General features: G+C 42.2%; 5 protein-coding genes and 2 pseudogenes across 22 annotated transcripts in view; 4 read left to right on the forward strand and 3 right to left on the reverse strand.

The window, feature by feature from the left end:
* Positions 1-11,680: 11,680 nt before the first annotated feature.
* Positions 11,681-45,158, reverse strand: TCEANC2 (transcription elongation factor A N-terminal and central domain containing 2). Of its 3 annotated transcripts, none has more exons than XM_028106874.2 (6): positions 44,912-45,158; positions 44,722-44,822; positions 44,158-44,302; positions 34,502-34,643; positions 19,652-19,845; positions 11,681-12,714 (listed from the first exon to the last, which is right to left on the reverse strand). In XM_028106874.2, exons 3-6 carry the CDS (start codon positions 44,257-44,259, stop codon positions 12,526-12,528), a joined length of 627 nt encoding a protein of 208 aa, XP_027962675.1. In that variant the 5' UTR covers positions 44,260-44,302; positions 44,722-44,822; positions 44,912-45,158; the 3' UTR covers positions 11,681-12,525. The 3 variants fall into 3 exon arrangements, with proteins under 3 accessions (XP_027962675.1, XP_027962674.1, XP_027962673.1); XM_028106873.2 differs by having other exon boundaries at positions 44,728-44,822; positions 44,912-45,157; XM_028106872.2 differs by lacking the exon at positions 44,722-44,822 and having other exon boundaries at positions 44,912-45,156.
* A 238-nt stretch (positions 45,159-45,396) lies between these two features.
* Positions 45,397-71,757, forward strand: TMEM59 (transmembrane protein 59). 4 transcript variants are annotated; one of them, XM_028106866.2, is made up of 9 exons: positions 45,397-45,643; positions 49,210-49,242; positions 50,257-50,362; positions 52,313-52,407; positions 54,850-55,002; positions 56,561-56,642; positions 57,456-57,540; positions 60,953-61,061; positions 71,117-71,757. In XM_028106866.2, the coding sequence occupies exons 1-9, from the start codon at positions 45,455-45,457 to the stop codon at positions 71,270-71,272; spliced, it is 1,008 nt and encodes a 335-aa protein (XP_027962667.1). In that variant the 5' UTR covers positions 45,397-45,454; the 3' UTR covers positions 71,273-71,757. The 4 variants fall into 4 exon arrangements, with proteins under 4 accessions (XP_027962667.1, XP_027962669.1, XP_027962668.1 ...); XM_028106867.2 differs by having other exon boundaries at positions 45,398-45,643; positions 57,459-57,540; XM_028106868.2 differs by lacking the exon at positions 49,210-49,242.
* Positions 64,628-71,110, forward strand: LOC114212129 (heat shock protein HSP 90-beta pseudogene; annotated as a pseudogene).
* A 7,977-nt stretch (positions 71,758-79,734) lies between the features above and the next one.
* LDLRAD1 (low density lipoprotein receptor class A domain containing 1) lies at positions 79,735-87,847 on the forward strand. Of its 4 annotated transcripts, XM_088022987.1 has the most exons (7): positions 79,735-79,755; positions 80,271-80,322; positions 81,953-81,955; positions 82,256-82,381; positions 84,489-84,626; positions 86,409-86,537; positions 87,699-87,847. In XM_088022987.1, the coding sequence occupies exons 1-7, from the start codon at positions 79,735-79,737 to the stop codon at positions 87,845-87,847; spliced, it is 618 nt and encodes a 205-aa protein (XP_087879113.1). The 4 variants fall into 4 exon arrangements, with proteins under 4 accessions (XP_087879113.1, XP_087879114.1, XP_027962541.1 ...); XM_088022988.1 differs by lacking the exon at positions 81,953-81,955; XM_028106740.1 differs by lacking the exons at positions 81,953-81,955; positions 82,256-82,381.
* Positions 87,848-101,056: 13,209 nt separating this feature from the next.
* LRRC42 (leucine rich repeat containing 42) lies at positions 101,057-122,389 on the reverse strand. Of its 5 annotated transcripts, none has more exons than XM_028106917.2 (9): positions 122,202-122,389; positions 120,714-120,834; positions 116,481-116,967; positions 110,263-110,394; positions 108,955-109,073; positions 107,537-107,625; positions 107,254-107,367; positions 103,164-103,248; positions 101,057-101,556 (listed from the first exon to the last, which is right to left on the reverse strand). In XM_028106917.2, exons 3-9 carry the CDS (start codon positions 116,951-116,953, stop codon positions 101,282-101,284), a joined length of 1,287 nt encoding a protein of 428 aa, XP_027962718.1. In that variant the 5' UTR covers positions 116,954-116,967; positions 120,714-120,834; positions 122,202-122,389; the 3' UTR covers positions 101,057-101,281. The 5 variants fall into 5 exon arrangements, with proteins under 5 accessions (XP_027962718.1, XP_027962717.1, XP_027962715.1 ...); XM_028106916.2 differs by lacking the exon at positions 120,714-120,834 and adding an exon at positions 120,877-120,903; XM_028106914.2 differs by lacking the exon at positions 120,714-120,834.
* Positions 122,390-122,447: 58 nt separating this feature from the next.
* Positions 122,448-143,136, forward strand: part of IFT25 (intraflagellar transport 25) — a 28,733-nt gene continuing 8,044 nt past the window's right edge. For 3 of the 6 annotated variants that reach the window (XM_028106896.1, XM_028106901.1, XM_088022413.1), the window contains exons 1-2: positions 122,793-122,827; positions 130,543-130,655. In XM_028106896.1, coding sequence (XP_027962697.1) covers positions 122,795-122,827; positions 130,543-130,655 — 146 coding nt within the window. In that variant the 5' untranslated portion in view covers positions 122,793-122,794. Of the gene's footprint in view, positions 122,518-122,792; positions 122,828-123,006; positions 123,060-129,544; positions 129,730-130,542; positions 130,656-143,136 lie in introns of those variants that run through there. The other 3 variants (XM_028106900.1, XM_028106897.1, XM_028106899.2) reach the window with 3 other exon arrangements.
* On the reverse strand, positions 138,569-139,563 carry LOC114212149 (small ribosomal subunit protein eS1-like; annotated as a pseudogene).

Genomic DNA, 143,136 nt, shown 5'->3' on the forward strand with positions numbered 1-143,136 from the left:
CCTCAAATGCCTGTCAATCAGTCCACAGCCCTGGGCCTGGCACCTGTCTTTGTGGCTCGCTGGCTGAGCAACCCTGGGCAGGTCACTGAATCTCTCTGAGCCATCAGATTTTCACTTGACGAATGGGGACAACGATACTCCCGGGCCTTGTTGGGCTGCTGGGAGGCTTTGAGAGTTACGTGGCAGCTACCGTGATCACATCTTCATCTCCATCGTTAGAAGGCACCTGGGCTTCATCGGGGCAATGCAGACCAGGACAAGGCTTCCTGCTTGCTGCGCTAAGGTTGGACTCTAGCGGTTAGGTCACTCCAGAGGCCAGTGTGGAGCAGGGACTGGGAGGGACTAAGAAGGACTGTGTGTGTGACCCTCCCATTCCCACCCCCATTTGGCCTCCCTGGACCACACCTTTAGCTATGAATTGAACTCACCCAGCAAAAGGATGGTTCTGGATTGCAACAGGGAAACAAAATCTGAACGTTAACTAACAGAGCTTTACCTTATCCACTTGCCCGGGATGGTATTTATGCTAATCCTGTTCCAAGCAAAAGCAACTCAGACTAATAACAGCCGCGCCTCGGCTCTGGGTTCCACACCATCTGTTGGCCCACACGTTCTGGATTAGGGTTTCCTGTGCGGCGCAGACAGGGCTGCTTGGCTGTGTGGGGACTCATGGGCCAGCTCGGAGGCGTGGCGGGGGGCACTCATTCAGCACACATGTACCTCCTCGGCCCCTGCTAGGGGCCGAGCCCTGCGCCAGGCACTGGAGACCCAGAGGAGGGACGGACAAGGTCGCTGCTCCCATGAAGTGTGTGCTCTGGTGGGAGTACACCAGAAAAAAGAAACAATAAATGAGTAGAGTAAGTAAGTAAGTTGAGATGGGCTTAAATGCTATGAAGATGTATCAGGGAACAGCTTGGGGGTCAGGGCCTAATTAGGGTGGTCAGGGAAGAGCTCTCTGAGGAGATAAGGCCTGCATGACAAGGAGTCGCCACGGGGCGGTCCAAGGGTGCCAGGCAGAGGGAAGAGTGGATGCAAACACCCCAACAAAGGGCCACAGTTGATGAGTTTCAGGGACAAAAGGCCAGAGTGGCTGGAACCAGGGGTAGGAGACAAGATGGCAACGGGGCCAGAGGCCAGGACCTTGGGGACCTCATAGACCTCTGTACGGGATGTGTGATGGGAGCCACCGAGGGCTTTGCGCAGAGGAGTGACATGACCTGCAAGTCTGTTCTAGATGCTCACTCGGGCTGCTGGGTGGACAACCAATTACAGGGGGGTCGAGGGCGCCCCCGAGGAGACAAGGGCAGAGGCTCTGGCAGTGGGGTGTAGAGAAGAATAAGGGTGGAGGTTACCTTTTGGAGGCAACAAGGAGAGGAAGAGGCGGAGTGTAGAGTACCCAGCACAGTCTCGCGTGCAGCAGGAGAGCACTATGTGGTGGCTGGGGTTGTGATGATGTGATTCTCTACCACACGGCCTCTCCGGAATAATAACGTTGAAAAGTCCTGATATTTGATCAGCTCAAGGACTGGGCCGGAGGCCCCCATGATAATGCCCGATGCATTTCCCCTTGTGGGCTGTCCTCAAATAATGAACCCCATGGCCACGTGGGCTGCTTGCCTCTGAAGGGAACCTCCCACGGGCCATGCGTTTTCAGGGTCTGAAGCAATCCAAGCCAGAGTGCTTCCTCGGGGAGCTCTGCCCTCTGCATCAGGCACGTACAGAGACGCACCGACACAGCACGAACCGCAGAACCACGGGAAACTCAGGGCCGAGGGCGGGCTTGGCCCCTCTCCTGCATGGTGTGATCCCGAGCAGGACCTCGCCTGGTCTCCCAATGCCCTCGTTCAGTGCGTGTACGCCGAGCTGCTGCTCTGTACCAGACTCTGTCGGGGACACGGGAATGAATCAGACCCAGTCCCTGCCCTGAAGCTCACGTGAAGGGGGAGGGCCCGATGTGCCACAGGTGCTCAGGATTTGCTGATTAACAGTCACCTGAGTACTCAGCCCCTGATACTGTTCCTCTGCTTTTCCCTAAGTATTTCCTCATCTCAAAAATCGTAAAAATCTCCCAAGTAGAAATTTCCAGCCCACAATTCGGGCCTTCACAGACTCATTCCCGCCCCTCATTCTCCACTCTCACCTGGGGCCATTCTTCGCCTTTCTGCACTTGGGCTCCGGCCACATGACGCACATTATTGTTCCCCGTTCTTTGGCATTTCTCTGCCGTGCATATACCTTTCCTTGTACCTGGAACACCACTTGTCCCACTCACTCCCTGATAAGCTCCTAGATACCCGTCAAAGCCCGGCTCCAGAGTTAGCGTTTTTGCAAAGCCTTTCTGAATCTCTCCAGACGGGGCCCCTCCACAGGCATGGTCAGGCCCTCGCTCCATGATGCTCCCACAGCCCGCCACCCATTCCTCTCTAGGATAGGTTGCTATGGACTGATGACTCGGCCCCCCCGCCCCCCCCCCCCCCGGAAGACGAACTAGGACACAGAGCCCCTGTCAGTTCCGCTCATCTCGGGGCCTGGCATAGAAGAGTGAGATACTCGGGTAAGCATTTTCGTTCATGGGGGTGGACAGGGTGTCAGCGTGGCCGTAGTAAAGATAGATGAGAGGCGTAAACATGAGGCCAGAGAGGTCAGCAGGCTCCGGGGCAGATTTCGGGCACTGGAGAAAAGGCCGCGGGAGAAGACGAAGACCAGATCCCACCCAGAGAGGTGAAGCGGTAGGACAAAACTATTTGGGGGTGTGATGGGGCTATAAATACGGACGGTGTTTACATGATGTCTCAAGGGCCGTTAGCTCTGGGCTCATTTTCCAACATAAATAAGAGAAGATAACCCTTGCCATTAAGGACTTAAGGTCTCTTAATAGGAAACAAAATACCTGTACCTACAAACATCATCCCCTTCTTCACCTCGAGACTGTTTCGTGATACACTCTCTTATTCAGATGTGGGGATTGAGACCCGGAGGGTTGAAGTTGCTTGTCTAAAGTTGCCAGTTGAACAGCAACGAGCCAACGATTATCCTACTCAAAGGCAGTTGTGAACAGCTGTGGAGGAAAAAGTCTTGCCAATCACAGAATTTGTATCTCACACCGCATGGTTGTTTGTATGTTTTCTGCATTAAAACATTACAATAGATGAATTTATATTCACTGTGAAAAAACAATCTGATTGGATTATAACCCAAACCATAAAATAGATATACGTGAGTCCATACTGATAGGTAGGTAGGTAGGTAGGTAGGTAGATGGGAGAGAATGGACAAATCTTCCTTAGGGAAGAATTCCAAATAATACAAGGAGATACTCCACCCATGAGGTGGAATTTAATCATGACCACCTTTGAGTAGGGTCTGGTGACTTCCCCCAAAGAATAGAGGATGGAAAGGGAAAAAGTAACATTACAGTGGAGCAACTGGTCAGACACTACCTTAACCAAGCCAGGGAGGTTAACATCCCCAGCGATAACAGGGAATATCATTTGCCCCTGATGCACTGTGACAGGAGGGGCAGCTCACGCCCGTGGTACTCTTCCCCACGACCCATAACCCTAGTTCAGTCAGGAGGACTTCTTCCGACAAACTCAGACTTAGGAACATTCTACAAAATACCTGGCCAGCCCTGCTCAAGACTGTCAAGATCATAGGAAACAAGGGAAGACTGGGAAACCGGTCAGAGAGAGGAGAAGACTGGAGAGGCTTAATGACTAAATGCAGTTCAATCCCAGAATGAATCCTGGAACAGAAAAGGGATGTTAGTGGAAAAGCTGGTGAAGGCCTAATGAAGTCCGGAGTGTAGTTCGAAGTAACGTAACAATGGTGGAGTTCTCATTTTGACAAATGTCCCACACCACTGCACCATGGTAACAACAGGGGAAACCAGGTGAGGGCCGTATAGGAGCTCCCTGTATTATCTTTGTCACTCTTTTGTAAGTCTAAAATTAGCCCCAAATAAAAAGTTTATTTTAAAAAATCAGGTATGGAGTGGGCGAGTCCCTCCTCCAGCACTCCACCCAAAGCCCCTGTCTAAATTGGGTACACACGCATACACATCCTCTTCAGTATGTTCCTGCAGGTTTTTCCCCCTTACATAAGTGGTTCCTCCAGTACCTACTGTTCAGTAACTTCCCTTTTTCACTGGACAATGTGCATCAGTGCTGCCTCCGCGTCAGCAGATTTTCAGGACAGATCTGCGCTGTCCCATACAGTAGCCGCTAGCCACATGCAGCTATCGAACACCAGACTGCAAAAACTTAGTACAAAAAAAGAAAGCAAAATATCTGTTATGCTAATTACATGTTAACGTGATAATATCTTCAATGTATAGAGCTCAAGTATATGATTAATTTCATCCGTTTCTCTTGACAGTATTTCACGTGGCCCCTGGGAAATGTACAACTACATATGTGGCTGGCTCGTGCTGTATTTCTATCGGGACAGTGCTGTTATAGACATCTAAACTCATCCTTATCTATCCTGCTGCATAGCGTTCCAAAATCTGTAAGTACCACAGTTTATTCAACCTTTCCTTTTCTAATGGAAATTGAGATTACTTTTAAATTTTATTACAGACCATGCTGCAATTAAATCTTTGTAATGCCTACTTTGTGCACTCGTAAAAATCTTTCTCTAGAGTAGGGGCCGGCCAACCAAGGCCATGACCAAACGCCACCTACCACACGCTTCTGTCAAGTTTCACCGGAACACAGCCCCACTCGTTCGTTTCTGTATTGTCTCTGGCTGCCTTTGTACTCCAGCCCCGGAGCTGAGTGGTTGGGAGAGGCCATGTGGCCTGCCAGGCCTAAAATACTCACAGTGTCCCTTTATAGAAAAGTTTGCTGGCACCTGATCTAAGAGTTGTTACCAACAATTCGGAGAGCCATGTTGCAGGTCCAGCTCCCCGGAGAGGAGACTGTGAGATGGAGATGAGCAGACAGGAAGTTTGTTAGGGATTGTGTGGCCTTATGATGTGGTGGATTTGATAGGCTCCAGCTGACCACGAGCAGCTTTGGCTGCACGGTCAAAAGCCATGGGTTCTGCCAGATCATATGGTTCACACAGCGTGGCTACTTGTATTTGTTTAGTGCTTCTCCCCTGGTAGACACTCTCTGGTGGGTGTAAACACAGAATACAATGAACTTCACACTTGCTGTCCACTCTCACAGTACATCCACACGCCTGTACCCCAGATCTCTTTGTCCCCGATTCTCCGATCTTATCCTTCCAGACCCCTACTAACTAACCAGCCAAGCCATTCACCACTGCCCATCAGATCCATGTCTATTCTAACCATGGGCCCCTCTTTCTTTCCACAAAACGTGGATGACTGAGTGTACCAATCAGAGCTTGTCCACTGGAAGGATTTCCTCCTCTACCGTCTTGCTTCCTTTTTTTTTTTTTATTTTTAAAGATTTTATTTATTTGAGAGAGAGAAGGAGCGGGGCCGGGAGCAGCAGAGGGAGAGAGAGAAGCAGACTTTCTACTGAGCAGGGAGCCTGATGTGGGGCTCGATCCCAGGACCCTGAGATCGTGACCTGCACTGAAGGCAGCTGCTTAACTGACTGAGCCACCCAGGCACCTTTTTTCCCCCCTCTACCATCTTTCAAGGACACTGCAGTGGGGCCTGTAGTATAGCAACAGTCTATTTTTGGCTTGCTTACACATACTGAGCTGACCCACCCGTGAACAAAGCTTGGCTTTTTTTTTTCTCCTCCCGCTGGATGAAAGGAGCTCCTCAGGCAGCCATAGGTGATCTGAGGGAGAGGCACTGGGGCAAAGATGGAGGACGACATAAATGTCTGGGCCACCTGCTCATGCAGCTGTCTTTTGCCCTTTGGCCCTGCTGTGCCCAATCCCAGTTGTACCATGTCTATTGTGATAAATTGCTGCTGGCCTTGTGTGCCCTTATGACTTAGTGGATCTGATAGAATCCAACTTATGATGAGCAGCTTTAGCTGTATGGTCAACTTGATGATCTGCAGTCAGATGATCTGTCTCTACCAGAACCCTTAGCAAGTCAGAAGCTATTTTTTGAAAAGTGTGTCATTCCTGACTACAGATGACATGGCCCTGCTCTAGAACCCCAGGGGTCTATACTGTCTCCTACTAGGCCTTGTCATAAACTCTTTAAGTATCTTTTTCCACTACAGATACCTCAAATACCATGGGTTCTGCCAGGTCATATGGCTACTTGTACCATAGCCTGAATCTGCTGCTGAGCCCCTTCCCTCTCTGGGCCACCATCAAAACTGGCAGCCTTCTGTGTCACCCAGTATAAGAGACGGAGCAGTATTCCCAGGTGTGAAATACGCTGCCTCCAAAACCCAACAGGGCCTCCTCCCTGGCCTTGTGCTTCCTTCTTAATGGGGGAGTGGGGGCTGCAGTCGCTGTCTTTTCCTTTGAAGGATACGTCCCTGGAACATCCCGGACTACTGGTCCCTACAAATTTCACCCAGCTGTCAGGCCTCTGACTCTTCTTAGTGTCTTCTTCCACTCTCTGCAATGGATGCGTCTCGCTAAGGCTTCCAATATACGTATCCTTCATTGTCCATCTGGCCCAATTTGATGTTCTGCAAGGTATCTAGACAGGATAGGTCTTCTCAGACTAGGTTGTGGGAGGGCAGGAAGGTTAACAGCCCTAGGGCAAGGTTGTTGCAAGCGAATATGAACTCTTTCTTTCTGATAGGGAAGGACAGTGAAAAATGCTCCCCAGGCCGATAGCTACCCACCACGTACCTGAGGACGCGTTAATGTGCTCTAGGAAAGATACCATGTGCGGCACAGTGGCTGCAAACAGAACTACCACTTGGTTGATTCCGCTGTAGTCCATGGTCACCTTCCAGGATCCCTTTGATTTGTGCAGGGACCGGACTGGTGAGTGGAACAGAGATAATGAGATCACCGTCCCTGCATCCTTCAGGTCTTCAAGGATGGCATTAATCCTTGCCATTCCCCACTTATTAGTAAGGTCGAGCATCTTCTAATATGTTTATTGGCTTATTTCCTTTTCTTTGAATCCCCATAATTCATAATCATTTGTCTGTCTCTTTCATTAGACTGAGCTTCTTGGGGCCAGAGACAATGTCCCATGTATCCCCGTGACCCGTGGGCCTGGCTCGTAAGAGCTCAACAAATATGCACTGAATGAACATTTTAACAGGATGAACAAGCAGCATTTGATTGGACATCCTGAGCTCCTTGGATCTTGAAACTAAGCTCCTTAGCTGATGGGTAAGCCTGTCCCTGACAGCAATTTTATCATTTTGGTTGATTTAAAAGAAAACACAATGTCATCCAATCAAACCATCTCTCTTTTGAAACCAAGGCAGTGTCACCGACCTAATCGAAGCTCCCAAAGCCTTGTTTTCTGGATGGACTCCCTTTGATAGCAATAATGGGCAGTAACAAGCTGAGCCCCCGCCCCATCTGGCTGTGATAAACACATCCAAAACACATTACAAATCTCAGAGTGAAGCTCTGGGGCCTGAGGCTGCAGCAAAAGAAAACCAAGGTTGACAAGCACAAGTTTAAGAACCTGATATTATATAAATGAAAAAAGGCCAGCTGCCTATTCCTTCACCACTGAACAAAGTAAATGCATTATCTGAGCTTCCTGCCATTTTTCAAAACCTGGGACTCTCTAATGATATCCGTTTGGTCAACTCTAAACTTCATTTGTCAAAAAAAAAAAGAAAAAAAAAGAAAAGGAAGATCTCTGGTTGACTGAATCTCAAGTGTATCTTTCCTTTGCCTTAAATTTTTGGGTTTAATTTTTTTTAAATTTTCTTAAATATGCTTACGTAGGAACATTTTTTATCTTCGTAAAACACACATCTTATTAAGTCCCTCAGCTCCTCAAAAACTTCTCATGCCTCCCATCATCTGAAGGCCAACATCCAACTCCTGCACAAGGCCTCCGAGGTGCTGGCTACTTTCTTTTCCCCCCCATTCTTAAGAACTTTCTACTCCCACCACACATTACTTGCCTCTACTGAAACAAGCCACGCCCTTTACACCTGACAGTGCTCCCTCTGTGAAGAGCTCCTACCTGTCTTTTGAGAGTTAGTTCAAACGTTAACTCTCTGTGAAGACTCTCCTTCCCCTAGAATGGTGTTAATCATTCCTCTTCCCAGTTTCTCAACACGTTAGATAAATATCTACAGTAAATACCTTCTATCTTATACTATAATTATTTACCTATGTGTCTGTCTCCCCACCAGACTAAGAGCTCCCCGAGGGTAGAAATTGTATCTCATATGTTAGTTTCCCCAGGGCCAGTGCAGTCCTGGGCACACAGCAGATGGGCACCATTTGTTTGCTCAGTGAATGAATGAAAAGACCCAGGCCCTACCCAGGGGCCCAGAACCTCCAATCTAACCACAAGGAAAGGACCAATAAGCTAGTGGAGTGGACTTTAATGGTGCTTAATTTCCCAATTTCCTCTAGCAACTGAACACACCAAGAAGACATACTCATGCCTAGACTTACAGGTAACTCAGAGGTCCTAGGAACCTCTCTTAGCCCAGTTCAGGATCAGGAGCTGACCCTTTCACTGTGAACAGGCTGGAGCTCAGAGGTGCTTCTTCGTGGGTGGGTAAGCTTACGTGGGAGTCTGTGAGCCTCCTTCCCTTTGGCAAGCACTCAGAATAGCTCCATTAACGTGCATGGAAATTCTGCACATGCATCAAGGAGAAAACAGCCACAAATAACATAGCCTGTTTTCCAAATCTCCAAAGCACATCTCTGCAATCATTTCACTCTCTATCACCACTGAAGCCTTTCAGCCAGACAGCAATTTGTTTTCAACTTACTCTGGGTTCCTAAGTTAGCAGAACTCTTTGGATGTTTATAAATGAAGCTTCCTCCTTCCTGTCCCTCTCCCTACTCCAGGCTTCTCTTCCACACAGCCTGGTAATAAGAAACTAACCAGTTCCTGCTTGCAATCAGTCCAGACTCCTTCACTTTGTCCTCAAGACCCTTCAGATTTGTCCTGGTCCTTACCTTTCTCTCCAGCCTCATCTCCAGGTACTCTCCTGCAGATGTCCTCCACTCCAGCCATCCCAATCACCTCCCAGCTATCACAGTTCTGGGGCTTGCCATACACCTCAACCACCCAATTACCTATTTCTGCCCTTTCAGACTGCACACAGGTTATCGCCTCCTCCAGGAAGCATTCCCCGATTGGATTAGATGCCTTCTCTGTATGTCTACAACTGGTCATTCAACTATTCAATAAATAGTTATGAAGACCTTGCTTGTGCCAGGCTCTGTTCTAGGTGCTGGACATACAGCAGGAACAAAACAAAGACTCTGCTATCAAGAAGCTTAAATTCTTGGGCGCCTGGGTGGCTCAGTTGGTTGAGCCTTCGGCTCGGGTCATGATCCTGGAGTCTCGGGATCGAGTCCTGCGTCGGGCTCCCTGCTCAGCGGGGAGTCTGCTTCTCCCTCTGACCCTCTTCCCTCTCGTGCTCTCTCTCATTCTCTCCCTCTCAAATAAATGAAATCTTTAAAAATAAAAAAAGAAGCTTAAATTCTTAAAGGAGGTGGTGGTGATAGGCAATGAAGAAATAATGAACTGTGTCAAATGGGGAATAAATACTCTGAAGAAAAATAAAGCAGGGTAGCGTATTAACTAATGAGTGGGAGGGACGGCTGTTTTATTTAGGGTAGTCAGCAAAGGCCTATCTGATAAGGCAAACAGCAACCTGAATCGAGAGAAGACAGGAACATGCAGATATCCACGGAAAGAGCACTGTGATCGGGGGAAGAGTTAAGTGCAAAGGCCACAAAGCAGGAACGTGTCTGGTGTGTGTTGTTTGGAAGTAAGGGAGCCAGTGGGACCATACAGGTGTGAGAAAGGGAGAGACTTTTAGGAAATGAGGTCAAAGAGGCAGCCAGGAGCTAGATCATGTCGGGCCTTGTAGGACATGGTAAGGGATTAGGATTTTGCTCTGAGATGGAAGGCACTAGAAGGTTTTGAGCAGAGAAAAGCTAGGATTTGTTTTACATTTTAAGAGGTTTGTTCCAGCTACTGTGTTGATACTAGATGATAAGGGGAACAAGGGTGGAGGCAAAAAAGGCACAGACACATGGATATCCATTAATTCCACAGATATGTACTGGGTACTGCTATGGGACAAGCACTCAGCTAAGGACTGAAGGTACCCAGATGAGTAAGACAGGATTTCTGAATTTTGGCAGGATTTCTGAGGGAAGTTACAATCGAGTGGGGAGAGAATCAAGAGCGTAACCACAGAACATGTGGGTATGTACAGAACAGTATACAGGGTATTACGGTAGGGACAGGGGAGGGAATTAGGTAGACAGTAGCATTCCAGAGAGAGAAAACAACACGTAAAAAGGCTCAGAGTGGGGGGTAATACGATGGGCTTTCCAGTTTCGATATGTCACTCTGTCTCTAGCACAGAGAAGTCAGTTTGACGACGTTAAGACTGGAGGCAGAAGGACCAGTTAGGAGGCCACATGGTCATCTGGACAAGAGAGGATAAAGTCCTGAAGTTGTACTAGAGATGGAGAGGAGACAAGAGATTCTAGATCTATGTGAGAAGTGAAACCATAAGGACTTGGTTGGGTTGGGGGGGGGAGGCAATGAAAAGCCTAGGCTGACCCCCAGGTTTTTAGCTAAAGTGCCAGTATTACCAAGTGAAAGAAGAGAGGTCACATTTGAGATGCCCGAGAACTCTAGGAGACATTGTCTGAAACTCAGGGAACAGGTATAGGCTGAAGGTACAGACTGGAGCGTCATCGGCATGTACACGATGCCTAAGAGCATGAATGGACGAAATCAACCGGGAAGACTGTATACGTCAAATAGACGAGTTTTAAATGGTAAAGCTGCCACTCACCATCTGTGTGACTCTGTGAGTCTCACCTTCCTCATCTTTTTTTTTTTTTTAAGATTTTATTTATTTATTCATGAGAGACAGAGGGAGAGAGAGAGGGGAAGAGGGGGAGAGAGAGAGAGAAGCAGAGGGAGAAGCAGGCTCCCAAGGAGCAGGGAGCCTGATGCAGGACTTGATCCCAGGACCCTGGGATCATGACCTGAGACGAAGGCAGACGCTTAACCATCTGAGCCACCCAGGCACCCTCACCTTCCTCATCTTTAATTAGGTATTAGTACTATTAATTTTTTAAATGTCTCCCTCAGTGCTGAGCACATAGTTAAGTGCTCAATTATTACTCTAGCTCCAATAGTTATGAGCAGTGGGGAACCGAACAAGACACTCTGCTTGGTGAGCCTCGGGGTCTCAGTAAGTAGGTGTTAAATAAATGAAGAAGTCTAAAAAACTGAAATAATACTTACGAATACAACAGATGAGAAGGGTAAACTGGATTATTAAAACACGACATAAAGATCAATGTCAATGCTAATAAATCATCTTAGGAAAGATATCTAACACTTAGAAAGCAGATGACGTTAGGCCCCTCCCTTTTGTCCTTGCTTTTTAACTTAGCCCCTCTATTTTTTTTTATTTTAATTCCCCCATTCTATTGGCTCCTCCTTTTCAGATTATAAACACGCTCTAGTCTCCCCTAACCTAAAAAGCCTTCCTTGGGTCTTGCTATCGCCCTCAAACTCTTGTCCAATTATTATTTTCACCAACTATCCCCTTTCTCAACCCTGAACACTTTTCAATGAACAGGCCACACCTTTTGTTTTAGGAAAAAAAAAAGTCCCAGTTTATTATTACTTTTAAAGAGCAAATACCATTTACGTAATTGTTCAAGCAGGCCTATAAGTGGCATTTCATTTTAGAATATAGACATATTTGTTTTTCTACTATGGTAATTCATTTCAAGAGAAATTTCATCATGTATCTTCTACAGAGCCCTAAACCAAGAGCCAACGTATTCAAATAAACCTCAAGGTGTGGGGAGGCTTCAGGCCAGCTCCTCATTAGAAGCCTCAGCATGGGGGCTCCGGAGACCACTGCAGAAGGTCTTCCAGGGAGAGCTGCAATGTTCAGATAAGTGAGTTCTGGAAAGAAGGGGTAGTTGGCTGGCTCCAGCAGGCTCACCCCTGGGGTAGAGCAAAGAGAACAGACAGGGGAGTTCTGACAGGCACCGGAGCTGTCTAAACTCAGGGGGACGGGACTGAGCAAGCAGCAGTGGTAATTGAGTTTCAGTTACCTGCAGGGTGGCGAAATCAAGCAGTCACTTCATCTGCCTGACATGGGGATGTTCAGAGGTGTCCTTGGCACACTCCCAGTGAAATCCGTCACCCTTTCACCGGGCTGGGTGACAGCAACCGTGCCGCGCTTCCTAGTGCCAGCAGCCTCGTCCCATGCAGCACATGAGCGCACTACAGCTGATGCAGCCTCTCCCGCAGGCCCGGCTCCCAGGGCTCCCCACATCCTCTGTCTGAGGGAATGGCGCCAGGGGAAAACTTGGCACCACCAGCGGCAGCCGTCACCCAAACTCAAAAGAGTCTTTGAATGGCAGAGAGATGGGCCCATTTTGCTTTCTGCCCAGCCCAGTGCTGGACCCATCCTCGCGTCATTTTTTGTGGTTCTGTACAAACGTGCCGACTGGCAGCGAGCCGTTCTTCACCTGAGCCCGGATTTCAGCTCGATGCTTTAATGTGAAGACCAGGGCTCTCACCGTCCGCCGGTATGGCCCGTTAATGAGGCGGGAACAGAGATGAAACGTTTCCCGCTCAATATTTTCAACCAGTAGGTGATCCATCTAAAAAACAGCAAAATTATCAAATTAGGGCCTTGCATTGCATAAGGATTAAAAGCAAGAGAGGCTGGAGCACTCCGCTCAGAGGCCTCCATTAATCAACTGAAATTCAAGGACATCTACTTCCTGTCACAAGAGAAACAGGAAGAGCAAATTAATTCCACCCTAGCAATTAAGGAACAAGGCCATGTGCTTTGTGACAGGGACCTCATTCACAACCCCTGCCGGGTGGTAATATTTGCCATTATAACAGGAAACTGGCCTGAACTAAGCAACGGGTACTGGGCCCTGTACTTTACCAACCAGGAAACCAAGACCAAGGGTAATAAATCAGTGTAACAGTTTATACTTTTTTTGGTTTTTAGAGTGCCTTTTAACCCCTTACAGCATTTCAAACACAAAGGGTTTGGGTCTTGGTGTGTGTGTAGAGCAGCTTATAAATCACTTTTCATATTTAATGCTCACAACTCCTGTTACCTCATTTTCTAGATGAGGAAATAGGTTCAAGGGTAAAGAAAGCTTCAAGGTCTTCCAACTAAGACTCTGACCTGGCGCCCCGGACCCCAAAGTTCATGTTCCTCTCCTTTCACCGTACTAACTGACCCCTTACATTCGGAGAGACCAGCTGAGTCTCAAGAGACCTCCGCAGGGCCAGCTGAGCAGAGCAGGCCTGTGGGATGGGACCTGCAGCAGTTCTGGGGTGGTCCGGCTCAGGCCCAAGCCCTCCTCAAGTCACAGACCTCATCAAAGCAGCACAGGTCTAGGTCTTTTGCGCACGGTCAAGATCCAGGCCAGACTGCGCTCCTGGTCAGGCAGGCCCCCCTCACTACCCTCCTTTCCAGGCCCATCTCCCACTACTTGTCTTGCCAGTCCTGACCACAGCCCAGCCTGAGCAAGGAAGGTACTCTGACATACCGCTGGGCCGCTGCCCACGTACATGCTCCCTCAGCAAGGTCCACTTTTCCCAGAAACATATTCCTATTTGCACGTCAAAGCTGAGCTAAAAACGAAAAAGCAAAAAAAGCAAATCCTAGCTCAAAGAACTGAAAATTCTTCCTTGCGTGGCCACAATGTCCTAAGCTTCCCTTAAAACATTTTCACAATATATTAGAGTGATCTATTTTCTGTGTTTGTCTTCCCTGATAGTGAGTTCCTTGAAAACAGGAAACAAATTTCTCTTTTTCACTTGCTTTTTTCCCTTCCCTCCTTACCACGCCACTCATTCAAATACTTATTCAGCACTTACTATGTGCCAGGCGCTGTGCGTGGGCTGAGGAAAAAGCAGTGAACAAGGCCGACAGTCCTGGACTCCATGGAGAGTACAACCCCACTGGAGAAAGGTAGAGAACAGGATTCTAAGTGTACTGAGTACTAGGAAAGGGGACAGGAGTAAGTGCTGGGGTACAGAGCTATGGTACAGTGCCCCATCCCAGGAGGGCAGCACCTGGCTGCAGGAGGGAATGATGTTTGATCCGAGACCTCTCTGGCCAGGTGAAGGGCGTTTGCTCGGTGAGAAATTCACTGAGCTCTATGTATATCTCCTGTGCACTTTGCTACATATGTACTATACTTCTATTTAAAAGAAAAGTTTAAGAAAAAGTATACCAAAAAGAAAAAAGGAACGCCCGATATTTGATAAAATGTCCTCACATAAGACCAACGGCCAACAGACCAAAACAAATAGAAAAAGGAACTTGGAAGAATGAAGGACCGGGCAGAATATAGAACAGGACTGAGAGAGAGAAAGACAATGACAGGGAGAAGGACTATCTAGGCCCACACATCTGCCTATGTGTAGCAGACAAAAGATGTTCAGGGAAGTCTGTGATCCTGATGACCGACCATCTCCTAGGGTCGTGCTGGAGAAGTGCACTTGGCACCATGGTTCTTCAGAACCCAGATTCCTCGAGCTTTTCATGGACTCCAGGGTAGGCACCAAAGTAGCCCCCCCACCTGAGGCAACCCTGGTACCAGACTACTTTAGTAGGAGGCAGGAAGGGTGGCTAGCTGTCGGCCCACCGTCCAGCAATGCTGCCAGAGAGGCCCCTCATCCCAGGGGGACGATGGTCAGTCACTGGCTGTTCAGATACACTGAATGTAACAGACAAGAGGAAGTCTTCATTTTTTTTTTTTTTTTTTTTTTGAGGACAGTGGTTGTGGGGGGAGAAGGGTATGTGTGCATTTGCAAAAATACGTCATGGCAATTCCGTCAAACTGTAGTCTGTATGTAAAAAGAACTTTGAGAAAGCCTTGGAATTCACATAACTGAATATCATCCATACCTCATTCAGCAAATAGCTACTGAGTGGCTACTCTGAGTCTGGCCTGATGCGGGTATTGGAGACCCTGAGCAGAAAAGACCTGACCCCTGCCCTCCGGAAACTCACAGTCAAGAGAGAAGATGGCACATATGCAGATAGCCGTGGGGCAGGGGGGTGGGTGCTGCACCAGTGATGTGATGGGCAAAGGAAGCAAGTACCTAACAATTCTCATGTACGCCTCTTGTTAAAGGAAGGCCAATCACAATGAGGAGAAACATCAGTGGTATTAAAATGTAAGTCATAAGGGAAAATAATTCATCAAAGTGAGGAGTGTCTGTCTTCTAGCTGCCTTTGGATATTTCAAACCCATCCAGGTTGAGTCCCTTCCAATGGGTCCCAACCTGGTGATTCAGGTTAGTCCTTCTGGGTGAAAGGACCAGAGTCGCACTGAGACCTTGAGAAAAAGAGGTTTTGCTGTGAGATACATCCACAGGAGTGGGAATGGGAGCAGGAATGGGAAACATTGGAATGAATAGGAACAAGAAACCTAGGGATTTATTTAGGGACCACATCCTTTCTCTTGTGGGTCTCGAGATCTGCCTGGTCTCTTTCTCACACGCTCTTGCTCCTCTCCATCTGCCTTACTCACTGCCAATTCTAACAGCCTTATTCTTTACCCCGGTGCTACCCATCTTTACCCAGCTTCTGCTCCCTCACAACTCCTCCAACACCCCTCTGCTTCAACACTCCCACTGTTGTTTCCTTGCTATTTCCTAGTTCACACTTCTCAGGGACAGAGCATCTGATCGGCCTTGCTTATCTATTTGTACCTGTAAGTTAGCTATGTGTTATTCAGTTGTCCAATTGTGGACGAACCAGTGGTAGCTGGGGAAGATATAAAACATGACCACCTACAGCTAGCTTTCCTCAAGGATTCTGGACCCAGTGGGAAAGGGTGCCATAATCGATTAGTGATGTCTGCCACATCTCTAAGTTCTTTAAAAGCAAGGTAAGGTCTTCATGTGTTTACCTCAAGTGCAGAGCTTCCCACATCTTACTGTGACTATTCACTGATCTCCCTCAGAAGACTGGAGCCCCTCGAGGGCTGTCACCATGTTGGATTCATTTCTAATTCCCAATGCCTAGCATTGGTACGGGCACACAGCAAGTGCTCAGTAAGTTATTTTTTTTTTAATTTATTTTTATTTTTTTATTTTTTTAAAGATTTTATTTATTTACTTGAGAGAGAGAGAGCACATGAGAGGGGGGAGGGTCAGAGGGAGAAACAGACTCCCCGCTGAGCAGGGAGCCCGATGCGGGACTCAATCCCGGGACTCCAGGATCATGACCTGAGCCGAAGGCAGTCGCTTAACCGACTGAGCCACCCAGGCGCCCCTCAGTAAGTTATTTGTTAAATGAGTATCCTTCTTCCCTATGTATACCTCCCTGCTTTCCAGCTCTTTTGGTAACATTCTACACATAACACAGGTAAGATCTGAAATATAATGTTTCTATTTTAATATGTATTTTCTGGCTTGGAACATCCTACCCATTAACAAAGGCCAATTCAACTGTCATCTCTTCCGTGAAACCTTCCCAGATTCCCCCAGCAGATCTCACTGTTCTGTCCTTTGTGTGTCTGTAGCACTTGCTAGTACCACTATTTCAGACATATTTTCATCCTGCCTTATATTTAGTCAGTCATTCACAGGCTCTCAGCCAGGAGACAGTAAGCCTTCTTAAGCCGAGGGAATGCGCCTCATTTATGTTTATATTCTCCCCAGCACCAGCAGTAGTAGTACTAAACATTTGTTGAATTGAATATCCACTGGAAGCAAACTTTGTATGAGTTTTCCAATAGCATGACTGGATTTGTACACATCTACCCACACTCCTTTTTGACCACTTGAATACATTTATGATAGAGCTGGTCAAAGCCAGAGGTGCAGTCTGAGGCCATTAAACAAAGAGAAAACTAACAGTCCCATATGGGGACATACCCCTGACCTGGATCTCATTAGCACCATCTGACAACCAACTGGGCCAACCAGCCAGTGTTTCATAACTCTTAATGATACAGGCTAACTTTGAGAACCAGGTTCATTTTTTTTTTAATGACATAATAGGAAAATGATCACAGGCCATGAGGTAGGAAGGAGAGTGGATAATGAGGAAGGGGAAGTAAGAGAATGACACCACAGGGGACGTTCATATGAGGAAAGATCTAAAGGACAGGGAAGAACAAAGAAGATCTGGAAGGGAGAAAAAGTAAAGGGGAATGGAGCATGGGTCTCAAAAGTGGAGTTTTTATTCATCTATCCCATTATTCCAAGAACAAGGAAACAATCCATACATCTAGAAAGCAAGACCTGCATAGAGTAATAAAGAGACGCACCTTTTGGCTGTGTGTGTATATTCTTCATCTGTGGCTTTTACTACCAAAGGATATGATCACAACAAATAGCACGGAAACATTTTTTCCCACAGAAATATAATGCGTGAATTTGCAAAAACACATGCTAGGATTAAACTATAAAGGCTTTTTAGTCATTGGGCCTGTAACTTACCCAGTGGTTTACTCCTGCCTGATAAAGTACATTTCTGGAGATCTGAGGTCTGATTTGAATGCACTCAACGTTGGTTACTGTCAAAGACCAGATACTGGATGAGATGGTGCACTGATTTACCCTAATATGGAAATGTTTCAGATGATGATAGGTGCTAGGAGTTAACCTTATATAAAAGTGTTTATATTTATATTCCTGACGTACCAAACTGATAAAAGTCCTGTCAAATGCTGTTTATGCAAGGAAAACAGATTGATTTTTTTTTTTTTTTTTTTTGGTCAAGGAAGGTGGTAAGATGCACATTTTTATTTTAAAAATGTATTCTTTGGAAACAAAACCATTCAACTATGCTTAATCTGACATTTTTTCCAATTACATTGGAAAGCACTAACGAATGTATCACTTTTTTAACTTTGCTTTGTAACACTTGAGTGCTTACCACTTGATGTGCCATTTAAAGGATAATTAATGGATAAACTAAAAGGATAATTATTATGGCGTTTAATATAGCAGGCAAACTGCTCATTAATCCTTACAAGCATAGCTTTGTTATTATCGTTTACTTAAAAAGATGCCACGGGGAACTGGTATTTACCACCACATTAACTACATGTTATATACCCACACTCCGTATTTCTGCAATAATTTTGGCTTATTTTAAAAATAAACTTTATGTAAAATATTAAATAGCAAATCTTGTTGGCTAGTTGATACTCTGGAAAATTAGGCTTACAATCCTTACGTTTTTTTTCTTTCTTCCAAGGATTTAAGAGTCATGTTAAAGCTTCCTTTAGGAAAAGTTAAGCAAACTTACAACATATTAATTCACTGAACTATCAAACAGACATTAAAATTACAAATATGAAAAATAAATACATATAGAAAAGGATATACAAAATGACCCTGATATTGATCAAGATGAAAAAACACAAATGTAAATAGTTGTCAATTTTCTGCAGTTATTTAAATGATCAATAAAAGCATCTTATGGAACATATGGCATATGATTAGCTCTTAATAAATATGGTATAATCATTAACTTGCCCAATATTCATTTAAAGAGCTGTAATAATTTAACAAACAGGAAAATGCACCAAAATGTTAACAAGATTATGTCTAGCAGTAGGTTCAATGATGATTTTGCTTTTTCTTTCTATATTTTCTCATTTTCTCGCATAAGTTTGTATTAAAAAACCCAAAATTTTATTTTTAAAAAGTAAATAACATACCATAAGTCCATTTACCTTTCTTGTGTAGATGCCTAATTGAGACAGAAAGGTTAAAATATTTTTTCAGAGAATGCAATGACAGTTCTAGCACTTAAACCTAGACTTTTGAAATTGTTTCTTTTGTTAATAATATTAAATTATTTTTTAAGGATACTTTAATAGGGATACCTGAAGAGGAAAAACTATGGATGTTATGTCTGATTTTTCTAGAATATTAACTGACCTATAAGATTTGTTTATGATGATTAATATCATTGTTAATGAGCAAAAATCCTTCTTCTAGCACGTGTACCTCAAACCACTAATGTGAACTGTGGGCTGTGAAGACGATAGAGATTATGTCTAGCCAATTGATTATGCGTCTTGGAACTAAAGGTATGAGCACTGACAAAAAATGGGGGAGTAGAGTCTTTCCAACAGACACCTACTTATTTTGCCACTGATATGCCATAGCACAATCCAGGCCAGAAGTTTTGTTTCGGTGGGAAGGGGAAGAATTTTAAACAGGAAAGAACCACACTCATTAAGTCACTTCTAATCACCACATACTCTACTATTCCTTTGTATAACTGTTTCATTTAATCTTTCCAATAATTACAGGTGGTAGGAATTATAATACTCATTTTACAGATAAAAAAAACAAGTTTCAGAAATGTTCAGGGATTTACCTAAAGTGACAAAACCAGTACATACTAGAGCCAGGGTTTTAATCCAGGTCTTGCTCCAAAGCCTGCAATCTTTCTATAATACTATCGCCCAGAATACTTACAAATGCTTAAAGAAAACCCAGTTAGAATAAAGCTAGAGCACTAAGACTACGGAAGATTTATGAAAATGTGAAGCTCATTTGACTGAGAGAATCACATTCCAACCAGGACATTACCTCTAATTCCAAGGCTTCTGAGAGTAACTTCTGGGCATTTTTCCTGAATGTTTCAGTTTTGGGGTCACTTCGCACTTCAATAGAAGGTCTGTCTAAATGTTTTTCAATGAAAGTTCTCCACTCAGTGTAAACTTCTCTGGCAAGACAAGCCACTTCTGGATCTGAGTGCTGACGCATCTTGTTCACAGTGTGACCTGGAAGAAGAAAGGAGAAACCAAGGGAAAGGTGGTTCTGTTTTCTTTTGAAAAGTACAGGACTAGACAGGCTGACATGTGGTATGTAGAAAGTCATTCACATACCTAAGAATATAAAGGTAAAGGCTCTTGTGCAAATGAAGACCCATTTCTCAAAGGCTGAGAAAACCAGATAACCATAGCAGGAGAATCACTGGACTAGCCAATGCAATAAGTCATAAAACAGAAGTATGATCAATAGATACTTAAAATGGAACAATTAAAGTACCAACTCCTTCGTTCAAAAATTGCAATAAGAGAAAATGAATTAAGCATTTATCTTGTCTTTTTGGTACATATTATATTTCCGAACAACCAAATAGCCCTACTTATTGAGGGAATGTTCTTTACTCAGCTAATAAGTGTGAAAAGATTGACAGAATTTTTAAACATTTCATAGCCCATGATGAAATAATTCATTTGGGTGACAAGCATCAGGGGATGAACTCATTCAATGAAAGGCTGATGGAGAAATTTATAATGGAGGGATGAGCTGTCATCACCTGAACCACTCATAAATCTTAGCACCCATAAGCATGGGACTCTCAGAAAGACGTGGCACTTCACAGCCCTACCTATGCATAGTCTTGCAATCCTCCTCCCAGAGAAAACGAGGAACCAGAATCCAACCATTCAAAGCTAATCTCTGGTTTGTAGAAAATATGAGACAGAGGAATGAGTTAAATTATAACATGAGGAAAAAGACACAGCCAGAATGTGAGACATTCTGTAGGACCACAGACCTGATTTCTTCAATAGTCATTGGCATTTTTAAAAAAAAATTTATTTTATAATTACGTTTTTATTTGAGTGTAGCTGACACATAATGTTACATCAGTTTCAGGTGTATAACAGTGATTCGACAAGTTTTTACATTATGCTATGCTCACAAGTGTAGCTACCATCTGTCACCATACAACACTATGACAATCCCATTCACTATACTCCTTCTGCTGTGTCTTTTATTTCTGTGACTTATTCCTTCCATAACGGAAGCCTGTATCCCCCTCTTCCCTTCACCCATTTTGCCCAGCCCCCACTCCCCTTCCCTCTGGCAGCCCTCAGTTTATACTCTTGTGCTTACAGATCTGATTCTGTTTTTCATTTGTTTATTCATTTGTTGATGGCTTTTTTTTTTTTTTTAAGGGAGTAAGGTTATGGACCGCTATAGATTAAGAGTCTTTGGAGTTCAAGCTACCAAATGCGATGTGTGATTCCAATCCTCACTGCAACAAATCAACCATTAAAAGAGATTTTGAGATACACAAGGAATATGAATTTACACTAGATATTAAATTATACCAAGAAATTACTGTTTGTTAAGAATGATAATGGCACTGTTATGTAAGAAAATACCTGTATTTTTGGAGATGCATACTGAAGTATGCAGAGCTGAAAGAATAAGGTCTGGGATTCTGCTTTAAAATACTTAAGCAACAGCACAAAAACACAAAACTGGAAATGGTAAAGTAAGTGGGACCAAATCTTAATAGCTACTGAATCTGGGTGAAGCATATGGGGGTGTGTTCTATTATTTTCTTTATTTTTATGTAGGTTTCAGATTTGCATAATAAAAATGGAAAAAGAGGAAAAGGACCAAACACACCAATACGCAGACGTACCCAGACAGAGACAACTACATAGAAAGGCCCAAGAAATCAACTCAACACTTAGAATTAAGAACTTAAAAAGGAGAGAAGTATTAGCTATATTTAAAAAAAAAATCAATAGCTTTCTTATGTCTGCAATAACCAGTCTGAATACAGTAGGGAAAAGTCCTGCTTACGTGAGTAAAAACCATAAACCCCGTAACAATACATCAACATGTATGTTAATGTTAAGTAACATTTGGGCATGTTGCCTCCAGTTCACTCCCAATAGCCCTGACTGGCCTCTCTGCCTAAGTCTGGAACCCTTTAATGGCATCTCCCACAGTGCAGCCAGCGTGGCCTTTTTAGAACTTAATTATTTCCGGGCGCCTGGGTGGCTCAGTGGGTTGAGCAGCTGCCTTTGGCTCAGGTCATGATCCTGGAGTCCTGGGATCGAGTCCCGCATCGGGCTCCCTGCTCGGCGGGGAGTCTGCTTCTCCCTCTGACCCTCTCCCCTCTCATGCTCTCTCTCTCTCTCATTCTCTCTCTCAAATAAATAAATAAAATCTTTGAAAAAAAAACTTAATTATTTCCTGTTTTAGAGATATTTTTTCTAAAACATAAATCTGACCATTTCACGCCTCCATGTAAATCTTTCAGTGCTGTACCTAAACTCGTATCTTATCACTCAAGTCCCTTCACAATCTGTCCCCTCCCACCTACTTTCCAGTGAACCTTCTGTCTGCCTAGAACACCCTTGCTTCCCTTTTTATCTGGTTAGTTTCCATTCTGCCTTTAAGACTCAGTCTAGGAGTCCCCTACTCCAGCGAGTCCTCTTTAATAGCCCGTCTTGGGTCGGTGCCTCTCCTCCTCCTCCTCTGTGCTTCCTCAGCACCCTGTGCTTCTGTCCCTTACAACAGTTGTTATAATTAGTTGTAATTATCTGATCAGCTACCTCTCTTGCCCACCAAAGAGAGCTGGAGGGCAAGAGCTGTGATATGTTCATCTTTGTCTCTCCAGCAGAGAACACAGTGGCAGGAGGTAGGGCTCGGGAGAGTGGGTGTGCAGTAAATGTTGGTGGAATCAGAGACCCACATGAAGAATAACATCTTTTTACCAAAGTATAGGAGGAAATGCAGATGAAAGGTGAAAATGTACCGTAAGATAGAAAGATTAGTACAAAGAGATTCGAGTAAGACACAGTCCCTAGGATTTGATGTATACTCACCCTGCCAAAGGGTGCACAGAAATGTGTACAAAAATACCTTACAGTACTGTTTGTGAGAGTGAAAAGCAAGAAACAATTAAAAGTCCATCATTAAGTGTCCAACTGGTTAAATAAATTACAGTTCACTTGAACAATGACTACTTTGCAGCCATAAAAGACTGGAACAGCTCTACATGTAGTAACATGGAAAGATGATTACTTTATTCAGGTTCTCCAAAGAGCACGCACAGAATGAGCCAATATTTACTTTTAAAATTATATTTGTGTATACATATAAGCACATATACTTGTTTATATGCAGAGAGAAAAGTCTAAAGAATTTATAATGAAATTATTAACCGGGGTCTCCTCTGAGTAGTAGGACTGCACGCATCTGTGCAGCTCAGCTCCGTCGCATGGACTGGCTCAACCTGTAAGCAATCCTAACAGCACGGGCTGTGCTGTAACAGAGGTGCATTCAGATTTTTCCAAATACAGATCCTTCCCTTCCATGCGTTCCCCTTCTTATCCTTTTCTCTCTCCAAGAAAGACACCGTTGATCCAGCCTTATATGTGAGAAATGAAGATGCGGAAGTCCCTCCAACAGAGTCCTTCTGCTGTCAAATCCAGTGGATCTTCTCCACCCTGATGTTACTTGTTCCCTCTGTGACCTCTGATGCTGCTTTGTCTTCCGAAATACTCTCTTCCACCGCTTTTTGGGACACCACCTGTTACTGTTCTTTCTCTCTCTTCTGCTGGCTGCATATGTCTTACCTAACCTTTAATTATTGGTGAACCCGAGCTGGGGGGCATTGTCCTTGGCCTCTTCTCTTCTTTCTCCACCTGCTCTCCCTGAGTAATCTTACCCATTCCTGTGGTCCAACTACCATCTGCAAGCAGATGACTCCTAAATACATATCTCTAGCCCAAAGGCTCTCACTGAGCACAAGACCCAAACATCCAGTCCCCTAGTGGACACCTCCACCTGCTTCTTTTGCAAGTACCTCAACGCTTTTTTAAAAATTTATTTAAATTCAATTAATTAACATATAGTATATTGTTTCAGAAGTAGAGTTCAGTGATTCATCAGTTGTATATAACACACAGTGCTCATTACATCACATGCCCTCCTGAATGCCCATCACCCAGTTACCCCATCCCCCAATCTGAAGCAACCCTGTTTGTTTCCTATGATTAAGTAACTCAACACTTCTAAAATGGGGAATGGAACTCATTATTTTCCCCCTCAGTCTCTCCTCCTGTACTTCTTGTCACACAGTGGCACCGCCATTCACCCATCATTTCAGGCTCTTTAACATTTTTTGTATCTTTCCCTTTTCCTCCTCACCTCCCTTTCCTCCTCACTGCTACCCTAATTCAGGTCCTCACCACCTCTCTGCAGGTTTACTGCAGAGACGTACTAACCAATCTTCATCGCCAGTCCAGCCTTCTCCAACTCATCCTTATTACTCAAGTCAAAATAACCTTTGAAAACCACAATTTGAGGCATGCCTGTGTGGCTCAGTAGTTAAGCATCTGCCTCTTGGTTTTGGCTCAGGTCATGATCCCAGGGCCCTGAGATTGAGCTGGCGTCAGGCTCCATGCTCAGCGGGGAGTCTGCTTGAAGATTCTCTCCCTCTGCCCCTCCCCCGACTCTCTCTCTCTCTCTCAAATAAATAAATCTTCAAAAACACAATTTGATCTCATTACCCCCCTTAGCAAAAACACTTCAAGGGCTCTCTCCACTGCCCTCAAATTAATTCCTAAGTATAACCTTCAAGCTCTCAATAATCTGGAAGCTCTTTGGGCTTACCTCTCACCTTGTTACCTCCTTTCCTCCCTCCAGTCACCCCCAGCCCTTCTGCCCCTTTGCCTTCATGGACTAAGTTCTAGTCATGGAGAGCAACTTGCAGGCCCTTGTTTCAGGTCAGGCTGTCTGGACTTCTTACATTTCTGTGCCTTAGCTCACACTGTTCCCTCTGCCTAGAATGTTTAAATGCCCACCTGACCCTCTAAACTATAAACGTCTTGAGGGCAGAACCCCATACCTTACTCCCAAGTTATAGTCCTAGTTCCTGGTGGTGCCTAGCACAGAACAATCAATAAATGTTTGCTGAACTGAATCAAATAGTTAAATAAAAACCATTTACATTTGGCTTTCAAACTGCTTTTGCACTAACATTTGAATATGGATGCAGTTGATTGGGAAAATCACACAACTGCAAACAAAATAATGGACCTATACTAAAAAGAACTGAATCCAAAGGCGCTGGGAAAATGAAAAGTATCTAATTCATTGCTAAGAATTCTTCCTGCTTACTACTCCAGATTGTATGTGAATTATCCCATTTAATTTTTATAACTAAACAGTGAATTAAATACTATTATTATATCTCCCTTTACAAATGAGAAAATGAAGCTCGGCAAAGTAACCTGCCCAACATTTCACAGCTACTAAGTGTTAAGCCAGGATCTGAACACACACAGCCTGACTCCATCCAGAGCCTACACACTTAACGCCTAATTCCCTGGGACTGGCTTGCAGGGAGTGCTCAGTAAAGCTCTCCTGAGATAATGCTGTTCAACTTCTTGCTGTTCCCCAATCAGAAGAGCACAGGTCTTGAGAGATGGCCAAAGGCAGAAGGCTTCACCTCTCAGGCCAGGGTAGTGGGGTCACCTCACAGATGCCCCACAGGACCTCTACCCAGACTGGTCAGGAGATGCTGCGAAACCAGTGAAGTCCTCCCAGGAAGGGCAGTACTGTAAGGGAGCCCAGGAGAATGCAAGATCTGTCTGCGAGCAGGTGATAGCAGGAAAGGCAGTTGGTCTGGGGCAGGAAAAGAGAAAAAGAGGGGATGTCTAGGAAATCCTCTTCTAGAAAAAACAAAAACAAAAAAAAAACAAAAGCAAGACAAAATGATAAATTTTAGATCAGAGAGGGAATTTCATGCTAACAATAACAACAGTTAGCCACTGTGCTAAATGCTCTATCTACCTTAACTCGTTTAAGCCTTGGAACAGGTAGGGGCTGTTACGATTCCCCAATTTACAGGTAAAGAACCCAAGGACCTGGAAATTCAGTGACTTGCAGGACATGGCAAGTAAGAAATAGGACCAGGTCGCCAATGTAGGCAGTGCTCCAAAGCTCATGCTTTAACCCTGTACTTGTGCTCCTGGTGATCATACAGTCCCACCTCTAGCTGACTGAGATGAAAAAATATGAGGCTCTGTGACCTTTCCCCAAGGTCACAAGTTGGTCAGTAGCTACATCAAGGAAGTTAATGATCTGCAAAGTCATTATCTGCTCCATGAGGTTTATGTTTTAAAGCAAGCAGTGCCACTGGCTGGTCTTATGATCTAAGTCAAGTCCCCTAGGTTTAAGGGCAGAGGGTTTCTGCATCCCAGCACACTGGTAAGATGAATTCCCTGCAGGAAGCAGTCTTTTGCTCATTTGACAAACATTACCAAATACAAAGTATGTACCAGGCCTTGTGCTAGACACTGGGATAGAATGTTGAGCAAGACAATCCTGTACCCAAGGAGCTCCAGGTAGGTCTAAGCATAGAGAAGACACCCAAACAAAACAAAATACACAAAAGTGTTACAGGTAGGTCCAGGATCCTAAGATAGTATTGAAGGGGTACTCCAGGGAGGGTCAAAGGACAGAGGAGTCAATTCAGCTGACAAAACAGCCACGGAACACCATGAAAAGAAGCAATTCTTGTCCTGAGTCTTGACAATGATTCAAGAAGACAGGACTCACACAAGCAGCACAGTAAAGGAGAAGCAGAACCTGAAATAGCATGGCATAATTTAAGGGTTGTAGTAAGCAAAATAATGATCCCCAAGGATGTCCATGCCCCAATCCTCAGAACCTGTGGTTATGTTACCTTACATAGAAAATGGGACCTTGACAAGATTAAGGTTAAGGACCCTGAGATGGGAAGATTAACCTGAATTATCTAAGTGGGCCCAATCTAATCACACAGGTCTTTAAAAGTAGAAGAGACAGAAGGCTCGTGTGGGAGAGGTAAGATATAAGAATTCGACCCACCACTGCCAGCTCTGCAGATAATGGAAGGGAACCATGAGCCATGGAATGCAGTGTTTCTAGAAACTGGAAAAGGAAGGGAACAGATTCTTCCCTAGAGCATCCAGGAAGGAAAGTAGCCTTGCCAACACCTTGATTTTAGCCCAATGAGACCTGTCTTCTGACCTATAAATCCGTAAGATAATAAATCTGTGTTTCAAGGTTTTAAACCACTAATTTTGTGGCAATTTGTCAGGACATTATTCAAAAGAAAATGAATACAGGAATCTATAAGTAGTTCAAGATTGCTGAAGCAATGACAATCTATGGGACAACTTAAAAAGAAAAGGCCATCTGAAAGGTCGTTGCCACTAACTTATTCCATAACCTTGAGCAAGTTAAATCACAAACCCATTCATTCATCCACTCACTAACTCATTTATTCATTCAACAAACATTTTTAGCTTCAGATTAGAAGACTGCGTTTCATCTGGGTCTTGAAGGGCAAGCAAGAGTTTACCATGGACAAAGATGCACCTTTAGGTTTCAAGAGGTGACATGACATGGTATAAGTACATCATAGCTTTGTCACTTATTATTTGGTTTTCTGACCAAGGGCAAATTACTTCAAACTCTTTAAGCCTTCGTTTTCCCATCTGTAAAATGGAGAAAATCGTAACATTTCCCTCACACAATGGTTATCTGGATCAAATGAGATCATAGATGGGAAAGTACTTTGTGAATACAGGGTTTTTTGCCGTTGTTAACCAGTCATAAATGAAAATAAGACATCTCTGAAATCAGATCAATAGGATGGACATATAATTTTCCCCATTATACTCCTATATACAGTATTGCAAAACGGGGGCATGCTTGCTCACCAGGTTAAGAGGGCAAGGCCTGACTCCACTGCCTTACCAGACATTTACCCCATACCACTTGCCCACTTATTTCCTCTATAATAAAGGTATCTAGACACAGAGCCCTTAATTCAGTGGCAGGTCCAAAGGCTTTTGCCCAGCCAGCCCTTGACTTCCCAGACCACTTGAGACAAGTGGGGTCACACATTTCTTCTGCCTCTTAAAACATTCTCCTCCTGAGTCTGCATGTCATTGTACTGCCCTGCCTCTCTCCCTCTTCCTCTTTAATTACACTCCCTCTGTCTCTTCACTGGCTCCTCTTCCTCCCATTTCCCCCCAACAGACATTCTCTCAGGTTCAATCCTTTAGCCTTTTCTTTTACTTTTATTCAGAGAATTCAACCACTTGAGTGATTGTAAGCAAATGCTTCTGGGCAAATGACTTCCAAATACATATTGTTGGTCTTAAATCTCTCATCTGCACTTCAATCCCACGGCTCCAGCTCCCTGTTGGACATTTCTACCTAAAGAGTTTATGTCAGAGGAAAATCATAGAGATGTTGACTAAAATGGCAATACTAGGAGAAAACTCCCATTTGGGGTACATAAGAAAAGGCACGAAATTCTGACTTAAAAGAGGTGAGTTTGAGCAGATGGCAGAACCCAGAGAAATGCTCTGATAAAATAAAGGCACATATGGCTGGGGTCCAGGGCACAATGGCAGTCTGTCCGCTAACCAGGAAAGAACCCTGCCCCAAGAGACCTGGGCTCTCATTACATTTCTGGTGCTAACCTCACTAAGTGGCCCTGGATAAGTCACTTTATCTCTCTGGGCCAGAGTTTCTTTGTTTATAAGTTGAAGTAGCTAAGATTTAAAAGTGTTATGACATTGACTTTATAGATTTCAGAAAGAGATAACAAAAATGATAAGATCTCAACAGTAAATGGACAAATAATACAAACAGTTCACAAAAAAGGATAAAGTGCCAATAAACACAGAAAACCATTCTATGCAGCAAATGAAAACAAGATGCTATTTTTACCTATTAAATTAGTAATACTTTATGAAAGTAGCAGGAATATAAATCAGAACATTTCTAAAAGTCTAAGATTCAAAAATTACTGAGGACAGGAGATGCGTATCCAAGATTCACCTGAATTAAGTCACCTCAGTTAAACTGCAGAAGTGGACAAGCTCTCTGGTTAAGTACTTCTAAAGCAGCTGACTGAGGTCTGAGATTTATGGAACAGCACCCTCTGTTAGGGGACAGGGACAAGAAGGAAGAAACAGAGAAAGGCAAGAAGCAGGATATATAAAGGCAGAAAGAGCCATGGAGAAAATCTTTGTCCTTGTCATTTTCACTGATTTGATCAATATATCCTGAGCTGATGCTATATGCCACACTAATGCTTGAAATGCACTGGTGAATAAAAGAGCAGTGTCCTGCGGACATAGAGTTGCTAGTTAGCAAATAAAAAACAAAGAAGCAAATAAATGAGTCATTATAAACTCAGATAAAAACATATAAAAAAGAAATAAACATATAAAAACATATATATATAAACATATATATAAAAAAATAGAATTGGGAACAAGTTCAGTGTCACTTATGTCAACAGAAAAGAGAGTAAATCAATGGTCTCAAGTTCACAGTTCTGGGAAGATGAGAAATGAGACAAGACTATTGGATTTGGTTAGAAAGAAATCACTCGTGTCCTGTGAGGGAAGAACAGTGGTGTGGGAGAAGCCAGAACAGAAAGAGTTTAATGAAGGAGCGGGAGGGGCAGGAATGGGAGTTGTGAGTATCAATCATTTTTAAAGGAATGTGGCTATAAAAGAGAAACAGGTGGCTGGAAAAGGTGGCAGGCAATTAAAGAGTCTGAAGGCAGACGAAATGCGCCGGAGGAGAGGACAACACAGAGAAAGGCATGTTGGCGTCCTCATTCCCTCTCACCTCCTCAGTCAGGCCTTGCTGAAGCCAGTCCATTCTCTCAGACAAGGTCCCTCTGAGAGCCTGTCACTCAGCAGGTCAGAGTCTCCCTTCCTCCAAAAATCAGAACTTTCTTCCATTCCACATTCCCTTTCTGATACTGCTGCCTCTCTCTTTTCTTTCAACACAAAACTTCTTGAAAGTTATCTACTGTCAGTTTCATTTTCTTACCCTCCTCCTCTCTCTTCAAGCTTCTGCTCCTAACCTTGCCTTTGAAACTGTCCTTACCAAAATCGTTAATGACCTTACTTTGCAAAATCCAAAATGCAATTTCTAGATTTCACTTATTTGGCCCTTTGACACCAACTGACATGCTGACCTCTGCCGCTGCCCCCCCTCCCCCCGGCAAATACCCTACTCCTTTCCACTGCATGACAGCATTCCCTCCTGTTTCCCTTCTGTTTCTCTGGTCATACCTTCTCAGTTTCCTTATACAAGTCTCTTCAAGATTGGTGTACCTCAGGATTTGGGACTTGGCTCTTAGCTTTTCTTATACATTCTCCCTGAACAAGCTTACCCATTTCTATTGCCTCAATTTCTAACTATATGCCGATAATGACTCTCAAATAGGTATTTACGGTCTCTCCTTAGCTGTGGTCTCTCCTTAGCTGCGGTCTTGTACATCCAATGTCTTGTTAGACATTTCCACTTGGATGTTCCACAGTATGTCAAATACAGTAAAGTCTAAAATTGAACTTATTATTGCCCCCACGTCTATGGTAATAAGCAGTACTGCCATCCACCAATTTGCCCACATTAGAAATCTGGGCCTCAACCTTCATTTCTTTATCTTCATTCCCAACATCCAATCAATGTCTATGTCCTTTGGATTTTATTCCATTTACATCTCTTGATCCCAAGCACATGGCTCCATCCCCATGATGATTATCCCATCCAGGCTGCTCTCACTTCTCACCTAGACATTTTAATTGCTTCTTAACCGGGCCTCCTGACTCTAGGTTTGCTTCTTTCCAACATTTTTCCCACATGGTAGACAGATTTTTCTAAAATGCAAATCTGAATATGTCAGTCCTCTACTCAAAACCCTTCAATAACAACCACCTATTACCCTTAAGATGTCAGGCTTTATGGTGGACTAAAGTTACCCTTGCACTGCAATAAACTAGATTCTGGATAAAAGTCACCTCATTCCCTCCTCCAAAAACATACGCAGAGGCTAAAGGAGTAGGGTTATCCTAAGGGGTGATGTTAACAGCAATGCTGCTGAAACACTTAACTTTGGGCCAGTGGTGAAGTGGGAGAACTAATCATGAGACTCTTGATACTGAGCTGGGATCCTTGCAAGGTATGCTAAAGTATTCCAGGTCAGAAGTGGCCCTTGACTACTGGCGGAAACTAAAAAAAAGTTAATCCCCTCTAGAGGGAAGCTCCAACCTAACCTGACAGAATTCCCATAGATTAAAAGAAAAAAAATGAGCTCACAATTAAAAATCAACGAGCACATGGAAAGGCAAGCACTATGAGAGTCAGAAGAAACAAAGATGTAAATGCTCAAGGACTACAAGTACTAGAATAGTCAGATGAAGAATACAAAAGAACCATATATTAATACTTAAAGAAATAAAAGGCACAGGGGCGCTTGGGTGGCTCAGTGGGTTAAGTGTCTACTTTGGCTCAGGTCATGACCTCAGGGTCCTGGGATCAAGCCCCCGTGTTGGGTTCCATGTTCAGCGGGTAGTATACTTGAGGATTCTCTTTCTCCCTCTTCCTGCCCTTCCCCCACTTGTGCACGCAGGCTCTCACTTTCTCTCTCTCAAATAAGTAAATAAACCTTTAAAAATAAAGAAATAAAAGGCACAATGACAAGGATGTACAAATACTATTGAAAAGAGACAGATTTGGGGGGAAAACTTGTAAAAATGTAAAATGGCTTTGAAACAAAGAAACTCCATCAATAGGCTGAACAGCAGATTAGAGTGAGCTGGAGAGAGAATTAATGATTTGGAAGATAATATATCTGAAGAAATTTCCTGGAATTCTGTGAGATTAAGGAGATAGGATGATGACTGATAAGCTAAGGGGTTTGGAAAATAAAAGGCTTAACATACTTCTAACTGTAGAATCCCAAAATGAAGGAATAGTGAGAATGAGAGAGAGCCACTTTTGATGAGATAATGGCTGTAAAATTTCTATAAATGAACATAAATCTGCAGATCCGGGAAGTAAAATATCTGAGAAATACGTGCTACAGTAGCCAGTCTACTAATAACCTCCGATGAGCCTTACCTTTTGGTATTCATAACCTGTATGCAGTTGCCCCCCCAGATTTGACCTGGGTTGGTCTGTGTGAGCAACAGAATATGACAGAAGTGACAGCATGCCACTTCCAAGATTAGGTTATGAAAGACACTGTGGCAATCATCTTGGTTGTTCTCTCTTGGATCACTTGTTCTGGGGAAAGTCAGCTGCCATGTCATGAGCAGCTATAAGGAGAGGCCCACATGATGAAGAACGGAGGCTTCCTACCAGCAGTCCTGTGAGTGAGCCATTTTGAGATGTTCAAGCCCTCGTGAAGCTTTCACATGACTACAGCCCCAGCCAACAGCTTGACTGTAACCTCTTTAGAGACCGTGAATTAGAACCACCCAAATAAGCAGCTTCCAGATTCCTGACCCTCAGAAAAACTATGTGAGATAACAAATACTTACGCTGCTAAATTTGGGGGGAATTTTTACCCAGGGGTAGATAACTAATACACACACTAAGACCAAGCAGACTTACAAAGAGCCTTCTCCATCTGGTCAAGATTGTCTCTCCAGTTTCACTTCTTGCCACACTCTTTCCAGCTTATTACATTTCAAACACACCAAACTTCTAGTTTCTGGAATCATGTTCTCCCCCACCTTCAGCCCTCCATACAGCTCACGTGACGTTATCCACTGCCTAACATGTTCTTCAACACCTTCTTCTCTACTTCCAACACGTATACTCTGTTGGCTAGCTTCTACCCATCATCAGAGCACTCATCACACTGTACGATAAAGTCTTGTTAAATTGTCTGTCCTTCCATTAGACTGCAGGATCCAAAAAGGTGGGGACAATATCTGTCTCCTTCATTATTACGCCAACACAGTTCCTAGCACAAAGAAAGTAGTCCATAAATATGTGTCCCTTATAGCCCACAGGATAGGGACAGGCAGGAGGCTAAAGGTGGAAGAATGTAAACATTCTCAGGCAGTGATCCAAATGAATCTTCAGCCCTAGCAACTGAAGTAACTACAAAGGAACCAAGAAACCCCTATATTCCATACAACCTCAGGTTTAGGGAGGGCTTGGGGTAGGGTCAGGACTCAAAAGTTGGATACGTTCTAGATCCTCCTAAGTCAAACCAAGTGTTATGGTTTCATTATGATCCTTGAATTGAAATTTATGAACATTAGACACACACATTCTTAAAAATACACTCACAACTGTACTTAAAGGACAAATGGAAATAATTTTTTTAAAGTAATCTCTATGTCCAAAGTGGGGATTGAACTCACAACCCTAAGATCAAGAGTCACATGCTTTACTGACTGAGCCAACCAAGTGCCCCACAAACAGAAATATATTTTTTAAAATGATCATCTGTTCTGTATTTGTAGGACAATTCCATTGATATTTAAGATCTGATCAGAAATGGTATTTGTGGCGTGTGCCGAAATATGAACATCCACACACATGTACATATACACATGTCATAAAATATTAATCACTAGTACCCTCTACTGGTGGAGATACCTTACCGGCTCATATGAATGGTCTTATTGCCCTCTAGTGACCACAACCTATAAAGAGAAAATCCAGCAGCAGATGGGAGAATCTCCTTGGCTATAACGATAGGGTTTTATGTTCTTTAAGCATCTAATTTTCTCAGATTCTGGTTTATATTACAGGGGTGCAACTCTCCAGACTCTTGGGGGGCCCTCCGGGGGATTTCACATAGCTCTTGCCAGCTGTTAGCACCAGTCTGAAGCTGCTCTCTCTTCTGCTTCTCATGCGCAAGAGGTCAAGGGGAGGCAGAGAAGGCAATGGTTGCACTAGCGAGGCCAACAACAGCAGCTGTGAATGACTACCTTGGGCTCCCTAGGGAGTTGGGAGCAGCTTGAGGAACACATGTTGGCCCTCCCCGAATATTATTCACAGTTGTGTACTGTACTAAAGTGGCAATTCAACGAAGTCCCTGACTTACCTTTTAAGTATCTCAGTGCTATAATAAATGATGTAGCGGCAAATGTTGCTATCATTTTGTTTTTACAAACCACACTCTGCAAGTTATTTCTACTCAAGACAGAAAAGCCCAGATTTAACGTCAAGATCTAGCTGAAATGTCCTCTCTTCTATGAAGCCTTTTCTGAATCCCCCAGATGTAAGTGACTGCTCTGTCCTCGGTGCCAGCACGTACTTTGTACAGATCAGAATGACATCCAGGATATTATTTATACGCTTTTGTTTATAGCCTACAGTATTTTCTGCTCCTGATCGTCTACATGCTTGTTTCTCCCACCAAACCCTAAGTTCCTAGAGGTCATAAACCATGTGTCAGACATTTCTGAACACCCAGCAGCAAAACACACTCAAAAAGTTATCCTTAGATCACTGTTGGTTACCAAGCCATGAGTTAAGTACAGAAACTGAAGTAAGCATTTAGAAACTTTGAAAGCAATTTGACAGAGTAATTCTGTATCTGTTGAATCTAATAACAACAACAAAAAAGCGGGGCATGTATTTTGTATATTTTCTTTTTCTGGCAATTTTTATTATATATCATAAAAATATTGGTCTGCAACCAATGGAGAATTTTTTAAACAACAGTCCTTCATCACAGATAGTTTGAGAAGTGCTGATATGATAAACAACTTAATGTTTGAGGGAGGAAGAAAAAGATGAAGGAAGGAGACAAAATATAAGCACTTTTCATAAAATTCAGAAAGAACATACCTATCCTCGTGGATTTTAACACTTCCCTGGAAGGTATTTTCTTCTTCAATTCTCGTAAAGCTTCAACGAGATTCTCTCTGGTCTGATCAGGAAACTCCAACATAGTTTTCCATCTTTTTATGTCTTCTATAACCACAACTCTCTGGGAAAAAGAAAAGTCATTTGGAAAATGGAACATTTTCATTAGAAAAACATCTGCTTTCACCTGAGCTAATGGGGCTCCTATTGACATATGAATTATTGATTATGACCTGAACCAAAGCACAGTGTGTATGATGGCCCCAAATGATGGGTAATTGCTTAAAAGCAGGTCCCGCTTACTGCAAATCAGGAAGAGAGTTACATCTATTAGGAAAAGTGCAAGTTTTAATCTAACCATGTCAGACACCGCTGGGCACTTAGCAGAGAGAGGCAATAAGGATGAGAAGAAAAGAAAAACGATACTAAGGTGAATCAACCCTACAGCTCACTTAAGTGTCTTAATTCACAGGCAAGGACAGAGAGCAAGGAAGTCATAAAGGCATATTTATTTCAACAATAAAAAGCTTTCTTCAACAGCTCCCCACTTCCTAGATGATAAAATTCAAACTCTCTTATTTGAAAAAAATTTTAAAACTTCAAACACATAAAAAGGTAGAATATTTATAATTGGAAAAACTTAACATTTTGCTGTTTTGCATAAAGTAACAAAACATTCTAAAGTTTGTCTCCTTACATCCTTCACTAAACTCATTCCTCTCCTGTTTCTAAAAGAAATCACCAACTTAAAGTTGATACACATCTTTGCATTAAGTGTAAAATATAAACAAGGAATCTGGGTGAAGGGGATGGGGAAGTTCTTTGTGATCTTGCAATTGTTCTGTAATTGTGAAATTATTTTGACTAAGAATTAAAAAAAATTAACATGAAAGATAAAACAATAAAGTTGCTTTTACAGTTACCAAAAGAAATCTTATCTTGCATGGTTACTACCCTGGGGGAGGTAGGCCCAGTTAGGGAAAGGAAGAAGGCACAGAGCGCTTCTGGGATTCCAATAATGTTTCTTGATCTGGATACTGGTGACACAGGTGTGTTCACTTTGTGAAAATCTGTCAAAATGTTAACCCATGATTTGTCCACTTTTCTATATGCAGATTATAGTTCAATAAAAAGCAACTAAAAAAAAAAAAGTCTCAATTCCCTTCCCTGGCTGGGGTCTGCTTCCAGCCTAGCAGCCCACGGTGGGAGATGTCTGACTCCTCTCCCCATCTTTGCTTCCCTTGCTCCCCCATCTGCTTGGTTTGCTTTGACCTCTGACCCTTCCAAGTTTGAAGATGGGAAGAGGCGCGGTAAGGGACAGGGAAAGCCTTCCCTTCTTTTGTGATACTCCACTAATCAGGTTTTAGTGTGCTTTCTAGACTCAGCAGATGTGTAAAGCTGACCCTTTCTTGTATGGGATGCTTCTGTGGTTCCTTGAAGAGCTCCCATCGTTGAGACCTCACCTGCAGTTCTGGTAATGTTGGCCAGGCCTCTTCCAGCCAGCCGATTACAAGTCCCCGGTTTTTGGCAAACCACTTTACACAGACTTTCTATAGGGGTGTCACTGTCCTTCCAAGGATCCTTGTGAACCTAAGCCCTTTATTTCTACTCCAGGCCAGCCAGCATTTTCTCTGCTGTACCCACACCTTTGCCCTGAAGAATTCTAAGGGTTAACAGCTTTCCTATACAGCCACTCTGTTTTTAGACTTTCCCAGGCACAGGTCTGGTCTCTGTGTCCACCAGCTCCAGGAACAGAGGTCAATTCTCCAAGTGAAAATACCACTGCCCTCCCACTTTATCCAAAGGAACTCTCTCTCCTCTCTTCCTTTATTTATTTTTTTCCTCCTCTCTTCCTTTTAGGTGATACGGTCAGGATTCCAAAATTGGTTTTCACATATTGCCTTCATAAGTTCTGCAGTCTAGAATCTCATTTGGGAACACTCTGCTTTGTTCTCAGCCTTTAGGTGCTTTAGCCAAAAATGCGACAAGTCCTTTGTTATGATCTGCTACAGTACAAAGCAGTATCATTAGTGTTAAATGGTATGTAAAATAAATAAATGAAACCAGGTAAGGGGATATTTTCAATAGGAAGAAGGTGTAAAGTATAAATATCATATCATTCTGCAAAAGGCTTTTTTCACTCATATTTTCTCGATTCATTCATACTGATAGACATAAACCCAGTTGATCCATTTAATAGTAATGAATAGTATTCCATTATTTTTATATATAAATGTCTTAGAATTCTAAAATCGACTCCCCTAATGGATATTTAGGGTACCCCCCACCTAATATTTTTTCCAGTTATAAACACTGCTTGGATGAATTCCTGCCTATGACACATTCAATATTGTCTTCCATCTCTTAACTTTCAACATTTCTGGGTCATTATGCTTAAAATAGCCTATGGTGGCTTTATTTTGCCCCCATCCACCATCCAATCTGAGAATCTCTGTCTTTTAACAGGCATGCCTAATCCATTTGCATTTATGATGGTTACTGATATAACTGGATACACTTCCTCTTTGCTTCTTTTTCTTTTCCTATCTTTGATTTTAACAGTTTAAGTTTTCTTTGCTCTTGTTCTTCTTTATGGTTTGGAAATGATACACTCTACTGCTATCATTTTAGTGTTCATCCTTTCAATTTTTAAGATGTATGCTCAGTGAAATCTGTATCAGTATCCTCCTTATAAGCCTCTACTGTAGAAACCCCTATTAGAAATATAAACGGCTGTCTGTCCTTCGTGTACCTTAACTGTTCTTTCATCTTTTTCTCTATCTCTCTGTGACACAGTCTAAGTGATTTCCTCACATCGAGCTTCCAATCCACTATTTCTGTGACGCAGTCTCAGTGATTTCCTCACATGGAGCTTCCAATCCACTATTTCTCTCTGTAGCTATAGCCTGTCTACTTTTAACCTATTTAATGTGTTTCTGCGTCAGCAATTTTTTCTTCAGATGACTTAATATTTTCCTCAAAATCTGCCCACTTTCTTTTCATACTATTCTATTCTTTTCTTATACTGTCTAACGTCTTTTCTTTATCACTGTGAAAATTCCCATAAAGATCTCTTTGAGGCTGTACTCTTGTCACCACTTCTTGGGGTAGAAATGCTATTATTTATCTCTGTCTGCTCATTCTCCCTCTGGGAAATGAATTTTCTTGGAGAGTTTGTAATTCTGATTGTGAGTTCATCTTTAATGGAAACTGTTCTCTATGGGAATCTGGTGCCCTAGGTTGTGAGGTGTTCTAACAGGGAAATCTCACATTTGCCTTGGCCAAAGCCTCTGGATTTCTCTGTTTCTATACCAGTTTTTATGCTATTTTTTTTTCAGTTTTGCCCAGAGTATAAATTTAAAACTATGCATAGTAATAAGTGTTGGGTTCTAATTTATTGTAGTTAATTCTTTTCCATCCAAAACCCCTGAGAAGATCACAGTCTTCATGCTGTTTCCTTGGACTAGTGGATGGAATTTTTCAAGTTCATTTTTCACAAACATGGTAGACCTGTTTTGGCTCCCAGCTGCAAGTGGGAATTGTTAGCCTGAGGCCTTATCTGCAGTTCCTATACTGGCCCTAATACCTCATACCCCAAGCATTATAAATGGTTTCATAAAACTGTTTAGCTTCAGCTCCCACTTAAAGCTCAGGGTTTGAATTTCCTCTCTCTTCCTGGCATCTGAGGATTTCTCTTTCTTGCTTTCAAGCTCAGCTCTGTATTAGAGACTTTTCATCAGCATTTCTACATGGTTGGAATGAGGTTAGGGATTCCACATCAGACCACTCCAGTATATGGAAACTATAGAAACCCAAACTCTAGCATGGCATAAAAGGCCTTACATGACTTGGCTCCTGACATCTTTTTCGGCCTCATAATTTGCTCCAGCTATAGAAAACTATTTGAAGCTGCCTAAATGAATTGCAGTATTTCACACCCTCTGCCTGGGATGCTCTTTTTTTTTGCCTCAACCATATGATAAATACCTATTTATATTTTAAGACTCTTTTCAAGCATCCCCTCTTCTGATGCCTTTCTTGACTCTCTCCTACCAAATCTGACCACACTCCCTTTTGGGTCCTCTGTAACGTGGACATACTTTTATTACTGTATCTGCATTTTATGCACATACTTTCTTATAAGGCTGTCTTCCCCTCTGACTATAAGCCATTTGAGGGTATGAACAATCTATTTGTCTCCCTCTCCCCAGTGCACAGTAGGTATAATTGAACAAAGCCATCTCTACCCTTAAGGACTGAAGTCCAGTATAGTTTTCAGATCTGAAATTTTAGGTCAGAAATAGAAAAATCTACAGTCAATTCCAAAACAGAAGAATTCCATATATATCCAAGAAAGTTTCCTTATTTCTGTCCAAATATGGGTCCCAAAACAGGTATTTCAAGTTGTTCTCTGAATTATTTAGAGGAACAAGGGAAGAGGACACAAGGTATCAAAGGGGGAGCTACACAAGTAGTGGAAAGGTTATCACCAGAAAGAAAATGTGCCTTCTCCTATACCATCTGGTCTTAAGTTGTGGATGGCTGGAAAGTCAAGTTTGACAAGTTGGAAACCATCCCACCAGAGGGGGCAGGGGACAATCTATTGGCTGCTCAATCCTACAAAAAGCAGCAAAGGTTTACAGAGCATTCTCAAGTACTAAACCTGAAAGAATTAGCACATCCTAGAATCTTAAAAAAAAAAATCTCCGATTGCAACCAACAGAACAAATCACCTTCCCTGAAAGGGAGTAAGAAGAGATTAACCAAATTAACCGTTACCATTCAAATGTATACTACACAAGCTCTATTGGGTCTCACTTTTATTCAATGTGATAAGGCTATGGCAAAATTACTTGTAATAAACCGATAACAGAAGTCCAATGTTCCTAATATTCCAAGATTGTTATACCTCCTCTGCTTGACATTCAGAAATCTCCACTTTCTTAGTTCACCCTAGAGGGGGCAGACAGTGGAACCAGACTGTCTAGTTCCAATCCCAACTCTGCCACTTACAGCTGCATGACCTTGGGCAAGCTACTTAATCTCTCTGTGCCTTAGATTCTTCATCTCTAAAATCTAAATGATAAAAGCATCCATTTCACAGGGCCGTTATTAGAATTTAAAGAGTTAATGCATGCAAAGCACTTAGCACAATTCCTGGCCCATACAAACGGGCTCATAAACGCTGGCGGTAATCATTACTGTCGCTCTCCTCATCACTGGTCCCGGCTCTAGTTTTCCTACACAAGCCTTTCCTTTTCCACACATGAAAACAGGAAATTATTGATCAGTTTTACTGCATGCCAGGCAAAATGCTTAGCCCTTTTGATGTGCATTTATCTATTTAGCTCTCATAATAAATAAAGTTGTTTTGCAATAATATTTGTTAAATAGTTTCCTACCCAGACCCTGCAAAGGCATCCCCAAATAAGAATGATTACTGTTGATTCAATAAATTTTTACCTACAATGTAGCAGGCGCTGCGTTAGGTCTTGGAGCAGAATCAGAACCTAATAAGATACCATGATCCTCAGGAGTTTATAGTAGACTACAGAAAAGTATAGGTAATCTGATAATTAAAATACAGTGAGGTAAGTGCTACGAGAGATATCTGAACCAAGTACTAAGACAGTATTGAAGAGGGAAGGATTAATTCCCCCCAATGGACCCAGAAAGCACTTCAACATTCACTTATTTAACAAATACTTATTGACCACTTAATATGTGCCAAGCACTGTGACAGGTCCAAGGATACAGAAGTAAATAAAATTCCCAACATCCCTGTATTCATGAAATTTATAATCTAGGATTCACAGGGAAAGTCACACTTGAGTGGGTTCACAAATGAGTAGAGCCGTCTCCATAAAAAGAAAGAGAAAGGTTTTCCAGGAAAAGGGACCAGCATCAAGTCAAATCCCTGGAAACATGAAAGAGAATGATTCATACAGAGACCAATATATGGGGTGTGGCTGGAATACATTCTTGGAAAAGGGGAGCTATAAGGGATGGAATGAGAAGGCTCCCTGGGGTAGAACAGGAAGGGTCTCATATGCCATGCCAAGGCTTTTAGAGTTTTAGTTCATTCGGTCATTCAGAAAAATGCACTGTGATCTTCTATGTACCAAACCCTGTGCAGAGTACTGGGGACACAAAATTCAGTAAGATGTAGTCTTTCAAGAAGCTCAGAGTGTAGTGCGGTAGAGCATTTAAAAAAATACAATATAGCACAAATAAGGGCAATGACAGTGGCATGTTTAAGATACAGGGATGCATGGGATGCCTGGGTGGCTCAGTCGGTTAAGGATCTGCCTTCCGCTCAGGTCATGATCCCAAGGTCCTGGAATCAAGTCCCACATCGGGCTCCCTGCTCAGCGGGGAGCCTGCTTCTCCCTCTGCCTGCTGTTCCCCCTGCTTGTGCTCTCTCTCCCTCTGACAGATAAATAAATAAAATCCTTCAAAAAAAAAAAAAAGATACAGGGATGGCTTAGAGAAGGGAGTGATTAGATTGGCTTTCCGTCTGGGGGACAGAAGGGTGATCAGGAAAAGCCTCACAGTAGAGGAGACACTTGAACTAGGTCATGGGGGACAAATAGGAAGTCATAAATTGATGATAACAGCAAACACTTGCACATTACTTAGTATGTGTCAGGTTCTGTTCCAAGCACTTTATATATATTGACTCCCTCAACCTTCATAACTACCTTATAAAATAGATATTATCATTATAGATAAAAACACAGAGAGGTTAAATAACTTGCCCAAGTCACACAAATAATAAGTGGCATGGCTGGGATTTAAACATAGGCAGTTTGGCTCCAGAGTCTGTGTTCTTAATTACCACACTATATTGCCACCAAGCCAAGAGAGTAGGCCATTCCAGGCAAACAGGACAGCATATGCAAAGGTATGGAGGTATGAAACACCACACCATCATGGGGAAATTGTGAGGGGCTGACACTGGATAGAATGTAAACAAGAAGAGCAGCAGGGGATGAGGCAGGCAGGTACCAGCTCACAGAGGGCCTTGGGTGCCATGTAAAGAAATGTCTTCATCGATAGGTAATGAGAAACCACTGAAGGATGAGGCAGGGAAGTGACCTGAGTAAACTGTCTTTTTTATTTCTCTGGCTTAAGTGTGGAAGAGAGAATGAGAGAGGATGCCAAAGGCAGACAGACAAGTTACCAGACCATGGCACTGCTCTAGATGAGAGATTTTTATTTATTTTTTATTTTTTTAAAAAGATTTTATTTATTCATTTGAGACACAGAGATACAGAGAGAGAGAGAGCATGAGCAGGGGGCGAGACAGAGGGAAAGGGAGAAGCAGGCTCCCCGCCAAGCCAGGAGCCCAATGTGGGGCTTGATCCCAGGACCCTGGGATCATGTGTAACAGAAGGCAGACACTTAACCATCTGAGCCACCCAGGAACCCCTAGATGAGAGAGTTTTAAATTTAAAGTGGGAGATGTAAGGACAAGGTGAATTTTTAGGAGGCAGAATTGAAAACTGGATATAAGAGTTAAGGATGGTTTCCAAGTTTCTAGTTCCAGTTACTTGGTATATGGATTTAAAAGTACATACAGGAGGGGGCACCTGGGTGGCTCAGTTGGTTAAGTGTCCGACTCTTGATTTCAGCTCAGGTCATGACCTCTGCACTGAGCATGGAGTCTGCTTAAGAGTCTCTCTCTCTCTCCCTCTCCCTCTGCCCCTCCCCTGCTCACACTCATGTGCTCTCTCTAAAAAAGTAAATAAAAATAAGTAAATAAATAAAGTAAATACAGGAGAATAAAGAACAGGTTTGGAAGAAAAGCTACTGCATTTAAGAGGAATGTTATTCTCTCTACGCCTATTGCTTATTCTGCTTCCATAACCTTCACATGATATATCCTCTTCACACAGGGACTCTCAATTGGGGCATTAAGTGGGGACACAGAGGGGAGAAGAGGCAGGTGGAAGTATATTAGAATCTGGATGTTTGTATATGAGTGTATGAGTAGTTCAATTACTACCCTTCTCTTTTTCTTCCAGTTTGGTATCACAATCCTGCCCACCACCATCTGTCTTTGAGAGTCACTGTTGTATACAACTCCATGAGTACTCTGACAAAACAGAGACCGTTGAAAATCTTGATTATGCACAAAACTCCAAGACCAGAAGAGATTTTTAAAGACCATCTAGAATTCAGCAGATCTCAACCAAGGGCTACCTGGAAATACATGAGGGCAGTTTTGCTTATCACAATGGGAGGTGCTGTTGGCATTTAGTGTCTGAAGGCCAGGAAGCGTCAATGTTCAGTAACTCACAGGACAGTTCCAAATAATGAAGAATTACCTTGCCCCACATGACAACAATGTTCCTTTGAAGAAATACTAATAGGGGTGCCCGGGGGGCTCAGTCAGTTAAGTGCCTGCCTTCAGCTCAGGTTGTGATCCCAGGGTCCTGGAATGGAGCCCCATGGCGGGCTCCCTGCTCAGCAGAGAGTCTGCTTTCCGTCTCCCTCTGCCCCTCCACCCTGGCTCATGCTCTCTCTCTCAAATGAATAAATAAAATCTTAAAAACAAAATACTGATAAAGTTCGACCCCACATTTTACAGATGAGGACAAAGTGAGATCCTAGGTAAGGAAATGATTTGCTAAAGACCACCCAGTTGCACCGGAGGGCGTAGAACTCAGGGCTTCTGTTTATACACCCCTGCACTGCTTTCTAATCTGGGTCTGGTAACCCTGTGGCACATGTAGAAGAGGAGTCCAGCTGAGTACATAGGTCAAGTACTCAGAACGCCACCTTGCTATCACAGCCCTGTGCACACCTTCTTTAGCCCCAGATATCATTCTCACCATCAGAGATCTAGGCTCGAAGTACAAGTCTGGCAGTCATCAGCACGGGAAGCCTTAAGATAAATAAGGTTACCCTGGCCAAATACATAAAATATGACAAAGCTCTGGGGAGCACAAATATTAGGAGTCTGGTGGAGGAGGAGAAACCAACAAAGGAAACTGAAAAGACCAGAAATGTAAAATGTCAAGGAGGCAAAGGGAACCAATTACAAATATGTTTGTTTTTAGTGAAATAATTTTTACTTTATCATTAATTGGGTACCCATGCCCATTGATTCATTATTGTCTATCTTGTATTTATTCCTTGCCTCTTCTTTGCAAACAGAAATCAGACATGTAGAGGTTGCAAAGAGTCCATTAACACAGTCTGTTTCCCAGTCTCAACTATAGCTGTGAAGGCCATGTGATACAGCTCTGGCCAATAAGACACGAAAATAGAATATCACCACCCAGCCTTACTGAGTTTGTACAGAGTACACAGAATCATATTTGATACTTTAACATTCCTAATAGACAAGAAAATCTTGCAAAAAAAATAACTTAGGGGGCTTGTTCTCTCAGCCAGCAAAACATACCATAAGCCAAAGTAATCAGAAGAGTAACAAAAGTGCATGTGGGAATTGATAAATGAAAGTCTGTACAGAGGAGGGAGGAAACAAATTAGGAGTGGTCCCGAACACTTTGGGGAGAAAGCACAGCAAGAAAGAATTCATAGGTCTTCCACAGTAGAACTCCGCACCGCCTTGCTACCACAGTCCATTTCCACATTTTCTCTAGCCCCAGATCCCCTCTCCCTCTCACCTTCAGAGATTCAATCGTGGCCTGCTTGTAAATCTTTCCACCAGGATCTTTCTTCTGAGGACTATTTTGGATTCTAGGCCTTCGAATGACGAATTTATCCATTGCTAGAGGACTGCCAGCTACCTTCACGTGCTTGCAGCGCTTTCTGCTCAAGAAAGAGGGAAGATTCTAAAACGTCATAACAACTGCTGTGATGTGTTCTCCCTAAAGTGACATAATGGACTTCTATTCTGGAAGCATTCCTGAATTATGAGGACTGTTGGGTAGAATTTACAGGAAAGAAAATTTCGTCTTGGAAAAGAAACATCTTCCTAAGAACCGAAACTGTTATACATGATCGGTGTAATTCCTGGGTTAGGAGGTGCCCAACTTTCAGAAGTGCACGCTGTGCAGGGGATTCCAATATTGGGCCAGGCATTGAACCCGGTGACTTCTAAAAGCCTTTTTCAACTTAGGTGAGGTTGAGGCAGGGTTTAGTTCCACTGGGTTCCATGAGGCTCAATATTAACAACCACCCCACCATAATCACAATCCCAAAGGTCCCCCTAGAAACGAGCAACCAACCACCACCTCCAGATCTCAGCGGATCTTCACAACAAGCAGCCATCTCCAGGAACTGCTCGGTGGTCCGAGGACCCCACCACGAACTGTCGCGCCCTGGATCACTGCGCAAAGAGAAAACACCATCTTCCTCTACCCTCAGCACGCAGGACTCAGGAAGGGGAAACTAACAACGGTCTGACGTGAGACCCACCATGAAAAGCAGTCCGGTCAGCAGCTGGACCCTTCCAGAGCACACCCTCTGAGGACCCACGCCTGGGCCGCCGGGGTCAGAATTATATTGACGCTTCCTTACTGGACGGTGGTTTCTCGGACCTCAGAGCGCCTCGGAACCTCCGCAAACCACATTCCCCAGCATGCACTGCAAAGGAGCGGGTGAGGCGCGCCCAGGGCGACTGTAGTTCTCCAAGACCGACTTTCCCGGCCCCACCGTGTGCCGCCGGTCGCAGTGAACTACATGCCCCAGCGTGCCCCGCGGAGGGAAGGAATCAGGGAAGGCCTGTTCGCTCTAACACTCGCGATGATTGGATCCATCTCTTCTTGCCAACCTAGAAGTTCGTAGACCGGGAGGTGGGGCGGGAGGCGGCAGTTTTGGGCGGGTCAGGGCGGAGCTGAGGAGACGGCGGAGGCGGAAGCGGCGGCTTGAGGGGCGGGGAAGGGGCTGGCCCCGGAAGGCGGAGGAAACACTGAAAAGAAAACAGCAACAAGCTGAGCTACGGTGACAGAGGGAAACAAAATGGCGGCGCCGAAGGGGAGCCTCTGGGTCAGGGCCCAGCTGGGGCTCCCGCCGCTGCTGCTGCTGACCATGGCCCTGGCCGGAGGCTCGGGGACCGCTTCGGCTGAAGCGTTTGACTCGATCTTGGGTGATACGGCGTCTTGTCACCGGGCCTGTCAGTTGACCTTCCCCTTGCATACCTACCCCAAGGTAGGGCCCGTCCGAACCGGGCTACGACCCTCCCCTGGCAGCCGATCTCTCCGCTCTCTCGCACTTGTGTCGGCTTGGGAAACTGGGTGTCGAATCTACACCCTACAACCGCTGTCTCCCACCTGTGTAGCTCCTGTTTTCTTCCCTAATTCTACCCGCACCCATCTCCTGCTGTAATTACCGGAAGTTTGTGCTGCATCCACCCTATAATAGGCTGGGGACGCAGAGATGAGCAAGACATGACCCCTTTCCCCTGGCAGTTAGCTGGGCGGCAGGGGAGACGAGCACTCCGATGGGGAGGAGGACATGGATGATTAATGCAGGGTCTTCACTTTCAAGAAGCTTAAGGGATGGTGGGGGGCAGGAGCAGATATGCAAGCCCACAAAAGATTAGTTCATAACCCATGTTTACTGAGCGCCTCTCTGGGCCAGGAGCTCACAGTATGTTCTGGGAGTCAGACAAGCAGACAATTCCACCTTGGTATGAAATATATTAAGTCAGCCCTAGGAGTTGAGAGACGCAGAGGAAGGGCTTTCCGCCTGTGTTGACTTACTGTGTGCGAGACTGCCACTAGGGCTTGAGGGGGCTTAGAAAAAAAGCAATTAGGTTTCTGCATTCAGAGAACTTACCGTTCAGTGTAGAAGACAGAGGGAATTCGTGGCGCAGGTACAGAAATGAGACCGCCCCTGGGGGGGTCGGGGTCCCAGTTTACCGAGGGGAGTGACCTTGCTTTCACTTCTCGTCCGCCTGCGGTTGATGCCTTTCCTTTAATTCCATTCTGCTTCTCAAGTTTTTTGTGTGTTTTTTTTTTCCAACTTAAGAACTCTGTTTACTCAACAGTGACTTCCCACCCTTTCCCATATATAATTTGGATATATGCGCCCTTCCCCCCACTGGCTTTTTTCGTAAGAGCTTTTGCTGTTGTTACTGGTTTTTTTCTCCTTGTATTCCTTTCATCTCCTCTGTGCTGTTGGCTTAACCGTGTGGCTAGCCCTCTTTGCTCTCTCAGACTACGAGGTGACCACGAGGAGAGGGCCAGTGAACTTTAGGATGTTCCTTATTGGCAAATGCTTTCAGGTCTTTGAAATGAAAAGCTCTAAATGCTTTCACTTCCCATATGTCTGTTTACTGCAGGATTTTATGTTGCATGGGGTTTATCAATTTTCAAGAAAAAGTGTGGGAGATTGATTATCCTAAAATTTTCAGTCAGACACCAATTTAGCAATTAGGAGAAATGAGAGATTCTGACTTCCAGGTTTAAATCAATGTGTACTGCCCCCCTAAACACATTACTTTCTTTACTTATAAACCTGTTGTCATTAAGAAGGTATAAGGAAACTCACTAAGATTTATTTGGCCTGGCATTGAATGGAGACTTATTTTGTATTCTTTTAGTGTTTTCCTGTGTTTTTTTCCTTTTTTGAGATTTTCCTAGCAAACTTGTAGTATGACCCAGAATGCTGGGAAAATAACTAACTACTCTAAATGTTTCTGGAAATTTCAAGTACTTTTATAACATCCACTATTTAACAGTTTTTAACAATTGATGTGATGTCTGTAAGTCATTTTTGCTTATTTATTAAAGCTGTTCTCACCAGGAACTCAGTCATTTGGTTCCCTGTATGTTAGAGGGACTTAAAATTTATTAACTGTCTACTCTTTGTTAGTTTGATGGGAGATTTATACCCATTATCCCTAATTGTCATAACCATGCAAAGTAGGATTTTACAGTTGAGGCTCTGAAAGGTTAAGTGACTTGCCTAAGGTCACATAGCTAAGAAGTAGTGAAGTGGTAGGAATTCAGTCCTAAAACTGGCTACAGTGTGCTGCCTTCTATTAATAAAGTTATATGAAAAATATTTAATTTACTTATTTCACTGATTTCTGTTGGCCCTCTGAATTACTGTGCTTTGCAGTTCAGGAAAAAGCATTGTGTGTTACAGGAAATTAGATGAATTAAGAAGCTCACATAGCCTTTCAGTCTGGTATTTGCAACTGGAAGATAGAAATCTCATTTTAATGACTTTTTCGAATTAATTATTTGTTGCAAGAAAGTAGAATATCTGTTTGTAAGTAGTTATTTTAAAATTCCAATATAGTTACCATTTAACTTTCCTCAAAAATGCAGTTGCATAATTTGTCTGGATTCAAATACAAGAGACGTATGTTATGTTAACAGCAAAGCTAATTAGAGCCAACCTGGTCATTTTTAAAGAGTGGGCTCTAGAACCGTACAAGCCTGAGTTCCATTCCCAGCTCCACTTTTACTCTATGTGTATCTTTGCTGATTGCTTAACTTCTCGCGACTTCATTTTGTCAACTGTAAAAAAAAAAAAAAAAAAAAACGCCTCACACCTTACAGAGCTGGTGTGAGGATTAAAGATAATGTATGTGGCACTCTTAGCACATAAAACCAGTTTGGTACATATAGTATCTGAATAATGAGAATAGTTAGCTTGACTTCCTCTGGGAAAGAAAATGCATATATTCTATAAATAGTATCATTGGTGCTGAATAATGAGAATAGTTAGCTTGACTTAGCTCTGGGAAAGAAAATGCATATATTCTATAAATAGTATCATTGAGGTCCCTTCTGATTATTTAGCTGGCATTCAATTTGGTGGGAAGCACCATTTCCTTGTGCTCTAAATCAGAGGAGATACATTTCAGATAAGCTTGCCACTCATTTGAGATAAATAGAGCAGGAAATACTTACTTAGGATAATAATATTATCTAGTACATGAAACACTTAGTTGGAATAAGGATATGATTCTTAATGGCTACCAATTGAGCCCCTACTCTGTGCTGGACATTGTATAATACCTTAAGTGTTAGCGTGGTGTCTGGTACTTTGTGGGTGCTCATTAAATATATTATTACTATGCCGATTTATTAGCTCTTATAGCATAATATTCATGATATTGTGGACATAAAATGTATAATCCTCATCATAGTCAAGATTGACATAAGAGTATTGTCCCCATCTTACAACCAAGGAAACTGAGACTGAGAGAGATTGTCACTTGCCCAAGGTTGTACAGAACAAGTGGTGGGGCTGAGCTTCAAAGCAGGACTGATTCCTGGACCTAGGCTCTTTGCAGCATGCCCTACTCTCTTTTGATAATGAGACTGGAGGGCTTTATTGGCTTGGTTTAAGAAAAGAAAACCTACCTGAAAACGAAATGGCATGCAATATAGCTCATATTAACGAGCTCAAGCTTCCTCTGTGCAGTATAAGGAGATATGTGATGCTCCAAATACATAAGAGAATTCTTCCACTGTTTTACAAAGCTGCAAAAGCTACTCAGGTATGAAATTTATCTTAATTGTTAAAATTCTTTCAGTTTCACCTTAACAATAAATGCAACTAGAACTGAGGTCCAAAAACACTCTAGCTTCAAAATTATATGTAACACTTGTTTAATGTCAGGCTGCAGCCATCTCTTCTAAATGGGTGTTGCTGCTGCATACATCTTACTAATCCTCTGCTGGAAAGAAATGCATACTTTTCTCTTCCATTGATTGCTAACTGGTATATGCACATGCTGTTTGCTTCCTTATTAGGTGCCCGCCAATTTGTACACAGTGGATCACACAGTAAGTTGAGGGGGCTCCCCCAAGTGTACTGGTTTGTGTCCAATACTGTATGTACTTCATCTAACAAAAACCTGTTGAAGACATTGTTATTGGTCTTATTAAGCAGTTAACATTTCCCCATAATGAAGAATCGACCCTATCCTGAGCTCCCTTAGATAGACAATGATGCCTGTAACTATTGTTTTCTGTTTTAAAAGAATATATTATTGTGATTAACACTACTACCATTTATTGAGCACCATCTGTGTCCCAGGCACTATACCAGGAATAGCTATGTTACAGCATTATTGAGAGGTTTGGAGATAATTTATAGCTATTATCTGCTTTTCTGATAAGAAAACTGAGATTTAGATTGGTAAAGTAATGTGCAGCGTCACTCACCTGAACGATTTTAATCCAGGTCTGGCTGATTCCAGAGGCCTTTCCCATACGCCACACTTGGTCTTGTTTGTGTTTTTAGTTAAAGTAAGCCAAGTTTAAAAGCGCCTTTCATGTAAGCGTTTTTATAGATGTATGCCTCACTTTGTGGGGGCCTTTATGGCACTGTTTGCCATGTGAAGCTAGTCATTTTTTTCCTGAGAAGCCTGATGATTTGTATAAATATTTATGTGGCAGAGGTATGCCATTCATCCTAAGATACTTGCTTATTCATTTCTACCTCTGTTAAAGGTTCTAATTATGTCACTGTTATTTTTATTTTCAAATTTTTCCAACAAAATGTAACCTTGGAATATGGGAAAAGGGTATAGTTTTTTTTTGCTTGTTTGTTTTTGTTTTTGTTTTTACCCACTAGGCTTCTTTCTTGGGTATCACTTTTAAAATAAGAAACTAAACCTCTTTACATGGCAGAGGTCTTGGGTATTACCTGGCTCCTATCATATTTCTTTCTTTCTAAAAGTTATAATAAACCCTACTAACTTTGTTTTCTTTTTGACCTTTTTTCCCCCTGAGGGAAAAATACTGTTTTGTTTTTTTTTTTTTTTTGGTAATCCTCCTTCTTCTTGAACTCCCTAGGAAGAGGAGTTGTACGCATGTCAGAGAGGTTGCAGGCTGTTTTCAATTTGTCAATTTGTGGATGATGGAATTGATTTAAATCGGACCAAAATGGAATGTGAATCTGGTAAGATGCTATGCTAACAGTGTATAACATTGTGGTTTTTGGGGGGTTGTGTTATGCTCCTTACATGTTTTCCTCAGAAAATGACAAGCATATTGTTTAAACTGATTTCTAGTGTATTTTAATTATTACGAGGTTTGAGTGTTATCAGCTGCTGCTAGAAATTTCATGGACTATCAATTTCATCTCTAGGTTTCCCCTCTATAGGAAAGTAGAGCATTCCTTTGAAACCTTTCCTGAGCCAAAATGGCATAAAGCAAAGAAGCAATTACCATTAATTTACATGGAAAAATTTTTGAGTGCTCTCGGGCCCCAAAAATAACCTCTCCTAGGCCTTTCTGATATCTTAGAACACATCTTGCGAAGAGGCACAACAAAAATCAAGATAAAACACAGATGCTCACAGACACAGTCCAAAGCTCTGGTGGCTGGATGCGGAGCAGCGTTCCCCAGGGAGGAGCTTGGCGGCGCCTCTCTTGCTGCTCGAGAGCGCGTGCTGCCTCTGTAATGGCTCGCTGCGAAACAAATGCTGAACTTTGTTTTCGCTTTCTTTTTCATAAAAGCATGAATCCTCTTTGGATTTCTTTTGGTTAGCAAAAATAGGTATGAGCTCCTGAAAAGTGGGGGCTACTCCTGTTTGTTGAGACAGTGTTGATTTTGTACTGTGGATAGGACACCTTTGTGTAACCAAGCATTCAGTTTAAATGCAGTAGTAATTACCCTTCTCATAATTCATCACTACCTTTTCAATGGATAGTATAATTTTCCTAAGCTTTTCAATCATAGGCCAGTTGATTTAGCTCAAGTTTTTTTTCACTGAATCAGGCCTTTGACTCACTATTCAATAGTGTATTCTTTGTGGGTTATGCTGATAAAAGAAGTAACCAGAATCTGTCATCTCTTAAATCACTGTTCTTACCTTTTGCTGAAAGAGATGTGGTTAATAAAAGAACCCTGTAATCAAGACAAAATTGACATTTAACTTTTCAAAGAAACTATAATGGAATTTTCTCCATTCATTACATTATACTGTTTATTCAGTGTAGCAGGAGGTACCTTTTTCCACATCACTATGCCATGATTCCTGTCTAGTCTCCTTGATTTCATGACCTTATTTTTTATGGCTCAGTCTCCTAACTGGCCATCTGTATATGTGCATAATGCTGTTCAATTTATTATCTAGCACCTTTGAGAAGTATATTACAAATACATGACTGGGTCGGAAAGAAAAATAGAATTGTTACAGTGGTAAAGTGTTATATATCACAAGAAAGAACTAGCTCTAGTGAACTAAATGAAGAAGGTGTGTACCCATCTCAACTTTGGAATCCTGCTGTAGAACATTTTCTAAGTTCAGTTTCTCTGAATTTAGGGTGTTAAACTGATTGTTTTATTTTTCTTTGCCATGGGAATACCCTTGAGTCTCAGCAGAGTGATCCAATTCTTAACGTAATGTCACACATTTGTGTAAATCACTAAAATACATTGTTCAACTCCATGAAGTATGGCATTTCCATTTTAAGCATATAGAAATCAACAATTAGAGAGGTTAAACAGCATGGCCCAGGACACATACACAGCCAAATGTGTATAGAGCCAAAACTTCAGGATGCCAGACCATGTTTTTTCCACTTTGCAAACCTTAGTGGTGAGGATCCCCTTATTATGAATGTCATCATCTAGCCTGAGCCTGAGTGTGTAATCAGTAGATTTATACTGGAAACATCTGACGTGTGGGAGGTAGAAGATATGGGGTTTATTAAGATAATACATTTGCTACTATTATCAAATTTTGAAAATTCATATTGATGAAATGCTTTTTAAGTAAAATTTTTTTTATAAAACACCAAATCCCTTCTTTTCTATCCTTCCCCTTTTTCTTTCCTTCCCTTTTTCTCCTTTCCTTCGTCTCTTTTTCTTTTTCTTTGTAATTTGACTGTTTTTCTCTTACAGCATGTACAGAAGCATATTCCCAATCTGATGAGCAATATGCTTGCCATCTTGGTTGCCAGAATCAGCTGCCATTCGCTGAACTGAGACAAGAACAAGTATGAAACAAATACTGCCTTTCAGAATTGCCTGCTTAAATTGCACTGACTTGTATTGAAATGTTTATCGCCCACTAGATACTGTTTTAGTGTTATATTTTATAATTAGTTTTCAGCAAACAAATTATATGTTTGCAAATAGAAAAGTCAATTGCATAATTACTTTTGTATAATGCTTTACTGTTAAAAGTTACATTCATATCCATAATCTCTTTCGTTTTTTTTCTCTCGGTCCAGTGATGAATTTATTTTTATCCCCATTTTGCATATGGAAAAACTGAGGCTCAGAGAAGCAGATAGTTGAGAGTCATTTTTCTTCACCCCAACTGCCATTGCCTTAACTTAGATCATCATTCCTTTCTCATCTGTATTACTAAACTTGCAAACTATTTTTCCACTTCACCCCCTTCTAGTCCATCCTTTAGTATGTGTTCAGATATTTATTTTCTAAATGGAAATCTTATCATGTCATTCTCCTGTCTTATATATGCTTCAGGACCCCCTCCCCCCCAATTATGTACCGGGTTAAGTCCAAACTGCTTATCGTGGCCTGGCTCCTGATTACCTCTCTTAGGCCATCTCTTTTCCCTACCCCTCATACTTTATACTCCAAACATACTGGATAAAGTTTATTAATTTTATTAACTTTTGCATAGAAAGTACAGCTACATGGTATAGAACTCAGAAGGTAAAAAGAATATGTAGTGAAAAATCTCCTACCCCTGTATCTCCTAGCCGTTCAGTTTTCCTCTTAAATGTAGCCAGGGTTACCAACACAGACATATTTTATGCATGTACAAGGATATATATATATTCCTTCTTTTTTAAAATACAAGTATACATAAAGAATGTCTACTTATTCTGTTTTTCATTGTACAATCCATTGTGTGGGTGTATCATAATTTATTTAAGCAATCTCTTATTTGGACATATTGGTTGTTTCTAATCTTTTTCACTTATAAGTGATGTTGCATACTTCGCACATTTACATCTATAGAATAAAATCATAGTAGAATTGCTTAGCAAGAGGTATCTGTATTTTAATTTTGAGAAGTAGAGCAAAATTGCCCTCTGTGGAATTTGTACCAGTTTTTAAAATTGAGATATAATTCACATACTATAAAATTCACCCTTGTGAAGTATTCAATTCAGTAGTTGTTAGTATGTTCACAAAGTTGTGCAACCATCATCACTATCTAATTCCAAGCATTCTTATCACCCCAAAAAGAAATCCCATACCCACTTCTTTCCTTCTTCCCCAAATCCCGACAACGTATCACTTTTAATATATTTTAAATTTGTGTTGGTCTTACTATGAGTAATGTTAAACATGTTTTCTAATTTTTAAGAGCCATTTTTTTCTCTTAGTTGTATACATACTGAGTTGTTCTTAATTTTTATATGATGAGTTAATTCATGGTTTTGTTCCTTCTACTCCCCATCCTTCTGTTGAATCCCCTTGATTCAGGGCAGGTATCATTTCTTTTGTGAAGCCTTCTTAACCCCTTCACATCTTGGTTTGGGTTAGATGCCTTTCTCCATACCACACGTATTACCCTGTTTTTAACCTCTGTCCTATATAGATTACACAGTTTAAGCACAGGTATATGTTGATGAATAAAATACACATGGTCCCTGATCTGCTAAAATTTATAATCTCAGTGAATACTTGTTTGCTGAATTAATCAATGAAAAATTTCACAGCTATTAGTGGGAAAATTGGATCATGAATATAGATCTTTTGATTCTACAAACTGATCTCATACTCCATAATGCCTCTCTTTTGAAATATAGTAGAACCAAAGCCATCCCTAGAGTGCAGCAAATGGTATCCCATACTTGTGCTCTAGAGGGGCATGCTGCTGCTAAATCAGTGAAAAAGTCAGAATTTGGGGGACATGGTACCCATTAATGTTAAAATCGGTAGTTTACTATATATATTCAGCCCATAGGTATTCCCCTCACCCTGCCCTGTTATCAGATGTCTCATATTTTATGCATATATTCTTTTGGTTGACTTTTTTCCCTTCCCCTTTTCCACTGATGTTCATTATAGCATGATGTATTTACATAAAAGCGTTAAAGATGAGAATGGTAGAATTTGTCCTTCCCCCTTCTACCTCTTGAGACCTTGCTAATCCTTATTTAATCAAATCTTAAGATTCTTCACAATTTTGGGTCTGATTCAAAAGCCTGTTACTCTGATAGAGGTAATAGTAGTTTATATGTGTGTTTGGTGGCAAATTAAAGTAGCCCGGGATCTTAAACTTTATCACAGTTCATCTGCATAGGAAACTAGGAGTTTAATGCTAGTTATTATGGTAGAATCACTTAACTTTTTATTCCCTGTCCCTAGATTTGGGGAATCTTGATTAAGTTTGCTCTCAAATATACATATATAAAAATAATAGATTTCTCATGATTTACCTTTTTTTTTTAAAGCTCATGTCCCTGATGCCAAAAATGCATCTACTCTTCCCTCTAACTCTGGTAAGGTCATTCTGGAGTGACATGATGGACTCTGCTCAGAGCTTCATAACCTCTTCATGGACTTTTTATCTTCAAGCTGATGATGGAAAAATAGTTATATTCCAGGTAATAACTGTACTTCATAAATTCATCTAAATACCAACAATAGTAAGTGTACATGTCTTAAATTAGTGTCTTGGCATAGAGCCATATACATCATCAAGTAATAATTCCTGATTTGGCCTACATTAAACATTGGGCATCAAGACACAGTGAGACTTCCCTCTGCCCATCAGAAGCCTATCTGAAGCCCATTGGTCCTTCTAACAAGAACTCTGAGTCTTCTAAATTTTATAGTGGTTAAATTGATAAAATGAAACCTCTAGATATGAGAAATAAGAGTAATGAATATACTTTGAATATAAATAATGGTATGAATATATATATCACATATGGATATTGAAGAAGAGCAGTATGACATAATTTTTTGTTTTTTGTAGTGCTTTTCTTCATAACTCTTGTAAGAGCTTATTGAAGAAGCATATTGCCTCCTAGAGAAGTAACTTCTCCTACCTCATTATTGACCATGTGATGTGATGATAATAACTGCTTTTCTTGAAGATTCTTATGTACTAGGCATTCACATGTGTTATCTCAAATCTTTAAACACCTTCATGAGGTTGTATTATCCCTATTTCATTGATAAGGAAACCGAGAGTCTAACTTTTTAAGGTCACCCTGCCAGTAAGTAACAGAATTGGGCTTCAGACTCAGGTTATTTTCATTCCCAGGCTTATATCCCACCCTACCATGCTATCTTCCTTTTAATTTGGTAGTTAAATTCCTCAAATGTACCACAAACTATGTTGTGGCACTTTCTCTCAGGTAATAATTAAAGTAAACCTTTTAATTATTATTGCTAATAGAATGGCTCACTGTAAGGCTAGTATGTGGCACTATCCTGAGTCTTAGGTCGTCTATACATAATGTGGTAATAAGTAAAACACAGAAGGAATTTTTTCTCTTTAAATACGTGAGTAATTTCTATGTCCTAAAGCTAATTAGCTTAAAGCTTAAGTTGAATCTCAGAGTGGAGCCCTCATTCATTCCTGATTAGATGTGAAATGAGCTTTGTTTCTCTCTTTGTATTAACTTCTGTGTAACTAGACGGGAGAAACCCCTGCTCCAGAGGATCTGTGCTATATGGAGGATGTAGAGCATGGAGTATTTAGCTATAATGTATGAATTACTCATACTTAGGGAAAAATGGAATGTTTCAGATGAGAAAAATAGAGATAATAGATGTTTAGCCCAAAATTTTGGCAGTCCACTAAGTTATTCTTGATCAACTAGAATTAGAATTCATTTTTGCAGGGTATGATATTTAATGCAGTCTGTTGTAATTTGTCCCCGCTTTTTAATTTATTTTTAATGTTGTCAGAAAGTTAAACTGACTAAATACTTGATGATGCCAGAAATCTGTCTGTTTCTTTGCAAGGCACTGGATCTGATGTTTAGGAAGTGCAATTAAAATATATTGTGGCTAATGTGTTTTATTTTTTATACCAAACTTCTGTTACTTTTTCTCAATTTGAGTGTTTATACAGATGATGTGTTATAGAACTTGTTACTGAGAAAAGTGTAAGAAGTAGAAATGGCTTAATTGCTTTCATTATCATTTTAGTCTAAGCCAGAAATCCAGTATGCACCACAGTTGGAGCAGGAGCCTACAAATTTGAAAGAATCGTCGCTAAGCAAAATGTCCTGTAAGTTTTATTTCCAGTAGCTTGGGATAACAACATTAGCAAATCTGGTTGTGGTCTGGAATTGGTTGTATGATTGTTCTTACACTAATATAAAGTGAACAAATAATTTCTAAACAGTGGTTCTCAAACTTTAGAGTGCATTAGGATCTGGAGAGCTTGTTAAAACAGATTTCTGATCCCTACTTCCAAAGTTTCTAATTTACTAGACCTAGGATAGGACCTGAGAATTTGTATTTCTAACAAGTTCCCAGATTTTGTTGATACTGTTGGTTAGGGGATCACACTTTGAGAATCAATATTCTAAAGACATGTAGCTTGCTTTGAAGGATATTTTGACTATGAACTAAAGAAGTATTCTGATATTTCTGATACGCTAACCGAATAGTGAAACTATACCAAAAGTGTGAGTTCTTGTTCTATTTTTATTTCCATGCTAGAAATAAATTTTAACTTCTGGAATGTAAAACATCAACCTAAAGCTGAGCTTACCTTTTAAAATGTACTAGTTTGTACCTTATTTTAGATACTGATTTAATTAACTTTCTAATTATCTTGTAATTAGATAGAATTAAACAGAATGTAATTAAACAGAAAGCAATGTCAACAAGAATTTGAAAATAAAATAGGAAATCCATAATGTGGTAGAATATTCATTTGGTTTTTAACATGCCAGAGGAACTTGCATTCCTTATCAGTGTATCAGATTACACTTATAAAAGCAACTGGGTATCTGTACAGTCTATATATCTAGGAGTAGTTTTGAGACTAGCTTTTGGGATATAGGATATCATAAATTGTACCTTGTTATTTCAGCAGATCTGCAAATGAGAAGTTCACAAACACATAGGAACTATCTTGAAGATGGAGAAAGTGATGGCTTTTTAAGATGTCTGTCTCTGTATGTATTCCTGTTTATTTATATGTATCGGTGATAAAATCTGGCTTGTATCAGACAGATGCATTCCTTTTTATTATTTTAAAATTATATTAGCTGCTCAAAAATTTAAAAAAAATTGTTTACCTTTTTCCTACCAACTTGTACTTTGGATATTTTAGTTTGTTTAAAAGGTAATACACATACTACTGTAATAAAACCCAAGCAGGTAGTTTTTTTCACGATACAGAAGCATTCTTGTTCTTGTTAAGATTCCCTGATTTATGTTAAGATTTGTGCTTCTCCAGACATTTAAATTAAGCTTTAAAGTATGTCTGAATGGTTTGGGGTTGGATTTTTGTTTTTATCTACATGACAGCACATGAGGCTAGGGAGAGTAGATAAGGGGTATAGATTAAGGAGAGCTTTGTATTCTATGCTAAGGAGTGTCAACTCTATGCCAAGAAACCTTAAAGATGGCAGGGGAAAGTGGGCACGCAGGATATCAATATCAAGCCTTCTGAGAGTGAGGGGCGCTTTATTAAAATATGTATGCTTCTCCTCCTCCAAAAAGTTCTGATATGAGCTCTCCTCCTATAGCGCCCCCCTGCAAAAAAAGAAGAAAGAGAAAGGCAGTGGCCCATAGCACTTACTGTAATTATCTACTGTGTCAGATACCAGGCCAAGCATTTGAGTAGAAGTGGTAAACAAATGCTTGCCCTCACAGTGTGTATACTGTAGTGGGCTGTTCTGTCTCAATTGTAACATTACGGTAGTCCAAACTGCCTGCTTCCTATAATTTCTTCCAATAAAATAGTTTCTTGACAGGTTTTGTCAGGTATCAGCAGGGTTATTTTGGCACCTAAAAATTAATTCCTTTTACCAAACAAAGGCTTTAAAGACTGGGTAAGAAAAATGAGGATTTAACTTTAAATTTTCCCTTCCTTTCATTTCTAAACCTGCTTTTGACCTTGGCAGAATATGGGCATAATTTTTCTCTCTCTGATATTTAGGATTTTTGTTGCAGTTTGATGGTCTTATGAAACCTAAGTAATCACTTAATCTTAAGTCACAGTTTATTCTCAATACTGTCCTACCTGGCAGCTTACTGGTGACTTATACCCTTTAGCATTTTGTCATTATATTTTATGTTCTTTTAAATCTAACATTTTAAAAGTAATTTGGTAAATGTTTAATTCAGGAAATAACTTTTTAACTAGAGCTTTAATGCCTAGAAGTTTCTGTGCACAAACATGAATTATAATAGTATTCTACATTTTAATAAAAAATAACTTTTTTTTCTCAATGCTTTTTCCCTTCAGTGAGCTCATTTGACTCTTAGAACAGTACCCTGTGATAAGTAGGTGGGTCAGAGGTGAATTACCCACCCCTAAGATTATGTATCCACTATGTTAAAGTTCAAACCTAGCTTTTTTTAATTCTGCAACTTCTACTCATCCTGTTCTGCCATAGGTGTCTGTTTCCTAGAGGGTCATGAGTGTTTCATGATGGCATGCAAGATCACCTAGCCAGTCAATGGGATCTGGTCTTTTGACTCTTAACTGCAGTGCTTTTTATTGTACTGCCTAGCTCTTGTTGGAGGTACCCTTAGCTTCCAGAATGGAAATTGAGGTGAACTCATTTTTTCACTTGCCATTTCTTTTTGGAGAGTCTGTTATGTGCCAGGAACTGTTTCAGGGACTTGGGACCTAAAGAAAGATGTTCAGTCTCTGCCTCTGTGGAGTTCCCAGGTCTAGCATGGTAGAGACAAATGTGCAAACAATGAACAAGCAATGATGATTGCTATATATCATACATACCTCTCATATACATAGTACAAGGAGTATACCTTCAAAGGGAGGATTGACAGAGGACATAGAAATAAGTCTTAAATAATGAGCAGAGATTTTTGCTAGTTGTAACAGATTTCTTTAATTTTTTTTTTCAGCTATGCTGGCTTCCTACTAAATATATAAAGTATATTAATATGTATGGAGAGTCAGGAGAATCAGAGACCAAACTGGGTAGACAGGAACTAGATAGGAGCAGGAAAGTAATCAAATCTAAGTATTGGGAAGAGGCGTCTATGTGAAGGATAGAAGATCAGGTTGGAGAGCTTGGTAAATCCTGCAAGCAGTTATGAACTAGGGTGATGGACAAGGGGAACAAGACATAATGGAGATAGTTGAGAATCTGTAGGATTGTTTTTTTGTGGAAGTGGAAGAAGCAGATGGACTCTAAAATGAGCCCCAGTTTTCTGGCTTAAGTTGTTATTGGAATCCAGATATCAAATAAATCCTTCTTATTTCATGGAAGGAAATTCCTTAGTACTCGGGTTAGGGCTGGAATATGTAAAGTGGGTATTTTTTCATTAAAAATAGTTTTTACTCTGTTATCTTTCTGAATTGGAATACTTAAAACAAAACATCATATAGGCGTTCCCTGCTTTTAGATGCAGTGCATTTTCCAATGTCCACCTCTTTTGCTGGGAGACAATGACTGTGCATACCTTTTCCTTAGCATGTTCAAGTGTTGGCAAACCATCAAGTGAATGGGTTATGGTGGTAAGTATAGACATTTTATCAGGCAGTATTAGATGAGCACAGATGTGAAAATCAGACTACCTACAGGAATTATCACAGTTTTTTAGAACTGGATTATTAAATATTTAAAAATAGCTTGACTTTTTCCTATTTTTTGACTCTTAATCTATAGTTTGGCAAACAATAGGTCAATTATGGGAAAAACATCAGTTGCTAATCCTTGTAACTGGCCGAATTTATCATATTTTAAATGTAAGAAAAAAACAACTATCTCTTTACTAAGATATGCTATAATGGGTACAAAATGCCTCATAATAGATGTGCTCTTGTAAATTGAAATATAAGTAAATTGTGGCAAATTAATTATTGGAAGTATTCTAGGGAAGCTAACTTCTAGAAGCCTGTTGTGCATCTTTTTATAAAATAAATGATCATTTCATAATGTACCTGTTCTATACCTTAAATCTTTGAGATACTGGGTTTTCTGAAAGCAAGTATCACTATAGTGCCTTGCAAAATAATGTATGACATATGAATAGCAGCATATAATTTATAGAACACTTTGATTTGCATTATCTCATTTAGTAATTAAAAAAGACCTTTGACAGTAATTTGCTTTAATTTTATATATTTAGCAAAAAGCCAGTATATCTGATTTTTTTCAATTATAGAAGTGATAGCCATATTCCAGAAACTTGAGAAATGGAGGACCCTAATATAAAAGCTATTATAATATTTCCTTCACTGGGTACATTTTTAAAATAGTTTTAAAGGTAGTACCCATGAAGTTTTATTTGTATTATTAAACTAAGTGTGTAAGGTTGATTGTCTTTCATTATTAAGAATCTGTTTTTTATATTATGAAATTTTAACATGACTGACTTGTTTTTTAGTAACTCTGGGTGGATTTTAACCACGACTCTTGTCCTCTCGGTGATGGTGTTGCTCTGGATCTGTTGTGCGACCGTCGCTACGGCTGTGGAGCAGTATGTTCCCTCTGAGGTAAATTTAATCCAAGCCCTTTGGCCATTTGAACGCTGAGCCATGTGATTTACCATTTTAAATGCTTGTTTGTTAACTAGAAAAACAAGGCCTCTCTACTAATGGAACGAGAGAAAATGAGGTGGTTTTAATCCCACATGGAAATGGCAGGTTTGTAGCACGAGAATCACTGTCCCCAGTTTTCTGTGACACTAACTACCGGAGTGCCGTATAAGTTGGCTGGTTTGAGTAAGGGGTCTCTCTCTCTCCCCTGGTTTTCTGAGCCTAAAAAGAACCTGTTGGCACCAGTTTCTAAGATGATCTGTAAGAAGAAAGACTTGTAGAACTACTTAAAATTTTAATTGCCACAAATGTTGAGGAGTAATTGGTGCTTTAGAAGCAGCAAGGCTGGAATATTTGATTTTTGAGTTAATATGTGCTGGTATCTAACCCTGAGAGAGATGGAAAACTCTTGTGACTTCTTCTGGTAATTAAAATTAACTGGCCCAAGAAACCTAACTGTGTAAAGGATTTTTGTTTTGGGAAAAGACTATAATTTGGTGAGTCAGCTTATCTTTCAAGAAAGGAAAGTTATTTATGTAACTAAATAGAGGATAATAATGTGTATGGACATCAAATCCAACTGAAATACACTTTAGTTTTCTTGTGCCTCCAAAGTGTAATAGAAAAACATCTAAAAGAAGAAAGGAAAGAAATTAAAATAGAATCCAGTAATAACTACCATGTGCCTAGCATGGTGCTTAAACAATAGTCTTATCTTAGTAGGCTATAAAGATAGCTTTTTAAAGTAAGGTTTACATATGAGTAATGATTATGATAATATTATATTTTGTGTTTTTTATTAAGATGCTATGTGATATAAGCAGCTAGAAACGAACAGGATAATGTTGGTCACTAACATTTATAGAGTTCTTTAAAATTTACAAAATATTTTCATATATCTGCCATGTCCAGCAATACTCTAGAGCAAGTTTTGTTATTCACTTTATAGATGAGTAAATAGGCTTATGATGTCTAGGTCTAACTTTCCTGGGTTTGCACAGCTGTGAAAGTATTGAAACTGGAATTCACCTCATGTCTTTTGACTTGCAACTCCTGTCTTTTTCCTATATACTGTCTTTCCTATGGCTGATAAGGTGGCACAAGTAATAAATATATAAAATGTTAAGGAAAGCAGAGTCTGTGTGCTCAGATTATCAGGGAAGGCTTTGGATAATGAGGATCTTGACCTAAATTTTGAAAAATGGGTAGTAAGGCTTGGATTAGCAGAGAGGAGAGTGTATAATTTCCCCAGTTACAGACAAGAATAAGCTATCAGGTGGGGCGCCTGGGTGGCTTAGTCAGTTAAGCGTCCAGCTCTTTGATTTCAGCTCAGGTCATGATCTTGGGGTCATTAATTGAGCCCCACTTCGGGCTCCGTGCTGGGTGTGGAGCCTGCTTAAGATTTTCTCTTTTCCTCTGCTCTTCCCCACCCCCCTCCATACTTGTGCTCTCTTTCTCTCTCTCTCTCTCTCTCTCTCTCTCTCACAAAAAAAAAAAAAAAAAAGCTATCAAGGAAGGACTACAAGGAATTGACTTGGTAAGAAGAACTTAAATTAGGAAATCAAATGGTTAAACTTAGACAGGATTGGGAAGAACTTGGAATTGTGGAAATATTAAAGAATAGGTAGTTTTCTGTAGAACTCATCTGTTTATGATATGAATATACAGATAACATCCTCTTTCTGCATTACCTATTTGTGTTCTTGTTTAGTTTTGATGTCTGTATTGTAATCGTTTTGTTGTTCCTGATAAAACTGAAATTACTTATCTTACATAGGAATGCCTTTGCCTGTTACTTCGTTTTGAGCTGCCCTATGCTCTCTACATCCTCCTACTGATAAATCCTTATTGACCCCCACCCACCTTGTGGTACTTTGTTCCTTCCTTTTTGTATCATCAGTACAGTTCCTTTTCCTTACTCCCGGGTGCCCTTTGTCAAAGAAAAATTCCATAGAGATTGGTCCAGTTATTGTCAGGAAAGACTGGATGGCTGGCCTCAGGTGGAATTTACCTTGATCAATCCACCACAGCCTGGATCCTGGTCCCCAGGCCTACTGACTGATGTCGAGCTCTTCCTCCCAAGCACTGTTCTCAATGTTTTATCTGAGTTAGCACATTCATTCCTTTCAGTAACTTGTGAGATGGCTCCTATTATTATCCACGTTTTCCAGATATGAAGACTGCAAAAGAAGAGTGTATAATTGCCCCAGTATCACTTACTAGTAGTGGCAGAATCAGAATTTGGACCCAGGTAATCTGACTCCAAAGCCAGTACCCTGAAGTTTCTTTAATTAGCTTGAAATCATAAATAGGAGAGTTGATGTTGTGTTTCATTCAGGAGCTGATCTTCTGTGTGCCCTGTTTGCCACTAGGAAGATAGATAACCACCTGGACCACATGGTTCAAGTTTTTGAGCCAGAATCCTCAAATTCTCTCTTATGCAAACAGTTCTCAGATGGGCATCTGATGGATTTTCCTCTCTTATCTCCTTATGCGACTTAATGGCAATGACCTCTTCTCATTGTGGCTTTGGTTACATCTTTCAGACCTGGGGATCTTTCCCTCCCTTTCAGATGACTCTTGAGCTTCTCCTCCTTTCAGATGTTTGTCACTGCTCTAAATTTTGTTTTGATTGTATAGCTTTAATTCTGTGAGAAATTCTCTCCTGTTTTCCAAGTTCTTTGGGGAAATACCTCACTGTTCCCACATATGGCCCTTGACCCCTGTGATCATAAAGCTTAAGGCATCAGCACTACACACGGAGTCTTGTTGGCAGCTGTTATATTCCCCCTAGATATCTGCCATATGGATGTTTCTTCCTTGCCCCTCTCTAGAACTCTACTACGTATCCTTAACAATCAAAATTATGACTACACCCTCAAAAGGCCTGTACTTTTCTAAGGAGATATATTTTCTGGAAAAATGTATGGAAAACAGCCTCTTAGATTCACTGCTTTTAGGCTTTATTTTCTATGTGAAACCCCCTTTGCCTAGGTAATAATGTTTAACTATTGCTTTTTCATTATAAAAATTCTTTATGCTTACTGTGGAAATTTGTAAAGTATATGTAAAGAAGCAGAAAGAAAAATCACTTATCATCCAAAACTATTGTAGTGTTTCCATTTCATTTTATTTTTTTAAAGATTTTATTTGAGAGAGAGAGAATGAACGGGAGGGAGAGAGAATCTGAGGTAGACTCCACTCTGAGCGTAGAGCCCTACACAGGGCTCAATCCCAGAATCGACAGATCATGACCTGGCTTGATCCCACAATCGACAGATCATGACCTGAGCCAAAACTAAGAGTCGGATGCTTAACCAGCTGAGCCACCCAGTCGCCCCTGTAGTGTTTCCATTTTAGTGGATTTCTTTTGAGCATAAATAATTTTTAATACATAACTAATATTTTGTTTCTTGTTTTAAAACATATTGCAGTATAAATACTCTGTCCCTGGTATTTTTTCCTCTGTTTACTGTAAAAATAGCTGAAAATTTAGCATTACAAAAGTTATGCAATTTTCTTGGCCAAAAGCCAACTATTTTTCACTTTCATAAAACCTTTTCATTGATTTTATTATTGAAACATAAATTATTTTTGACCCCTTTCCATAGTAACACGAGACTTCATTTTAAGTTCTACAAGTATAATTCATGTGTGAGCAATGTTATTTATATTTTGGTATATTATTTACATATATCATCCTGTATGTTTGTAGGAAATCATAAGCCTGCTGAGAGGATGTATGTCTCTTCAGTACTGACCTGGTATCCGGAAGCTCAAACATGAAATAGAACAAGCTTCCTTTTCAGTCACTACAAAGTTTAAAATGGTGGTAATAAAGATCAGGAGTGTGATCTTAGAAACTTAGGAGCAGCTTTGTTTTTCTTATATAGGAAAGCTCTGTAATAATTTATCTTTAGCCTGCTTTGCACATAGTAGGTACTCGTCATATATCATTTGATTATAATGACCAGAAAAAATTGGCAAAGAATGTCATTTCTTTGGTTGATCTTAAAGCAGTGTCATTTTTGAGTGACTTGACTCATAAAGATTTCTTCTCATTTCTCTACTTTTTTTTTCTTTTTCACATTTTTTTATGTCATTTTTAAAACTTTATCGGATGACACTTTCTCTTGTTGAGCTATCTGTTTAAGATAAAGAGTTGTCATTCATAGTGGTCCTAGTTGGGCAGGTCAATCTTGACATGTGAGAACAGGATGCAGCAGTATTGGATATTTCTTCCTAGAGATCAGGCAGAAATTTGCTATTGCAACAGGTGGTGATATAGATGCTTCCTTGGTGTTATCTCATCATCTGTGTGCTTCCTTTTTTCTTATTTGTCAAGATCATGATCCTCTGATTTCATGTGGTCAGTTAAAAAGGGTTTTAGCTCTCTTGAGCCACTCCTATGCAGTCCCTGCCCACCCTGGTCTATGGTGCTTACAGCTCTTCTCCTTTACGATGCCTGAAGAAGTGCTCCATGGAGAGGAGGAGGTGGAGACTTGCCTTCCAGACAGAAATTGCCCAGTTCATGTTTCTTGTCATCAATACCTTCTGTTCCAAGAAGGAAATTTTCCTTTGGGAATTGATCAGTAATGCTTGGACAAGATTTTCTATCAGAGCCTGACAGACCCTTCTAAGTTGGACAGTGTTAAAAAACTGAAAATTGACATTCCCAACCCCTAGGAATACACCCTGACTCCGGTGGACACTGGCCTTTACATAACCAAAGCTGACCTCATAAATAATTTGGGAGCTATTGCCAAGTTGGGTACTAAAGCATTTATGGAGCCTCTTTAGGCTGATGCAGACCTCTCTGTGATTGGACAGTTCGGTGTTGGCCGTTATTCTGCCTCCATGGTGGCAGAGAAAGTGACTGTGATCACAAAGCATAGTGATGATGAGCAGTGTGCCTGGGAGTCTTCTGCTGGGGGCTCCTTCACTATATATGTGGACCATGATGAGCCCATGGGCTGGGCTACCAAAGTGGTCCTCCACCTTAAAGAAGACCAGAATCCTTGGGAGAGGCTGGTCAAAGAAGTGGTGAAGAAGCACTCACAGTTACCCCATCACCCTTTATTTGGAGAAGGAACAAGAGAAAGAAATCACTGATAGTGAGGCAGAGGAATAGAAAGGTGAGAAAGAAGATAAAGATAATGAGAAACCCAAGACTGAAGATGTGGGCTCAGATGAGGAGGATGATAGGAAAGACAACAAAAAGAGAACAAAGAAGATTAAGGAGAAATGTATTTATCAGGAAGAACTGAACAAGACAGGCTCTTTTGGACCAGAAACTCTGATGACATCACCCAGGAGGAATATGGAGGGTTCTCCAAGAGTCCTACCATTGACTGGGAAGACCACTTGTTATCAAGCACTTATCTCTAGAAGGTGAGTTGGAGTTTAGAGCACTGCTGTTCATTCCCTGTTGGGCTCCTTTTGATTTCTGAGAACAAGAATAAAAAGAACAATATCAGACTCAGTCTGCTGTCTGTTGATCATGGACAGCTGTGATGAATTGAGTATCTCAGCTTCATCCATGGTTGTGGTTGACTCTGAGTACCTGCCCCTGAACATTGCCCAAGAAACACTGTAACAGAGCAGAATCTCCAAGGTCATTTGCAAAAATACTGTGAACATGTGCCTTGAGCTCTTTGAGCTGGCAGAAGACAAGGAGAACTATATAAGAGATTGTATGAGCTAGTCTCTAAAAATTTAAAAGCTTGGACTCCATGAGGACTTGACTAATTGGCTACTCCTTTCTGAGCTGCTGCATTACCACACCTCCTAGTCTAGAAAGGAGAGGACTTCTCTTTCAGAATATGTCTCTCACATGAAGCAGACCCAGAAGTCCATCTGTTACATCACTGGTGAGAGCAAAGAGCAGGTTGTCAACTGCTCTTGTGGAGTAAATGCAGAAGCAGGGCTTTGAGGTAGTTTAGATAACCGAGCCTATTGACGTATACTGCATGCAGCAGCTCAAGGAGTTTGATGTGAAGAGCCTGGTCTTCAAGGTTACCTTGAAGAGCCTGGTTACCAAGGAGGGCGTGGAGCTGCCTGAGAATGAAGAGGAGAAGAAGAAAGTGGAGGAGAACAAGGCCAAGTTTGAGAACCTCTGCAAATTCATGAAAGAAATCTTAGATAAGGTGACAATTTCTGGGGCACCTGGGTGGCTCAGTCAGTTAAGCGTCCAACTCCTGATTTCGCCTCAGGTCATAATCTCAGGGTCCTGAGATCGAGCCCTGCATAAAGTTCCATGCTCAGCAGGGAGTCTACTTGAGGATTCTCTCTCTCTTAAATAAATAAATCTTAAAAAAAAAAAAAAGGTGACAGTTTCCAATAGGCTTAGGTCTTCCTCCTGCTGCATTGTGACTAGCACCTACACTTGGACAGCTAACATGGAGCAGATCAGGAAAGCCCAGGCACTTTGGGATAACTCTGCAACAGGCTGTAGGATGACCAAAAAGCACCTGGAGCTCAACCCTGACCACCCCATTGTGGAGACACTGCAGCAGAAGGCAGAGGCCGACAAGAATGACAGGGTCATCAAGGACTTGGTGGTGCTGGTGTTTGAAACGACACTTCTCTCTTCTGGCTTCGCACTTGAGGATCCCCAGACCCACTCCAGCAGTTATCTACTTCATGGTCAAGTAAGGGCTCGGCATTGAAACGGATGAAATGACAGCGCAGAAACCCAGCGCTGCTCTTCCCGATGAGATCCTCCCCCTTGAGGCTGATGAGGATGCCTTTCTCATGGAACAAGTAGATTAGGAGTTTCTACCTGCAGACCTTGTGCCCTCTGTATAGTGTCCCCATGGCTTCCCCCGTGGCCTTGAGTGGCCCTGGCCCACTTGGTTCCCTCTGCTGATTCCAAGTGGGTTTTTCCCCTCCTGTCTTTCTGTCTAAGGCAGGATACAAGGGCCTTGAGCGCTGTCTTTTCCCACATCTGACATTGGGTTTGGATGTGTGTTGTGGGGTTTTTGTTTATTTTGTTCGGAAATCAAAGATGTGAAAAAAGAAGATGCAGTTTAAAAAAAAAAAGGGTTTTGGAAGATTCCTAATAACATTGACATTAGTAAATCACATACATTTATGAATAACTTACTATGTGCCCGGCTATGTTCAAGGGACTAGAGATACAATTGAGAATATTATGATCAAGATGGAACAAAATGAAATGATGAAGGCTTCCAAGACTGAGGAAGTAGGGTGAATATGTCTTAAATTGTAACAAGCATTATTTTCTTTGTCTTAAAAAAAAAAAAGACCGGGGCGCCTGGGTGGCTCAGTTGGTTAAGCGACTGCCTTCGGCTCAGGTCATGATCCTGGAGTCCTGGGATCGAGTCCCACATCGGGCTTCCTGCTCAGCAGGGAGTCTGCTTCTCCCTCTGACCCTCTTCCCTCTCGTGCTTTCTATCTCTCGTTCTCTCTGTCTCTCAAATAAATAAATAAAATCTTAAAAAAAAAAAAAAAAAGACCAAGAACCTTGCTGTTCAGAAGTGTTAAGTCTGCTAAAAAAGTCAGAAAATCAGAAAACAATATAAGTGCCACAGTTTTTAAATCCAAATTCTGTTAAGAAACTGAGTTTTAGATTTAAGCAGCGTACCCAAGCTCATGTAACTGGTTAGTGGCAGAGCCAGGCCTAAAGCCCAAATACATATTTACTAATTTATTTTTTAACTTTTAGAAGTAATATGTGTGACCTAAATTGTCTTTTTCTTCACTTCTCAGATAAATCAGTTAATAGTTTAAGCAATTTTCTAATTACCACATTTTAATTTTATCTTCTATTTAATTTTTATCTTCTGTTGTAATTTTATCTCTTGTTTCTTATTTTATCAACTTTAGACATTATCTGAGGTCTTCTTACTGAAAAATGAGGAACTTGGTTTGCTCATACTGTCTCCCACATCACCTTCATCTCTTCACATCCTGGTTTTTATAATGTAAATTTTATAGACTTTTAGTGATTGCTTTGTAAATTTCAGTTGACTCCTCATTACTTCCTTTCCTTCCCTCTTTCTTCCCATTCTCTGCTCTCAATTTTCATTAGTTATTATGACCCTTGACAATAAAATGCAAATGTTAATTCTTCTGTATATATACTTCAGTGCTTTGCTACTGGTTGACTTGGAAAATTAAAATCCAGTAGACAGCATTTACAATATTATGATTATGTAAGTATTCAAAATAGACCAAATACAGTGGTGAATTAGAGTCACATAAAAGCAAATAGAAAACTGAATTACTTAAAATTTTCCCAAGAGAATCTCCCAACTATCTCTGCTTAATGGCATCTTTTTTTGTTTTGTTCTAGCTTTCTTCCCATTTTCTAAGTCCTCTCAACTGCTGCTGTTTCTTGCATTCTGTGTTTTGCTTTCTTGAATTACTTTTGCTGGAGTACTTTCTTAAGTAATTTTTTTCATAAAGGATGCTTGGGTGGTAAATTTACCAAGTTAATACTGTTGAAAATCTCTCTGTTGTACTCTTGTATTTAATTGGTAATTTGAGAATACAGAATAGACACCAAATCAATATGCATACTACAGATTATCCATATGCTCTCATTCATTTCTCCGCACACATTTTACACTTTCTTCCTATTCTAGATAGCTTCTTCCATGTCAATGTTTGAAATCATTGCAACAGTTCCTGGTTGCTGTTTCAAGGTCTTTAAATGCCGTTTGGTAAAGTTGTGAAAGTTTTTCTTTCCCAGTGCCCCAGAGCAAATTATCACATGTTAAATCTGAGTTTTAAGGAGGCCACATTATGTCAGTTTTATGTCCAATCCACCAACCACTGAATTTGTCTGGAAGATACTCTCTTACTGGAAAAACGTAAGGTACTGGGCTGCCTCTTTGTTGCAGGATAGTTGTTGCCTTGAAACTAGGCATCAGGCCACATCTGAAACATGTTCAAGTCAGCAACCATCATGACAATCACTTTTAGAACATTTTCATTACACCAAAAAGAAACCTCATACTCATTAGTAGTCACTCCCACTGCCTCCCAAGGACTACCACCACCACCCTGAGCCATAAATACCCAAAATGTGGTCTCTCATGACTGACGTCTTTCATTTAGCATAATGTGTTCAAGGTTCTTCCATGTTGTAGCATGTAGCAGTGTTGGTAGATACTTAATCTCTTGAAAGTCCTCTTTATTCAGCATCTTTTAAAAAATACTTTTCCAATATCAAGTACTTCTAGGTGGCTTTTGCTTTATAATCTAGTCAGTTTCCCTGTTAATAATGTCAGCACTTCAGGTGTTAACTGATAGATTCAGAGATTTGTTGCTGTATGAGTTAACGAAATCTATCCACTCCCTAGTAAAAACTTTTCACTTTGCTTTTCAGCGTTTAGGAGATAGACCTAATCCAAATAGACCTACTTTCAAAAGATGTTAAACATAACTATTATACTCCAGGGAGTTTTATGCTATTTACATTGATCCTGTTTTATGTTTTTATTCTTTTTTTGTAGTATTTTCTTGGATATGTTAGAAACAATTTGAGGAGCTTTTATATATTTATGAAGAGATTTGTATCTGTGTTAAAGTGTTTCATGTATATTCTTTGTTCTACTCATAGCCTTTTGAAATATCTTTTTCCAATGTGTTAAGTCAAAACTTACCCCAAATCATTTGATCACTTGTTCAGAGAGCTAAGATCTTAAAGGAATTGATTGCCTAACACATCAAACATCCAGAATCAGTGCTCTTGGTTTGACCACACTAACTCCATTTAAACCTGAGCAATTTTTCTTGATATTTAGTTGTTATATTTCTAAGTATTTTAAGTTGGGACATGTGGAAAAGTTTTCTTTGGCCATCTATTGGAAGCTGAATCACATATCAGTAACACTGCGTAAAAGCATTCTTCATTCTTGAAATGTCTATAGGGTTTTTTGTTTTTGTTTTACCAAATACCTGTAGATTAAATTGTTATTTGAAGGCGTACTCAGAGAGGTTCCTAACTATTCAAATTGTTAATGTGCATTGATTTTCTTTTGCAGAAGCTGAGTATCTATGGTGACTTGGAATTTGTGAATGAACAAAAGCTAAACAGATACCCATCTTCTTCTCTTGTGGTTGTTAGGTCTAAAGCTGAAGACCATGAAGAAGCAGGGCCTCTACCTACAAAAGTGAATCTTGCTCATTCAGAAATTTAAGCTTTTTTTTCTTTTTTAAAGGAAGGGTAATAGACATCTAAATTTTCATTCCTCATAGAGCTTCTAAAGATGGTTTCATTGGATAGGACTTAAAAATCACTATAAAATGCAAATAAAGTTACCCAAATCTGTGAAGACTGTATTTGCTGTAACTTTATCTGTAATTTCTTTCCTAATAATTTAAGAGATGGATATTTGGGGTTGCATTTTTATTTTACTAATACCTGTAGCTATTTTATTATTTACATTGTTTTTGTTTGTTTTCTTTCTTAGCCAAATTCTGTGAGCTGATCATTGCTCTTCCCCACCTCCTGCCATAATACTGTCTGTCACCTTAGTTAATAAACTGAATACTCAATAGGATTTGATGCTTTTGCTCAGAAATGGCCCACAAGCTGTGTTTTGAGATTTAGCAGGAAATGCCCTTTAATGACACTACACTTTCAGTGGTATTGACTGAAATCATTAAAATTTTATTTGAATAATTATGTGCCGAAATTTGAGTTAATATACTCCTGATTTTCCAGATCGTTCCTTTCACCCCTACCCAACCAGAAAAGAATTATGAAATGTTCTGTCTATTGCTATGTAATAGGATGATCAGAGAACAAACTGAAGCAAAGATGAACCTCTAAGAAGTACGTTTTATGTTATTTTGTATAGGCTCTAGAATTTTTGTTGGATGAGTCTTTCCAAAGAACTGTTTTTCTCTGTTAGAAAGCATATCATGTGTAAGTTAAAGATATTTTCAGAGAAAATGTTTCATGTTGACAATAAGAATCAGACTCTTGTGATGCAGAATTAAGTATAGATTTCACACTTGGCAAAGACTTGTTATTATCATTCCTTTAACCTACAGTAATGCAGATTTAAGAGTAAGGGTGACATTAGGTGACACAGTGCACCTCAGTCTCAACATGATCCAGTGTCTTCACAGCACGGAGCGTTACAGACCTTTGCAGAGCAGTACTCTCCTGACTCGCCGGGCGTTGCTGGCACAGGCGGTAGGGCCACTTGAGCGCCGTGAGTCACACCTTACCACACAGCTGGACTGTCCGCTTGCTCGCGGTCAGGAGGAAACACAGTTAACTACGCAAGTCACACTTGGGTCACGAAATGATAGGTTTGGGTTTTTTAAAGAGTTTGTCTAGACTTGGGAGAGAGGGGTTTGAAAGTACGTGCACACATCCAGATGGGGAAGAGGGAAGGAATTACTGGGCAGTCATCTAGCGGTCATTGTCCCTTTCTTATTTCTTGTGAGAAAACAGTTGAAAAACATGAGGCAAAGATTAGAGTCACCTAAAAAAAAAAGTCTTATCCCCCCCCATGATACATACTTATATCCCTTAATGGGGCACAGGCTTAACAGTAATGCACCCAATGAAACAAGTTGAGGGGGAGATCTGCAAAGTGCTGCACGTGTGTAGGAGCCTGAGAGCCCTGAGGCCTTAGGAAAGGCCTCCCTTCTAAAACAGCACAAAGTGAAGCCTACATAAGGAGCAACTGGATAATTGTCCTGGATTCTACCCCCTTCCCTTGGTCTTGTTTCTCTTTGCTTCTTGAATGAGGTACCCCTGAGACACTCTTATTCCTCTTGAAAGTACTGATTCGAGTTTAGACAAACTTTCCCCTCTTGTTTATGAGACAGTTCCATAGATGTGGCAATACCCAGTCATTCCTGTTATTTAGTAGGCACTCAAATATTTGTGTTCTGCCTTTTTTAGTTTAGCATGATTAGACCAGACTGACATTTTCAGGAAAAGTTTTACTTTAAACAACAAACTCACCACCCCCCTAAAATTCCATCACAAGCAACAAAACCAGTCCTTTCTTTTAAAGTTTAGCCCTTCTTGGATGGGTCCCTCTTCACTTGTTTCCATGAGACAGGCAGCACCTGCTTTCCTACCACACAGCATCTTGAGAATCTTATCTTGGTCCTAGGCAAATTGTCAAGACCCTTGAGTCTCTGATTCAAACCTCCCAGGCTCCCAAGAAGGTCCTTGGATCAGGTCCCTGGTCTAAGAGACATACTAATTCAGACAGTTGCAGAGAAGGCAGTAACCACCGTAGTGAATGATCTAGGCCCAAGATTCCCAATCTTTTCACAAAACTTTACAGACCCTTTTATTTATGATACGTTTTTCCAGTAAGTCAGAAATTACCAGGTTATCTGGCCTATCAATATCGTCTCAGAGAGATGGCATGCATTATCAGCCAACCTGAGCTGCTGATCATCGTATGAAATCTATTTTTACTCTGATGGTCCAGCCAAAAGCAAACAACTTTATCCTTTGTTACTGGTCTGGCTTTATCTTAGATATATGTGCCATTTCCACTATGATTTTGAAATATATAAAATAGCTGTTAAGATTTTTATGGGCTCTTAAGTATCTTAGGACACGTATTGGGAATTATTGATCTAGAATTATTGATCTATTTCTAGACCTTTTCGGATAAAATTAACCAGCCCCACCCCACCCCCGACTTTTGGAGCAAACTATAAAACAAGTCTTATCTGAGTTCCATACCACCACACCATGGTGGGGATTTTGCACAGGTATCCTCTTCCAGATTCAGTGTTAACTATCCAACAACCACTTGAGAGCCTGAGTGTCCTGCCTTGTGCTGGGTGATAGGACTTCAGCAACAAACAAAAATGGTTGCTCAAAGTCTGGGGACTATTAATGTGATAAGGTCTATGACCAGATAAGCATAGAGTACTGTGGGAGGACGTAGGAAGACCTATGGGAGGAAGCAGTATCACAGCTTAAACCTGGAGGAGGAGGAGGGAAAGTTAAACAAAAAAATACTCCAGGCAGTGGGAGCCATGCACGGAAAGACCTAGATGCCCGAGGGTGGGGACAGCAAATTGGTTAGCAGGTTGTGGTAGAGCATGCAAGAGCGTAGCAATGGATGTGGCTGGGCAGGCAAGATAATAAAGGACCTTATAAAACCTGAACTTGATCCTGAGCACAATGGAAGCCATAGGAAGGTTTTTAAGCAAGAGAGTTACAGTGTTTTAGAACCATTCACTTGCCAGCAATGTGCAGGTAGACCAGAAGGGCAAGTTCAGAAGCCGAAGGTATCAGTTCTGTAGTAACCTCTAAGATCTATTAAATTGTATACTTATCCAGCCACACTGAAATGGGAAATTCCATTTCCTTCCCAGAGTTCTTTTTTTTTTTTAATGCCCAATACTATTTCATTTTACTTCACATGTATTTTTGAGCCCTTATCTATAAGTCTCTCTATGCCTCCACATTATTGTTTGGATGGTAAATCCTAGGACTGGTCTCAGGGGTCCTGATCACAATCTAAGTGCTGCCAAGCAGACTGGGAAGGCTGTTCTGTGGAGCCCAGGCTTCTTACCAGACTTACATTGGGCTAAATTTTTAAACCACAATGCTAGGTCAACTTACCACTATGCTCAAATTCTAGGTTTGCCAACCGAGCCTCTATGAACCCAGTGTGCTTCTGAGCCCCTCCCACCAGGTGTCCAGTTGCTAAGATTGTCATGTTTACATTTGAGTATCAACATCTGAGCTACCTTTTTAATCTTCCTTTCCTTGACTACTTGTTCTAAACTAGAGTCTGGGAGTAGAAGTATGTACAGTAATAGAGATCAAAGAGTGAAATAGTGGAAAATGTGGACTTCTGTGAGAAGCTAGCTTGTACAATCTGTGGATTTTCCGACTCCTTGGAATAATTAGGTTGGGAAGCATAGTTTATATACCTTTTCTCAAATTTGTGATTGTTGAAGCTCCATATACTTCACAATTAAGTGTTCTCTTCCTGTGATGTTGATGACTTAACTTGTTGAGAGCAAGTGTTCATAACCTTTTTCACACCATGGACCTTTTTGGCAATCTGATGAAGCCTGTGGACTCCTCAGAATCATGTTTTTAGATGCATAACACTAAATATGAAGGACTGCAAAGGAAACTAATTATGTTAAAATATAGTTAAGACATTTTTAAGATTTTGTGGTTGTGTATATATGTTCTTCTTTATTAACACATAAATAAAGGTCTAGTGGTACTTCTAGAATCTCTGTAATTCCAAAGTAATTTCAGGTTATTATTTCAAAATAACCTGCAACAATTGTAATATGATATCTGAATCTCTGTGGTTTCTATTGGTGACAAAGTCACAGGTACTGTTCATAGACTGTCGATTGTGGCCTACATTCATAGTTGAAGGAAATGCTATATTTCCGTTAGAAGTTAGTGAAAATAAAGATTTATTTCTTTCCCATCTAAGTGCACTAAACCCTTGGTTTAGAGGTTGTCTAACTTGCCATTTTTTTTAAAGTTTCTATTTAAATTCCAGTTAGTTCACAAACAGTTTTACTTTGTCATTTTAGGAGCAAAATATTTTTGTTTGTTCAATTCTAAATTATTTGGGCCTTTTTTTTTTTCTTTTTTTTACTGTTTCCTGTGTGCTTTTTATACTTGAATTGTTCTGCAACATTGGGACAGCAATAATTGAAGGCTTGGGTGGAAAGAAATTAGTGACTGATTAGACAACAAAAGCTCGATAATGTTACCTCAAGACATACTGTCATGCAGTCATTGCTGGAGCCCTGCACCTGTCGATTCATAATGCATAAGTATGTAAACTTCGATAAAATCTGGATCATCTGCATTAAACAATACTGTAATGCTATCTTGTAACAGTGTCTGCTTAGATCTCCCATGATGGTGTTTGTGCTCTCCACCAAGCCCTTTAGAGCAGTCTCACCATCCCCTTAAATGGGTGCTTACCACATTCCTTTAGGAAAGCAGGCTGGGGCCCGCCATTTCCATTCTAGAGTTGAGTAGACAGTCTGAGAGAGGAGAGACACCAGTCAGGGCTTCCCAAGTTATGGGAGGCTTAGGGGAGGAGTGATAAATGCTGAGGCAGGGACAGGCCTCACCTCTAGGCACGTCTGGAAGGAGGTCCCTGGGTCCATCTAATGGTGGTACCTGTTAGCATTCTCTAACCCAGAGTTGGGCCCTGGACTAAGAAGCAGTCCTAGTAGCTCTCTGTAATTATAAACAAACCAAGGCCTCCAGAAACAATATTGTGCCCCCAAAGGGAGCAGAACATTTTCACATATGTGCACTGATTTCATTCTAACCATAGCGCTCTGAGGCAAGTGTTCTTGTCTTCATTCTCCAGATGAGGACATGGATTTCAAGAGGCTGTGACTTGCCACCTTAAATTAGTATTAATTTGGCAGAGTTTGGATGAAGACCCAGGTCTGTCTGACAAGCTGAGGTTGGCTGATCGCATGTCCAGAGGGTTTTCCCCTAGCCACAGCCAGGCCAAGACAGAGCCCCAGACAGTAAGGTATATAGGGAAAGGTCAAACTGGGGAAGAAGGGAGAGTCAAAGAAGGCTTCATGAAGTGAGATTTTTACTTGGTTCTGGGTTCTGGGCACAAAAGATGGATTTAGAAAGGCAGAGGGAGACAGCAGAAGCCACTCTAAGCAAGTGACAAGCTACAGTCCAACAAAAAGAAATCCACAAACCAATTAGAAAAAGACAAACCACCCATAGAAAAATGAATGACAGATGTGAAAAAGCAATATGCCAGGGAGGAAATCCATATGACCAATATATAAAAAAGGGCAGCACAATACATGGGGTCGGGCAAGGCTCTCCATTTGAGGATCTTGTTAAGAAGCAGGTTCTGGTTTGGCGGTGCTGGAGTGAGACCCCCAGTTCTAACCAGCTCTCAGATGATACAGACGCTGCTGGTCTGAGGAACACACTTCAGAAAAGTAAGGGTGTAGGTACAGGTAGAGTGTGAACTTTTCAGCCAGCCAGATCTGTATCCCGGCTCTGCCACTTTTCAACTGTGAACCTTGGTCAAGTAACTTAGTGGCTGTGTGCCTCAGTGTTCTCATCTGTAAAATGGAGATCATAGTCCCCATATCCTGTGGCTGGGAGGACTAAATGAGTTCACATACATAAAGCATTTGGTACAGCGTGTGGTAAAAGTAAGTGTTCAGTACTTGTCAGTGATTAGTCGTAGCAATAATAATTACTAGAGATGTACAGATGAAACCACCCGCACCCGAAGACACCATTTTGCACCTATCAGACAGACGCAGGTGTCAGAGAGTGAGCATTTTGAGGCTAGGGAGAATGAAGATGGAAACTGTCACACGCTGCTAATGGGAGTGCAGATTGGTATGGCCCCCTGGGAGAACGGCATGGCAAATTATGCTAAAATCGAGGTGCCCCACCGTGTGATTCTGTGTGTGTGTGTGTCTGTGTGTCTTGAGAGAGCAACAGCTCCTAGAAGCATCCACGGCATATTCAGGAAACTGGTCGACTCTGGGGAGAGAAGGAAGGGAACACAACTGGGAAGAAAAGACGCCTTTGATTTTGCTAAACTTCATAGAAAAAAAGGCTAAAGCAAAAATGACTAAATCTTAACATTTGTTAACTCTGGAGGGTAGATAGATAATTATTTGTTACCTAGTTTTCCCTACTTTTCTGTAATAAGTTTTGGGGACTTTTTTCCCCCAGGGGAGGAAAGGGGGGAAGAAGGGAGAGGTTAAAGCAAATAGGCAGAGGGGACCTGGTATGGGCTTGGATGTGGAGTGGGGAGGACAGAGAGGTCCTTTGACTGGGGCGCTGCCTTTCTTCAGGAATGAATGGAAGAGGAGTTTAGAGAGGTAAGTGAGAAGCTGAAGCTCAGAGAGGTTAGCTCCGAGGTCACGCAGCTAGCAGCGGGGGCCCCTTTGGACTGTCACACCCAAGTTCCTGCTCTTGCTAGAAGTGTACCCAGGCGTGGCTCGAGCAGGCCCCAGCCAAGGCCAAGGGAGCTCAGCAGGGTTGCCCAAGGGAACCCATGGTAGACATCTCTAGCCAATCACAAAACCCTGAGTCCTGACCTCAGAACCCTCCTGAACCCCATGTTCCGGACATCCTCTATCCATCAGTCGCCGTTGGCGTACAAGATGAAATCTAGTTCGCATCTTTGGCAGATGCCGTGGGGTGTCCAGCCCACACTCCCCAACCCGTTCCACTTCAGAGCAGGTCAGCCAGGCTCGCCACGGCCAACACAGGCAGCTCGGCGCCCACGGCAGGCCAGTGGAGCCGGCAGGTCATACCCCAGCAATTCTCAGCCAATGACTGGCAAGAGCTCACAAGCACATCCCCCGCCACCCCCACCCCCCCACCCCCGTGCCCTCACCTTCACAGGGCTGGTAACTCGGAGGCACGCCTTCTCCCTTGGCTCCTGGAATTCCGTGGCAGGAGAAAGTTCCATCTGCGCATCGTGGGAACGTGCCTGATCACATGCCAGTTATGGGGTCCTTCCCTTCCCTGTCTCACTCGCCCCACTCCCCAGCTGTCGTTTCCAGGGATCACTCTCAATTAAACCTACTTCCAGTCTGGTCTTATGGTCTGATTATGGGAGTCCCCAAGATGCCCCCTTCATCTAGTCGAATCCTTTCATTTTATGGACGAGGGAACTGAGGCTCAGCAAAGGGGAACAACTTGCCCATACCAGCGCCAGTGGCAGGGCCCTCGGGAGAACCTGTTCTCTTGGCTGAGGGGTTAGCCCTTCCTCCGGGGCTGTTGTCTCCGGAGAGCTGTTCCTGCACTGATCCATCCCACCGCCACCTCAGGGACTCCAGTAGTTCATATCCCAGGGCAAAACAGAAGGCCAGTCACAGGGTAGACAACCCCTGGGCGTCAGAGGCAGGCTGCAGAGGGACCTTCCCCAGAGGCCCTGCGCTCAGTTCTGAGGTGGACATCTCTCCTGCTTTGGTCCTCCAGCCAGTCCCTTGAGCTCCCAGGGCCTTGGGCTCCTCAGCAGTGGGATGAGGCTGCCACCTGCAGGGTGGGTAGCAAGGGTTATTCAGGTGAGCAACCCGCCCGCCCCTTCCCCATCACGGGCACCATCTCTCAAAAGATGAAAAGGCACATGGCCACTTTTTTAAAAGAAAATAATTTAAAATTATATTTGCGTTTTAATTTTAGTGGAAAATGCATATTCATTCTCCACATAGATTACCTATTAAATTGAACAATAAGAAAATGATTCCTGTTTCTTAGCCACTAAAACATTAATTCTGGGTATTTCTGCCTGGATCTTCATGCAGCTGAGGGGCCTGAGAGCCCCCGGTCTCACCACTGATGTGGAGGAAAAGCAGATCCGAACCCCGCTTCCCCCTCCCCACTGTGTGACCTAGGGGCAGTTTCTTCCTCTCTGCACCTCAGGCTCTTCGTCAGTAATGTGGGCAGCAGGACTCCCACCTTGGAGTGCTCCATCAGAGGGCAGAGGGGAAGGGCCAGGCAGGAGCCCGGGAGGGGACTTCCCGCAGGGAGGGTGTGGCCAGGCCTGGCCTGCTGTCCTCCTTCCGCCAGGCTGCCCCTGGTGACAGGGCAGGAACCTGTGCTGACTTCTCTGCACAGGGCGCCCCAGTGCCGGGAGGCCGGACCTGGGAGCCGGAGGCCGGAGACATGAATAAAATCTTCCCCCAGGTACGAGCTGCTTTAAAATGGCTCCCCAACCTGGGGGAACCAACCCTGGGGCAAAGAGTGGGCTTAAGTAAAGAGGGGAGGCGCTGAGGTGGCCCAGGTCTCCCTTGCTCTGGAGGCTCCCTCCCAGGTTGTAGGGGACCCAGCGGGTGAACCGACCGCATAGTTCGGGTGGCGGGCGCTGGAAGGGGGGCCAGGGGAGGGAGCGGTCAGCATTATGGGAGGCGGCATCAAGGAAAGCCCCTCCAAGGATGAGCCTGAGCAGGTTTGAAGGATGAATGTTTGCCAAGTGGACAGTGGGGGGAAGGGCACTGCGGGCAGCAGGCCCGGTCCAGGCGAAGGTGTGGAATCGCGAATCGGGCGTGATGGGCTTGAGGCACGCAGCACACTGGCAGGCGTGCGGCCCATGATTCCACGCCAGGCTCTCCTTGACCCTTCTGAAGACCCCTTCTGTCTGGCTCCCAGAGGCTGGCCCTCGGCCCACCTAAGCCCACCCCTCCCTCTGTTCTCTTGGGCAGGGAGATGGCAATGACAATGCTGCTGGAGCCAAAGCCCTCCCTGGAGGGGAAGGTAAAGGACAGAGCTCCCGGGGGTTGGGGGGGGCTCCCTTGAGGTGGGGCCACTGCTACAGAGGCAGGAACAGGGCTCCCTAAGGCCCCCGCCATCCCTCAGACCTCTGCCTCCACACTGACGTCGTCTGCTCCTGGCTTCCTGGCTGCCGGGCTGACAGTCACCTGCTTAAGAGGGGGGGTTCTTTCACTCCATGCATTTGTTGAGTGCCTATCTGTGCTGCCTACCACACATCCCATACAGTTTCCATGATGACCCAAAGAGCTCGGGAGCCCATTCCCTGACTTGCTGGGTGACCCGGGCCATTCTCTGTACCTCTGAGGGATAAAGTAGGCGGGATCACACACTTAGTGAGCACCTACAATGTGCCACTGACTCACCATGCACCCAGGACAGGTTGCTTTGCCTTTATGCAATAAAGGAAGGAACACACATTTATTGAGCATCTACTGTATGCCCTGTCGTGGCCCACATTTGTCAATGAGGAAAGAGAACCAGAGGAAGATAAAAATAATATCAGGTATAAAGGATCAACACCTACCCCAGCACCCCCAACCCCGCCCTAGTCTGCCTGGCAGCATATGGTCTCTTTCAGCCCCTGGGACAGCTCTGAGAAGGGGTCCTATTTGGAGACAATAACAGATGAGGCAGCTGAGGCTAAGGGAGTTTGGGGAGCTTGGCCAAACTGGGATCGCGTACAGCTGGGAGGTGGGAGAGATGGATGGAGTTCAAATTCAAGTTGGGGTTCCTCTGCTGGCAAAGTGCCTGTGCCCTCATTCACAGCTCCCCGCCGGCCCCTGCTGGGCATGGTTGTGGGACAAATATCCTCCTTACCCCATCTGTCCAGGGAGGGCCGGCGCTGAAGGGCTTCTGAGCTCCAAAGAGGGGCGTCTTTGTGGGCCCGGGCCAGGTGCTGCCAGTCCTGTCTCAGGTCCCTCCTGGGACCCCCCCCCCCACACCCTGTGCTGCACAAATATTTGAGGAACAGCTGCTTGAATGCTCGGGCTCCACGCTGTCTCCCTGGTTACCTGAGTTGGCCCTGTGTTTGCCGACCAGGGAGCCACCACCAGCCCTGTGGGGGGGGCGGGTTTTCAGCTCAGTTCCCCACACCCTTGCGCCAGGCCTTCACTCCTACACACTCTCCCTTGAATGCCTTCCCCTGGCACCCTCCCACCCCTGCCTGTGGAAATCCCACCTGGGCTCCTGGCACCCCTCCCTCCGGCACCCGCGGCATTATAGCTGAAACCTTTAGAGCACTGTGTGCCAAGCACTGTTCTAACCGGTTCACTAGCTTAGCTTAGTCCTCTCAACAACCCTAAGGTAGATATTATGACCCCCCCCCACCCACCTTTCCACATGAGGAAACAGACGTAGAGAAATAAAGTGACTTCCCAGTGTGGTCCAGCTGGGAGTCCAACCAGCATCAGCTGGCTCCATAATGGACGGTCAGTTGGCATCATTCAAAGGTTTTGGCATCGACTCGTGTCCCAGCTCTGCACGAGGTGATCTGGACCTTTTCTTCTCTGAGCCTCAGTTTCCTCGTCTATAAAATAAAGGTTGTTTTTGAAAAGTAAAAGCAATTGCTACCTAGGGCCTGCTTTAGCTTTTCTCCAGGCAGTGGCTCACTAAGCAGGTGTCCATTTCTCCTGGCCTCCTGAGGAGAAGTCCTCAAAGGAGGACAGTGGGATGAGGGCCATGATGCAGGGATTCGGATGCTCATCCCAACTGCTACTCACCAGCCACTGGCCCGGGCGAGGGACGGGTGCTTGGTGGAGGTGGGCCCACAGGCAGAACCAAGAGCATCATAGAAGGCTCAGGAGACCCCTCCTCCAAGGCGCCCTTCCTGCCCCCAACCCCGCAGGTGGGGAGGCGCATCTGTAGGGGGAGGCAAGGGGCATCCCTGGTGGCCACTGGTTTCCCACCCTGCACGTAGGCTGCGGCCCCCTCTGCTGCTCGAGCAGGGGTGCTTGCCTCTCGGCCTTCTTGCTGCTCCTGCTGGTGACTCTCGCAGCCCTGATCGCCCTGGTCACCATCCTTGGACTCCCACCGCGCACACCAGGTCAGTGTGGTCCACAAAGGGTGGTCCGGGCTTGCTAGGAGGGGATGGGGACCACAGAGTGATAAGGAACCCTAACGCTGCTGGCTTCTCCACGATGAGACACATCCAGGACTCTGAGCTGCCATTTGCACGTCTGTAATATGAGTTATTGAGAGGACCCCGCTCTGATGTCACCTTCCTCAGGAACCCTTCCCTGACCCCCAGGCTGGGCAGCGTGCCTTGGCCCCCACAGCCCCCACACTTCCTGGGGGGTGCCGTCCATCTGTGTGTCTGCCTCCACCAGAGGACAGGGCCATATCTGGTCTATCCCTGCAGCCCTGCCTCATGGAGCTAATAGTTTGGAGATTAATGGACATTAATCAAAGAAGTCCATTAAGGCAGGGTTAATAGGGGCTCTGCGAGTCTTGAACAGGGGCTCTGACCCAGGCTAGGAGTCAGGTGGGCAGCTTGAGAAGTGAAAGGAAGCGGGACCATGAAGAAAAGGTGGGCACTGGTTAGTGGAGGGGCAACAGGAAAAGCCTCCAGGCACAGGGAAGGCCTGGTGCAGAGTCCCGAGGGTGGGAGGAAATGTGAGGAGGAGACACAGGAGGCCAGTGGCTACGAGGGCTAGAGCAGTGAGCAGGGCGGGTGCCCCGGGCCTCAAAGGCTGTACTGGGGAAGGGTCACCGTCCAGAGCGCCATGGGCAGGGGCTTCAGCTGGGGTTGGGGTGTCATTTCTGAGAGATGGCTCTGTAGCCAGGTGAGGGGTAGAAAGGGACAAGGGGGAGCAAGGGGTAAAATCCACAGTACTCTACACCCTTGTGCAAGAACATGGGCACCGAGTGAACACGTGAGGAGCTGCACTCGTGCCCGTGTGTACACACACGTGCGCCCATGAGTGTATGTGCACGTCTGTGTGTGCATACCTGTCTATATGAGAGTGTGTATCGGTGTGCATGAGTGTGCACGTCTGTGTGTGTGCATGCGTATCAGTGTGTGTACGTACGTGTGCCAGCGGGGATGTCTCTGAGACTCAGCCCCCCTCCCACTAGCCGAGACTGCTCCAGGAGGTGAGAGGTGGGTCCTGGGCACCCAAACACACCTGCGCAGGCCCGAGCCAGGGTGACTGCCCCATCTTGTCTGCCATTTTCTCTCCTTTAATTCTTTAGAGCAGCCCGGGGGCAGGTGCCCCTCCCAGTGGGATGGAAGGGAAGATGCTCAGCTGCCCACCATTCCTGGACACTGGGGAGCCAGCCCCAGCCTCGGGGAAGAGCAGGGTCAGCGGGCCTGGGCTATTAGCCATGTGACTGGGCCTTGTACCTCTCTGAGCCTTACTTTTCTCATCTGTAAAATGGGGCTAAGGATGACACCTCCCAGAGCTATTTGGGGAAACAGAATACAAATGTCAAAGTGCTCTGCAGCCTGTAAAGTTGTGCCCCAATGTCAGGATTGTGGCATAATGGTCCCCAGCCAGCCCCAGTAGATTGCTTCTGACAAGCTGACCTGGCACCAGGAACTCCACCATTATTAAAACCACTGCATTGGGCGCCTGGGTGGCTCAGTTGGTTAAGCGACTGCCTTCGGCTCAGGTCATGATCCTGGAGTCCCGGGATCGAGTCCCACATCGGGCTCCCTGCTCAGCGGGGAGTCTGATTCTCCCTCTGACCCTCCCTCCTCTCATGCTCTCTCTCTCTCTCATTCTCTCTCTCAAATAAATAAATAAAATCTTTTAAAAAAAATAAAATAAAACCACTGCATTGACTGGAGCCCTGTCCTCAGGAGCTTCTGTGAGACTGTCAATAAGCTCTCAGTAAAGGAGGGAACCGTGAGTTACTCTGCACTTTCTGTGTTCTAAGGTTATTCACACAAAACCTTGTATGTAATCTCCCGAGCAGTCCTGTGGGGTGTGTGCTCTGGTCTCCATTGTACAAAGAAGGAATCTGAGGCTCAGAGAGGTCAAGGCACCTGCCCAAGATCACACAGTCGGCAAACGGTCGAGTGGGGCTTGGACCCAGCCCAGTATCCTCCTGGCCACCCCCGCCCCTTGGGCCAGCTCAGCGTGGGGCCGAGTTACAGGAACTTGTGAGCACCACTCTTGACCCTCTGCGGTCTCCGCCTGCCAACTCAGGGGCCCAGATCTGTGTGACGCTGACGAACAGGACAGGCTTCCTGTGCCACGACCGGAGGAGTTGCATCCCTGCCAGCAGGGTCTGTGATGGCATCCGCACCTGCTCCCACGGCGAGGACGAAGCCGAGGCCATGTGCCGTGAGTACCTGCTCAGTCTTGCCCTGCCCCACGCGGACCCTCCAGGGCCCGTTTGGGGCCACCCCCCGCTCCAGTTCTCCCTGCAGCCATTCTAGAGCTCTAGTGTCCCCAGACAGACCAGACGCCTTCCCGTCCCCAGGCCTGTGCTTGTATGGCACCCCAGCGAGGAACAGGGGTCCTCAGCCCAGCGCAGGCGCAGGCACACGTACATGCCCACGCTAGGAAGGCCTTCACTCCGCACAGCTCCCCTCCCAGAGAACCCATATTCATCTTTCGAGGCAGAGTTCAAGCATTAACTCCACCAGGAAGCCTTCCCTGACTCTCCAAGTAGGTCAAGGTCCCTCCTTGGGGCTCCCATAGCCCCGCTGCTTCCCTGTGTCCCAGCCGGACCCACATTGGCACATTTGCCACCCCCATCAGACCGTGAACCCCTCGAGGGCGGGCCTGGTCTGCTTGACCTGGGGTCCTCTGTACCTCGCAGAGGAGTCTCTGAGATGATTCCCTGAACGGACGATGGAACAAGTGAATGAAAGAATGAATGAATGAGTGAATGAATGAATGAGTGACTGAATGGGTCCCAGACCTTAGAGACCTGACAGTGCCCAGGAGAGAAAAGCCCCGGCTACATGGGCCTAGGCACTTTCCACGTAGGAGGGAGAGAGAGTCTGGGGAGTTGGAGCGGGTGGAGTGGGGGAGTGGATGCGGGAAGGGTCACTGCATCATGGACCTTCTAGACTAGAAGAGACGTCAAAGGTCATCTAGTGCATGTCACAGCTCATGCCCAAATGTCTCCTAACAAACCCACCTAGCCTCTGCTTGCATATTCCTGGGATGGGGGGCTCACTACAGCCTGGGGCAGCTGCTCCCCTCATCACATGGTTTTCACAGGAGTGTCTCCCGCGGACTGAGTTTAGAGCTGTCCCCCTGTAGTGTCCTTGATTGGTTCCAACTCTCTTCCCTCATCTGAACCACATTTGAATCTATCTCCCGTGATGGTGGCACTGCATGGATTTGAAGATTGCTTTCCTGGCCGCCATGAGTATCCTCTTGCCAGGGCCACACTCCACACTGCTACGGTCATGCCCCTCGGGGCTGGTTTTCTCCACCCCACCAGCACACCATAGGACACACACCAGCTGCCCTTGCCCCCCTCTTCGGTCGGGCTCTAGAAGCATCCGTGACATTTCTGGCCAGCCCTGGCTAGTCCAAAGAACAAAGGCTTTTCCCCTCCCAAAGGCCTCTCGTCATGTGGCCTGAGTTTGTGTTCTTTTTTGGTAGCGCCTTTGCACCACTGCCTAACACAGAACCCACTTTCAAGAATGGTGCTCTGACTCCCTCTCTCACAAAGTCTGTGAACCCACAACTTCTGCATTCTGGCGCCCAAGTGCAAGACTTCACATTTATTCTTGTTACGTTCCTGTTGGAGGAGGTTTCCTGGAGGTGAAGGAACTTGAGCCTGGCCTTGAAAGTGGAATGGTTTTGGAGAGGTGTCAGAAAGGACATTTCTGGAGGAAGGAATAGTGCAAGCAATGGTGTGAGGCGGGCATGCCCCAGAGCTAAGCCGGGAATGAACGAGGGAGATGCCGCTCTCCGGCCCATCTTGTTGGGCAGACAGGGAAAGAATCCTCCTCTCCCCTTGACTTGGCCTTCTCCCCAGGAAACCTTCTCCTGTGCCCTTCTCCTTGTGAGCCCGGGTTTAGGGGTGGCCAGGACAGTCCAGCTCCAGATAGACGTCTGGAGGCCAGATGTGGACTTCCCCCTGCTTCATCTGTCCCACTGTAGGGGACATGCCCCAGAGCCTCCCCAGCTTCCTCGTCGCCCACTGTGGAGACCCGTCTTCCTGGATCTATTCAGACCAAAAGTGTGATGGGGCCAACAACTGCGGGGACTGCTCAGATGAACTGAGTCCAGGTACGGGTCTGGGCACAGGCTAGGCTGGGGCAGGGGGCTAGGCAGTGGCCAAAGGGCAGAGCTTGACCAGAGAATCTCAGAGGTTCCCCTGCCTCCCCTTCTTGCATTCCATGAAGAAGGTTTCCACTGCTGCTTGAATGCCTCCTGTGGTGGAGGGCTTGCTACCACTCCAAGTGGCTTCTGGAGGCTTATTCTTCTGTGGTGGGACACCTACCTTCAAGGGCACGGATGAGAAAACCAGGGCCCAGAGGGTCATGCAAGGAGTATGTACAAGGCCAAACTGGGATTCAGCATGAGTTTCCCTCCTCTCCTCTGCACCTCCCAACCACCCTGTGAGGAAAGCAGGGCAGGAATCACCAGCCCCAAACTTATATGTAGGTAAACTGAGGCCAGAGCAGAGAAGGGACTTCATAGAAGAAGGGGTAGGAAAAGAGCAGGAATGTAAACCCAGGTCTCCTGCCTCCCAAGTCTGGAGCTCTTTCACTGTCCCAGACTTTCCTTTCAATTTCTTCCCCATTGTTCAATCAGCAAAACATGTGCCGAGCACTGGTACCAGTGCCTGGTGCCAGAAAGGACTCAAACATGTGTCCAACCCCCGGGACTAACATCATGCTGAGGCCAAAAGGACATGCTGGGGACCTAGAGAGGGGTTTTTTTGAGGGGACGGGTGCAGGTAAGAATCAAGGGAGACTTCTTAGAAGAGGCGGTATTCGAGCAAGCTTTAGAGAGTGGACAGGTTTCAACAGGCAGAAGCTGAGCATGCAGGAAAGCACACTGGGGGCCCAGGGTACAGAGCAAAGGAGGGAAGTCTGTGAGGCATCCTCAAGGAGCCTGTCATAAGTCGGCTGGTGTGGCTGAGTCAGGGTGAGGGAGGGAGGACAGGCTGGGGGAGAAAATATGCTCCCCTTAATATCCAAACACTGGCCGTGTGCCTGGCCCTTGGCTTATCTTCCTTAATAACAACCTTGAGCCGAGGAGGAAACCGAGGCCCAGGCAGGGTGAGAGACTTGCTTGTGGTCACACAGCCTGTGATTTGGGGAGTCTAGATTCTCTCTGCCACAGGGGCGTGAGGAATACAGTCAAGCCGTGTCCGACGGGGTGGGGCTGTGGGGAGCCAGGGCTGCTCCGGCTACAGCAGCTCCCCTTCCGCTGTGCCCACAGTGACCGCGTGTCCGCCCTGTGGCCCGGGCTGGTGGCGCTGCCCCTCCACCGTCTTCGGGTACTGCGGCTGCATCCCCAGGAGCCTCTGCCGCGACCTCGTGCAGCACTGCTCCGACTGGTCGGATGAGTACTCCTGTCCCGGACCCTGAGTGGGGCCCCCCAGCCAGAGTGCGAGGCCGGCTGGAAAGGCACTGATAAGCCTTCACATGAGCATCGAATGCAAGAACACGTGGGCAGGAAGGAGGCTTCGAGATCATTTAGTGGGATCCGCGCACCAGTGTCTCTGAATAAGAATCGCCTCTCCTGCTTTCAAGTCGTTCAGCCTCTCCTTGAATGCCTCCAGGGACAGGGGCTCACTACCAGGTCAGACCGCTCCTGACAAAGATGAAAGGGATCCGCGGTCATGATTTTAGGCATGTCTCTGGGGCCACACAGAAGAAAGCTGTTCCTCTGCCCCAAGACAGGCTCCAGATCCTGACCCTGCCACCCCTTAGAAAAAAGATAAAACCAAGCCAAGGAGTTCAGCTTTTATGGATGGCACATATATGTGAAGTGGATGCCACTTTCTGCCTCCTTGGGTACCCAAGACAGATATTGCTGGGTTCACATGCAGCCTTAGTATTTTTCTCCACTCAGTGATCCTAGTAGGCTCTGCTGATCGATCAGAGGAGATTGCACACGAGGCAGGGTACCTGCCATCCTGCCCATGGGAAGCATCCCGGGAGGCTCTGAGCTGGAGAATAGAAGGTCAGGAGAAAGAGCAGCTTGAGGGGCTCCTCACTGCCCTTCTGTCCATCCCATTCTTCACCCTGCCACTCCCCACCCCCCACCCCATGACCAGCTGCCCAGCCAAACAGCCCAGATTTCCTGAGGGAGGGACTGTATTTTGGTCCCAGAAGCCTGAGTGAATGAGCCGTTTCTCTGAATACTTTCCTGTTTCACAATAGCCAGACAGGCAAGGGTGGGTATCCCCTCTTAAACATATGAGGAAGTCGAGGCCCAGAAGAAGAAATTACTTGCCCAGGTCATACAGCAAAGTCAATGTCAAAACTGGAACTGAAGCACAGTCTCTAGTGTCCCAGCTCCGAAGCCTTTTCTGCTCCCAATGGGATCATACCTTGGCCAGGAACAGAATTTCTGTGGGGTATTTAAAAAAGATAATCTGGGGGGCACCTGGGTGGGTTGAGCATCTGACTCTTGGTTTCAACTCAGGTCATGATCTCAGAGTTGTGAGATCAAGTCCTGCATTGGGCTCTGCACTGAGTGTGGAGTCTGTTTAAATTCTCTCTCTCCCTCTGCCCACAAATAAATAAATCTTAAAAAAATAAATAAAAACGTGAAAATAAAAAATTAAAAACTTAAAAATCTTTTTAAAATTTTAAAAAAATTTGAAGGTCAGAATGTGGTCCACCCCTATTCTGAAAAAGAGACTTAGAATTTGGAATCTGGCCAACAGGAGAGTTCCTGTTGAGGAAGACAGATATATCCCCATTGAAAATTAATAAAATATAGCAGTCTTTGGTGAGATTTGAATTGAACATAAGCATCTGAGAGACCGTTGAGCTCCAGTTCATTCTTTTCCTCACTGAGCAGCCTCCATGCACCTGCTCTGGGCCAAGGCAATGCCAGGCACCCAGGAGCAAAGAGACCTGGATCCCAGCACATGAGGAGCACAAGGTCTCACAGAGGAGGCCCCTCACACATAGAGATGGGGGGCAGCAGGAAATGCTGGGCTGAGGCCACCAAGGAGGTGCCTTTGGGGAGTGAGGACACAACCCCATCCCTGAGCCTGATGACTTGAGGACCAGCTCCTGGGACAAGGTGCCTCAGGGATCCTGGCTGAGGGACAGTCACCCTTGCCTAAGCTTCCCTCCAACTGCAGCCCAAATGAGGCACTTGGGGCTTGCTCAGGGCATCCTCAGTTCTGATGCCTTGGGCTGGCTCGGGAGGGTAGGAGGAACACATTTGTTTCTTCCCTTCTGAGGAGGGGCTGAAAAGGCTTTCTTCTGGGCGTCAGGAAGAACGATGTCATCGGCAAACTATCTTGCGGGTTCATTGAGAAGAAAAAGTGAGATCCAGAAAGTGAATGCCACTTGGAAACATTAAAGCTTTAAGCAGAAGAAAGGGGAGTGCCAAGCACTGCGCCAAGGGCTTTAATGAATATTAAAAGGCAGTATTTAGCCAGCACTGAGTACATGCCAAGCACTATCATCAAGTTAAAAATGTCTTGTTTCTTGTATCTCATTTTTCCTAATATACACAACCATCCCAGGCACCTGGTTTGGTTAGTCACACTTGACAGAGGCATAGAGAGATGGAGTTGCTTGCCTGAGACTACAGAGCCAGGGTCGAACCTGGACAGGCCCAAATCCAGAGCCTGCCACAGCCCCTCTCTGATGTCTCACTCTTTCGCAGCCCGGATTCCCTGGAAGAGAAAGCTGGAGCCCAGGCCAGGGAGCAGCAGCCTGTAAATGGGAGGTGGCTGGCGCTGGCAGAATGGCATTTGCTCTTTTCTCTTTTATCGGTTCTTCCTTTCAGAAAGAAGCAGGTGCACAGCAACCTCCTGAACAATCCTCCATAAGCTGGGTCCAGAAAGACATAGAGCCCAGGGCAGCCAGCCAGGCCCCTCCCCTGGTTCACATCAGCAGAGTGGGGCTGGTTGGGGCGGCGGAGGCGGGGGGGCATTGAATGCAACAGCCTGCATGGGGAACCCAGGCAGCCAGCGTCAATATTTGCCCTCTCCCAGCTTCCCTGGCCTCCCCTCTGCCTCTGAGATCAGTACTCTGAGCACAACAGGTTCTTTGCTGTGCAAACAGGCAGGGATAGATGAATGGAATTTAAAGAGGCTCAGCCTTCGCCCCAGGGTTTGGACTAGAAATCTGGTCTGGTTTAACCCTCTGAAGTCACTGTTTGCTTAGGACTCTCCGTTCATCTTAGACTCACCGAACCACAGATGTTGGAACTGGGGAGAAACTCATAGCCCAGCTACGCTTTCGACAAGAGGACACCGGGACCAGCTCAAAGTGGCACTGTCTGGTGGCCATCACTGGGATTCTGAGGGCCACCCAGCAACTCCAGGTCAAGGTAGAAGAGATTTCTCTGAATCCTCTTTAAAAAAAATAATTTAGTAAGATATAATTTACATACAGTAAATGCATAGATCTTAAGTATATGTTCTTAAGTTCAATGAGGTTTTTTTTTAAGATTTATTTATTTATTTTAAAGAGAGTGAGAGGGAGGGAGCACACGCATGCAGGGGGAAGGGCAGGGGGAGAGAATAAAAGCAGACTCCCCGCTGAGTGGGGATCTGGGCACAGGGCTCGATCCCACGACCCATGAGATCATGACCTGAGCCAAAACCAAGAGTCGGACACTTAACCAACTGAGCCACCCAGGTGTCCCTTAAGTTCCATGAGTTTCTAAAAACAGCTTTATTGAAGTATAATTGACCTACAATAAGTTACACATACTTTAAGTATACACTTTCATAAGTTTGACATATGTATACACCCACGAAACTATGACAATTAAGATAGTGACTATATTCATCCACCGTCAAGTGTCCTTGTGCCCCTCTGTAATCCTTCCGCCTTACCCCTCCCCAAGCCTCCCCCTCATACTCAGGCAGCCAGGGATTTTCTTTCTTCAGTATAATCTGTACTTCTTTAGAATGTTATATGAATAAAATCATATGGTATACAACCTTTTTGTCCAGCTGGCTTCTTTCACTCCGAATAACTATTATGAGACTTACCGTGTGGTAGCATGCCTGATAGTTCAGGCACTCTTGACTTACACATTCATCTGCTAATGGATTTTGGATTATTCCCAATTTTGGCTCTTGCAAATAAAGCAGCTACGATCATTTATGGACAAATCTTTATATGGACATAGTATTTTCATTTATCTTGGGGTAATTCCTAGGAGTAAAATGGCTGGATGTGGTCGGTGTATGTTTACCTTTTTTATGAAACTGCTTGTTTTCCAAAGCGGTTGTTTCATTTTGCATTCCCACCATTGAAATATGAGACTTCCATTGCTCTATATCTTTGCCAACACTTGCTGTGGTCAGCCTTTTTCATTTTTAGCTTTTTTTTTTTTTTTTAGTTTTTTACTTATTTAAGTAATCTCTACCCCCAATGTGGGGCTCGAACTCTTGGCTCTGAGATCAAGCGTTGTATGCTCCTCCAACTGAGCCAGCCAGGTGCCCCTCATTTTAACTATTCTAATAGGTGTATGGTAGCATCTCAATGTGACTTTATGTTGCATTTCCCCTAACGACTAATGATGTTGAGCATCTTTTCATATGCATCTTTGCCATCTATATTTCTTCCTTGGTGAAGGGTTCATCAAATCTCTTACCCGTTTTATTTTCTTTCTTTTTGATTGTTTATTTTTTCATTACTGGATTTTGACAGGTTTTTTTTTTTTTAATTTTATTTATTTGGGACGCCTGGGTGGCTCAGTCGGTTAAGCGACTGCCTTCGGCTCAGGTCAAGATCCCAGGGTCCTGGGATTGACTCCAGCATCAGGCTCCCGCTCAGCGGGAAGCCTGCTTCTCCCTCTCCCTCTGCTTGTGCTCTCGCTGTCAAATAAATAAAATATTTATTTATTTTAAATATTTTATTTAAATAAAATATTTATAGCAAGAGAGGGGACACAAGCAGGGGGAGTGGGAGAGGGAGAAGCAGGCTTCCTGCTGAGCAGGGAGCCGGATGTGGGGCTCCATCCCAGGACCCTGGGATCATGACCTGAGCCGAAAGCAGACGCTTAACAACGGAGCCACCCAGGCGCCCCGACAGTTTTTTTATATACTCTGAATACACACCCTTTATCAGAGGTGTGATTTGCAAATATTTCTCCCAGTCCGTGGTTTGTCACTTCATTCTTTTAACTGTGTCTTTCCAAGAGCAGACGTTTTTTGTTTTAATGAAGTCCAGTTTATCAGACTTTTTTCTTTTATGGATCATGCTTTTGGTGCTGTATATATGAAATAACTGCCTAGCCTTAGGTCACAAAGATTTTTATCCTATGTGTTCTAGAAGATTTCTAGTTTTGGTTTTCTTTTCTTTTTTTTTTTTACCCTTCATGTTTTTCTTTTTTTTTTTATTAACATATAATGTATTATTTGTTTCAGGGGTAGAGATCTGTGATTCATCAGTCTTACACAATTCACAGCACTCACCATAGCACATACCCTCCCCAATGTCCATCACCCAGCCACGCCATCCCTCCCACCCCCCACCACTCCAGCAACCTCCAGTTTGTTTCCTGAGATTAAGAGTCTCTTATGGTTTGTCTCCCTCTAGTTTTGGTTTTCTAATTAGGTCTCTGATCCACTTTGAGTTAATTTTTGTACATAGTGCAAGGAATAAATCAACACTTTGTTTTGTTTTTGCACATGGTATTGTTCCGACGCCAGTTTGTTGGAAAGACAATCCTTTCTCTACTGAATTGCCTTTGCATCTGTAATCTATATATTTGTGGTCTACTTGTTCACTGATCTATTTGTCTGCCTTGATGCCAATACCATACTGTCTTGATTCCTGTTGCTTTATAAGCAGCCCTGAAATCAGACAGTATTAGTCCTCCTACTTTGTTCTTTTTCAAAGGTGTTTTTTGGCTATTCTATCTAGGTCCTTTCCACGTCCATATGAATTTTAGAGTCAGTTTGCCAATTTCTATAGAAAAGTTCTGCTGGAATTTTGATTGAAATAGCATTGAAACTACAGACCAATTTTGGGGAGAACTGATGTCTTAACATTGCTGAGTGTCCCCACCCATGATTACATTCTCTCTATTAGTTCTCCTTTGCTTTTTCTCAGCAATGTTGTATGGTTTTCAGTGTACGGGTTTGTACATCCTTTATCTGATGTATCCCTAAGTATTTCCTATTTTTTGATGGCAAGTGGCATTTTAAAATTTTAATTTCTGATTTTTCACAGCTAGTATATATAGTTAATTTTTTGTACATCAATCATGTATCAGATACTTTGCTAAACTCTCTTATTGGTTCTATAATTTTTTGTAGGTTCTATCAGATTTTCCATATAGATAATCATATGTGAATAAAGACAGTTTTCTTTCTTTCCAATCTGGATGGCTTTTATTTTTTCTCTGATTTCAGCGGCCATTTACAATGTTGAATAGAAGTGAGAGGAGACATACTTGCCTTGCTCCTGATAGTGAGAAGAAAGCATTCAGTCTCGGGGATCACTATCCTTCACTGCCTGATGTCCAGTGTCTTAAAATTGCTGCTTCATGTATTCTGCCTGTTTGTTTGTTCCAGGCGGGAAGGCAAAGCTGGTCCCATTATTACATCTTGGCTGCATTCTGAATCCATTGAACAAGGCAGAGGGAGGCACACTCCCAGAGTTTTCCAGCCCCACCCACTTGCAGATTCGCTCTACCTCATTCATCAAGAAGCCGGGGTCCAACCATCGCTATTTCATTTTATAGGCTGGGAGACTGAGGCAATGACTCAAGCCTGCTAGCCTCCACAGAGGGGAGTGGTGGGAATGGATGAGATTAAGGCCTGAAAAATTTCCCACTTAGTCTGCTCAGTGCTGTGGGGAAATACTGGACCTGGGAGTCAGTCCAAGAGGACACCCTGACTTGCCCAGCAAGTCCCCCACATGGCTGAACCTAGCTCCCCATCTGTGCAGCACACTGAGATTTACCAAGCACTTGGCTTAGAGGATCCTTGTTCTCAGGCCATTATCTTCATACAGTTTCCCACAGGGCAGTCCTGGAATCTGCCACTTCAGATTCTTGGGGCAGGGGGAGTGTTGCTTGATTAAAATGCAGGTTCCGTGGTGCCTGGGTGGCTCAGCATCCATCAGACTCTTGATTTGGGCTCAGGTCGTGATCTCAGTTCCTGGGAATTAGCCCCGCGTTGGGCTCCAGACCCACGTGAGGCTCCGTGCTCAGCGCAGAGTCTGCTTCTCTCTCTCCCTCAGCCTCTCCCCCTTGCTCGTGTATGCTCTCTAAAATAAATAAATAAATAAACCTTTAAAAAGTAATTAATTAATTAAAATACAGGTTCCCAGGGCCAACCAGCAATTCCAAATCAGAATGGAGTGGTGGAACTTATCTGCACTTTTTCTTGCTCTTTTTTTTTTTTTAAAGATTTTATTTATTTATTTGAGAGAGAGAGAGAATGAGAGATAGAGAGCACGAGAGGGAAGAGGGTCAGAGGGAGAAGCAGACTCCCTGCTGAGCAGGGAGCCCGATGCGGGACTCGATCCCGGGACTCCAGGATCATGACCTGAGCCGAAGGCAGTCGCTTAACCAACTGAGCCACCCAGGCGCCCTCTTGCTCTTTTTTTTTTAAACAGAGTCCTCAAGTGACCTTTGGAAACTTCTAGGAATCACTGATCCAAAGCCTAAGCCAGTGATTTTCTTCCCAAGAGCTACAACACTTACTAGATGTGTTAAGTTATATCATCCCTTTCTGCTCCTAAACTCATGAGCATTATGTGGCATGAATTTTCTTTAATCAAATGAATCAAAATAGTCTTTCTTGACCATTTCACCGAAACCTTTGAGATGACCAGGGAAATGTGACAAGCGTAGAGATTGCCAAGCCTAAAGGGGACTTTCAAGGTCATCTATCCAATCCCACACTGATTGTCTGTGGATTCTCTCTGTACCAGCCTTGCCAAATGATTACCCAGCTTCTGGTTGCACACTTCTGACGAGGAGCTTGCTACCTCTCGTAGTAGCTGTGAGCTTAGAAATTTTTGTCCATTACCAACTCAAATCTCTCCCTCTCTTTAATTAGTTCTGGATCCAGAAAATTTATCTGTTCCCTCTGTCCCAGGAAAGCCCTTCCCCTGAAAACAGTTAACCATTGCCCCCTGAGGCCTCTCAAGCTGCACATCTCCCTGGTCATTTGCTGTTTCTGCTGGGATCAAGGGTTTCAGTCTCCTGAACAAGCCTACTTGGGGAGCTGCACAGGGCTCCCTGCACTGGCCTGTCACTTGGGCTGCCCCTCGCTCTGTGGGAGCTGACTGCTTTCCTGAAGGGGGAGGACACATACCGCAGAGGGCTCCCCTCCTCTGCTGGATTGCTCCTTGGGCCGTAAACACGTGTCACGTCTCAGTCTGTCCGATATTAAAACAGCCTGCTTCTATGCCAGCTTCTCCTCGGACTACCTTCTCAACTCCAATTCCAACTGCTTGTTCGTGTCTCCCCTGCCCTTCCTGCACCAGGGAAACACTCCTCTCTCGTGGTTTCCGTCACAGGGCACTGTTCTGGCTTCCTCCTCCTTCCACCCTTTCTTCTCAGTTGACTCTTCCTCTGCTTCCCTTTAAATGCCACCACTCCCAAGGTCTCCTCATTAGCCACCTGCCCACCCCATTTTTATCTCAGCGGCTCATATGTTGGTGGCAGAGTATTTTCTCCCCTGGGAGAAGGTGATAATGGCTATTCAGCCATGCCATAGGGTGGGGGGAATCCCACACTGATCCAAATACAGAACATTTTGCATACAGTTCCAGGTTCTTAGCCTGAAGCCTGTTCTTCCTGCCTGATCTCATTCCCACCCCTGGCTTCTTCCCAGTCTCTCTCCCAGGCCCATAACTCTCTGGCCCCTCAGACTCACGGATCAGTGATCTCCTGGACAGTTTCATCTGGTTGTCCCACCTCAAACTTGACAAGCTCCAAACTGAACTTATCTGGCCCCCAAACTTGTTCCTTCTCCAGGACTCCCCCTCTGGGTGGTTACTGACCTCAGTCTAGCGACCTTGACATCGTCTTTGACCACTCCCTCTCTGGGAGATCAACACCAAATCCTTCCAGGTCTCCCGCCAAGCTCCACCGCTGCAGTGTCTGTGTTGTTTGTCATGGGTTGCCATCACTGAGCAGTTGCCTGGTGCATATAGATGCTCAACAAATGCATACCTTGGGAGTGAATGAAGACATCTCATGGCCAGCCCCTCTGCTGCATCTCTTTGCCTTCCCTCAGGCCTCCCTTGGCTCCTCACTGGAGTTCCCATCCTGGGTGGCCTCCAAGGAGAAGCCTGAGGTGTCTTTCTAAGCCATGGGTTTCTGTCATCCCTGCTTTCCTCCCCTGAGTGGCTCCCTGTGATTTTTCAGGATAAAGGCCTTCCCCTAGAGTGGTCCTGGCTGACGGCTCCACCTTCATCTTTCAGCTTTCTCCAGCTCCCACTGGCTCCAGCCCCAGAGCTCCAGAAAGCCTCACCTGGGCAAATGCTGCCACTCTTTCCCACACTCCACAGAGCTGGAAATGCCCGGCCCCTCTCTTGGATTTGCTAACTCACATTCATCCTTCAAAAGTCACTCAAGTGTCATCATCTTTTAGGAAGCATCTCAGGCCTCACAGCTCTTGGTTACCCATTTTAGCATTCCTTCACGTTGGTCCCAAAGCTCCCAGAGCATCCCCAAATCACCGTACTGATCACACAAAGCTGTACTGGGAAGTCACTGGTCTGTCTCCCACTTGAGGGCAGGGACCCTGCTTCATCTGTTCTGCCTAACAGAGCTTACAGTAGGTGCCCAGTAATTGTTTGCCATATGAGTGAAAGGATGGATGTATTAGTAAGCGGTCTATAGAGAGAAAAAACAAACAGGGTGTGTGTGCGTGCGTGCGTGCACGTGCGCGTGTGTGCATGTGTACGCACGTACAGAGAGAGAAGGGGCAGAGAGGTTTACTCTAGGTATCCCAGTCTTTTCTCTTAGGCCTACAACTGATTCGATGAAGCTCATCCATGTTATGGAGTGTAATCTCTTTTATTTAAAACCCACTGGTTTAACTATTACTCACATTTAGAAAATACTTTCACAGCAACACCTAGACTGGCTTTTGAGAGCATCACAGCCTAGCCAACATGACACATAAAATTAACCACCAAGATGAATAAACTTCTTCCCTCTGAGCTTCAGCTTCCCCATCTGTAAAATAAAGAGCTGTAATAATGTCCTAGGACTCTAGAAATCATGATAATTAGGTAACATCTGGATTAGGCTTTATGGTTTAAAGCACTTTCACTCACATTATATCATTTAATCCCTAGAATAATCCTATTAAGCAAATTAGTTACTGTATTCTTTTTACAGATGAGGAAATCAAGGCCCAGAGAGAGGAAGAGATTTGACTAGAGCCAGGTTTTCTGACTCCTAATCTAGAGCTGATTCTTCACTGCTCCAAGAACCATCTTTGACAATTGAAAGAGGAGGTTGCCAGGAATGAGAGGCTGAAGCAGGAGCAGAGGGGAAAATTTCGCTATGGAAACTCAGAGTAAGACCATGTGGCTGGATGTCAAAATCAGCGTGGTGAGGACAGTCTAGGAATTCCAGAATGTAATTATTCTTCTCCAACTGAGAGAGTATGGGTATAACCAGAGCTCAACACCAGGTGTATTAAATACTACTAACTTGGGATTTAAGATAAATTTCAAAAAGTAAAGATGATGAAAGATGCATGCTAAATGTGGTCAGAAAAGCTGGTCATGGCTCTTTATTTGCCAGAAGGCATGTAGCATTTAATGTTGCCAGAATATTTTCTCACAAAACCTATTCCAAAGCTAAGCATTTGTGTTATTCCCAAACCAAAGGTACAAAAAGACCTTCAGGGCAAGGACTAGAAAGAAAGCAAGGCCTTCTGGTAACACGTTCTATTTATTTTGACTTGGTATTACCTTTGTTTACTTACAGGATTCCAGAAGGTCAAAGCTAAGTTGAACACTTAAAAAGGCAGTGAGGAGAATCTCAAGACAAGGAAAAAAGCTGCAAGTCCCAAGCACTTACAGGGCTGTGAAAGCTAATTGCTTGCCCTTTAACACTTCTCGAACTTTCTCATTCTCCCGTATTTTCCCTCTGCCTGAGGCTTCAGGGGAGACTCAGTTTCCCTGCCTGTTTTCAGTGTCCAGAGGCCACCTGTATTCCTTTGCTCATGGTCCCTTCCCTGTATCCCTCCAACCTCTTGCTTCCATGAACCTCCTACCTCCCTTTTAGAAGGACCCTTGTGATTACATGGGGCCCACTCAGATGCTCCAGAATCATCTCCCTATCTCAGGATCCTTAATTTAATCACACCTGCAAAGTCCCTGTTACATATTTGCAGGTTCTAGGAGTTATGATCTGGACATCTTTGGTGGGCATCATTCAGCCTACCACAATGCATAATGGGTACATGGGAGTTTGTTCTACTCTTTTAAACATGCTTGAATCAAAAATAATGAAAGAAAAACACTTCTTTGACCCCAAGACCCCAGTTACCATCAAAATGTGGAGCTTACACTCCTTTACGGAGTACAACTTCTTGAACACCTGTGTGGTTCTTATCTCTACTTCCTCACCTCCCATTCTCTTTAATCTATTCCATTTGGCTTTTTAACATTGACCTCTCCCCCCAACCCAATCGAGGCCACAAACAACCTTCAGCTTGCCGAATTATCTGTTCTCATCCAACCTCACCTCTCAGAGCATTGTCATAGTGCACTACCCCCTTCTTGTCTAAACATTCCCACTCTAGGCTTCCATTATACACTCTCTTGTGTTTATCCCGACCTCAACACCCATTCGTCTTCTGCTTGATCTTAAGTGTGGGAAGAATCAGAACTTCTCATATGATCTGGGGCAATAGGCTTTCCCAGACATAGCTTGCCTAGCAAACAAAACATGTATCAGACCCAAGATCCTCCTTTATTAAAATCCTGGAGAGCATTTCCAAATGTCATACCTGTCACACTGAGGTATGTCATGCCAATGTATTAATTCCTCGAGGCATTCACTCCCTTCCTTTTACTTGCCAATTAAGTCCTGCTTTAAGCTCACCGGAAGGATGGAATATGGTCTACAGCAGCACTGTCCTGTAGAAATATAAAGCAAATCATAAATGTAAGACATGTAAACTTTGTAGTAGTCATATTAGACACAAAAACAGGTGAAATGAATATTTTAACCCCCAAATTAGCATTTTAACATGGAATCAATACTTAAAAATGGGAGATTTTTTCATTCATGCTTTTTTGTGCTTTGATATGATATCCAGTGTGTATTTTACAGCACATCTCAATTTGGGACTAGCCCCATTTCAAGTGCTCAATGACCACATGTCACTAGGGGCTACTGCACAGGGAAGGTCTTGAGCCTTGCTATTCTAAGTGGTCCACAAATTAGAAGCACTAGTATCTTCTGGAAACTTGTTAGAAATGTTGAATCTCAGGCCCTATTCCAGAGCTACTCACCAGAATCTGCATTTTAACATGATCCACAGGTAATTTGCATGCACGATAAAGCTTAAGCATTGGTCTCAGGCAAGTTATTGGTCTCAGGTTCCTCTTCTGTCAAATAGAAGTGATAATCCCGACTTTGCAGGACTATGTGAAGATTCTTGGTGGTTTACTTCATAGACCTAATAGTTGGGATTTTAATAGACAGTAGCTATTATTTAAGAAGGTAATGTATGATCCTATCTTGTTTCTCAAATTCCTCATATCAGTGAGATCATATAATTGTCTCTGATTGCCTTATTTCACTTAGCATAATACTCTCTAGTTCCATCCACGACGTGGGGAAGGGAGGGAAAAATGAAACAAGATGAAACCAGAGAGGGAGACAAACCATAAGAGACTCTTAATCTCAGGAAACAAACTGAGGGTTGCTGGAATGGAGGGGGGTGGGAGGGATGGGGTGGCTGGGCGATGGACATTGGGGAAGGTATGTGCTATGGTGAGTGCTGTGAATTGTGTAAGACTGATGAATCACAGACCTGTACCCCTGAAACAAATAATACATAAAAAAAAAAAAAAGGCAATGTGAGAGTGGGCTTTAGGATAGAATAGAGTATAAACTCTGGTTCTGTCACTTATGAGCTCTGTGATCTTAATCAACTCCCTTAACATGATGTTGGGTCTTCGTTTTTTTTAAGATTTATTTATTTGAGAGAGAGAGAACGCAAGTGGAGGGAGGGGCAGAAGGAGAGGGAGAGAGAATCCTCAAGCAGTCTCCCCGCTGAGTGTAGAGTGCAGAGCCCTACGCAGGGCTTGATCCCAGGACCCTGAGATCATGACCTGAGCGGAAATCAAGAGTCAGATACTTAACCAACTGAGCCCCCCAGGTGCCCCTCGAGGCTGAGTTTTCTTACTCTAAAGTGGGGCTAATACCTATCTTCCATTGTTGTTGTGTGGACAGGGTGTGGCACACAGGAGGTATTAAATAATGGTAGCCATACGCACACACTCGCGTGCGCGCGCACACCCACACACCCCTTCTTGGCTGGGCCACCTTAGAGTAACAAATCATGCTAAGCTGCCTTGTTAATTCACATGGCTTTCTATCTCAAACCGAAGTGTTATTTCCTGTGGCTCCATTCTACATTTCACAAGCAGAACTTAAGGACAGCAAAAACGTTTATTTGAAAAAATTACTATGTATTGAAAATATACATTAGAAATTATTACATACTTCCATAGCATTCCCCTCCCCCACCACAAAAGTAGAAATATCCGCTTGCTATGCTAATGCCATAGGTAAAGTCAAACAAAAAGGAAAACACCATCAGCCCCCTTTCCCCATACATTAGAGTCAGGGGAAAGAGGTCAACTCCTATCTACCAATCAGTAGGAATTTAACAAGTCCCAGTCTTCCACAGCAAGACACACATATTTCTGCTTTGAAGACTGCGAAGAGTTGCTCTGTTCCTTCTCTGGCTCTTCAAAAGCTCTCTTCTTGCTCTTCTTTGACTCCTGGCTTGAGATAGCTTCGCGCTTTAACAATGGCCCATGGCAGTCTGGAGCTTCCTCTTTATAGAACTGGAGCTTCTCAGAAGAGTTCCCGTGGGTGTCTGCCAGGGGACACTTCACAGGGGCTTCAGCTCGAGCCCGCGTGCCATCTGCAAGAGTGACAGAAGGGAGGGGCAATGAGTCAACCACGCTGGGGTGCTAATGCCTTTGCCCGAGTCCTAAGTTGATACGAGGGAGACGGCAAAGGCCCGAACAGGGAGAGGCTTGGATTCATCTTATTCTCTTCTGAATGCCCTATCGAGTAACAGTGGTATACACACTAGCGTAGGCTGAAGGCATGTACTCACATAGGAGTGTGACAGATTTGGATTCAAATCCCAGATCTGCCATTTTCTGGATAAGTGGCTTTGGGCAAGAAACTGAGATTCAGTTTTCTCATCTTTATAAGGATATAAAACCGATTTTGTTAAGTGTGATGTGAAGATAAATGAGGTAACGTGTAAAGTGCTCAGCACAATGTTTGGCAATAATAAAAAGCTCAGAAAATGTTACCTATATTATTCAAAATCGGGACTTTGTCTTTTAAACAAGAGCTACATTTGGGGCACAACCCTAGCAAATGATACCACTTTATTCTATAGTTTTTGGTATGCCCTGTATTTATTTTGCTACCTTTATTTTTCCTTCATTTTGATTTTATTGCTACCTCCTTTAAAAAATTATGTAAAATATACATAAATTTACCACTGTAATCATTTTTAAGCATATAGCTCCGTGGCACTGCTGTTGTGCAAACACCACCACCTTTCTCTAGAACTTTCACTTCATGCAAAATGGAAACACTGTACCTGTTAAATGGTAACTCCTTTTCCCCTCCCCTCAGTCCCTGACACCCACCACTCTATTTTCTGTCTCTGCAAACTTGACTATTTTAGGAAACTCTTATAAGAAGAATCACAAAACATGTTTCTTTTTGACTGGCTTATTTCACTTAGCGTAATTTCTTCAAATTTTATCCACGTTATAACACTATGTCAAAACTTCCTTCTCTCGCTCTTAAGATTTTATTTATTTGATAGAGAGAGAGCGAGCCGCACAAGCAGGGGGAGCTACAGGCAGAGGGTGAGGGAAAAGCAGTCTCCCTGCTAAGCAAGGAGCCCGATGCGGGGCTCGATCCCAGGACCCTGGGATCATGACCTGAGCTGAAGGCAGAAGCTCAACCAACTGAGCCACCCAGGCACCCCAAAATTATCTTCCTTCTTAAGGCTGAATATTCCATTGTATGGAAATACTACATGTTGTTCATCCATCCATATTTTTATTTTTTTAAAGATTTTATTTTTATCTAATCTCTACACCCAACCTGGGACTCAAACTCACAACCCCGAGATCAAGAATTGCATGCTGTGCTGAGCCAGCCAGGCACCACTATCCATTCATCTTTTGATGGACACCTGAGATAGAAATCTTTTGGATAGACTTAATTCCTTTTTAATGTTCTGTACTCTATCTACTTTTGTGCCACTACAAATCTTTTTTGGGACAGGATGGGAGATACATACATTTAACTATTTTCCTGGTGCTCAAAGCCAAGTGTGAATTTACACTGTCACATGTTGAGGGAATACAAGTCTTGATGATCTATTTAAGTCAATACTATCATAATTACTTTTCCCACTGGGTGAAAATGGGCTGACTGCTTTAAGGGTGCAAATAACCTAACAGCAAAAATTCCAAAGAAAAGGGAATTTCTCACAGAAGTGCTGAGCTGCTGTTCGAGGCTCCCCGGTTTCTCGTGGCTTCACAGCTTCTGAAGTCACACGTTCCCACTGCAGAACAATCTAAAATGTATTTGGAAAGATCTGAATCTGAACAAAATCTCAAGCTTTTAACTGCAAGCTTTCCTTATTCCCTTAGCTTCCTTTCCATAAACACAAATCCTTAATGGTAATCTTACTTCAGATGACAGGTGATGGTAAGAGTAACCAAGTCAAGCCTGGATTTTCTGTTTTCATGCAGGAGTTGATCAGAATACAAACACGTTGGATATATGTATTTGTATGACTCGGGAAAAATCTATAAAGCTGATCCCCTATTTTCATCTCTATTGCAAGCTAGAAAAAAGTATATATCCTTAAATAATAAAATGTAAAACCTTAGTCATAATACTTTTCACACATTCTTAGACTCACTTTCATGCCTTAAAATATACCAAATATAATTCAACTCTTGTATGTGTGTAAAATGCCCACGTTTCCATGTTCTCATGACATTTCATGATCAGCTTCCATTTTCTAAAACTGTTACAAATGTATTTTTATTGTAAGCTACTACAAATTCTTTTGGAAATTTGGCTGAGTATAAACTATACGTAAAAAAGAAAGTGATTATTTCACAAATACCAGAAAGTGATTATTTCACAAATACCACAAGTAATAAGAACTTTTAACTTAATATTTCTCATTATAGTATACAATAAAATGATCAAAAGAAAGTCAATGAAAACACTTCAGGACACGGAGACGGGACAACACAGAATGTAAGAATACAGTTCCAGACTTAGCGCCACCACCTACTAGCCAGGGTATCCTTGGCAAGTGATTTAATTTTTTAGGCTCAATATTTTCATCTGTAAAACAGTAGTAATAATAGTACACAGCCTCCCCAGGCTGCTGTGAGGATTAAATGAGGGGGTTAGCAGTGTCTGGCACACAGAAAGCACCCAGTAAATACTAGGTGTCACCCCTTCTTTGATACTTCCCTGACTATGGGGAATGGGTCAGATCAGAGGATGCCAGCATAAACCAAACCTGGTGACTCAGTGGGCAGTACGGAAAACAGTCCTTCCACTAACAGAAATAAGAATGTCAATAGGAAGAAGAGCTGCTTGGGGAGAGAGAAGAGGAAAATAAGCTTGGTTCTGGCCACACTGAATCTGCGGCACCCGGTACAGATTTATGGACAGTACTTAGGAATGGGTCTGATGTGTCAGAGAAGGTAAAATCTTCCCCACAGGGACAGTTAAGGCTCTAAGAACAGTTAAGATCACCAGGAGAGACAAGACAGAAGAGGAGAGGAGGAAGTGAGGAATCAGCAGGGCCTGGAGGAAGAAGTGAGAGGGGAATAAGGAGAAAGGCCAGGAGGGGAAAGCGTAAGGCGGGCGGTGTTCATACCAGCAGTGCAGAAAAGCCCAGGAAGATGGAGAATGAGGTCACACACCACCTTCAAGAAAACACCCACCGTAGAGCCGTGGAGGCCAGACCTAGATTACGAGGGATTAAGAACTGAGTGGGCAGTGAGGAGGTGGGCAAGATCCTAGAAACCACTTCATAGCTGCACGGGGGGACAAAGAACTATTAGAAACAGTAAGTCATGTTTATACACAGAAAGCAAGCAGCCAACAAAGTGTGAGACTGAAGACTGAAGGGTGAGGCAGTGGAGGGAGGGAAATCATTATGAGCGAAATACCCAGAGAGAGCCGGAGATCTCAGAGCGAAATATCCCAGAGAGAGCCGGAGATCTCAGAGCGAAATATCCCAGAGAGAGCCGGAGATCTCAGAGCGAAATACCCAGAGAGAGCCGGAGATCTCAGAGCGAAATACCCAGAGAGAGCCGGAGATCTCAGAGCGAAATATCCGAGAGAGAGCTGGAGATCTCAGAGCGAAATACCCAGAGAGAGCTGGAGATCTCAGCGAAATACCCAGAGAGAGTTGGAGATCTCGGAGACTGTAACCGAAAAACAAAAACTCAAGTGCTCATCCCCGGAATAAAGTGGCACACCTGACCCTTAGGATAGGGGGAAGTAGGAGATGGTTGAATAAATGGAGACATTCTGAGAAAAGATAGGGAAGTAAGGGGACTCATGGTAGTTGTCCTCATTTTCCTGTGTCACCTGCAGAGAGCAGGGCAGGAGGAGACTGGAGTCAGCCCGAAACATTTCAATAGGGGATCAGCAAGAGATGGGGAAAATGCTGCGGCCACGCTCTAGGGGCCTGCGCAGGGTGTATGGTATGAAGCTGCACATATGAAGGAGCCCCATCAACTTACAGGCACACTTCGGAGATTGGCTTTATTATGCTTAGCAGATACTGTGTTTTTTTTTACGAATGGAAGGTTTGTGGCGACCCTGTGTAAAGCGAGTCTACGGGCAACATTTTTTTAATAGCAGTTGCTCACTGCATGCCTGTGTGTCACATTTTGGTAATGTTCATAACATTTCAAATTTTTTCATTATTATTATATGTGTTACAGTCATTAGTGATAACTCACTGAAAGCTAAGGTGATGGCTAACGTTTTTAGCAATAAGATATTTTTAATTAATGTGAGTACATTATTTTTTTAGACATAAAGTTATTATATACCTAATGGACTACAGTATACACAGAAATTTAATATGCACTGGGAAACCAAAAAATTCGCTTCACTTGCTTTTATTGCAGTATTTGTTATTTTTTTAAAAGATTTATTTATTTATCTGAGAAAGAGAAAGAGGGCGTGGTGGGGAGGGGCAGAGGGAAAGAAAGAATCTCAAGCACTGACTCCCCACTGAGCACAGAGCCCAATGTGGGGCTCAATCCCATGACCCTGAGATCACGACCTGAGCCAAAATCAAGAGTCGGTCACTTAACAGACTGAGCCACCAAGGCACCCTGCAATATTTGCTTTATTACAAAATTCGCTTCACTGAGGTGGTCTGGAACCAGACCCACCATATCTCCATGGTACACCTGTACTTTCAGGCCAGGTTGCTAGGTATTTTACTTCATCCTTACTAAGCTCTGTAAGAGAGATCCTGGTTTCTGCATTTTACAGATGAAGAAACAGCAACTCAAAGTTGCCTTAAGTCATATAGCTATTGGGTTGTCCAGCCAGGATCCCAAACCCATGTCTCCTTAACTCCATAGCCTATGCTCATTCCACCATGTCACCTGCTACCAAACTTCATCAAGCCTTTGTATGACCATCCCACACCTGCCACTGCATATATGTAGGATTCATCCAACGCTACAAACTGTTATAACAATTTCAGGATGCATTTTGTGGACAAACATCAAAGTGCTCCTGAAATACTGACTCACCCCTTCTTGATTACTTATAGGGAGGTGATGCTACAATTAGGCACTTGGATAGGTCCACCATCATACAGTACAGTGGAACCAAGGAGGAATCCAGAACGAAACAGTTTGGTGGGTCTTCTAGAAACATTAAAGTGTCTGAAGAAGAAAGGCACCAGCCACAGACAAGCTGCCATCTACTGGTGCCCTACTACTTGGTTACCTTCTGACTTCCTACTTAAGTCTATACTAAGTTGAGGAAAACCACCAAGAAGACAAGGGAGAGCCAGAGGAAAGTCAGCCAAAAAGTTGAAAATGGGAGGGTTCACTCAGTGAGAGGACAAAAAAGAACTAAAGTTCTAAGAGGTAAGAAATTTGCCCAAACTAAGGGGAAGAGTCAGATTTGGAACCTTATCGGTGGGACTTATTCTTTTTCCAGCATCTACACGCTGCTAAGAGAATATGTCCTTCTGCAGTTGGACATACTGCTTTTTTGCATAGCAAGCCAGAATTCGCTTATTTTCTAAGTTGTTTATAAGATGGCACTTTCTCCTAGGGTGAATAAGGATGAAGCACAAACTAGTGATCAGAGTCTGAGATCTAAGGACTGGCATATGACACCTTAAGTAGCTGGGTTAGGTATGGGCCATCAGTGTCTCCGATTTGACGTGAAGATGGTAATTCAGCCAGACTACCCGGAAGATTAAGGTTTGTTCGAAGTGTTGACTACAGCAGTTGGTGATTTAAAGTGAAAAGCCATATGCACTGTGAGAGAGAAAAATCTGCAGTACCTGGTCAGCCCAGCCCTCTGTCTTACAGTTACTGTGATCAAATTCCTTCAAAGGCACTTTGGAGTGGACAAGGCCTATGTGGGTCTGGAGCTTGTGTTTGACGGCTTTGACATCCTATGAGGGAAAGAACAAGAATGCACACACATCTCGTCAATTCTTGCTTGCTTTCAGTAGGAAATAAACACCACCACAAATACCAGTCCTTTCTAAACACAAATTAGCAGGAGCAAAGAATATCTAATTGTGAGTCTGGAGAAATAAGAGAAGGGAGCAAATGTCTTACCTTGAGTCCTGTCCCAGAAATATCTAAGCAGTTTAGTTTTCTAAAAGAGAAGAGGTATCCAATTCCTGCATCTGTGATCTCAGGGTTACCTAGACGTCAAAAACATAGGCTGTACAACAGTACACAGTAGAGCTACTGCTAAAATCCAACAACAAGCTCAGAAAAAAGGCCAAACAATGATAAAATATAAAGTACTGAGTGAGCAAACTTTTCAGAGAAAACTAATATAAGAATCTTATCTTCATCTGGTCTGTAATATGGAACAGCCACACTAGATGACCCTTAAGATCTTTATATAAAGCTCTAACTTTCCATCAAGAACTAATGATGTAATGTATGGTGATTAACATAACAATAAAAATTAAAAAAAAAAAAAAAGCTCTAACTTTCTAGGAGGTGGGGATTAGCAGAAAAATAAACCAGGAAGTTATCCCAAAGAGTTTAATTTGGAGCCTTATGAAAACAGCATACATAAATATGTATTAAAATGGTTTACTGGACTTTGCCCATGGCTATTCCACCTCCAAAGTAAAAATAGTTTAAAAAGATTTTCAAAGGTATTTAGACAGAGACTATTACTACTTTTACTAACTTGTACTGTTTTCAGAAATCTTTCATACATATTACCTTCTCAAATCAAAGAGTACTACATTTAGCACTGAGTCCTCAAAGCCATGAGTAAAATGCACCTGGCACATTCTAGATGCTCAAAAAATACTTGCTGAATAAATACACTTTCCTGGAAGGGAGGCTGGACATTCACTACTGTCTTCATTTTACAGAAGTCGAGGCTCAGAGAGGTTAAATAACTTGCTCAAGGGTACACAGCTGTTTAAAAAAAAGTAGCAGACCAAGGAATGTCCTCTGACCTTAAACCCCTGTTCCTTTCATTCTTTTGACACCATACCATCCTGCCATATATTGAATGGGTGCTCAAGTTAAATTGTCAATGATCTCTAGCAACTTTCTACCACTGAAGTCAACATCTGATTAATCCTGAGTAAGTTATCACACTGTGAATTCATCCAGATTTTCATCAAGCAAGTATTGATTAAAAGACTTAGCTGACAGACACTATGGAACAGCAACTCAAAGAAAGTAAAGGTGAGCCAAATGTCCCTTATATATGCCACGAGTATGATGAAAGGCTGCCCTGTCTGCACACCGTGAGTGGCCCAGATGAAATGTGGCAAGGCTTTTCCTACCCTAAAGAGGTGGCAGCATACAAGGAAAGGTATGTGATCAGGAGTCAAGAGCCTCTGGATTTACTCCTCTTCTGCCACTAATTGGCTGTGGCACCTAGGAAAGTCATCACCCTTAATCTTATCACCTCTAAAATGATGGGGAAGGGGAAGAACTAGGTGATTTCTAAAGCCATTCTTCCAACATTAAGAACTGTAATTTAGAATGAAACTTACAAGATAAGTCTAATAATGTGAGATTTTCAAGGCCCCTTTTCATCACTCGAACTGGTGCTGTCATTTTCCGTACGCCGGCATCAGATAGACAATTATCTTTCAGGTGGAGCTGAGTTACACTAGGGAAACAAAGTCCAGAAGTAAATCACGTAGAATTTGAGAAAGCCTACGTACGAGAACAGGCTTTCATAAATTTCATCTAAAAATACAAAATATCTTCTACATCCTGCTATTTCACACCCAATGCATTTAACAGAGTTATAAACCTTTTGGCGCTATTTACTAACGGAGGGTTAACTGAGGGATCAAAGTGTCATGTAGTACTAATCTCAGATGGTAGAGGGCACTAAGGGTATATGGTCAAATGAGGTAAACAGGGACTTCATTAAGGGGATAAATATAAAATATACCTTGCTTAACACAAAAGCTGCATTCATGACAAATCCTATGTGAAAACCAGAAACACTCTAAATATGTCAGGAAAGTCTACTAAAGAGCTCCTATGAGAATTCTTTTTGCAAAGCAAACAATCCTCTAAATTTAACTAGCTTTATAAATCTAGATTTTCAGATAGATTTTTAGGTATACCCATAATCCAATCCAACCAGCTAACCTGAAATTAGTGTATTAACCTGCCACTATCCCACACACAAGACATCTAAAATTTTACTAAACCTCACACAAAAATACCTTTGTATGGGGCAGTGTGTAGGTGTCGCTCTCTGAGGCAGGCCCCAGGAAGCTGGTTAGACTCAAGTTTGTCATGCTGTTATGCTTCTGGCTGTTTATGAAACCACAAAGGAATCTGTCTGGCCTCCTGTCTGCTGGCCAGACTGAGCAACTGGAGATCAGTTGGACTATTTGTGAATGGGTGATTTCTTTAAATTATGGTTCTTGAAAAGAATTAGGTGGTCTTTAATAGTTTACTTTTTAAAATAATTTATAGTTCATTGATAGTTAAAATAGAAAAGAACGATTATAGACAACTATGTAAGTATTTCTTGTTAGAATAAACTAGGACTGGACAAACTAAGGGCAAAAGCATTTTCACCCCAGGTAGTTTCATGTATTACATGTTGAAATAAAGGTTATTTAGAAAATGAACCAACTGACTTACTTTCCTAAGAACTGTTCAATCTATGTTGCTTGTGCCCAGTAAAGGAGACTGAAAATGTTTTAGGAAATAAAAAAAATTAGCAAATACACACAGGACTGGAAAGTAATCAGCACTCTTCAAGATGATCCCACTGGATCATCCTTTAAAAACAAAACACAACAATTCATCTACAAGTGGTGGCAGGTCAGTACCTAGAAAGGGCCTCATTGGTGAGATGTTCTAGAAGTTCATGCTCATCTCCAAGCTTGCAACAGGAAAGATCCAGGCAGGTCAGCTCCCGGAAAGACTTAATTTCCTCAAGTTTTTCTGAAATCACCAGATATCTGTGGGGCATGGAGAGCAATCAATAGCTTTTCTTTTCCTTCTTTTAAAACATTATCATTTGTGGCTTTGTGATATAGTCAACATTCCATCAGGACAAGGAACTATGTAATAAGCAGACTTCACCAATTTCTATGTGGGGATAGGTTGAATTTTTTAATCAGTGAATGCCTTGAGTCTTTTTACATGATGGTGGAGTAAAAACTTTTAAATAAAAATATACACGCAAAAGCAAGACACAAGAGAAAACATCTGCTTTGTCAGAAGACAAACCTTGGTGTTGAGACATTATGGGAGAATTTCCAAATTTTAGGATTCTCAAAAATTTAATCATTCATTCTTTTGAAAAAAAATTTTTTTAAAGATTTTATTTATTTGAGAGCGAGAGAGAGAGAGCAGGGGGAGGGGAGAAAGAGGGAGAGGGAGAAGCAGACTTCCCGCTGAGCAGGGAGCCCGATGGGGGGCTCAATCCTAGGACCCCAGGATCAGCACCTGAGCCGAAGGCAGACGCTTAGCCGACTGAGCCACCCAGGCGCCCCTTGAAGTTCCCTTTTATCTTACGCTCTACTGGTTTGAAAACTGGAACAGAGCCTGGAACTCTGGGCTCTAATCTCTACACATCCCCAAGAATATACCAAGAGCTATTTGGCAGATCACGTTTATCATTTCTATTCAAACACATGTTTCAGTAGCTGCCCAATCCACTGTGCCTGTTAACTTTACTCTGAAAGTACATGCAGTATGACAGATTACAGGGACTCCGTCTCATCTAGACGGTTAAGACAAAACCTGTGAGCACAAACAATTTAATTACACTGGAGCACCTTGCCAAACTGTTATCAGGAAGTATCAGGGAGGCCTCTGGAGAGGAAAGGGAGATCAAAAGGGCATTCCACATCCCAGGCTGGGGCCTCCACCCTGCTTTCTAGTTGTTCATCTATTTCAGATGATGTCAGTGAGAAAAAAATGAAAAGTGATTAGGTATGACAGGAAATAGAGAGAGGATCCTAAGAGAACAGGAAAACTGACTTGTGGCAAGAGCATGCCTTTCTCATCCACTTTCCTCATAGGTGTCTAGAAGTTTCTACAGCAAAATGGTATGCTAGGATCTGTGAAGTTACACTTAAAAGTGTTCACTTCTCTCTTTGTCAGTAGGGTCATAATTACCAAAAACAAGATGGAATAATATGAGGGCAAGATGGAAGTTAGATTTCTTTTCTTCCTATTGCCAAAGTAAGATGTACTAAAGCTGACTGCTGGCCTGACTGCTAGGTACAGATGGCCTGGGGCATTGATACCCTCTCTAAGCTGTCTGGTGACAGAGCTCAGCTGGGTACACAATTGAGCCTTATTTACTCAGACGCATTTTAATTGCACTGTAAATAAAGCTGCTGTTTTCCATCTTCCAATCACAGAATTGAAGTGGGTTAATGGGGATTTGGGGGATTACGGGCAATCAGAGAAAGGAAAACACACATCCTTTGATCAATTAACCAAAAGATTTTCAGTAATTCTGAAACAAGGGTTATCTGCGAAGGACATAACAATGTATAATGTGATTAACAAACATTACAAAAATCAAGGCTGAGAAACCAACATGCAAAGCCACAGACACTACTAGACGCTTATCTAGGACATGATCAAAGCTCTAGGGTCTTGCTCAACACTGGTCTTCCAATTTGTCCCTTAACGAGTTCAGAATAGTGTAATGGAGAAGCAACAGAAAAAACACAGACAAATTTTAGTGTCAGATACAACTAAGTTTGGATTGTAACAACCCTAATCACTTGGGTGACTGTGAAGTTACTTAACCTCTCTGATCCTCAATTTCTCCAGCTGAAAACGGGGCAAATGATTACTTCGTTTGAGGATTACTAAGAAAACTATAAACAATATTCCAAAAGTACAGGCATCTGATAGAACCTCATTTCATGGTAGTTACTTTAATCACTTCATTACACAGGGTGGCATTTAAGGAAAACATACTTGCCTTCCAGTACCACTAGCTGGATTACAAATCACTGGGCTTTCAACACAGGAAGGAAATAGTTTTTATAGAGCTGGAACCTGGTTGCAAAAACACTGGCTTCTCCTTCCGACAAGCAGCTTTGTGACCTACCTTAACACAGTAAGTGTCCCAACCTCCCCAATTATCTTATTTTCAATAATTTTCTCAATCTCTTTCCCTTTGGTCTGAACCCCTTTGTGCTGGTGAAACCTTTGCTGTTACAGCACCAGCCCTGGATTATAAACGCAAACCCAAACCTCCTGTCCTCGCCCTATTTTCCTCTGGGGATTCAAGAGGAGAAGGGAAGTTTGGGATCACAGTTGAAAATTTTCTTTTTTTTTTTAAGATTTTATTTTTAAGTAATCTTTATGCCCAATGTGGGGCTCAAAGTCATGACCCCGAGATCAAGAGTCCCATGCTCTTCTGACTGAGCCAGCCAGGGGCCCCCACAATTGAAAATCTTAACCTTGTATCTGAACAAGACACCAAAGTTTAGAACTGTTGCAATAAAATATGAGCCAAAAGATCACATTAAAAATGTTTCTATTTTTGTTTATAAAATACAAATCCCTTATAGAAAAAAATTAAGAAAATGTGAAAAATTATAAAGAAAATTAAAACAAATTATGCAACCTCATTATCTAGATTACATTTTGAAATATTTCTTTTCTTTCTATATTTGTAATACATATAAAAATGCCTAATTTTTTTAAAAAATTGGATCATATAGTGTATGCAATTTTAATCCTTTTAAATGTGTTATATATGAACATTTCACACCATTTTAAATGATCTTTCAATATTACCTTAATAGCTATATTTCACCATATGAATGTACCGTAATTGGCTTAACTCATCTATTGTTGGATATTCAGCTTTCAGGTTTTCCCTATTACAGTGTTATAATGAACACCCTTATATGAAAGTATTTGTTCCATGTCTGAGTATTACATTAAAAATTAGAATAGGGACATCTGGGTGGCTCAGTTGGGTTAAGCACCAGCCTTCGGCTTGGGTTGTGATCCCAGGGTCCTAGGATCGAGTCCCGCATCAGGCTCCTTGCTCAGCGGGAAGCCTGCTTCTCCCTCTGCCTGCTCTGCCTGCTCGTGATCTCTGACAAATAAATAAATTAAAAAAAAAATTAGGATAGATTCCCAATAGATGGAATTAATGGGTCAAATGGTATGGATATTTTTAAGGCTCTTGATACATGTAGCTAAGCTGCTTTCCAGAATTGCTACTAATTTATGTGCTTGTCAAACGTGAATCAAAGTGTGCTATTCAGTTCCAATCTGACCACTGGAGTGGTATATAGACATCACAAATGAATAAAAAGCATTTTCACTATGAGAAATACTTAAGCTAGAATGGTAGATGGGGGGTAAAAAAACAGAATACAAGTTGTACATGGAGTATATTCCCAAATGTATAAAGATGTGTGTGTGTGCATATGTATATATATATATGTATGTATGTATATAAGATTTTATTTATTTATTTGACAGAGAGGGAACACAAGCAGGGGGAGTGGGAGAGGAAGAAGCAGGCTTCTCGCTAAGCAGGGAGCCCGATGTGGGGCTCGATCCCAGGACCCTGGGATCATGACCTGAGCCGAAGGTAGACGCTTAACAACTGAGCCACCCAGGCGCCCCTAAAGATATATATTTGAAAATGATTATCATGAATAGTGGAATTATGAATTTCTTAAAATTACAGCTTTATATATTTCCCAAATATGTACTGCCTTTATAATTTTAAAACAAGACATCATAATCCTACTTTTCATTGTTTTATTTTTTCTACAGTGAACATAAATAACTTGAAACAAAACATGAAGGACTTTCCTCATCCCCCATGGCAACAGTTTCATCAATGAAAATGTATTTTAAATATATGTGCTACAATGAAATATTGCTTGACTTTTTCATTTAGGCAAGGTAATTCTTTTTTCTACCGTAAGCAGCCCCAAGCTCAGCCATGACTAACCACAGCAGAGACACAGAGTTTTTAAGAGGTACCTGCTCAGTTTCTAAGTCCACGGCTATGCTCCTATCTGCATGTGTTTATGCCTTGTCTTTTTAAAGTACGATGTTTGGACTGGGGCGAAACCATGAATTCTATGAGCCAATTAAATAAAGATTGCTTCTTTTTGGTTTTTTGAAGACCTTTTTTTATTGTATTTGAGAGAGAGGAAGAGAAAGAGAGCATGAGTGGGGGGAGGGACAGAAGGAGAGGGAGAAGCAGACTCCCCACTAAGCAAGGAGCCCAACGGCCAATACTAGTACCTGAAGATCATGACCTGAGTCGAAGGCAGACATTTAACCGACTAAGTCACCCAGGTGCCCCTCTTGTTTTTTAAAGCGTATGAGTTTAGCTTATGCTTTCTGATATGCCTTTCTCCTCTTACATGCTATTTTTTTAGCCTTGTTTTAATGGTCATATTGATGGTACATCTTAATAGTAAGCTACCTTTCACGTTTTCTAATCACAAAAAAAGTTCACCTAATGGCATACTACACAGTTATTCTTAAAATCTACAGGTATTGACGGCAAATGATTTTCAAAATATATAAAGGAAGGTGTGTAACAGTGTAAGCAGTGTGCTGCCACTTGTATAACAAAGGCGAGAGCTGTAGACGCATGTATGTGCATGAGGTAACTCTGGAATGATACAAAAGAAATTGTGAACAGTAGCTGCCTCTGGAGAAATTTTGTGTTTGAATTATTTTCCATGGCAGTTTCTATTTTTAAATTTTCCACAGTTTTTTAAAGGTGTTTTTTTTTTTTTTAAGTAGGCTCCATGCCCAGAGTAGAGCCCAACATGGGGCTTGATCTGACAACCCTAAGATTAAGACCTGAGCTGAGATCAAGAGCTGGATGCTTAACCTATTGAGCCACCCAGGCACCTCTAAAGTTGTTTTTTTTTTTTTAATTGGTAGATGCTTTAAAAGTCATTTTACATGATGGTGGAATAAAAACTTTATTTTTTAAGTGGATCCCAAAGCGGGGCTTGAACTCATGACCCCAAGATCAAGACCTGAGCTGAGGACAAGAGTCCAGGCTGCTCAACCAACTAAACCACCCAGGTGCCCCTAAAAACTTAAAAAGTATATGAGCAAAGGCAAGTCACAAGAGAAAATATATCTGCTCTGTTAGAAAACAGACCTTGGTGTTGGGACCTGTCAAAATGAGTCATGGGGAAGCCTCACTAAAATGGAAGTTGTGAGGTTTCAGCAGGGGGAGCCCTCACACCCTAGACCCAACAGGAAGAGCCCAGCTTGACCTTACATGGACTTGACCTTTCACGTGGATACTACTCTACCATTCCCAGCCAAAGGAAGAAACACTTTCCTCATCCCCATGGCAACAGCTTCATCAATGAAAAGCCACCACACTTTGAACTCCTAGTTTACTCCAATGGACTTTAAGTTTGTAACAACCTTCCCAACTTCCCTCTTTTCTCCTTAAAAAAGTATGCCTCTCCTTTGTTCCCCCAGACTTGCCTGTGGTTTTGCCATAGCTTGATTGTCCCAGCAATTCTCTTTTATTCCTGAATAAACCCATCTTCTGCTGGTAAAATAACTGGCAGTTTCTATTTTTAAAGTGAACAGACCTTATTTGAAAATTTCCAAACTTTAGGATACTTCAAATTTTAATCACTCTTTTAAAGTTGTTTATCTAATGCTCAATATCTAGAGGTCTGAAAATTGGAACAGGGCCCAGAACTCTGGTTACTAATCATCACATCCCCAAGAGCATACCAAGAGATATTTGGCAGATCATATCTTGTCATTTCTATTTTCTCATACTAGAAAAGTTGGTAGAAGAGTATTTTTTTTACTGGAGGAGTGGTGGCAATCAAAGCAGTGGCAAAATGGTTTCAAAATAAATCTGTGTTTTCTGATGGGGAGGAGATAGGGAGAAAGACAGTGATTTTTCTCAAAATGGCCTGCCACTTTATATTTGGGAGCGTTAAATTGAAGTGCTATTTGATGGGGGAAGCCCCCAAGCCCACTAAGCTCCAGAACTAGACAGAATACACCCCAAAAAAATACTCAATATCCTAATCAGAATACCCACCTGTTTCGCAAACACAGGGAGCAAAGTACCAGACTTCCATAGGCCTCTGTGAATTTCTGTAAAGCCCTCAGCCCCGCACCTGGCTCTGTAAATTTCTGTCTGGCTTCCGCAGCAGAGAACAGCTTTTCAGCAATCTGCTCAGGAAAGCCAATAAGGGAATCAATGTGATCAACATTGTCGGAGATAAAGCCCAGGACGAGGCTGAAGAGAGATTTGGCAGAGTACCGAAGATTCCCCTCCCGGGTATATGTGAAGATGAAATGATCAGTCTTCTCTTTCTGTGCAGTATCATCTTCCCTGTTCATGCAAAGCTCCACAGAGAAGCCTTTGGGAAATAGTCTGAAAGGCCTTGGCTTCTGCAGGCTACTCCTGACACCATCCAAGGCCAGATTGACCATGTGCAGCTGACCATTTTCTCGTACATAGATGGGTCCTGGGTCCAGGTGGTTTTCTGAGTTGAGGTAGTAAGACATTGCCTTGGTTGCAACTGTAAAGGCAAGGCACAAAGGAAGCAAATCCAATTAACATGCCATTTGTAACATGTAACTTCATCTTGCTGTGCCCAGAGCTTTATGAGACTACCAGGAAAGCCCTTTGGTCGGTTTGGGGAAACAAAGCTTCCCAGCTGCCTGTGAACTCTGACACAGCAGGTTGCCTCTACGGCCTTTATCTGGAATGCTGTCTCCTACTTTCCCCTTTTCTTTGTATCGGGTGCACTCCTCCTCATCTTTCAAAAGCCAGCTCAAATCTCATTTCTAAAGTTCACCCTGGGGAAGTTAACAGAAGCGCAAAGAGTCATCTACAAGGAAAGTCACGGCAGCACAGTTGATAATCACAAAACAACTGGAAACAACCTAAATGTCCAACAACAGGGGTGCTATTAAATCATTTATGATACATCCATACCATGGAATGTTATGCAGCCATTAAAATCATAAAATATTTATTAATTTACAAGTTACAAACAGTACATAAAGAATTTACTATTTCTGTTTTTAAAAACATAACTACGCACAGAACGAAGACCAGAAACTAGTAACTTCCTTGCTACCTTTGCACCTTTGACATCTTTGTTGACTCAGTGTTTTGCTACTGATTTATTTTCTGGGCCTGCGTTCCACTAGTTTGAGTTTCTTGAGGAGAGGGACCATGTTTAATTCATCCAGACTCCCTAACATGGTGCTCTGGCATATAACAGACCCTGAGTGGGTATTTGTGGAACTAAAGTCTACTCATTTGCTAAGCCTTGCATAGACCATCAGCAATAGGGTTTTTTGGATCTACAAAGAAAGACCTCCATCACAAGAGCTAAAAAAAAAAAAAAAGCTATTCTACCCCTTGGAAACATCTATTAGGTCACTTTTGAAGTAAGGCAAAACACCAAAAACAGTGGGCATTTATGCAATCCTATGGGTGACATTTTGTGCTCAAGCATTAATTGGATAAAATATGTTTTCCTGAGAAACTGTGCGATCTCAAATTACACAAGAAATTGCTATGTTAAATGAAAGAATTTGATTATCATTTCCACAACAATTTAAAGAGTAGTGAGAGCTAAAATTCTATACATATCAAATTGCTGCCATTATCTTTAAAAGACTCTGCCATTATCTTTAAAAGACTCACACTTTTAGAGTGAACTAACCCAGCTTCTTCTCATCAATGCAGGGCTGGGATATAGCTCTGATGCCATGTAAAAGTGTCAGCAAACAATCAAGTCAGTGATCAAAAATGCTGAGTCTCTGGAGATCAAACAGGGATCCTGTTTGTGGGCATCAGTACGATCCCTGTTTCTCCCGAGGATAATTATATGTGTAAAAGTACATCAGAAAGAAGGGCCGTGCCTAGCCTGACAGCCTCACCCTCTCCTGCCCAGCTCCTTACACCCCACTCTTCGGCCGTGCCCCACAACCCAAGTAAGTTAGCGATGCTCTCTTGCCCCACCGGTCTTGGCCGATTCTGCTCCCTTTGGTTGCAACATCCTTCTCTGCTTTCCTGACCTAGTTAATCCTTATTCATCATTAAAACTCAGCTCAACCACCATCCCTCTCCTGGGAAATCTTCACTAACCCCTGCACCAGTGCATGCCTGTCTGGTTTTCCCAGAGCACCAGTTTCTCCTCTATATATAGCACTTAGCACTGTATGCTATGTTCACTTGCTAACGTTCCCAGAGCTGTGAGCTCTTTGAAGGTAAGACACTTACTTGACTTGAATCATCTCTTTTTCCCAGGCCCAACACAGTACCTAGTACTGAGTAAGCCCAAAACAGATACGTGCTGAACTGAATGACAGGAAGGGTGAGACCTCAAAGGGACAGACTGAGGGACCTCAGAGGCCTCTGAGCTGCAGGGCCTGCTGATACTGTTGCTAGGAGCCAGCTCCTCTTCTAGGCAACAGCTGCAGGCTCCTCCCCCACTTGCCAGACCCTTCTGCAGGTGGTAGAAGCAAAGCAAATGATGGGAAGATATTGCTGCTGGTGCTACCAGGGGAAAAAAACTTAAAACTCACACAAAAAATTCCTGTCATGGTACCAGCTCTTATAACCCATACTCTTGCCAGTATTCAGAGACTGCTGCTAAGGAGATGCCTCACTTAATCTAAGCTCTTCTTCCAGCACCTAGCACCTGCAACCTCACAGACTTTAATCTTGATGAGGAGATAAAGCAGATGCCCTCAGTCTTTATCCCTGGTTGGACATTCAGAGCCCTACTCTACCCGTGGATCAGAAATTAGTCACCAGGCATGGCCCTAAAAAGGAATAACTTGATTGTAATAATAGAAAGGCAAACTCTATGAGGAGAACATATTATAATGGATCAGCACACCATAAGCTCCCTGACAATGAAACAGGGTCTGCCCATGCATATTACTCCTAACCCTCACCCCAATAGTGTGTTCCACAAACTTTGGGAGTCAAATGGACAAATGGATAAATGACCACTTCAGGTGAAAAATCAGAAAAGTTTGATTCCATCCAGCAGAGGGCACAAGCAGCCTGGGACCAGAGTAAGGACGCTAACCCAGGCTGCCCCAAATCCTGGCATCTTCTCTTTACATGGATCATTTTCAAAAAAGGCACAGTTCTGGCTATTTTTTCCTTCTAAATTCCTAATCAAATGCTAGTTGTCTTTCTAAATGATGAAGAAAAAAATCCGTATTTCCTGAAGAGTAAAATCCACATTATCTGTCCAGAAGCCCCAAGGCTCCTCTGCTCTTCAATGAATGTACTTGAGGAACTAATAACCTTGGTTCAGGAAATCCTGGTAACCTTTGATTTCTACTACTAAATTTGTGCATCTCTCAATAAGAAGCTTCCCGAGAGTTTGTGAGATACTATAAAATGACCTAAGAATTAAATTAATGTTTAAACCTTGCAAGGTTAAGAACCATAAAGGCAAGAGAATTCCACATACAGCTTCTATACTTGGCTTTGCTTATGCCGGGCTGTTGTACACAGTGGTCTATTATAAATGGGCCCTCAAGCGACAGGGCCTGTTCTACACTATGGCAATAACCCCCTACAAACTAAAAAGTTAAAATAATTAGTATCTGCAAGAATGTCCAGTTTAGATCTGCATTAACTATATTTTATATTACATCAACAGAGTAACAGGACATTCTGATGGTCTTCCAGCCTGTCTCCAGAGAGACAGTTTTGTAAACCACACAACCCCACAGAAAAATATTACACAGTGCATGTTCTAGTATTCAGTCACCACAAATGATCCAAAGTTACCACAAAACATACCATTTCATCAAATGAACAAAATATAACCTTACTACATAAAGAACTCAGTTCTCTGTAGCCTCTTTCAATAAGAGGCAGTCTAAAATAATTGATAACTAAATATGACAACTTTTTAGATCTTGAAGCCAGTTTACCAAGCAAGAAGCAGGACCATCCCAATCAAGTGGACTGGAGGGAGGGAACCAGAGACAGAGGCCAGAGGATTAAAATTGTGAACCGAATCTATGGCTCTCTAATTTGAAGAGAAAAAGCACCAAACTTTAGTAGATAAACTAACAATCCCCTAAAAATAAATCATAGTAATGATGGTGGCGATGATAATGATACTGGGTATGATAGCTACCATTTATTAAGCACCCAGCAATTGCTAAGCATTGTGCTAGGTACTCAAAATTAAGTGATCTCAGGTAACCCTCAACAATCCTAAGAGGTCAGGATTGCCATTTAACAGGTAAAAAGGCTCAGAGAAGTAAAGTAACTTACTTAAGGAACAGAGCTACTAAGTGGCAGAGCCAGAATTCAATCTCAAGGCTGTATTACTCCAAAGCTCAAGCTCTTTCCACTGCATGATGCTGTCTCTCAAGAATAAAAATATGACGTCAGCCTTAAGGATTAAAAAAAGATGTTAAAAATTAATCTCACCCACCTGTTTGACCCTTCTGGTATTCACTGGCTTAAGTTGGGGGTGGGGGGGCAGGGAGGAGATAAAAAAAACAGTGGACATATGAGGAAAGAGCTGGTGGGAACAGAGCCAGGACAGAGCTACAATGAGGCCTCCCTTCCTCCCTCTGCCAGGGCAGAAATTACCCACATCCACACACCAGGAAAACATCTGTCAAGCCATGGCCTTCATCCCAAGGCTTCAGACACCCTTGGTTTATTTGAAAATGCAGCATTCTTGAGAAAATTTCTACACAAAAACTTGGACAGAAACTAGTTCCAAACCACCAATAACCAACTAACGATCTTACCTTGGTTGTTCTGAGTCACCACCATTATTCAATTTTCCACTCCTCTCATTTTTTTTCCCTACAGAGTGCACTTTCCTACCTGCCTTCTCACCCATACCCTCTCCTCCCCCAAAGCTCCAAAGGCCCCACCATACCCAGCTCCCTACTTCCCTCCAGGAGCATGCCAATCTCTCCTACATCCTGACACTCTTACAGTTCTTCTACCTGCCAACTCAAGAATTTTTAACATAAAACCCAATCTCTACACTCCAAATCCTAACTCCCCTCCTTCATCCAGTCCCAGCATCCCTGTCCCTACCTCTCACACCTCAGGCCCTTCTAATCCTACCAAGGCCCTTCTGAAATGAGGTTCCTGGCCCCAAACATGCAATTCCACCTCCACCTGCCTCTCCTTCCTTCCCTGCACGGTTCCACCCCCAGCGGTTCCACCCCTAGGCACTCTTCCTCTGTCCTTCACCAGTATTCTTCCCTTCCTCCCAGTCTCTGGAATTCTTAAGACTCCGATCTCCCCATTCCTTTTCTTGTCTTCTGTCTATAACCTTCAAAATCCCCTTCCTTCACTCCTCACGATGCCCAACTTCACAACCCACTGCCCCAACTTTTCTTCCCTACCCCCAAGACCCCACCCCTTCTCTTCCAATCCTAGATCCTCCCCTTCTTCCACTTCTCAAATCCCACTCCGTTTTCCCCTTCCTCAGCACTGCAATTCTCCATCCCTCCCTCAATTCCCACGCATACCCCTCCCCAAGCCCGCCTAAACTAACCCAGCTCCCTTCTCCCACCTTGCCCCCAAATACCCTACGCGGCACCCCGACCCCACCCTTAAACCCATCTCCCACACCCCTTTATCCTCATCCTCACATCTCTCACCCAAACCACACCCCAACCCCGTCCCTCCCGGTCTACCCCTCCCCCACTCCGCCCCTCCCTCACACCCCGCCCCCGCCCCCACTCGCAGCCCCGGGCGGCGTGAGCGGCCCAGCCCGCGGCCGCCACCTACCTGTGCCCCTGCCCGGGGCTGCGAGCGGCAGCTTCTCGGTGGCGGCTCCCTCCTCCCGCGGCGCGGCTGATGGGGGAAGCGGCACGGCGCCGCGGGCACAAAGCTAGGGAGGGTGGGACCGAGAGAGGTTGGGAGGAGGGAGGGGGCTGGGGGCGACCTGGCGCCGTGGGACCGCGGGGCTGGCGAGGGGCGGGGGAAAGGCTGGGCTGGGGAGATGCGCGTGCGCGGGAGCCGGCATGAGGGGCAGGGCCGGGCCGGAGGCGGGGCCGGGCCCTGGGCAGAAGACCTGAGGGCCGAGGGCTCGGATCCGGGAGAGGTGGGGACTGCGCGTGCGTGCTCGCGCGAGGGTGGGTCCCCTGGGTCCAGCCAGCCCCTGGGATTGATCTGAGGTGGGGGAGGGTAGGTGGTGCGGGCTCAGGCACTTGCTTGGGGAAAGGCCCTAAGGTGGGGCGGCGCGGCTCAACCCGCCAAATAAAGGAGAGCACGGGGGCGGGGCTTGCGGGAGAGGTGGGGCAAAGAACCGGGAGTCAAGAGGTGCGCGCGCTCCGGGGGCGAGGCTGAGGGCCGGGAAGGGCTGCGCGGGGCGGGGCCTGATGGCGGGGAGGAGCGAAGAGGCGGGAGTCGGGGTAGGCGCGCGCCCCGGGGACTGGGCCGAAGGCCGAGACGGGTTGCGCGGGCGGGGCCCGCGGGTGGGATGGAGCGAAAAACCCGGGTAGAGGGGTGCGCGTCCCCGGGAAGTACTTGGGGGCCGGGGGTAGGGGGCAGGGCTAGGGGGCGGGGGCGCGCTGCGCGGGGCGGAGCGGAAGGGAGATCCGGGGCCCTGATAGTCCGCGCGCTTGGAGCTAACGGGAGGCGCAGGCGAGCAGGGTGGTGGGGCGGCGGGGCGGCGGGGCGGCGGGGCGGCGGGGCGGCGGGGCGGGTTGGGCCTGCGCCGGTGGAGGTGGGACCCTGCTGGACACGACCGGCAAAGCGGGGAGCTGGTGGAGAGGGTTGTGAGGAGGCGGAGGGCGGGAGGGCTGAGGGGCGGCTCGTGAGGGTACAGAGATGGGGAAACTTTGACGCAGATACGTTCTCTCCCCTCAGCCCTAGAGACACCAGTGCCGATCCACGAACTTTTTTGAACCCTGAAATAATGTTTTCATTCCCAAAAGGGAAAAACAGTTGCAAATTGAAATTAATCAGTTTACCAAACTGTAACCTTTCAACTGCTGCGTAACCCATATATTATGAGTTATAGTTAACGTAGGGTGTTGGTTCATTTAATATATTTTATGTAATTTGGGGTGGGGCGTCCACAGGCCTGAGTGCTTACGACCTTCGGAGGTCCTGAAATGAATGGTCTTGGACCGAGAAGGGTTTGGGACGGGGCGAGGAGGTGGTGTCAGAGCTGGTTTGCCCTTCTAGTAGATACTAAGCCGTAGGCCCTGGCCCTGGGAGTCAGAGGGTGGCCATTTACTAATTTACACAAAAGTTCCCCATCAGTCATGTGGAGAGTACCAAGTCAGGGATAAAGTGAACTGCGTACTTGACCCCTCGAGGTTCTCAGAAAGAAGGGCCAGAAAGGGATGTGACCTGGAGATGAAAGGGTGGCTCAGTGGCCCTGGGACAGGGAAGTCCAGGGTCAGAGACCTTGAAAAATGCAGAGGAGGGCACCCCAGAGCGCACCCCCTTTAGTAATCTAAGCCCTGAGGGAATATGTGTGTATTTATTTAGAGTAAGTATCCCAGGGTGGGGGGTTAGACTACAACACAAACCTTCACCTTGGAGTTGTGGGAGCAACATTCTCTGTGGGTTTCTTTGGGGCTGGTTTGCCACTTTAACAGCAACCAAGGGACCTTAAAGAGAACTCAACTTCGGCCATTAAATAATTAGACCCAACACAGGAAATAGGAAGGATATTGATGGATATAGGCGGTATGAAATGAGTTTTGTGTTAAAGTACATGTTGGCTTCCCTCAGACAATTTAGATGGTAAGAATGTGAGGCAAGGAAAGGACTAAACATTTAGAGAGTATATTCTTTTCCTTATTCTTATACTACACATCAATGCTATGTTTCCCTAAAATATAACTTATTAAAAGCCAGTTCTCTCCCTAAGTCTCCAGCCCTCATATTTGCACCCCCAAATATATTACCATAGGGTTTTTCCACCTTTGTATTCACATTTGGGGGTAAATAAGATTTGTTGTGGGGGACTGTCCTGTGCATGGGGATATTTAGAAGCCTGGTGAAATGCTCACTAGATGCCAATAGCATCACACCCCTCCCCCCCAAGTTGTGACAGCCAAACTGTCTTTCAAAATTGTCAAATGTCCCTTGGGGGCAAAATCACCCCCAGTCCTGTTGAAAACCACAGGATAGAACCTATTGTGTTTAACTTGGCTTCTAAAATCCTGCACTATCTGTTCTCAATCTATGTTTCCTAGAAATTGATCCAGTCTTAAAGAACCACCAATGCAACCACCACTTTCTTTAGTTTCCTCCATAAATTATCACCTACTCTTCTTGGACACTTTCAGGGATGGAAAAGACTTAAAATTTTTACCTTGCCAGTAAGTCCTTCTATCTGTGATGTCTTCCTGCTTAGAATTTGTGTTTGTTAAGTCCAGTTCTCCCTCTTGGAGTTGTAAAAGAAAAATTCTAATCCTTTTTCCATTTCTGAACACTTGTGTTATTAATCGCATTTCTCTTATCTCTCTTTTGAAATATTTCAGCTAATTCTTTCAACTTTCTTCATGTGATAATTTATGGATCATCATGAACTTTTTGTTTTCCTCTGATAATATCAAACCTGACAATGTCCTACTTAATATATACTACGCAGAACTGATGTAGTATCTGGATGTAGATCACACCGTTAGGACATAACATTATAATATTAGTTGCATGCTTATCCATCTTCCTTGACTCTGAGCTTGAAGGCAAGAACTAAGTCTTAGTCACCATCTGTGTCTTAGGTAGTAGTCACCTTTGCATTATTAGCAAGCACAGTGCCTGGTCCTTAGTTGGTATCTAAAAAAAATTTTTTTAAGATTTTTTTTATTTATTAGAGCACAAGCAGGGGAGTGGCAGAGGGAGAGGGAGAAGCAGACTCCCCACTGAGCAGGGAGCCCCATGTGGGGCTTGATCCCAGGACCCTGGGATCATGACCTGAGCTGAAGGCAGACGCTTAACTGACTGAGCCACCCAGGTGCCCTGGTATCTAAAAATTTTGATGGATGTAGCTCCTCCTCAACTCTGTTAATATAATCTAAGATTGTATTCCTTTACCTTTGGGGGCAAATACAATACACTCTTACCTTATAGTGTGACTTTGTAATGAGCCAAACCTATATGTTTTACACATCTAGATCAAGGGTCAGCAAACTTTTTCTGTAAAGGGCCAGATAATAAATATTTTAGATTTTATGAACCTTATAGTCTATCATAGCAACTGTGTCACTATAACACAAAAGTAGCCATCAACTACTTTGTATAGTATTTATACGTGTATATATGGATGACCATGGCCAAGTTCCAATAAAACTATTTATGGATACTGAAGTATGGATTTCATATAATTTCATATAATCTTCATGTGTCACAAAATATTATTTTAATTTTAAAAGTATCTTAAAATAAAAAGCATTCTTAACTCATGGGCCATACAAAAACAGGTGGCAGGCTAGATTTAGCTCATAAGCAGTAGTTTGCCAACCCCAATCAAGACCAATCTTTGTGATTGACTTTTTAAGCCTGAGTCTAGGCCTTTATTGTTATTCTTATTAAATATACTATTCATCATATCCCATCTTTCTTTCTTGCTCAGATCTTTGTGTGCTAATTCTGTCATCTAGCATATTAGCTGACATCCCAGCTTTGTGTCATCTGCAAAATTGATAAGAATACTTTTTCTATCTTTAATTAATAAAAATGTTGAATGGCATAAGGACAGAGGTCTTCCACAGTTCATTTTGTTCCATTAATCATCATTCTTTGAGCATAGCCATTCAAAGAGTTATAAAAATTTACCTAAAGTACTGCCTGTCACCCAACCTACATTTCTCCATCTGGTCCATATGGAATCTTAAGAAGCTTTGTCTGAAATTTTGTTGAAATATTCAGAACATGTCCCTAATTGGTACTAACTCTATCAAACAGCAAAAAGAAATGTGTAGGTTTGGCATAACCTTTGTGAACCAATGTTACTGCTGCTTTCTATTTTACTACTATCTTGTTTATGTTTTCAGGGCTATCATTTTATATATTTTATATATATCATTTTACATATATTTTATATTTAATGAAATTTAATAATTTTAGAATTTTGTTGAGAATTAACATCGAGGTTCATCAATCTGTATTTCTAGGAATTTACCATGTTTCTTCAAACTAAGTACTAACAATGTTCATCTAACACTAGTTCTCGAGTATCAATAGTATTAAATGCAAGAAAAAAGCCAAGAGAAGAGGCACAAATAGAAAATGTTAGAATACATGCCTTTTTTCTTGACCAGTCTTACCATGGCTTTTAACACTATCATGCTAGATGTTAAAATTACAATAAAAATGAACTTTATGCCAATAAATATAAAAATTAAGAAGAAATAGGTAATATTTCTACAAAATATAAATTTCAAAATTGACCTAAGATGGTGTAGAAAACCTGAAAAGAACAGTTGAATTTGAAATAGTAAAAAAAAATCTATCTACAAAGATTTTACCAGGTTTACAGGATCAAATAACCTCTCTCTTTTACAAATTGCTCCAACAACTAGACAAGGGGGAAGCTCTGTAACTTATTTATGTTGGGAGTACAATCTTGATTATAAAACCAGATACTCAGTCCATTGTGCATCCAACTCTTGATTTCTGCTCAGGTCATGATCTCAAGGTTGTGAGATCAAACCCCCCTCCCGCCCCCCGTTGGCCCCGCACTCAGCTCAGAGCTGCTTGTCTCTTTCCCTCTGCCCCCTCTACCCCATATAGCTGAAAATTTTCCAATTTTTTGTAGAGTGTGTTCACTGAAAACAAATACTTTCAGCTTTTGTTTGCCTGAAAATGCCTATATTTTGCTTTCACTTGCAAAGGATATTTTTGCTGGATGTAGAATTCTGTATTTTGTCTGTTAGCACTTTAAAGATGTCATTCCACTGACTTTTGGCTTCCATTGTTTCTGATGAGAAGACAGTTTTTATTCTTGTTCTCCTAAACGTAATGTGTTTTTTGCTTTGACTACTTTTAATTTATCTTTTCTTTAATTTTCAGTGATTGACTAAGATGTGTCTAAGTGGGGTTTTCTTTGTAGTGTTTATCCAAGTTAGGGTTCAAGAGCTTCTTGGATCTTGGGTTTATGTCTTTCATAGACTTTGGAAAATTTTCAGCTGTATCTGTTCAGATTTTTCTTCTAAGCTACTCCTTTTCTCTTCTCCTTATGTATTACATGTATTACATATATTTCTGAATAGTTTGATAGTGTTTCACAGGTATCTGATGCTCTGTTCTGCTACTTTCATTTTTTCTCTATGTTTCATTTTGGATCATTTCTGTTGACCTATGTTTAAGTTTACTGGCCCATTCTTATGTTGAGTCCAGTCTGATGCTAAGCCCATGTAATGAATGCTTTATTTGAGATACTATACTTTTCAGTTCTGGAATTTTCATTTTGTTCTTTTTTAGAGTTTCCATTTCTCTGCTAAAATTCCCTTTCTATTCACCCATTTTGTCCATCTTTTCACTAAATTATCTAACAGATTCATAGTAGCTATCTTTGCTAATTCCAATACTTGGATCATCTATAGATCTGCTGAAGTGACTTTATACATTGGATGTTGTGTTTAAAAGAATAATAGACACTGAAGTAGAAAATGACTTTTCCCAGAGAGAACTCACCATTTTCTTTGCCCCACAGCCAGGATAAGGGGCAGATCACTTCAGTCCACCTAGGAATTGGACTGACTGGTAGTTTTATTTAAATAGTTTCAGTTTACCTCTGATTTCAAATATTTGGGAGTGAGATCAGTTCCCTCCATCAGGGGTTTGGGATCTAAGTACCCAAGATCAAAGAAATCTTTCTTTGCTTTTCAGTTCATACACCCAGTTTCCTGTGAAGCTCCACTTAGGGGATGGTTTCTTTGATCTTATTAGGGTTTGAGATGGGTTGGGGCTGGGTTATAATTTTACTTCACTTTACTTAGTTGCACTTTAACTCTGTGACACAGCAATATGGCTAAGTCTCAAAAACGTAATGGGTGATAGAAACCAGATACAAATGAGTACAAGCTATATGATTCTATGTATATAAATTTCAGGCAAAATTAATCTGTTAGAAATAAGGACCATGCTTATGTTGGGGAGGAGGGAGGGAAGTGATTGGGAGGGGGCATGCAGAGAACTTCTCAAGTGCTGGTAATATTCTATTTCTTTACCTTGGGTGGTGATTACCTGGGTGTGTTAACTTTGTGAAGATTTATCACTCTATATAATTCTGATTTGTGTTCTTTTCTTTATGTATGTTATAGTTCAGTAATAAAAAAAAGTGCGTGGGGGTGGGAAAATGCACAAGAAAACAAAGTTAAAAAGAAAAATCAAGCTACAGAGTAGTAGAAGATACATGCAACACATATAACAAAGGATTTGTATCCACAATGTTTTATTTTAAAAGTTCCTACAAACCAAAAAGAAAAAGACAAAAAAATTTTAAAAAGCACCCCAATTTCACACCAATGAGATGGGCTAAAGCCAAAATATCTAATAATACCAAGTTGGTGAGAGTAGGAGGAAGCAGAAACTCTCAAACACTGCAGATGGTAGTGTAAATTGTTAAAATTTCAAGATCAAATTGATCAATTACTGACTTGAAGATATGCTGATTCTAAGTTTCTGCAGTTTTACTTCTGTAAAGAAAGATACTCTTATCATAAAGACTTCCCTCCCACAAATGATAAGGATACATACACAAAGGTATACATTTCAAATTTGTTTATAATAGCAAAAAATTGGAAACACCTAAATATTTATCATTAGAGAAATGGAGAAATACCTGACAGCAGTTAAAGTGAATAAAGTAGGTTTACATGTATCAACATGATAAAAACTTGAACACATAATATTGAATGAAAAAAGCAAGTAGTATAAGGATATATATGGCGAGAAATCTAAGTTTTAAAAGGACAGTACATATCGTTTATGGATATGTATATGATAAAAGTATAAAATATAGTAAAGAGATATTCATAAACTTCAGAATAGCTATTACCTCTGGACAAGGAAGGAAATGGGCAAAAATGTTAACATTTATTAAATCCAGGCAGTGGGTACATAGTTGTTTAGTATATGTGATACTCTCTGTGCTTTGTCTATTATTTATTTGAAATAGTTTCATTTTTTTAAAAAGTTAGCCGGAGGCCAGGGTATGAGGCGTATTGGAAGCCTTCCTCCTTTTTCCAAACACTCTTTTGTCTTTTAATTCTTTATAGATACAGCTTCCACAGTCACTTTGCATCTATATATTGGTTTGTGTCCTGTCACCACCAGATCAAGGAGGAGGGTGGGTGAGATCTGATAGAATCTTCTCTCGCCTTCTCTGTCTAATCCACCAAGGTCCTTATCTTTTCAGGATATTTTTATTAAACTTGAAATATTACCATACAGTAGAAATGTCTTTAAATCCATGACCCAAATGACTGGTATAGATTTAAAAATAAGCAAAGTTTGTCTTCTCTCTTATTTTACATTCTGCTTCAAAAAATAATGATGGTAAGGTATTTTTTAGCATGTGAATAATATTATTTGCTATTTCAGTTGATAAATGTATGGATAAACAGTCACGTGGGGCACCTGGGTGGCTCAGTTGGTTGAGCATCTGACTCTTGATTTCACAGTCATGGGTTCAAGCCCCGAGTTGGGCTCTGTGCTGGGCATGGAGCCTACTTTAAAAAAGAAAAAATAAAACCAATCACGAAAACATCTTTATATGCTCCAGATTTTTTTTTAAATTTCAGAAATATAACGATATAAATAATTTTATTAAATTTACCCATTAATTCGTGTTACCTTAGCCTGTTAACTGTTTCTCTATCATTATTGAGGACTTTTAATTTTAGAATCAGAAAAATGATGTCAGAGTAGTTAGTGTCTTGTTTTGTGGAGTAGAATAGTGGAAATAATCATTATCTTACAGATTATTCCTGGGGGAGGTTAGAAGTTTACTTACATAAATAAACATGTTAGAGTCCCTCCCACTTGTTGAATAGCTTGGTTGTTAAGCTGTGTGCTAGGCAACAGGCTTTCTCTCTCCCTTTTCTCGGATAAAGTTCAGAGAACCAAGAATTTGCTTTTGTTATTATTGTTTTATTTGCAGGTTAAACACTTTAAGATGAGAAAAATTAATCTGTGTTCGAGTTCTGAGGGGACCGAAGTGATTTTAGCTACATCAAGTGATGAAAAACACCCACCTGAAAATATTATTGATGGGTAAGAGTTACTATTTTTTCTTCCTTAAAGTCTTGATATTAGGTCAGTGAACCCCTTCAGTACTGGGACTATGCTTTACAACAACTAGAACTTTTAAACATAGTTTAATAAATGTTTGGTGAAGTATATTACTTGACGATATCCACCTTTGGTACCATTCCTGAAACAAATTCAGTTGTGCATATTTAGGTTTTTGATCCTTTTCTTTATAATTTTTAAACTGACCTTTTATACAAACAGTTTTTTAAGAAATGGTTTAACAAGGCAAAACTTTAAACAACAACTGTCTCATTTTAGGGAAGAGTACATTGTAATATCTGGTTGTGATTTTATTCCAAGTTTTTTTTAGTAAATAGGAAGAAAAACATTGTAATTTCTCATTATTGCCTATTTCCTTAGCGGTCTAAGCAACATTTTTGCTGAACTGAAGGCTTGACTTCCTGCTATCTACCTGCATTGTTTGGTTCTCAGTTTCTTGATTTCCTTCCAGTTTCCTCTCTTTACTGTGTTAGAGCTTATTCAAAGTAGAGATAAATATCATTCTTGGATTTTTAAATTCCAAGGAAAAATAGTTAATGGAAAAACTCCTTTTTTGATAGTTGTGACTATTTTATTACTCTCTTGATTTCTCTTTCTTGGTATCTGTACAATGACCAAAGTTTGATTCACAGAATCATATAATTTTAGAGCTGATTCAGACTTAGGAATTTATCTTATCTAAACCTTTCATTTTAGAGTTATGGTAAGAGAATTCTAAAGAGGTCAAGTACTAGTTTTAACTGCTGAAAGCAGAGCCAGTTATAACACAGATCTTGTGGTATTTTTGTGTTCTATTGTGAATTCCATGTATCTGGATAAAATTCTAGCAACTAACCTCTTCCTTTAAGCCTGATTGTTATCTCTTCTCTGACATCTGTCCCTTTGGCCTCATGTAGGATTACTTTACCTTTTCGTCAGACTCTAAAAGAATTTAGTATATGCATCTATTACCTTTTTATCCCTTTATTGTATAATTATTTATTATTTGTATCCTCTCTTAACTATGAATTCCTAAAAGTTAGAGACTATGACTTACTCATCTTTGACTCCTGAATGTCTTAAAATAGTTGTTGAGTAGCTTGTTGAATTAGATCATCAAATATCAGTCAAATTCAATTAATACTGGAAAGTAGCTGAGTATACACACACACAAACATACATCTATATATGTATATATGCATGTATTATTTTATATTCACATAGGGCTTTATCATTTCATAGATGTTATGTCATTTGACCCTCACCATAAGCTTGGGAAATAAGAGGCAAAATATATTAAAAATGTGTTTTCAACCTTATTTTAAAGATGAGGAAAGGATTATCGGAGGTAAAGATGACTCGTTCAAAATTACACAGATAACCAAGTGGTGGAATCAAGATTAACCCCATGTCTTCTAACTCCCAGTTTGGGGTTCTTTGTATTATACTATGATAACTCAAACTTTAGGGTTTTTTTGTTTGTTTGTTTGTTTGTTTTAAAGATTTTATTTATTTATTTGACAGAGATAGACACAGCGAGAGAGGGAACACAAGCAGGGGGAGTGAGAGAGGGAGAAGCAGGCCTCCTGCTGAGCAGGGAGTCCGATGCGGGGCTCGATCCCAGGACCCTGGGATCATGACCTGAGCCGAAGGCAGACGCCCAATGACTGAGCCACCCAGGCGCCCCCAAACTTTAGGTTTGAATCCAAAACTTAACATCTGTTTTTTCACCTGTGCCTCTTAATCCTTCTTAGTTTGTTACTTCCTGAAATTCAGGTAATAGCTATTTATCCCACTCTGTCTCAGAGTAGAGAGATTAATGTGGGAACTGCTGTGATGATACACAGGTATAATGAGATTTACCTTAAGTTGTTTTCAGAAATAGAGATCTTTCTGGGGCACCTAGGTGGCTCAGTCGGTTAAGTATCTGACTTCTGGCTCAGGTCATGATCTCAGGGTCCTGGAATTGAGTCCCGCTTTGGGCTCCAGGCTCAGCAGGCAGTTTGCTTGTCCCTCTGTCCCTCCCCCACTATCTGTCTCCCCAGATAAATAAATTTTATTTATTTGTCTCTCCCTGTCTTTCTCCCAAATAAATAAATAAAATCTTTTTTAAAATTTTTAAAAAAAGAAATAGAGATCTTTCCAAAGATCAGTCCATATTAATGAATGATTAAGGACATAACATTTATATTGGACAAAACCCTTAGTACAGAAAATTCTATAGAATAAAAATAGTTACTGACCTGATAACAGAACACATCAGAGACTTTTAATGTATATGTATTTCCAACAAGTACAATTAGACTTTATATAGTAGTATTAAAAATTAATCTCTGCTCCTAAGTTGGTTTGTCTAAATGGAAGTAACTGTAGAATTATTTGGAGAAAACAATGCCATAAGATTGCCCCCATTAGATAGGTCTTCCAACTCTCAATTTCCTCAGAAATAAGAGTTAAAGAAAGTGATTATATTTCTGCTTGCCTTTGACTCTACTTTCGCCCTCAGGTATTTAATATGTCAATGAAAAGGAGAAAGGAAGTTCTACACTAGAATAAAAAATGAGTTAAGAGAAAAAGTAGAAGAGAGAGAATTAGTCCTTTCAGCATAATGTAGAATACTAGATTTACAGTTAAAATTCCTGGTTAAGTGAACTATATATATTACCTTGGACTAAAAGCATATGTGTTACTCTTTGAGCCTCACTTTTCTGATCTGAAAAATGGGGATAACACCACCTTCCCTGACTACCTCAGAGTTGTGAAAAAAATCACATGAGATAATAGATGTTAAATGGTTGTTAGCTCTAAAGCCTTATTTAAAAGAAAACTACTAGGACAGCTGGGTAGTGCAGTGGGTTAAGCATCAGATGCTTGATTTTGGCTCAGGTTGCGATCTCAGGGTCATGAAATCAAGCCCCGCATTGGGTTCCACGCTCAGTGCAGAGTCTGCTTGAAACTCTCCCTCTCCCTTTGCCCCTTCCCCCACCCCCACACTCTCACATGCGTGCTCTCTAAAATAAATAAATAAATCTTTAAAAGAAAACTACCATTTTTAAATTTTTTTATTTTTAAAGATTTTACTTATTTTTTTGACAGAGGCAGACACAGCAAGAGAGGGAACACAAGCAGGGGGAGTGGGAGAGGGGGAAGCAGGCTTCCTGCTGAGCAGGGAGCTGAACGCGGGGCTCGATCCCAGGACCCTGGGATCATGACCTGAGCCAAAGGCAGACGCTTAATGACTTAGCCACTGAGACGCCCTGAAAACTACCATTTTTATGACTTCATTATACCTAACTATGAGAATTCAGTTATATGTCGTTTAAAAATTTATTTATTTATGTATTTATTAAACTCCAGTATAATTAACATACAGTGTTATATTAGTTTCAGGTGTAAAATATAATAATTCATCAGTTCTGTACATTACTCAGTGCTCATCACAAGTATACTCTTAATCCCCTTCACCTATTTCATCCATCTCCCCACCCACCTCCCCTCTGGCAACTACCAGTTTGTTCCCTATATATGAGTCTGTTTTTTTTTTTTCATATTTGTTTAGTTTCTTAAATTCCACATATGAGTGAAATCATGTGGTATTTGTCTTTCTTTGACTGACTTATTTCACTTAGTGTTATACTTTTTATCTCCACCCATGTGTTGCAAATGACAAGATTTCATTCTTTTTTATGGCTGAGTATTATTCCACTGTATGTATACCACATCTTCTTTATCCATTCATCTATGGATGGACACTTTGGTTGCTTCCATATCTTGGCTATTGTAAATAATGCTGCAGTAAACATGGGGGTGCATATATCTTTTCAAATTTGTGTTTTCATTTTCTTTGGGTAAATACCCAGTGATGGAATTACTGGATCATATTGTGATTCTATTTTTAGTCTTTTGAGCAACCTCCATACTGTTTTCCACAGTAGCTGCACCAGTTTGCATTCCCACCAACAGTGTATGAGTGTTCCTTTTTCTCCACATCCTTGCCAACACCTCTTGTTTCTTGTGTTGTTGATTTTAGCCATCCTAACAGGTGTGAGGTGATATCTCATTGTGGTTTTGACTTGCATTTCCCTGATGATTACTGATGTTGAGCATCTTTTCATGTGTCTGTTAGGCCATCTGTATGTCTTCTTTGGAGAAATGTCTGCTCGTCTTCTGCCCATTTTTAATTGGATTATTTGGGGGTTTTGCTGTTGAGTTGTATAAGTTCTTTCTATATTTTGGATATTAACCTCTTATTGGATATATCATTTGCTGATATCTTCTCCCACTTGGTAGATTGTCTTTTTATTTTGTTGATGGTTTCCTTCACTGTGTAAAAGCTTTTTATTTTGGTGTAGTCCCAGTAGTTTAATTTTGCTTTTGTTTCCCTTGTTGGAGGGGATATATCTAGAAAAATGTTTCTATGACAGATGTTAAGACATTACTGCCTATGTTTTCTTCTAGGAATTTTATGGTTTCAGGTCTCACATTCAGGTCTTTAACCCATTTTGAGTTTATTTTTAGGTATGGTGTAATCAAGTGGTCCAGTTTCATTCTTTTGCATTTAGCTGACCAGTTTTCCCAACACCATTTGTTGAAGAGACTCTCTTTTTCCCATTGCATATTCTTGCCTTTTTTTGTCATAGATTAATTGACTGTATACTCATATATGTCACTTTTTAAAGATTTTATTTATTTATTTTGAGAGAGAAAGAGAGTGTGTGACCAGGGGGAGGAGCAGAGGCAGAGGGAGAGAGAAAATCTTAAGCTGACGCCATGCTGAGCACAGAACCCAACATGGGGCTTGATCTCACCACCCTGAGATCATCACCTGAGCCCAAAGAGTCAGACGCTTAACCAACTGAGCCACCCAAGCCGCCCCTGCCCCATGTCATTTTTAAAACCAGTACATCTCTATATACTATTTGATGTTGTTATATTGGTCATGTTCATTAAAATCACCTGAGAAACAGAGGGCAGTTAAAAGTCATTTAAATAAATAAAACTTAAAACCATATAAATATAAATAAAAAATAAATTGTGAAATAGTAAGCATAGTATAAAAAATCCAGAATTGTGCGTTGGACCTGTATTGTTTTGTTTTGTTTTTGGTAACAGCCTTATTGACAGATAATTCACACAGTGTGCAATTTACCCATTTAAAATGTACAGTTTATTGGCTTCCAGCATATTTAGTTATGCAGTCATCTCCACAATCAATTTTAGGGCATTTCATTACCCCCAACAAAACCTTGCAACCCATTGCAGTCACCTTATATTTCCCCTATCGCCACCAACCCTAGGTGCTCACTAATCTACTTTATATCTCTATAGATTTGCCTGTTCAGAGATTTCACATAAATGGAATCATATATATGGTCTTTTGTGACTACCTTCTTTCATTTACATGTTTTCAGGGTTCACCCATGTTATAACACATCTCCGTGCTTCATTCCTTTTTATTGACAAATAATATTCCATTTCATGGATATAGCACATTTTATTTATCCATTCATTAGCTGGTGGATATTAGGTTATTTCTACTTTTTGGCTGAATGTTCTCCAATCTTATTAAAAAATGCCAAATTATAAATCCAAGAAATTCAGGAAACCTCAAGCAAGATACATACAAAGAGACTATACTGTAATCTGCTGAAAAATAAAAAAAATTTAAACAGCTGCAGAAAAAAATACATTAACTACAGGGGAACAGTAGTACCAGTGACAGCTGACTTTGCATCACAAATGGAATACAGGTGACAATGGAATAATATCTTAAATGCTGAAAAAGAAACAAAAAAACCCTGTCAACTCAGAATTCTGTATTTAGCTAATATATTCTTCATAAATGAGGATGAAATAGAGACATTTTATTCACCACAAGTAGACCTGTATCACAGGAAATGTTAAAGGAAGTTCTGCATGTTGAAGTGTTAATAATACTAGATGGAGATTTAAACCTACAGCAAGAAATTAAGTGCATTGGAAATGATAAATGTAAAAAAACTATTCTTTTTCTTTTAATTTTTTAAAAATTCAACTGACCACTTAATGGGGAAAAACACATTGTACTGTGGGATTTATTATGTATATATGTAATAAATGTTATATGTATAAATGTAAAATATATGAAAATAATGGCACAAAAACGGAGTTCAATGTAAATTTACTATCATGAGGTTCTTATGACCTTGAGAATAACCACACACACACACACACACACACACACGAAGAAAATTAAATGGAATTTTAGCTTTTTTTATTCAGTCAAAAGTAGATAGAAAAGGAGAAATAGAACAAGAAAAAAATAGGGACAAATAGAAAATGAATAGCAAGATGGTAGACTTAAACCCAGCCATATCCATAATTATATTAAATGCCAATGGGCTAAACACTTCAATTAAATAATAGAAATTGACAGAAATTGTCAGACTGGGTAAAAATATAACACACAGGTATATACTCTGCAAGAGATGTACTTTAATTATAAAATCACAAATAGGTTGAAAATAAAAGGATGAAAAAGATGTATCCTATAAACAGTAAACATAAGAAAGTGGCTATATGGCTATATCCCTACCAGACAGAGTAGAATGTAAGATGAGGAGAATTCCAGAGATAAAGGGAACATTTTATAATGTTTGAGCATTCTTTCATCAGGAAGAGATAGTCTTCAGAATACATAAAGCAAAAACTGACAGATGAAAGAGAGAAATAAACAAATCCACAATCATAGGTGGAGATTTTAACACCTTTCAGTAATGATAAAGTAGCCAGACAAAGAACCTAAAGATACAGGTAGTAAAGACATTATAAAGATAGAATGATCTGTACAACAGTGTCAGTCACCTTGACTGAATTGACATTTATACAACACTATAATCAACAATGACACTTGGGGCGCCTGGGTGGCTCAGATGGTTAAGCGTCTGCCTTCAGCTCAGGTCATGATCCCAGAGTCCTGGGATCGGGTCCCGCATCGGGCTCCCTGCTCCTTGGGAGCCTGCTTCTCCCTCTGCCTCTCTCTCTCTCTCTCTCTGTCTCTCATGAATAAATAAATAAAATCTTTAAAAACAAACAAACAATGACACTTGGAAGAAGTATACATTAAACATTCACTGAAATGTGCTGGACCATAAAGTCAATAAATTTCAAAAGATTGATACCTTAGGGAATATGTATTCAAAAAATTGGTACATGTGAGATGATGGATGTGTAAACTAACTTTATTATGGTCATGATTTCACGTAAACAAATCATCATGTTGTATACCTTAAACTTACACAACATTATATGTTGATTAAATTAAATTTAATTTAAAGCTGGAGAAAAAAGAATTTGTTCTCTGACCACTATGTAATTAAATTACAAGTAAATTTTGGGCACCTGGGTGGCTCAGTTGGTTAAGCGACTGCCTTCGGCTCAGGTCATGATCCTGGAATCCCGGGATCGAGTCCCGCATCGGGCTCCCTGCTCAGCAGGGAGTCTGCTTTCTCCCTCTGACCCTCTTCCCTCTCATGCTCTCTATCTCTCATTCTCTCTCTCTCAAAAAATAAATAAAATCTTTAAAAATAAATAAATTACAAGTAAATTTAAAAGATATCTGGAAAAACGTCCCTGAAACTTAGAAGTTAAACATGGCACTTTTTTTTTTAAGATTTCCTTTTATTAATCCTCTATAATACTCCTAGATCACTACAGCTTAAAATGGATCACTACTCTTTTGCAGCTATTTAGTAACACAGAGCAATGGATAAAATCCATACAACAGTTCAGAAAAGTTCACATCACCATCAGTTCAGAATATCTGATTCACCAAGCCTACATTATTTAAAAAGAACCATCAGAAATTAAACATCACAAGTAAGATTTTTTATTTGTCACCATTAAATGTCTGAATTTTAAACAGATTCTTGGACTGGTGGTTCATCTCCATCAGCTTGTTCAACTTTAGCACCAGTCTCATCCCCAGTAGCTTTTCCAGAATTACTACCTTCACCATGAAGCTCCAAGAGCTTTCCCAATTCAAACTTGGGCTTCTTCAGCATTTTTACTTTTCTAACGAAGACATCATGGAGTGGATAAATAGACTGACAGGCTTTTTCTATATCTTTTCCAATGCTGTCTGAAATCAATTTGTTGACCACTTCCTTCAAGTCATTTGTCTGCACCTCTTGGGTCATGATTTCCATCATCTTTTTCCAAGTTTGGCGGACCTGTTGGTGCTGAGCATAAGAGGTCTTCCAAATCTGATTATTGCGTTTTCTAGTAAAACCAGCACAAAACAGGGGCACCTGGGTGGCTTAGTTGTTAAGCGTCTGCCTCTGGCTCAGGTCATGATCCCAGGGTCCTGGGATGGAGTCCCGCATCGGGCCCCCTGCTCCAGGGGAGGCCTGCTTCTCCCTCTCCCACTCCCCCTGCTTATGTTCCCTCTCTCGCTGTGTCTCTCTCTGTCAAATAAATAAAATCTTTTAAAAAAAAGCAAAACAGATGAAGCAAATAACCATCAGTAGTCTTGACATCAACATGAGCTTTAATCATGGTCTGCCATTTTTTGACCATGGAGCACATTTTGTCACAGGTAAGATCCATGCCATGGAAATTAGTCAGGCTTTTTGCCCTGAACATCCTTAGTAATTAGCTTGAATTTGCTCAATGCAGCTTCATCATTCTGCAGGTCAGCAAGGCTCACTTCAAAATCACGACACTTGAGGCCATCAGATGCGATTTTGGTTCCTTGAGTTCTTGTGACTAATGTTTTTCCAATGTGTTTTATATTGAACATAGCTGGTGCTTTCACATCATACCAGTCTTTCTTAGAAAATGTATCAACTGCTTTCTTCTTGGCTCCCTTATTGCTACCTTTCGTAAAGCGCTTGTTCTTAGCAACTGCCATGGCACTGCTCAGGGAGCCAAAAGGGCTAAACATGGCACTTCTGAATAACCCATCAGTCAAAGAAGAAATCACAAGGTATATTAGAAAATATTTCTAACCAAATGATGATGAAAACACAATATATCCACATTTGTGGATGCAGCTAAAGTGATGCTTACAGGGAAATTTATTATAGCATAAATATTTTATCTTAAAAAGAATTTTTAAAAACCAGTAATTAAATTTCCACAGTAGGAAGCTAGATAAAGAAGAGCAAATTATACCCAAAGAAAGTAGAAGAAAATAAATAACAAAGGTAAGAGCAGAAATCAATAAAATAGAAAATAGACAATTAGAAAAAATTAGCAAAGCCAAAATTGATTATCTGAAAGGTTTATTAAAAGTTATAAATCTCTAGGAAGATTGACAAAGAAAGAATAGAGAAAATATAAATCACCAGTACCAGCAATAAAAGAAGCAACATCACTATAGTTTCTAAAAGATTAATAAGTCACTATCAAGGACAAATTTAGGATATCAAATAATTATGTTTTATACCTGAAACTAATATGTTGTATGTCAATTATACCTCAATTTTAAAATGTTTTTAATTAAAGAACAAATTTAGGCTAATAAATTTGACAATTTAAGTGGACTGATCCCTTAAAAAACCTATAAAAATCACAAAAGATGAAATAGAAAATTTGAATAGTCTTGTATCTCTTGTATAAATTAAATTCTATCAAATATTCAGAGGAAAACATAAATCTTTCAAAAACAGAGCAGGAAACATTTCTCAAATTGTTTTTTATGAGAACAGCATGGCCCTGATACCAAAATCTGACAAAGACATTACAAGGAAAGGAAAAGGAAAGAAAGGAAAGGAAAGAAAAAAAGCATGGAAACAAGAAAGGAAAATTAAAGACCAATATCCCTTATGAACATAGACACAAAAATCCTTATAAATTGAATCCAGCAAATGGAATTAATCCTGGGAATGCGAGGTTGGCATATTTACCACATTATCACAGGAATACAAGGTTGAGTGTAATTCACCACATTGCCAGAACAAGGGAGAAAAATCATATGATCATCCCAATAGATGAAGAAAAAGCATCTGACAAAATTCAACATTCATTCATGATAACAATTCTTAGCAAACAAAGAAGAGAAGGGAACTTCCTCAATCTGAGAAAGGCATCTACTAAACATGTTCAGCTTGGTGGTGAAATAATAAATGCTTTCCCCTCTGAGATTGGAAAGGGAGCAAGAATGTTTGCTCTCACTGTTCCTATTCAGCATTGTTTTGGAGGTTTTTGCCCATGCAATAAGGCCAAAAAAAGACATAAAACACATAAGGATTAGAAATAGTAAAATTGGGGTGCCTGGGTGGCTCAGTAGGTTATGCTGCCTTCAGCTCAGGTCATGACTCCAGGGTCCTGGGATCAAGCCCCACATCAGGCTCCCTGGTCAGTGGGGAGCCTGCTTCTCCCTCTGCCTGCCAGCCCCCTGCTTGTACGCTCTCTCTCTCTGTCAAATAAATAAATTTTTTAAAAAAAGAGTAAAATTGTCTTTGTTCACAGATTGTCTTAATGTTTCATAAGAATCTATATTAACAAGGAATCTATTTTAAAAAGCCTACTATAGCTAATAAGTAAATTTAGCAAGGCCAATATGCAAAAATCAGTTGTATTACTATATAATAGCAGGAAACAGTTGGGAATTAAAGTTTAAAAAAATTCCATTTCCAATAGCAGTCAAAACATAAAAGAGTTAAGAATAAATTTAACAAGATATGCAAAACCTTTACAGTGAAAACCACAAAATGTTGCTGAGAAAAATTGAATAACTAAGTTGATGAAAAGATACACTACATTCATGGTTGGAAAACTCAGTATTATTAAGGTGGCAATTTCTCCCAAAAATAACCTGTTGATTCAGTACATTGTCGATCAAAATCTCAATTGACTTTTTTTTTTTTTAGATTTTACTATTTATTTATTTGTCAGAGAGAGAGAGAGAGAGCAAGAGTGTGAACACAAGCAGGGGGAGCAGCAGGCAGAGGGAGAAGCAGGCTTCCTGCTGAGCAAGGAGCCTGATGTGGGACTCAGTCCCAGGATCCAGGATCATGACCTGAGTCAAAAACAATGAATTGACTGAGCCACCCAGGCGTCCCTCAGTTGACTTTTACAGAAAACACAAGTTGATTCTGAAATGTATATGGAAATGCAAAGGCCTAGTCTGGTCAAAGTAATTTGAAAAAGAAGAAAGTTTGAGCATTTACATTATCTGATTTCAAGACTTAAAAATAACTTATAGTAATCAAAATAGTGTGGTATTTTTGTAAAGATAGATATATATATACCAATGGAACAGAATAGAAAACCCAGAAATAAATCCACATATACAAAGTCAATTAATTTTCAACAGAAGGCTAAGGATATAGAAACAGATCAATGGAATAAGATGAAGGGGACAGATCTACCTATATATAGGCCATTAATTGTAGGCAAAGACACCAAGGCAGTTCAATAAGAAAAGGAAAGTCTTTTAATAAATGGTGCTGGAATGCCTGAATAAACACTGATAAAAATGAACCTCCACCCCTACCTCATACCAAGCCCAAAAAGGTTAATTCAGGATGGATCATAGATCTCCACTTGGAGCTAAAATTACTAAGCTTTAAGAAGAAAACATCAGAAAGTACCTTTGTAACAGTGAGGTAGGCAAAGATTTCTTTGACATAAAAATCACTAAACATACAAGAAACAAGTAATAAAACTGGACTTCACCAAAAATAAAACTTCTACTCATTGAAAGACACAAGTAAGAAAATGGAAAGACAGACTACAGATTGGGAGAAAATATTCACAATACATATATCTCACAAAGGACTCCTACAAAAATATATAGTAAAGTACAGTTGACCCTTGAATAACATGGGTTTGAACTGCATGGGATTTTTTTCAATAAATATATGTACAGAGGTATAAATATATTTTCTCTTCCTTCAGATTTACTTAACATTTTCTTTACTCTAGCTTACTTTATTGTAAGAATACAGTATGTAACGCATATATAAAATATGTATAAATTGTGTTGTCAGTAAAGCTTTTGGTCTCTATATGTATATATATGAGAAAAGTGCTTAGCATCGTTTGTTATCAGGGAAATGCAAATTAAAACCATTGTCGAACACCATTTTATATGCACTAGAATAGCTAAAATTAAAAGAGCTGACAAAGGCAAGTGCTGAAAAGGGTATGGAGCAACTAGAACTCTCTTACATTGCTGGTAGGAATGTAAAATAGTACAATCACTTTGGAAATCTGGCAGCTTCTTGTAAAATTATACATACCTCTGCCCTATGACCCAGCAATTCTACTCCTAATAATTGCCCAAGAGGAATGAAAATATGTCCCAAAAACACTTGTACAAGAATGTTTATAACAACCTATTCATAATACTAAAAAGCTGGAAGCAATCCAAATATCCAACAAAATAATTAAAAGAATGAATAACCAAATTGTGGCATAGTCTATGGTCACAAAAAACAGAGCAATAGTTGCCTAGGGGAGGTAAGAATTGTCTGGA

This window comes from Eumetopias jubatus, unplaced genomic scaffold, assembly GCF_037043125.1.
Source record: "Eumetopias jubatus isolate StellerSeaLion01/CBP00866 unplaced genomic scaffold, mEumJub1_p1.0 scaffold_4, whole genome shotgun sequence".
Taxonomy (NCBI): Eukaryota; Metazoa; Chordata; class Mammalia; order Carnivora; family Otariidae; genus Eumetopias; species Eumetopias jubatus.

Bases quoted from the DNA above. Each gene is read 5' to 3' on its own strand.
- LRRC42 (XM_088022410.1), bottom strand. From the start codon at position 121,226: ATGGTGGTGACTCAGAACAACCAAG. The intron at 107,368-107,536 runs GTAAGACATTTG...TTTCCCTCATAG, and splicing joins TTTCTGGGACAGGACTCAAG to GATGTCAAAGCCGTCAAACA. The intron at 101,557-103,163 runs GTGAGAAATTCC...TCACTCTTGCAG, and splicing joins AACAGCAGCTCAGCACTTCT to ATGGCACGCGGGCTCGAGCT.
- TCEANC2 (XM_028106874.2), bottom strand. From the start codon at position 44,259: ATGGATAAATTCGTCATTCGAAGGCCTAGAATCCAAAATAGTCCTCAG. The intron at 34,644-44,157 runs GTGAGAGGGAGA...TCTTTTTCCCAG, and splicing joins CCACGATTGAATCTCTGAAG to AGAGTTGTGGTTATAGAAGA. The intron at 19,846-34,501 runs GTATGTTCTTTC...TTCTTCTTCCAG, and splicing joins GTTAAAATCCACGAGGATAG to GTCACACTGTGAACAAGATG.
- LDLRAD1 (XM_088022987.1), top strand. From the start codon at position 79,735: ATGAATAAAATCTTCCCCCAG. The intron at 84,627-86,408 runs GTGAGTACCTGC...GTCCCACTGTAG, and splicing joins CGAAGCCGAGGCCATGTGCC to GGGACATGCCCCAGAGCCTC. The intron at 86,538-87,698 runs GTACGGGTCTGG...CTGTGCCCACAG, and splicing joins CTCAGATGAACTGAGTCCAG to TGACCGCGTGTCCGCCCTGT.
- TMEM59 (XM_028106866.2), top strand. From the start codon at position 45,455: ATGGCGGCGCCGAAGGGGAGCCTCTGGGTCAGGGCCCAGCTGGGGCTC. The intron at 50,363-52,312 runs GTAAGATGCTAT...TTTCTCTTACAG, and splicing joins CAAAATGGAATGTGAATCTG to CATGTACAGAAGCATATTCC. The intron at 56,643-57,455 runs GTAAGTTTTATT...TTGTTATTTCAG, and splicing joins GTCGCTAAGCAAAATGTCCT to CAGATCTGCAAATGAGAAGT.